Source organism: Oncorhynchus tshawytscha, unplaced genomic scaffold (genome assembly GCF_018296145.1).
Source record: "Oncorhynchus tshawytscha isolate Ot180627B unplaced genomic scaffold, Otsh_v2.0 Un_contig_2627_pilon_pilon, whole genome shotgun sequence".
Taxonomy (NCBI): Eukaryota; Metazoa; Chordata; class Actinopteri; order Salmoniformes; family Salmonidae; genus Oncorhynchus; species Oncorhynchus tshawytscha.
In genome coordinates, this window is record NW_024609379.1 from 1,776 (window position 1) to 145,954 (window position 144,179).

Sequence of the window (144,179 nt, forward strand, 5' to 3'; positions counted from 1 at the left end):
CCAAACCGCTCCTGGTTACTTTGACTGCATCCACTTCTCCCAGCGCCTTCTTTACCTCGTGACTTCAAAAGGGTTTCCCAAAGGAACTTCAATTTTAGCACTTTTTGTTTCATTCTTGGACTTCACTGTTCACTCATCTTTCTCACTAACTGTAGGTGACGTGCTTTCAGCTTCAAATAACACTTCTGATTCCACCATGTCAACTTCCTCCATCCGGCTCAAAGTTACATTCCTTCATCAATCAAAATCGACACAAAACACAACAACAGCCCACTTTCTAGGACTAAATTAAATAAATTACATTGTTAAATACATGTGAGAATTGCTTTAGGAAATGCAGTTCAAATGTACAGTATTGAATTGAGTGAAGTCTGACGGTAGTCACATTTTGATTTGGTCCTTTCTAATTTGCCCATCTAGCGATTATTACCCCCTGGCCTCCACCTAAAGCAACCATTAACATACAAAATGGAGGTGAAAAGAATAGTGTGTGTGTGTGTGTGTGTGTGTGTGTGTGTGTGTGTGTGTGTGTGTGTGTGTGTGCAAATTGTAAGCTACACACAAGTCATTGAGTCTGTCATTTGGTTGGATGGTAACTGGAAGAGCTATGGGTTGTTGGTGACTACTGTCTGTAGTTCTGCTGGTCCGTGATGCTGCAGGTGAGGTCAGAACATTATTTATCAAAAGATAATAAATCATTATTTTGACTTACAGTACCAGTCAAAAGTTCAGACACCTACTCATTCAAAGGTTTTTCTTTATTTGTACTATTTTCTACATTGTAGGATAATAGTGAAGACATCAAAACTATGATATAACACATGGAATAATGTAGTAACCTAAAACGTGTTATACAAATTAAAATCTATTTTATATTTGTCATGACTATCACCGAAGGTGGCTCCCCTTCCCGTTTGGGTGGCACTCGGGCGGGCGTCGTCACTGGTCTACTAGCTGCTACCGATCCCTTGTCCCTTTTTCGTTTTGTTTGGTCTAATTGGTTTCACCTGTTCCTTGTTTGGGGTTTTGTGTTGGGGTTATTTAAGTTCAGTTAGCCCGCCTGTGTTCGTGCGGGCTTGTTTGCTGTTTTTGGTTCAGGAGTGTCCTGTCATTGATTTTTCCGCTGTATAGCGTATGTACCGGTGTTGTACATTTTGGAGTGTTTTACGCCTGTGTTCGGCGTTACCCTCTTTTGTTCGCTGTGATTGTTCCGGAATAAATGGTTTTTCCGAATCCTCTGCTCTCTGCGCCTGACTCCACACCCATCACTCTTCGAAGCCTGACAATATTTGAGATTCTTCAAAGTAGCCACCCTTTGCCTTGACGACAGCTTTGCACACTCTTGGCATTCTCTCAACCAGCTTCATCTGGAAGGCATTTTCAACTGTATTGAAGGATTTCCCACATATGCTGAGCACTTGTTGGTTGCTTTTCCTTCACTCTGCGGTCCAACTCATCCCAAACGATCTCAATTTGGTTGAGGTCAGGTGATTGTGGAGGCCAGGTCATCTGATACAGCACTCCATCTCTCCCCTTCTTGGTCAAATAGTCCTTACACAGCCTGGAGGTGTGTTGGTTCATTGTCCTATCATTTTTTTTCAACCAGATGGGATGGCGTATAGCTGCAGACTGTTGTGGTAGCCATGCTGGTTAAGTGTGCCTTGAACTCTAAATACATCACAGACAGTGTCACCAGCAAAGCACCCCCACACCATAACACCACCTCCTCCATGCTTCACGGTGGGAACTACACATGCGGAGATCATCCATTCACCTACTCTGCGTCTCACAAAGATACGGCGGTTGGAACCAAAAATTTCAAATTTGGACTCATCAGACCAAAGGACAGATTTCCACTGGTCTAATGTCCATTGCTTGTGTTTCTTGGCCCAAGCAAGTCTCTCCTTCTTCTTATTGGCTTTGTTTTGTAGTGGTTTCTTTTCAGCAAATGAGGCTCCTAAGTGGTGCAGCGGTCTAAGGCACTGCATCTCAGTCCAAGAGGTGTCACTACAGACACCCAGGTTCAAATCCAGGCTGTGTCACAACTAGCCGTGATTGGGAGTCCCATAGGGCGGCGCACAATTGGCCCAGTGTCGTCCGGGTATGGCTGGTGTGGGCCGTCATTGTAAATAAGAATTTGTTCTCAACTGACTTGCCTAGTTAAAATAAAGGTTACATTTGACCATGAAGCCCTGATTCACAGTGTCCTCTGAACAGCTGATGTTGAGATGTGTAAGTTACTTGACTCTGTGAAGCATTTATTTGGGCTGCAAATTCTGCGGCTGGTAACTCTAATGAACTTATCCTCTGCCGTAGAGGTAACTCTGGGTCTTCCTTTCCTGTGGCGGTCCTCATGAGAGCCAGTTTCATCATAGCACTTGAAGAAACTTTCAAAGTTCTTGAAATTGTCCAGACTGACTGACCTTCATGTCTTCAAGTAATGATGGACTGTCGTTTCCCTTTGCTTATTTGAGCTGTTCTTGCCATGGATTTGGTCTTTTACCAATTAGGGCTATCTTCTGTATACCACCCCTACCTTGTCACAACACAACTGATTGGCTCAAATGCATTAAGAAGGAAATAAATTCCACAAATTAACTTTTAACAAGGCACACCTGTTAATGGATATGCATTCCAGGTGACAACCTCATGAAGCTGGTTGAGAGAATGCCAAGAGTTTGCAAAACTGTCATCAATGCAAAGGGTGGCTACTTTGAAGAATCTACAACAATAAAATGTATTTGATTTGTTTAACACTTTGTTTTGTTACTACATGATTCCATATGTGTTATATCACAGTTTTGATGTCTTCACTATTATAATACAAATAAAGAAAAACCCTGGAATGAGTAGGTGTGTCCAAACCTTTTACTGATAATGTACATATAATAATGCAGGTTAATTGTTCTTAGGCCGGGATTCAGTCCATGGAGCGCTGAGCCATTTAAAGGTAATTTCATCCTTGCCTGGTTCCTCTATATAGTAAACACAAACTCTGGTTGAAAACTAGAAATGTCAGTGGACACTGTTTCTTTAATTGAATAGCTTGAGATAGAAATATCACCTCATCTCTCTTTTTGAGAATTTGCATTCTGAAAATAAAAGAAAACATGATTTTTATCAGCAACCCAGATGAGCAGCCTGCTATCATTGGAACTGTTAATCAGATTGCACATGTGTAACATTGATGTAATCTAAGCATGGATGTCTATAAAGCTGGACATCAGTCAGTCAGTGTCTATCCATCAAACAGCCATCTGGTTGGTTGGATACTGACAGGAAAAGCTATGGGTTTTTGGGGACTACTGTCTGTAATTTTGCTGGTCCAAGATGCTGCAGGTGAGGTCAACAGAAATGTATTAATTAAAAGAGCATCAAATCATTTTTAGCTTGCTTGGTCCACAGTAACTATTACATTCATCAGATAGTGATGACATTTTTTTTACTGGTGTTTTAATTTGAGCAACATTAGCCTACATATTTGGGCATGTACATAATTGTTTTGCCATCTACTAGAACAAAGAACTTCAGGCATATCTCTCTGTTTTGGCATTAGTGATCACTAACGGCTCGATTCAAACCATATTTATAGCTCAGATTTAAATGTAAATGTAATTTCCAACTGAGACGACATATGTAGCATTTACCGTGGCATGGATGCAGCTTCTGCTAACGCGGGAACATTGCCTTAAAATGTATTGCACTTTTGTGCGGCTCTTCAGCGCTACGAATATCACCACTAAATATAAATACATATCACCACTATATCCTCTTAAAGGGGAAATCTGCAGTTGCTACATCCAATTAGGACTTATAAATTAAGCTGATTCTTGAAGAATATCACTTAATAAATGCCTCATGAGGTGAGTTTGTAACCCATCAGAACCCAAAGCTTATTTTACTCCAATGTTTTGCAAAGTAAATGTAAACAAACATTTATATAGCCTCAAAACATGGTTAAAACTGTAATTGTGATTTCAGTGTTTGTTCATGAAACAGTGTCACAGTCTGGCATTCTTTCCACCCTCCATCACCTCCCTCCGCAGAATCGTTTGTGCCCCAGGCTCTATCGTGGGGGGAAAGGATGCTCAAAAGGGCAGCTGGCCGTGGATAGTCTACCTTTTAATCACGGATGATAGAGGCTGCTTTAGCTGTGGTGGATCCCTCCTTACTGAGGAATGGGTGCTCACCGCTGCACACTGTGTTGACCCGTAAGTGTGTTTGTGTGTGAAGGAGGTTTGCATGTTGAACTCATTATCGTGTCTGCAACCAACATGACGTTTTTTCCATGGTTGTAATTTTCTTAACGTGTCTACAAGCAGAAAACCAGTTTACCAACTAGAATGACATCATTATAATTTCAAAGACCAAATTTGCTTGCTGGAATAGAACCGAAAGATCTGTATGTGTTTGTATGAAATATATCAATGTCTGTGTAATGTTTCTATCCAACCTGGACTCAGGGGTAGACATAACAGAGTAAACGTAAATCTGAACCATGCCAATTAGTATGATTTCGTATGGTATCTATTCATTTGTGGATGTCCATCATCCATTTCGTATGATATGTTACAAATGACAATTCATATGATATGTTACGAATTGCATGTCCTACAATATGTTATGAATTTTCTAAATGTTTAGTAGCAAGGTAGCTAAAAAAGTAGTAACTAGTTGCAAAGTTGCTAATAAGATAAAATGCTAAAGTTGTCCGTGATAAGATTCAAACACGCAACCTTTGGGTTAATAGACATTCTCATTACAACCATCCTACTTTTGTTTTTTGCCTTAAGTAACATATCTTATGTAACCATATCAAATGTAACATATTCTAATTTCAGTGTCCTGGATTTAAATGTACTATGTTACACCTAGTCTATGAGACCAGGCTGTTTTACCTGTCTGCATGTGTATTAGGAATGACAACCCTATTCCAGACCGTTCCTCCATTCATCTGGGGACACACAGCCTGAATGAGCCATCAGTGTTTCATCGAACCATCTCACGCATCGTCAGTCACCCACAGTACCAGAAACAGCGTTTGGCCATGCTGCACGACATCGCTTTGGTGAAGATGAGTAAAGAGGTGTCCTTTTCCTCCCTGGTGAAGCCCATGTACCTGCCCAAACCCAGTGATGCCTTTGGCCCAAGGTCGAAGTGCTTCATCGCTGGCTGGGGCGACGTCGGGAACAATGGTGAGCAAACACACAGCAACACCGATATACAAACACTCACAGTGCCAGGTTCTAAAGCATAGCTTTGGTTGATTTGGTCTTGACTGAATGTCAGCATTCAATTCTGTGGGTGACATTTTAGTAGTGTAAAATTATTTACCACACACCTAATTATAAAGCTGGTGGTTCCAGCATTTAATGCTGACTGGCTGAAATGCTGCTTGGATATGACCCCCCAAAATGTTTTACCTTTTTAATTATGTTGGTAACCAGTTTATAATAGCAATAAGGCACCTCTGGGGTTTGAGGTATATGGCTAATATACCACATCTAATGGCTGTATCCCAGCACTCCACGTTGTGCATGGCCGGGGTATATTGGCCATATTTCACACCCCTTTGTGCTTTATTGCTTAATTATAATCTGGCAGTGTGATTTATAAACTTTTATTTACTCAGAGGAACCCAATTGAGACCAGTTTCTCATTTACAGTGGTGCCCTGAGGACCCCCCAAAAACACAATCAATACAACAACAAAAAAGATAAAAACAAGTTATAATAATCAATTGAAACATTTGCACATTGTTAAAGAAAGATTTCAAAATTAAATCAGAATGCCAGATTATAATAAGATATACTGTATTTTGTGCACTTTACACAATGTATTTTGTTTTCATCCAGCTTCTGTTTGTAGTTAGTGAGTATTTCTCCCTTAAATTCTCCCTGCCCGTTCACTTCCTCCCCCACCCGTTTCTATCCTACATTTTACTCTTCTTCTTTTTCCCTCCCTCCAGTGGAATTGTCTGGTAATAGGACCCTCCAGGAGCTGGAGTTGCCCATCGTGAAACGGAGCATCTGTAAGAAAAAGTTTCCGGGCCTCACTGACAACATGCTGTGTGCTGGCTCCATGAAAAAAGGGGAAGGCTCCTGTCAGGTGTATACATGTTTTATACAAACACAGACCCTCCCTCTCTCTCACACACACACACACACACGTGGGCACACACACTAGTGATGCGCCAGTCCCCGTGAGGCGGGCGGGTTTAGGTTCATGAAATATTGTTAATTATTCAACAAATGTTCAAGAGGGAAAAAAGGAACTGTACAGAGCATTCTCTATATTTTTGGGTAAGGGTCTTAAAGTGAAAAATCTATCACATAATCAGCTGGTTGTGGATGGGTTATTAGCAATTGTGGGTGGGTGCAGTTGAACAAACAGCTGACCCACATCACTGACACACACACACACACACACACACACACACACACACACTTTCTCTCTCTATCGTTCTCTCTCACGTACACACACACACTTACTTGAATGTTGTAAATGTATGTTTGTGTTGTTTTTCTTTGTTCTACAGGGGGACTCTGGTGGGCCGTTGGTTTGTGGCTCATCTGGTGAGTTTGTCCAGGTGGGAATCGTGAGTTTTGGGAATATCAATGGCTGTGCTTTGAAAGGCTTCCCTGGAGTCTACACCCGTGTGAAACGCTACATGGACTTCATCAACGAGACTATAACCTCAGACAGACAGGCTTCTGCTGAGGCCTAGGTCACCATGAATCACTGTCTGTTTACAGTCCATATCCGCCTCTCGCTCTGTCTTCCCTTTCTCTTCAGTTCCCTTTTGAGCCAAAGTCCTTACTTGAGATGCAGCTGGAAGTGATTTAAAATGACAAGATATTGGTATTGATTGTGAATTACTTTGTGGTTTTATTCTTTACCAGGCCTTTAAATTATTTTCAAATATATTTCGAAGTATTTAGTCAACTCTTCCTTGAAAATACAAGATGTTGAATCTGTATTTGAAATATTTAAGTACTCTATGCATTTGAAACCAGGTCTGTTTGAACACAGGGGTATTTGTAAATGATTTGGAAACAAGTAATTGAAAATAGTTTAAAATATAATGTATAGAAAATTATTAGAAAATACGCAGAAAATACATATTTAAAATTTAAATACTTTTAATGAACATGTATTTGAACCCAGGTCTGTTGTAAAAAAAAAAAGTTCAATGACTTACTGGCTATGTCCTTTTCAATAGTAGCTCCTTAGTAAACTGCAAGCATCAAAACCTTCTGTTTCAGTTTTTTTGTGTGTGAGAGTGTCACAAAGTAGAAAGTGACTAGTTCTAGAATCTAGGTTGAGCGGTGTGAAGCAGCGACCAGAGCAATGGTCCTCTCTTATCATCTGGGCCAGGGATTCCGATATCAAAGTATACAGCAGGAGAGACCGGGGACATCCTTGTCTGACATCCATGATCTCTATATGCCAGGCATGTGCACAGATAGGGCTCCACCAGTGCTCAAGCCTTTTGCCCATACTATGAGTAAGGGCCCTTTTGCCCTTCTATCAGCTCGTAAAAAAATTTTAGTTGATTAATTACTTTATAGTGTCTTTAAAAATATAGATTTTATATGTAATGAATTGCACAAACTATCACATTTAATATTAGTGAATCTTGAAAAATATCTCCTCCCCCACACTCCCACCTCAAGTGCGCACTTGCCTGACTTCTGCATTTAGTGTGATGTACAGTAATTGGCTACCGGTGGTGAGTTTGAATACTGGTGAGTTTGAATACTGGTAGGTTACTTTTGAGTTGGACCTGTCATGTATGTCTCGTACTGTTATGGACAGAGAAGGGGGCAATTCACTTGTTTGTTAGTAAGCGGCAGATGCAAACTCAAATCAAGTAAAAAATAGTTAGGTTTGACAGCATAGCTGACTAGCTAGCTAACTAGCAGATTTACATCATAATTCGCTATGATCAGCTTATAGCCTCTTTTCCCAATGTCACTCTTTATCCCACTGGGCACACAGTGGTTCAAATAACATTGTTTACACGTAATTTGAATGAAATTATTTTGAACTAATGTGGAATAGACGTTGAATTGGCGTCTGTGCCCAGTGGGACGTCTCTAGTTATTACCCTACTAGGAGTCACTGGCATGAGTGTGTTGTTGCATGAAATAAGTAGGTCATTGCAACAAAACAAAAAACAATTTGATACAGAAACAGTTTGTAAATTATGAATTTTGAGTTGTGAATTTTCTGGCTGCATTTTTCATTTTGAGAACCTGCATCCCCAAAGGTCTGTGTCTGGCCATGCTACATGCAGCAAAGTTTAATGGGATCGTGGTGGAAACTAGTGATGCACCGATATGACATTTCTGGCTGATACCGAACTACACCGGTAAGCGATATAAAGATTTGTTGCGGCCTTTTAAGCATTCTAGTACACTTAAATAGTTAACACACACACATGGACACAGCGGTCTAAGGCACTGCATCTCAATGCAAGAGGAGTCATTACAGTCCCTGGTTTGAATCCAGTCTGTGTGGGAGTTAATGGAATGTAACTAGGTGCAGCTGCCATGCTGGGGAAACATAATAACAATAATTAAATTAACAGGAAGTAGTAAGGACAATAATTACATTGGCCAGATGGAGAAATGGTGACACCTAGTGCATTTGCCGTTTCTGAGTAGGATAACATGCCAAATGTAGTGTCTTAACACTTAGTACTTATTTATGTAATAATAAAGACTCTGAATACAAGCAATTGAACTGGAGCTTCACATTTACTCAAACGAGTTAGTACCAGAATAACATAGAACAACACTGCGCATGCCCAAGGGTGCTCCATCCTTAAAGGGGACATCAGTAATTAACAGAACATAACATTCCTTCTCTTATACAATCAGTTACTTTTACCAAACCACAACTGAAACATTTCCCAGAACTTGTTGTAGTTATTTTGCATCTTTTAATTTGAACTTGAACAGTTAGTTTTTGTTTGTTTATAAGTCTAGTCTGTCTGGTGGACGGTGCCTTCGTTCTGGGTAGCGCCTCGGATTGTCTAGAGGCTCTTGAACATCCTCAGTGTGTGCTTGTTCCATTGTAGCTTCCGCTATAGCAGGACCTTCATCAACACGTTCCCTTCTTTCAGCCTGGGGTCTCTTTACTGCCCCACCGTCCGCTACAGTTCCCTGTGTGTCACTCTCAGGATCTCTCTGTGCCTGTTCTCTCTCTATTGTGCTGTTTTCCGTGGAATGCATTTGGTTAATGTGACGCCGCCACATTATGTCTGGGCTCACTTGAACCCGGTAAGTTCTGGGTCCCGTTTGTGTGTGTACGGTCCCTCTTGTCCATTTCCCTCCTCTTCTGTAGTCTCGCACCATCACTTCCTGTCCTGTTTGGAGATGGCGCTCCCGGCCACCGGAGAGCATCTTGGCTTGTTTGTTCAGCACTTCATTACGCCTGTTTGGCTTCATGATGTCCAGAGTGTCCATGTGTCCATGTGTCCATGAGATGTCCATGTGTGCGGAGAGGTCTCCCGAACATCAGTGCGGCTAGGCTTTCATTTGTCGTGGCATGTGGTGTGTTTCGGTAGGAGGCCAGGAACTTGGCCAGTTTTGTCTGCAAAGTCCCTTCGTCTCGTTTTGCTGCACGGAGTCCTTGCTTTAGGGTTTGCACAAAGCGTTCTGCCAACCGATTGGTGGTACGGAGCTAAGGTTGAGTGTTTGATTTCATTTACTAACATGAATCTTGTAAACTCATCACTTACATAAGCTTGCGCGTTGTCACTTACCAGCTGCAGTGGCAAACCGAAGCGTGCCAACGTTGTTCTGAGACACTCTATCGTCTGAGCTGAGGTGGAGGAGTCAGTGCAAAACACCTCTGGCCATTTGGAATGGGCATCAACTATAACCGGAAACATGTGCTTTTCAAAGGGACCAGTGTAGTCCACATGAATTCTCTGCCATGGCTCTGCGGGACATTCCCATGGGTGGACTGGGACAGGAGCAGGCATGTGAAGGGTTTCCAAACATCCGCTACAGTTCTTTGCCATATTTTCTAACGGTTGGTCCAGACCTGGCCACCAGAAGTGGCTCCTTGCGAGCAGCTTCATTTTGACAATTCCAACATGACCTTCATGTAGTTGCTGCAAGACTAGATATTGGCATTTCTGGGGTATCATGACTCTCATTCCCCACATCAAACATCCTTGGTACGTTGTAATTTCGTTTCTCCGCTGGAAATACGGAGTCAGCTCCTTTCTGCCAGTAGCTGGCCATCCTGACATGGTGTAGGTGTACACTTTTGACAAGGTCACATCTTTCCTTGTCTCATGTTTGATAACTGTGCTTGTGACCGGTGCCTCGAGCTGAGCGGTATGGAACATGTCCACTGCATCCACCCTCCTTTGTCTTTCTCTTGTACACGGCAGTCTGGATAATCCATCTGCATTTGTGTGGAGGGATGAAGGCTTATTAAACTCAATGTCATACATATGATTGGCAAGGAACCGGGCGTATCGCTGTAACCTGGCTGCTGTCATTGCCGGAATGCCTTTCTTTGGACTGAAAATGGAAAGCAACGGCTGGTGATCTGTAACCAGTGTGAAACGCTTGCCATATAGGTATGCATGGAATTTCTTGACGCCCCACACTAGTGCCAGTGCTTCTTTGTTGATTTGTGAGTAGTTTCTCTCTGCATCATTCATTGTTCGTGACGCAAATGCAACTGGCCTCTCTGACCCATCTTTCAGTGTGTGTGAAAGGACGGCCCCTAATCCATAAGGGGACGCATCACAAGCCAACTTCACTGGCATTTCAGGGTCGTAATGCATCAGGACCTGTTCAGATGTTATGAGCCGTTTTGCCTCCAGAAATGCATTTTCATACTGCTCTGTCCACCGCCATGTCCTATTCTTTTTCGGGAGCTGATTTAGCAGCTGGAGTACTGCTGAAAGGTTTGGGGGGGAATCTTCTGTAGTAATTGATCAGTCCCGTGAAAGATCTCACTTCTGTGATATTGTGTGGTCGTGGTGCCTGTACCACTGCCTCAATTTTGTCCTGTGTTTTGTGCAATCCATTGCAGTAAATCTCATGTCCACAGAAGACAATCTTGTCTTTGAAGAACTCGCACTTCTTTAAGTTTGCCTGTAGACCATACTCTTAAAAAAAAAATATATATATATATATATATATATATATATATATATATATATATATACATATTTTTTTTTTTCTTTTTGCATTTTCCAATTAAGAATATTCAAAACAAAAGTGAAAAGATATTAGACAACGATAGGACAAAGTGACAGTAACAGACGAGCGTAACAACAAAACAAATAATAATAATTATATAAACAAACATACAATAAGAAAAAGAATAATAACGAGACATTGGATCACCTGCCGTAGGCTACATATTATACATTACGCGTGAAACATTATGTGAGGATTATATATAGATTCAATCAATGAGATGTGGGGGGAGATTCTCCATATAGTCAATAAAAGGTTGCCAAATTCTGTAAAATGCCTTTAACTTATTCCTCAAGCAGTAAGTGATTTTCTCCAAAGGGATACAACTATTAACTTCCGATAGCCACATTGCAACTGGCAGGGAGGAATCCAATTTCCATTTCAAGGCAATACATTTATTGGCAATCGCTAGCAATATTTCTGTTAGCTTTATAGTATGGCTTTGCCTAAGATTGGTGTTAGTAAAGTTACCCAGTAGACAGACCTCCGGGTCTAAAGGGAATGCAACCCCGTGAATTGAGGATATGGTATCACATACCCCCTGCCAGAAACCGTGTAGTTTTGAACACTGCCAAGTGGAATGGAGGAATGTTCCTTCATCTGAGCCACATCTAAAACATAGGGAGGAGATATCTGGGTTGAACTTGTGCAGTCTAGATGGGGTGATATAGAGCTGATGGAGGAAATTAAACTGGATCAGTCTGTATCTGGAGTTCAATGTGGATCCTCATCAAGATCAATACCCAGATCTTTTCCCCATCTAAGTCGGGGTTTATCTAGCCCAGGCAATGTTAGTCCTGACATAAGAGCATCGTATACACGGGAAATGGTCTTGAACAGTGGTTGGTCTGCGTGGCAGAGTTGTTCAATAGGTGACATCTTAGGTAGGTTCTATTGTCCCTTGAGAGTCACCCTAATAAAGTTTCGTAGTTGTAGGTAGCTAAAGAAGTCCCTGTTAGGCAAGTGGTATTTCTGTTTCAGCTGATCAGAAGACATAAGAACTTCCTTCTCGTAACAATGTTCCAGAAGAGTGATCCCCTTATCAGACCATGGTCTAAAGTTACTATTCTGGAAAAACATAGGGATCAATCTATTGTTCCATAAAGGGGTTTTAGGAGAAAGGAATCCCCCTCGCCCGAACAGCTCATGCAGTTTGCACCATGCCAGGACAGAATGTATGATTAAAGGGTTGTCTGTGATGGTTTTTATAGATTTTCTGTCCCATTTGTAAAACAATTCTGCCCCAGTATCATCATTTACCCCAAGCTTTTCAATGTTCAACCATGAGGGAGCCAGAAACCTAGACTGTGCAGACCAGTAGTACATTCTAAAATTGGGGAGGTTTAAGCCCCCTTGACTGTAATCAAGGGTCAGTTTATCCAGGCCAACCCTAGGGGTTTTGCCGTGCCAGATAAACCGTCTGGTCAGCTTGTCGAGAGAGGGAAAAAATGCTGCGGGAACAGGGATAGGGAGAGATTGAAACAGATATAGAAATCTGGGCAGGACATTCATTTTAATTACATTGATTCTACCCAGTAGAGTGAGAGGTAAGTCCATCCATTTACAAAGGTCAACCTCCACCTTTTGCAACAAACTGGCCAGATTGAGTTTATAGAGGTTGTTCAGATTACCATCCACCATTATGCCCAAATATGTGAAGCCCATAGGCGACCATCTAAAAGGAAACTTGTGCTTGATGGTCAAAGACAGACAACGGTAAGATTTCGCTTTTATCAAAATGTACCTTATATCCAGAGAAAGAACTATAACACTGTAGTAGGATCTGCAAGTGAGAGAGGGAGTGTTCTGGGTTTGTTAGAAATAAGAAGGTAGTCCGCAAACAGTGATAATTTATGGGTATGGGGGCCAACCTCAAAGCCATGTATGTCAGGGCACGTTCTAATAGCCTCAGCCAACGGTTCGATGGCGAGGGCAAAGAGGTGGGGGCTAATTGGACAACCTTGTCTGTTCCCCCTATAAAGAGGGAAAGAGGAGGAAGTAATCCCATTGGTAGCAATCCTAGCTTTAGGAGATTTGTAGAGTGATTTTATCAAATTTACAAACACGGTACCTAAACTGAACTTTTCCAAGACTCGAAAGAGGTATGGCCATTCAACCCTATCAAAGGCCTTTTCAGCGTTGAGGGAGACTGTGACACTAGGTATTTTGTTTTTGTTAGCAAGGTGAATTATATCAAAGAACCTTCTGAGATTATTGGAGGACAATCTATTAATTATGAAGCCAGTCTGATCTGGGTTGACCAACAGGGGAAGACATGACTCCGGTCTCTTAGCATCTTGGTGACCAGTTTGACCATCTGTGTTAAGGAGAGAGATTGGTCTATAGGAGGCACACTTTAGCGGGTTTTTCCCTTTCTTGTGGATTACCGTAATCACTGCTTGAGAGAAGGACTCTGGAAAGCAGTTGTCTTCTCTGGCTTTTTAAAGTACGGTAGGGGACCAACAGCTCCCTAAATTCTTTATAGAACTCTGGAGGGAAGCCATCCTCCCCAGGAGATTTATTAGAAGGTAAGGATTTAATGGCCTCCAACAATTCAGGAACTGAGAAGTGTTCACTCAGGCGCTCGCTGTCTTCCCCTGACAAGCATGGGAGGTTGAGAGAGGAGAGAAAGGAGTCGATCTCTGATAGATCATTGCTTGATTGGGAAGTGTAGAGGTCTTCATAGTATTTCTTAAAAGTATTATTAATTTCAGTAGGGTCGAAAGATATCTCATTAGTAAGAGTTTCTATGGCATTAATTGTCCACTTACTTTCCTCTGCTTTTAGTTGCCATGCCAATACTTTGTGAGCTTTCTCTCCAAGCTCGTAATAACGCTGTTTTGATTTAGTGATGGCCCTCTCAGCTTGATATGTGTTCAGAATATTATATTTAAGTTTTTTTATTTACCAAAAGCCTGTATAGATCTTTGGTCGGGCCTCTTTGGTAGGTTTTCTCTAGCTCTGAGATTTTAGATTCAAGGGCACTCAGTTCCGCACCGTGTTTTCTCTTCAGCCCTTTAGTATAGGAAATAATCTGTCCCCTCAGATAGGCCTTCAATGTGTCCCAAAGAATGAAGCTGTCAGGAGCAGAGGGTTTGTTTGTCAAAGTAAAAATATTGATCTGCTCTTTGATGAATGCACAAAATTCAGGTTGCTTTAGGAGTGTAGAATTTAGTCTCCATCTATATGCTCCATTTACCTTGGTAGGAATGGAGATTGCTTAGTGACCATTCTCCTCTGGTATTATCAATCTGGGGAGATACTCGACATCTAACACTCTATAAAACAGTTGTGTCGAAAGTAAAAAGTTATCTATGCGTGTGTGTGTCTTGTGTGGGTGTGAATAAAAAGAGTAGTCCCTATCCTGTGGGTGCAACTGTCTCCAGATGTCTAGTAAATTGAGATATTTCATGAATGACATGGTGAGCTTGCCGGCTTTGGTAAGAAGTGAGGGTTTATCAGAAGACCTATCAAGAACTGTATCTAAGCAAAAATTAAAATCTCCTCCAACCAGTAGCCATCCTTGTGGTGCTTGAGCGACCTGAAGGAAGACATTCTGAATAAACATATGGTCATCGAAGTTAGGAGCATAAATATTCAATAGGATCCAAGACTCTGAAAACATATGCCCCTGCACCAAAACAAACCTGCCAGAGGGATAAGAGATGGTGTTGTTGACGCAGAAGGGGATGTGTCTACTTATCAAAATTACAGTTCCTCTTGCTTTGGAGTTAAAAGAGGATGCAAAAACTTGTCCTACCCATTCCCTCTTCAATTTCTTGTGTTCACTGGCTGTAAGATGTGTTTCTTGTAAAAACACAATGTCAGCCTTTAATGTGACATATTTTAGTGGATTAAGCATAGGTTGGGTTTCAAATATGTAACTGAATAGAAATCTATCATATGAAGATAATTAGGAAATGTTTCAACTTTGGTTTGAGCACAAAAGTGACCTGTGTGTCTCTTTAGGAAGGAAACAATAAACATAGAAAGAAGGAAGAAAAAAAATAATAAATCCCACCCACCCTGATTGTCAGACTAAAACAACAATCCCAACAATCAAACATGAATACACTTGTAGAGATACGTTGCTGCTCGCTTTCCATCTTGCTCTTACTAGCTAAACCTTGGCGTAAACTAAAACCTGCGAGCTCTCTAAATTGAAAACAAACGTTGTGAATAGATATTTATGGCTGAATATTTACTGCCCACGGTAAGGGATGCTTGAGTCTCTTTTCGAAAGATTAACATAAATGAGGGGAAAGCTGTGGGCCTAAGCCCACTTATGGCTTCGCCCAGTAGATATGGACTAAACCAAAATATACTCTCCTGTAAATCTTAATAGAACTCACCCCGGTTAGTTGAAAATGTACAAATCAATTATAGTGACCGGGAGATACCAGCAGTTCAATCCGGATAAGAGAAAACAAACAAACTGCATTTTATCCCCCAGAGAGACCGTCCTGGCTCAGACGTTGCTCAGTTCTTTGAGAAAAGTGTGCACTTCTCCCGGTGTGTTGAAGAGATGGCTTCGGCCTTTGTACTGAACTTTCATCCGCGCAGGGTGGATGAGGTAGCCGGTGATGTTCTTCTCCTTCAGTGCTTTGGCGGCAGGTCTGAACTGCTTGCGACGTCTGGCGAGATCCTCGCTCATATCTGGGAAAAGGCTGACCCTCTTTCCATCGATGGTGATGTCCCCTTTGGCTCTTGCGAGTTGCAGTATCTTCTCTCTGTCTTGGAAACGGAGGAACCGGATCAGGACGGCTCGTGGGGGCTTATCTGGCCGGGGTTTCGGCGCTGATGTTCTGTGGGCGTGTTCGATTTCCAGCGGCTTGGTGAAGTTGATTATGCCTAGGACCTCCGGGATCCATTGAGTGAAGAAACGGACCGGGTCACGGCCCTCGCTGTCCTCTTTCAATCCCACCACACGGATATTACTACGTCTACTCTGGTTCTCCATCTGATCTACCTTGTTTTTGAGGTAGGCATTGTCCTTTTGCAGTTGTATCAAGACCTGGTCATGTCTAGCGACGGTATCTTCAACTGTGCTAATGCGCAACTCTGCCTCAGTCGTTCTCAAAAGGAGATCATTCATGGAGGATTTCAGGTTGTCAATGGAAGAATGGAGTTCAGCCGATTTCTTATCAATTTTCAGAGAAAGACCTCTGTTACCATCCTGAATTTCCCAGAGGAGAGTAGCCAGCATGTCGGCAGGCTCGCAAGAGGCTGATGAGAGCAACAGTCTGGAACCGTCGTCTGAGTTATGAAGGCTAATGCTAATCTTGCTAGCTGTAGCGTTATCATTATCTTGGGAATCAACAACGTTTTGGTCATCCTTCTTGCCTCTCGGTCGGAGGTCCATGGCTCTTTGGGAGGGTAAGTACTTGACAATTTATCAGCCGATGTTAGAATATTGTTTCAACGTTGTTATTTAGGTAAAAATAGAATAACTTTGAAGAGCTCGGTTTGTCAACGTCTGCTCAGCTCCGCGGCATCACGTGCTCCCTAGACCATACTCTTTCAGTCTTTTCAGGACCTCTTCCAGGTTAGCCAGGTGCTCTGTGTCAGTGCGTCCTGTTATGATCATGTCATCCAGGATACACCGGGTTCCTGGGATTCCTTGCAAAATCTGGTCAATAGTTCGTTGTCAAATGGCTGGGGCTGATGCAATGCCAAAAACCAGGCGGTTATACCTGTATAGACCTTTGTGTGTTTATTGTCAGGTACTGTTTGGAACTCTCTTCAACCGGTAAGCCTGTTTCAGATCGATTTTACTGAAGTGTTTCCCACCAGCTAGTGCCGCAAAGATGTCATCCAGGCGTGGTAGGGGGTATTGGTCCACATGCAACATTGAATTCACAGTTACCTTGAAGTCCCCACACATTCTAACAGACCCGTCTTTCTTCACAATAGGTACTATGGGTGTGGCCCATTCGCTTCTGTCCACTTTCGTCAGGATCCCTGTATCCTGCAAGCGATCGATTTCCGCTTCCATCTTTGGTCTCAGGGAGTATGGAACAGATCTGGCTTTGCAGAATTTTGGGGTTGCGTCATCTCTTAGTACAAGTTTTGCTGTGAAGCCTTTTACTGTTCCCATCTGATCACTGAACACTGTGTTGTATTTCTTCCGCAAGTGTTCCAGTGTTTCTGTGCCTTTCTCTTTGGACTGGAACGTGTGGAGCATTTTCAAGTCACACCATTTCAGATTTATTTTTGAAAGCCATTCCCTGCCAAATAATGGGGGGCCAGTTCCAGGCACCACATACAGCTGTAACTGCTGTGTTTGCCCCCCATAATGCACTCTGACCTGCAATGCCCCCATTGGGCTCAATCTCTCTCCTGAGTATGTCTTCAGCAACACATTTGTGTTCTTCAGCTTGATAGCCTTAAAGTGCTCATTGTAGACAGTAGTGGAAATTATAGACACAGCAGATCCTGTGTCCAGCTCCATTTTGAGGGGTTTGCCTTCGATATCTGGTGTCACCCATATTAAGTCACTGTGTTTAACTCCATTGTACCAATTAATCGTTCATCTGAATCACTGTCACTGTTCTCTGCTAGTGCATTCACAGACCCTTTAATTTTCTCAGTTTTCCTGTTGTGACTGAATTTTGCTTTGCATGCTCTTTGAATGTGCCCCCTTCTACTGCATTTGTGACAAATTTCATCTTTGAAATGGCAGTCCTCTGCTCTGTGACCATCTCTGTCACCCCTGTTGCATTTTTCGGCCACACGGGGGCGGTGTCGACTGCGTGAACTGGTGCAGGGAATTTGTGACAGGTCAGTATTTCTTTTACTTTGCAACTCAAATGCATCTTTAGTCGCGATTTCCATAGCCACGGCAATTTCAACAGCCTTTGCAAACGTGAGCTCTGATTCTGTGAGCAAACGTTTTTGAATGTGTTCATGTTTCAGTCCACAAACAAATCTATCCCTTAATGTGTCATTTAGGTTCTCTCCAAACTGGCAATGTTCAGACAGTTTCTTCAACACTGCTACATATGTACTCCTCCCCCTCATTCTGATCTCTCTTGTGGAAACGAAAACGTAAACTGCATGCATGCTTAAGCTTTGGGGGTTGTTAAACATAATTTTGTATGTGCATTTGTGAGGACTAAGTGCGTGGGGAGTTGTGGACCTCGCTGGTGTTGGCTGTTTGGCGGAGGGGGCTTGCACCTGCTCTGGTCGGACGGTACAACGGACCCGCATGGGTGACCTGTTTGGGTTGGGTTGTCCCGTCTGATTATACATGGCCGAGCGCGACTGTTTCGGGACCTGTTTTGGGATGTGCGTTAACACAGTCCATTCAACCTGATCAGGCGGTTCGTGTTGGGTGTGTGATTCGGGTTGCCCCTCTCACCGGTCCGTTCATCTGGGGACCTTGTGTGGTCTGATTGGTGCATTTGTTTGTTCTATTTGGCTGGACTGTCTGGCCTGGTGTGGGGCTGCAGCTACCTGGATATATTGTCAACACAAATAAAATAAAAGTCCACAATACTGCTCTTAAACAATTAGAAAGAGGTCTGCTAGGTTGGGTTATTCACGAAACCGCCCCAACGACGGGGGTCTGCTTGGATGAATAGATAGGGCGCCGTAGGAACGTTGACCTGATTAGGCAAGGTTCAAATGCACAACAAATCCTGCGAATAAACGCTCCGTCTGGCTAAACAGGGGTCCAAACGTAGTGTGTGTGAACGAATGTGAATAAAAGCCTGAATGATTGTGAATAAAAGCCTGAATGAGTAAAAGTTTCACTGTGTACCGGAAGTGCATCAGGGTAAGTTAAGCAGCAAGGAAGAATAGTGTTTGTGTGTGTGTGTGTGTGTGTGTGTGTGTGTGTCCAGAGAAAGGATTACGCAGCCTCTCTGTGACAGTTAATTGAATTAAGTTGAGAGGAGTGTGTCTAGTTCTCACTGGGAAGAGGGAATAAAATCAATAGATGTTGGATAAAAGGAACTATGTAAAGATAGGACATTGACATAATAGTGTGTTAAGTGACTATTTTGTCATACATAGAATGTGTTAAAGTATTAAACAAGGCATATATAGTACATGACATTGTATGAAGTGGAAAGATAAAACATACAGATGAGCATAAGCTATACTATATGATTAAAATAAATAGTAATAACGAATACATAAAGAACAGTACCGTGGCATAGTTTAGAGTACCTACTAGAGATACTATAGCACCGTGAAGGACGGTAGGAGGAAACAGTGGGTAATTAAGTACTCTGTAGCAGCAGAACCTTTAGGGAATATAGCCTGGAGAGGAGAGGACAGACGTGTAAGGTTACAGAAACTAGAAGAGCGAGTGGGTTTTGAGTAAATTCAGTAAAATAGGAAGTAGTGCAGAGAAAAGATCAAATAGGAATAAAAAACAATAAGTAACAGTAGGATAGAATATAAAGTACAAACATTATAAACAGCTGAAATAAAAATAGAAAGGTATTAAATAGGATATAACACTGAATAAAATAAGTCAACTGATAAAATGAACAGAACACCAGTAGAGATCTTAGGGGCTAGACATCCCCTAAGCAAAGAAGAAATAATAAAGACTTTAAAAAAACGCACAAAGAAATTGAACACTAAATGGCCAGCGGCAGGGACATTGGATGTCTCTGTGTGTGAGGAAATGGAGACTGATAAATAACCACAAACCAAATGACAAGAAACAGAAAAGGAAATATAAGCGAGAGAGAGAAAATGAATTACTAAGAATGTTCAAGGAAGAAGGAGTTGGTCTGTTGAAAAGCATGAAGACAGCAAGAAAAATGCTGAAGAGTGATGAAAAACATGCAAAGGAAAGACAGAGTGGGTGACTGTTAAGATATTTTATCAAGTTTTAAGATAAATGATTAAATAATTCTACCAAGAAACTTAACCATTAGGGATTAGAGTTTATGTAGCATGAACAAGGAGTAATTTAAAAAAACATATCTCCAACTAGGTTGGAGGGGGGGAAGAGAGGAATGCATGTGTGTGCCAAACGAAAACAAAGTGGACTCCTTAAATCAAATCAAATCAAATTTATTTATATAGCCCTTCGTACATCAGCTGATATCTCAAAGTGCTGTACAGAAACCCAGCCTAAAACCCCAAACAGCAAGCAATGCAGGTGTAGAAGCACGGTGGCTAGGAAAAACTCCCTAGAAAGGCCAAAACCTAGGAAGAAACCTAGAGAGGAACCAGGCTATGTGGGGTGGCCAGTCCTCTTCTGGCTGTGCCGGGTGGAGATTATAACAGAACATGGCCAAGATGTTCAAATGTTCATAAATGACCAGCATGGTCGAATAATAATAAGGCAGAACAGTTGAAACTGGAGCAGCAGCACAGTCAGGTGGAAGTTGAAACTGGAGCAAGCGGCATGGCCAGGTGGACTGGGGACAGCAAGGAGTCATCATGTCAGGTAGTCCTGGGGCATGGTCCTAGGGCTCAGGTCAGTTGAAACTGGAACAGCAGCATGGCCAGGTGGACTTAACCTATGTTGGAACCGAACCAGAGTCCCGTCGTAGACAACCGCCTAGGGATGAGGACACAGAGGATGCTGATTCACCAGGCGGGAGCCCGGAAAGACCAGGAGCAGCAGAGGAAATTGAGACGCTGGGGAGGAGTCAGCAGACCAGGTGGAAGCCAGGATACGACTGATGCACCGACTAATGCACCAAGAGGAGGACGAAAGCGAGACAATGCTGCAAACAACGGATATTCTCTCCTGAAGGGCCAGAGAGTCCAGGGTTGGGGTGGGCAAAAAAGTATTTATTCAGCCACCAATTGTGCAAGTTCTCCCACTTAAAAAGATGAGAGGCCTGTAATTTTCAACATAGGTACACTTCAACTATGACAGACAAAATTAGATTTTTTTTCTCCAGAAAATCACATTGTAGGATTTTTTATGAATTTATTTACAAATTATGGTGGGAAATAAGTATTTGGTCAATAACAAAAGTTTATCTCAATACTTTGTTATCCTTTTATAACTAGGGGGCAGTATTTTCATTTTTGGATAAAAAACGTTCCTGTTTTAAACAGGCTATTTTGTCACGACAAGATGCTCGAATATGCATATAATTGACAGCTTTGGATAGAAAACACTCTGACGTTTCCAAAACTGCAAAGATATTGTCTGTGAGTGCAACAGAACTGATGTTACAGGCGAAACCCAGATAAAAATCCAATCAGGAAGTGCCGCATTTTTTGAAACCGCCTCATACCAATGACTCCTTATACGGCTGTGAATGAGCTACGAATGAGCTTACGTTTTCTACGTATTCCCCAAGGTGTCTACAGCATTGTGACGTCTTTTTACGCATTTATGTTGAAGAATAGCCGTAAGGGACCACATTTAGCAAGTGGTCACATGATGGCTCCGGCAGAAAATCTTGCGTAAAGTACACAAGTAGCCATCTTTCCAATCGCTTCTTATGAGAAACCAATTGTCCCGACAGATATATTATCGAATATATATGTGAAAAACACCTTGAGGATTGATTCTAAACAACGTTTGCCATGTTTCTATCGATATTATGGAACTAATTTGGAAGAAAGTTCGGCGTTGTAGTGACTGCATTTTCCGGTCGATTTCTCAGCAAAACGTGAAGAACAAACGGAGCTATTTCGCCTATAAAGATAATATTTTTGGAAAAAAGGAACATTTGCTATCTAACTGGGAGTCTCCTGAGTGAAAACATCTGAAGTTCTTCAAAGGTAAATTATTTAATTTGATTGCTTTTCTTATTTTCGTGAAAATGTTGCCTGATGCTAGCAGAGCCTAGCCATAGCATTATGCCATGATAAACTTACACAAATGCTTGTCTAGCGTTGGCTGTAAAGCACATTTAAAAATCTGAGATGACAGTGTGATTAACAAAAGGCTAAGCTGTGTCTCAATATATTTCATTTGTGATTTTCATGAATAGGAACATTTTCTCGGAAGATTTATGTCCGCTGCATTATGCTAATTAGTTTGAGGCTATGATTACGCTCCCGCATGCGGGATGGGTAGTATCAAGAAGTTATATACCCTTTGTTGGCAATGACAGAGGTCAAACGTTTTCCACCAGCCTTCACAAGGTTTTCACACACTGTTGCTGGCATTTTGGCCCATTCCTCCATGCAGATCTCCTCTAGAGCAGTGATGTTTTGGGGCTGTTGCTGGGCAACACAAACTTTCAACATATTTGGAGACTGGCTAGGCCACTCCAGGAACTTGAAATGCTTCTTACGAAGCCACTCCTTCGTTGCCCGGGCGGTGTGTTTGGAATCATTGTCATGCTGAAAGACCCAGCCACGTTTCATCTTCAATGCCCTTGCTGATGGAAGGAGGTTTTCACTCAAAATCTCACGATACATGGCCCCATTCATTCTGTCCTTTACACGGATCAGTCGTGCTGGTCCCTTTGCAGAAAAACAGCCCCAAAGCATGATGTTTCCACCCCCATGCTTCACAGTAGGTATGGTATTCTTTGGAGGCAACTCAGCATTCTTTGTCCTCCAAACACGACGAGTTGAGTTTTCACCAAAAAGTTATATTTTGGTTTCATCTGACCATATGACATTCTCCCAATCTTCTTCTGGATCATCCAAATGCTCGCTGGCAAACTTCAGACGGGCCTGGACATGTACTTGCTTAAGCAGGGGGACACGTCTGGCACTGCAGGATTTGAGTCCCTGGTGGCGTAGTGTGTTACTGATGGTAGGCTTTGTTACTTTGGTCCCAGCTCTCTGCAGGTCATTCACTAGGTCCCCCCGTGTGGTTCTGGGATTTTTGCTCACCGTTCTTGTGATCATTTTGACCCCCCGGGGTGAGATCTTGCGTGGAGCCCCAGATCGATTGAGATTATCAGTGGTCTTGTATGTCTTCCATTTCCTAATAATTGCTCCCACAGTTGATTTCTTCAAACCAAGCTGCTTACCCATTGCAGATTCAATCTTACCAGCCTGGTGCAGGTCTACAATTTCGTTTCTGGTGTCCTTTGACAGCTCTTTGGTCTTGGACATAGTGGAGTTTGGAGTGTGACTGTTTAGGTTGTGGACAGGTGTCTTTTATACTGATAACAAGTTCAAACAGGTGCCATTAATACAGGTAACGAGTGGAGGAAGGAGGAGCCTCTTGAAGAAGTTACAGGTCTGTGAGAGCCAGAAATCTTGCTTGTTTGTAGGTGACCAAATACTTATTTTCCACCATAATTTGCAAATAAATTCATTAAAAATCCTACAATGTGATTTTCTGGATTTATTTCTCTCATTTTGTCTGTCATAGTTGAAGTGTACCTGTGATGAAAATTACAGGCCTCTCTCATCTTTTTAAGTGGGAGAACTTGCACAATTGGTGGCTGACTAAATACTTTTTTGCCCCACTGTATCTCACTGGTCACCCCCAAAGCCAATTCCTCCTTTGGTCGTCTTCGCTTCCAGTTCTCTGCTGACTGGATGACTGGAACGAATTGCAAAAATCTCTGAAGCTGGAGACTCACATCTCCATCACTAGCTTTAAGCACCAGCTGTCAGAGCAGTTTACAGATCACTGCACCTGTACTTAGCCAATCTGTAAACAGCCCATCTATCTACCTACCTCAACCCCAAAATGGTATTTATTTATTTATTTAGCTCCTTTGCACCCCAGTATCTCTACCTGCACATTCATCTTCTGCCGATCTACCATTCCAGTGTTTAATTGCTATATTGTAATTACTTCGCCACCATGGTCTATTTATTTCCAAAACTTACCTCATTTGCACTCACTGTATATAGACTTTTTGTTTTCTTTTGTTCTACTGTATTATTGACTGTATGTTTTGTTTATTCCATGTGTAACTCTGTGTTGTTGTATGTGTCGAATTGCTACGCTTTATCTTGGCCAGGGCGCAGTTGCAAATGAGAACTTGTTCTCAACTAGCCTACCTGGTTAAATAAAGGTTAAATAAATAAATAAATAAAAATAAAATGTTGAACTATTGAGATGCAGTACTGGAATGGGTTCTTATGTATCACATGCTTCTTACTTTGCTCCAGAAGTAAAATTGGAGAGTCACAAATCTGGTTTTCTGCCTATTTCTCTTCCATTGGTTTGTGTCTTTGTGGTTCAACTCCACTCTAGCCACAGAATAATACACACTTATTATGTTTTAATAGTTTTTATTTTACTGTGCTGACAATGTAAAGATGGTTTAATTTCGTCATGCATTGGAACAGCATTGGAACGTTTGCCTTGTATGTTCTGTCTCCCCACTCGCAGGGCGCACCAAGGGTCTACCGAAAGCTTTGGCGTCGGGATTATGCTGTGCTTTTGTTCATTGGCAAATTCAACAAGGCAATCCTTTTGCTACCAGTGACTTCTTGGTGTAGATTTAAATGTAGACAAGGAGGCTTGCGGCAGTGTTTAATGCCCATTTCACTGTATGATTTGGTTTTTCACACATATGAACATGCCAATAATGGACCCACACAGAACACCTTATGTAAAAGAACATTTCCAATTCTAAAATTTGAAAAAAAAGGTCTTCAAAATGTATAGATAGATGGATTGATTGATTTATTGATTACGTAAGTATTCAACCTCCTGAGTCAATACATGTTAAAATCATTTCTGGCAACGATTACATCTGAGAGTCTTTCTGGGTAAGTCTTTAAATGCTTTTCACACCAGGATTGCATGTCCGTCTTCATGCTCTGTCAAGTTGGTTGTTGATCATTGCTACAAAGCCATTTAAGTCTTGCCATAGAATTTCAAGCCAATTTAAGTGAAAAATAAGTAGGGTGCTCTGGAACATTCAATGTCGTCTTGGTAAGCAACTCCAGTGTATATTTGGCCTTGTGTTTTAGGTTATTGCCCTGCTAAAAGTTGAATATCTCCCAGTGTCTGTAAAGCAGACTGAACCAGGTTTCACTCTAAGATTTTGCCTGTGCTTAGCGCTATTCGGTTTATTTTCATCATAAACATCCTTGCCGATGACAGGCATGTGTAGCCACCACCATGCTTGAAAATTTGAAGAGTGGTACTCAGTTATTTGTTGTTGGATTTGCTCCAAATATAATGCTTTGTGTTGACAATCTTTCCTGTGTTTAAATAGCTGTAATATTAAAGCATTTCTCACTGTTTCTGAGTCTCATTGTGAAAAGATAACAAGGTTCAGCTCCATTAAAATAATAGTTCTGTCTGGTTTGATGAATTAAGAATTCTGCCTTGTGTCTGAGCAAAGAATGAAGTTCTAACTTGACTACATCTATCCTTTTCATTTTGTCATCAGAGTAAGAGTTTTGTTGTTCTTGTTCCCGATTCGCCAAAGATGTTTGTAGTTCATGAATTGCTCTCTTTGTGGTTTTATTAAGGTGAGATGTAAATGTATTCATTGTTTTACCTTTATTTTAACAGTAGAGTCCCAACACCTTGCATGCCACACCCTGATCTGTTTCACCTGTCTTTGTGCTTGTCTCCACCCCCTCCAGGTGTTGCCCATCTTCCCCATTATTCCCTGTGTATTTGTACCTGTGTTCTCTGTTTGTCTGTTGCCAGTTCGTTTTGTTCGTGAAACCTACCAGCATTTGTTCCCCTGCTCCTGCCTGATTCTTGCTCCTGTTTTCTAGTCCTTCCCGGTTTTGGCCGTTCTGGACCCTTTGCACCCTCCCTGGATTATTGACCCCTGCCTGCCTTTGACCTGTCTTTTGCCTGCCCCTGTATTCTTTGACACTGTCTGTATCTGGGTCATACCTGAAACGTGACATTACCTCTGTTACATCTGGCTATCAGCCAACCCTTGTCTGGCAGGAAACAGCTCATTCAGCCTCATCTACTGCCTTTTAAAAAACATAACTGATATAGTTGACTTGCTTAAACAAATGTAGTTTTCATTGAGATGTACAAACTATGGCATAAGGGGACTACGAGCAGAGAAGAGACAATGTGTAATTTAAATTAAGACATTAATGAGCGAGCCAGGACAAACATAGTCAATATACAGTGCCTTGCAAAAGTATTCATCCCCCTTGGCATTTGACCTATTTTGTTGCATTACAACCTGTAATTTAAATGGATTTCTATTTGGATTTCATGTAATGAACAAAAACAAAATAGTCCAAATTGGTGAAGTGAAATAATTCAACAACAAAACAAACCCGGAAAAGTGTTGCATGCATGTGTATTCACCCCCTTTGCTATGAAGCCCCTAAATAAGATCTGGTGCAAACAATTACCTTCAGAAGTCACATAATTAGTTAAATAAAGTCCACCTGTGTGCAATCTAAGTGTCACATGATCTGTCACATGATCTCAGTATATATACACCTGTTCCGAAAGGCCCCAGAATCTGCAACACCACTACACTAAGAAAGCTGCACCATGAACACCAAGGAGCTCTCCAAACAGGTCCGGGACAAAATTGTGGAGAAGTACAGATCAGGGTTGGGTTACAATTTTTTTTTTTAAAGATAACCCTGAAGGGGCTGCAAAGCTACAAAGCGGCGATTGGAGTATCTGTCCATGGGACCACTTTAAGCCGTACAATCCAGAGAGCTGGGCTTTACTGTGTCCAGAAAAAAGCCATTGCTAAAATAAGCAAACACGTTTGGTGTTCGCCAAAAGGCATGTGGGAGACTCCCCAAACATATGGAAGAAGGTACTCTGGTCAGATGAGACTAAAATGTAGCTTTTTGGCCATCAAGGAAAACTATTTTTCTGGGCGCAAACCCAACACCTCTCATCACCCAGAGAACACCATCCCCACAGTGAAGGATGGTGGTGGCAGCATCATGCTTTGGGGATGTTTTTTCATCGGCAGGGACTGGGACACTGGACAGAATTGAAGCAATGATGGATGGCACTAAATACAGGGAAATTCTTGAGGGAAACCTGTTTCAGTCTTCCAGCAGGACAACGACTCTAAGCATACTGCTAAAGCAACACTCGAGTGGTTTAAGGGGAAACATTTAAATGTCTTGGAATGGCCTAGTCAAAGCCCAGACCACAATCGAATTGAGAATCTGTGGTATGACTTAAAGATTGCTGTACACCAGCGGAACCCATCCAACTTGAAGGAGCTGGAGCAGTTATGCCTTGAAGAATGGGCAAAAATTCCTAGTGGCTAGATGTGCCAAGCTTATAGAGACATACCACAAGAGACTTGCAGCTGTAATTGCTGCAAAAGGTGGCTCTACAAAGTATTGACTTTGGGGGGGTGAATAGTTATGCACTCTGAAGTTTTCTGTTTTTTTGTCTTATTTACTTGTTATTTTCACAATAAAAAACATTTTGCATCTTCAAAGTGGGAGGCATATTGTGTAAATCAAATGATACAACCTCCCCAAAAATCTATTTTAATTCCAGGTTGTAAGGCAACAAAATAGGAAAAATGCCAAGGGGGTGAATACTTTCGCAAGCCACTATGACTATTTGTTTAGCACTTTTGAAATGTACAGTGACAGATTTCAGAACAAAGGCCGTTCTTACAGTCCTTTCCCAATTCAGATGCACCAATTCAGATCTGTATGATAAATAAAGCGGACATATACAGTGCATTCGGAAATTATTCAGACCCCTTGACTTCTACCAAATTTTTGTTGCAGTACGTTACAGCCTTATTCTAAAATGGGTAAAAACAAAATCACCCAATATCCCATAATAACAAAGCGAAACAGCTTTTTAGAATTTATTTTGCGAATTTCATAAAAATAAAAAACACAAATAATAACTTATTTACAGCGCCTTTGCTATTAGACTTTAAATTGATCTCAGGTTCACCCTGTTTCCATTGATCAAGCCATGCGGTCGAAGGAATTGCCAGTAGAGCTCAGAGACAGGATTGTGTCGAGGCACCGATCAGGGGAAGTGTCGTGGAGCATTTGGTACCATCAAGGCCACTTTTTCAAATGTATTATTTAAATGGTGATTTTGTGGGGTTTAACTTCACATACGATCACGTAAAATTCATGGGTGAGGACCATGTTAGAAGACATTTGTTTTACCAGTCGTCAGGACGTCACGTGATGTTCCCAGTAGGTCCCAAACCATTATGAGTAAAGTAATGAAATGGTATGATGGTTTTAAGGTAAATGGTTGGCTGTTCAGCTAAAATATGACTTCACCAGGGATTAGAACTAAACCTTTTGATTGGAGGTGCACTGATCTTTCTGCTGCACCGCAAAGTCTGTAACATTCCACTTCACATTCATTACCTATAATATATCTCTGCACTTGGCAAAATAGTGCCATCTGCACTGCTATGTTACTTATCAGTTAATCTGATTATTCTCTCATCATTGATTCCATTGACTTATTTCAGTAATTTCTTCACGATGCTGTCTGTGTGGGTGGACCAATTCAGTTTGTCTGTTATGTGTACGCCGAGGAACTTAAAACTTAGTACCCTCTCCACTACTGTTCCATCGATGTGGATAGGGGGGTGTTCCCTCTGCTGTTTCCTGAAGTCCACAATCATCTCCTTAGTTTTGTTGACGTTGAGTGTGAGGTTATTTTCCTGACACCACACTCCGAGGGCCCTCACCTCCTCCCTGTAGGCCGTCTCGTCGTTGTTGGTAATCAAGCCTACCACTGTTGTGTCGTCCGCAAACTTGATGATTGAGTTGGAGGCGTGCGTGGCCACGCAGTCGTGGGTGAACAGGGAGTACAGGAGAGGGCTCAGAACGCACCCTTGTGGGGCCCCAGTGTTGAGGACCAGCGGGGTGGAAATGTTGTTGCCTACCCTCACCACCTGGGGGCGGCCCGTCAGGAAGTCCAGTACCCAGTTGCACAGGGCGGGGTCGAGACCCAGGGTCTCGAGCTTAATGACGAGCTTGGAGGGCACTATGGTGTTAAATGCCGAGCTGTAGTCGATGAACAGCATTCTCACATAGGTATTCCTCTTGTCCAGATGGGTTAGGGCAGTGTGGTTGAGATTGCATCGTCTGTGGACCTATTTGGGCGGTAAGCAAATTGGAGTGGGTCTAGGGTGTCAGGTAGGGTGGAGGTGATATGGTCCTTGACTAGTCTCTCAAAGCACTTCATGATGACGGAAGTGAGTGCTACGGGCGGTAGTCGTTTAGCTCAGTTACCTTAGCTTTCTTGGGAACAGGAACAATGGTGGCCCTCTTGAAGCATGTGGGAACAACAGACTGGGATAGGGATTGATTGAATATGTCCGTAAACACACCAGCCAGCTGGTCTGCGCATGCTCTGAGGGCCCGGCTGGGGATGCCGTCTGGGCCTGCAGCCTTGCGAGGGTTGACACGTTTAAATGTTTTCCTCACGTCGGCTGCAGTGAAGGAGAGTCCGCATGTTTTAGTTGCGGGCCATGTCAGTGGCACTGTATTGTCCTCAAAGCGGGCAAAAAGTTATTTAGTCTGCCTGGGAGCAAGACATCCTGGTCCGTGACTGGGCTGGTTTTCTTTTTGTAATCAGTGATTGACTGTAGACCCTGCCACATACCTCTTGTGTCTGAGCCGTTGAATTGAGATTCTACTTTGTCTCTATACTGACGCTTAGCTTGTTTGATTGCCTTGCGGAGGGAATAGTTACACTGTTTGTATTCGGTCATGTTTCCGGTCACCTTGCCCTGATTAAAAGCAGTGGTTCGGGCTTTCAGTTTCACGCGAATGCTGCCATCAATCCACGGTTTCTGGTTTGGGAATGTTTTAATCGTTGCTATGGGAACGACATCTTCAACGCACGTTCTAATGAACTTGCTCACCGAATCAGCGTATTCATCAATGTTGTTGTCTGACGCAATACGAAACATATCCCAGTCCACGTGATGGAAGCAGTCTTGGAGTGTGGAATCAGATTGGTCGGACCAGCGTTGAACAGACTTCAGCGTGGGAGCTTCTTGTTTTAGTTTCTGTCTGTAGGCAGGGATCAACAAAATGGAGTCGTGGTCAGCTTTTCCGAAAGGAGGGCAGGGCAGGGCCTTATATGCGTCGCGGAAGTTAGAATAGCAGTGATCCAAGGTTTTTCCAGCCCTGGTTGCGCAATCGATATGCTGATAAAATTTAGGGAGTCTTGTTTTCAGATTAGCCTTGTTAAAATCCCCAGCTACAATGAATGCAGCCTCCGGATAAATGGATTCCAGTTTGCAAAGAGTCAAATAAAGTTCGTTCAGAGCCATCGATGTGTCTGCTTGGGGGGGCTGTGATTATAATCGAAGAGAATTCCCTTGGTAGATAATGCGGTCGACATTTGATTGTGAGGAATTCTAAATCAGGTGAACAGAAGGACTTGAGTACCTGTATGTTGTTATGATCACACCACGTCATGTTAACCATGAAGCATACGCCCCTGCCCCTCTTCTTACCAGAAAGATGTTTGTTTCTGTCTGCGCGATGCGTGGAGAAACCAGTTGGCTGCACCGACTCCGATAGCGTCTCTCTAGTGAGCCATGTTTCCGTGAAGCAAAGAACGTTACAGTCTCTGATGTCCCTCTGGAATGCTAGCCTTGCTCGGATTTCATCAACCTTGTTGTCAAGAGACTGGACATTGGCGAGAAGAATGCTAGGGGGTGGTGCACGATGTGTCGTTTTTTTGGGTCGCCGGCTGGGATCCATTCCGTTGTCCTGGGTGAAAGGCAGAACACAGGATCCGCTTCGCGAAAGTCATATTCTTGGTCGTACTGATGGTGAGTTGATGCTGCTCTTATGTTCAGTAGTTCTTCTCGACTGTATGTAATGAAACCTTAGATGACCTGGGGTACTAATGTAAGAAATAACAAAAAACTAACAAACAAAAAAACTGCTTAGTTTCCTAGGAACGCGAAGCGTTCTCTGTCGGCGCCGGAAAATAGATAGCGCCAGTTTACAGTTCCTACAGCTTCCACACGATGTCGCCAGTCTTGGGAATTGGGTTGAAGTTAATCCTTGGTGAAATGAAGAATAGGCACTTCCTGTCAGGGGGTACACTGTGGATAGTTATGAAAGAGAGAAAATTGTCCATGATATGTTGACTTGCTGCTATTGAATACAGATCGCCCCGTCATCAATTTGATCGATTAGTTATTTGTAAACGTTAATAAAGTTGGATTACAAAAGTAGTTTGAAGTATTTTGGCAAAGTTTATAGGCAACTTTTTTCATTTTAAAAAATGACGTTGCGTTTTGGAAAGCTGTTTTTTTCTGGATCAGACGGGCTTTATAAATGGACATTTTGGGTATACATGGACGGAATTAATCGAAAAAAAGAACCAATTGTGATGTTTATAGGACATATTGGAGTGCCAACAAAGAAGCTCGTCAAAGGTAATGCATGTTTTATATTTTATTTCTGCGTTTTGTGTAGCGCCGGCTATGCTAATTCTTTTGTTTACACCTCCTTCAGGTATTTCGGGGGGGTGCATGCTATCAGATAATAGCTTCTCAAGCTTTCGCCGAAAAGCATTTTTAAAATCTGACATGTTGGCTAGATTCACAACGAGTGTAGCTTTAATTGAGTACCCTGCATGTGTGATTTAATGAAAGTTTGAGTTTTTTGAGTACTATTAGCATTTGGCGCTACGCATTTCCATTTCCTGTTGGCTAGGTGAGACGCTGGCGTCTCAGTGGCTGTGGGTAGTTTCCAACCATAGTAGTGTGTTTATCCACTATACAGACAAACAAGGCAAGGCTGTCCATTGTCTCCTCTTGTTTTTTTCTCTCATAAGAACCATAAACCTGCCTTATCAGAGCCGAGGAAAATATCCAAGGAATTCAAGTGAAGAATTATATGAGTATGTCAACCTTCTATCCTTATGATATATTATTGACAGTTGAAAAACCAGAAACCTATTTGAAGGCTGTGATAAACAGACAGAGTTTCAGGGCGACCTAGGCCTCAGCAGGAGCCTGGGTGTTGGAGTGAATCGTCTGCTGGATGAAGTCCATGTAACGGGGTATGCAAGTGTAGACTCGAGGGAAGCCTTCCAAAGCACAAGCATTGCAATGCCTTAAAACTCACAAAGTTTAGTTTAGTTAGTTTATTTATTTAGCACATAAAGAAAACATCATACATTAAAGAAGGTCAAACATTACAGTGCAGGGAGAGGGGAACAAACTCAAGATCAAACTAAATAATGAATACAAAAAATCGATTAACAAGACATTACATGAAAACAAACAAAGGTAAGAGACGAAGAGAGAGTGAAGAGTAAAATGCTAAACAAAATAGGGGTGGGTACTGCTGTGAGAGGTAGTTTGGATGACTGGGCTTGTGCCTAAAGGTACTGCTTTAATAGTTGTGTTTTTAAACTGTTAATGGACACGTGATTCGTCGGATGTCCTGGTCAGTTATTTCAAGACAGTGGCTCCTCGCGTGTTAGTGAGAATTGTCCTTGGGTTGTCCTGTAAAAAGCAGTATGAAGATGATTAGCAGATCTGGTCACGTGGCAGCTGCCGCCATAAACAACATGTCAGGAAATGAATCACTCATCAAGTGCATAAACAGGATGAGACTGAGTATAAGGGCTCCAGTATACTAAGTTGGAAATTGGCCGACCAGCCCATGGTATATGAGACGTAAGACACGCTCTTGGTTCAGCATTCAACAAAAAATTATCCAAAGCTCTGCTTATATATTATATAACAAAACTCAGATTTACATAGTACAAGCCTCTTTGTTCTCTTAACAGCTATTTGTCTTTAAAGGTCCAAAAACAAAGCAATCGGGTGGCAAAAGCATAAACTGCAGGTGTCTGTCACACCTCTGGCTGCATAGCAAATGGCCCAAGACAATGCCCAACACAGGCAGTTGGTGGCACCTTAATTGGGGAGGACAGGTTTGTGTTAATGGCTGGAGCGGAATAAGGGGAATGGTAGCAAATACATTGAACACATGGTTTCCATTTGTTTGATTCCATTTGCTCCGTTCCAGCCATTATTATGAGCCGTCCTCTCATCAGCAGCCTCCTGTGATCCCCAAGGACCAATAAGCCATTCCCCCGCCAAGGGGTAAAAATCTATCTCTCTCTATAGTATCCAGAGGACTGACTATTCAATGTGTGATAGAATAATGCTATAGTATCCATTGTACTTACGTTTTCAATTAACATTTGGCGACGAAATACAGTTAACATTTTGGCAACCCCATCTGTTTTGCTCCATAGTTGCAAATGCATCGGTCTTGTTGCTAAACAACCAACCCATCTACACCAGACCCTAATTGTGACTGTGGGGACACAAAACAATTACCAATAATATACACTAGATGGAGACAAAGTTTGATATATTGTCCACAATTGTCCATAATGGTGCAAAAATGATGCAGAAAAATATGTATGTGTGAGAGGGGATGCTGGTTTATTCTGAGGCCCCCAGCAGTTAGATGCTATCTAGGACTCCAATTAATGTTCAACATAGTCGTTCAGCAACCAAGACTCTGGGCTACCGAAAAAACTATTTGTCAATGTCCATGGAGGCTGCAAGTTAGTGATCCCCAGCTTTGCATTCTCTCTGATCTGGTCCTCCATGAGGGTGACCAACAGAGAAACTAGGTTATCGATATGTCTAATTTTCTTGACTGCTAGCGGAGCTAGCTGGTAAATCAAGCTCTCTCTTTGCCAACCAAGTCGGAAGAGGAGTGAAAACATCTTCTCTCCCAAGAAAAGCCTTGAATGCAGTTATATGCTGTTCTTTCAATTAAGTTATGACTTCCAGTTCTGATATAACTGCTGCTATAGCATAACCAACACCAACCTCCTCAAGAGCAATCATTATTATTAGGATTTTCGACTTTGCCCCCAGTACAGGCGCCTCTGTTGTCATCATCAACTAAACCACCCTCAGATTATCAGAGGACGCTGATTGGTCCAGCCGCACGGTGGAGGGAAGGGAAGGGCTAGAACTGAGGCTCTCAATTGTGCATCTGTAAAAGATTCTGAGGGTCTTAGGGGCCAAGCCAAATTTCTTCAGCCTCCTGAGGTTGAAGAGGTGAAGTTGCGCCTTCTTCACCACACTGTGTGGGTGGACCATTTCAGATTGTAAGTGTTTTTCCACCTTCTCCACCTCCCTGGATAGGACTGATCCTTCTGCTGTTTTGGTAATCAGGCCTTCGTTTACTATTGTGTCATCTGCAAACTTGTTGATTGAGTTGGAACCTTCTACGTGTGTCATCTGCAAACTTGTTGACGCAGTCATGGGTGAACAGGGAATACAAGAGGGGGCTGTGCACACACTTAGCCTACTGGTCTGACTTGGTGGTGCACCTGTTTTAGAGAAATGTCATCATTGAACATTGTTAGAGGTTTCATTGTCTGATTACAGTGCATTCGGAAAGTATTCAGACCCCTTGACTTTTTCCACATTTTGTTACATTACAGCCTTATTCTTGAATGTATTACAAAAATCCTTCTCATCAATCTATACACAATACCCCATAACGACAAAGCAAAAACATGTAAAAAATATCACATTTACATAAGTATTCAGGCTCGTTACTTTTGGCAGCGATTTCAGCCTTGAGTCTTCTTGAGTATGACGCTACAAGCTTGGGACACCTGTATTTGGGGAGTTTCTCCCATTCTTCTCTGCAGATCCTCTCAGGTTCTGTCAGGTTGGATCGGGAGTGTCACACTCAGCTATTTTCAGCTCTCTCCAGAGATGTTCAATCAGGTTCAGAACGGGCTCTGGCCACTCAAGTACATTCAGAGACTTGCCCCGAAGCCAGTCCTGCATTGTCTTGGCTGTGTGCTTAGGGTCGTTGTTCTGTTGGAAGGTGAACCTTTTCCCCAGACAGTTTGGCTGGGCAGCCAGCTCTAGGAAGAGTCTTGGTGGTTCCAAACGTCTTCCATTTAAGAATAACAGAGGCCACTGTGTTCTTGGGGACCTTCAATGCTGCAGATATTTTTTGGTACCCTTCCCAGATCTGTGCCTCGACACAATCCTGTCTCGGAGCTACAGACAATACCTTCAACCTCATTTGTTGGTTTTTGCTCTGACCTGCACTGTCAACTGTGGGACATTTATATAGATGGGTGTGTGCCTTTCAAATCATGTCCAATCAATTGAATTTACCACAGGAGCTCCAATCAAGTTGTAGAAAAATCTCAAGGATGATCAATGTAAACAGGATGCACTAAATTTCGAGTTTCATAGCAACGTGTCTGAATACTTATGTAAATAAGGTAACTGTTTTTTATTTTTAACATCTTTGCAAACATTTCTACAAACATGTTTTTGCTTTGTTGTTATATGTGGAGACAGATGATGAAATACATAGATTAAATCAATTTTAGATTAAGGCTGTAACTAAACACCATTCAGGTGCATTTTATGGCTTATGCTGAATGCGCTCTTATGATCTAAAGCCACGCTGTTGTAACTGCCTGTAAACACACAGTCCAGTTCAAAGTGAATGATGACAGGCCTGTGTGTCAAATGGCTTATTTGCATACAGGCCTACCATAGATGTGATTGGCTATGGCACACTTGTCTGTGTAGACCCTGGTCCTGGACAAGACAGATGATTTTATTAGGTTTTATTTACTGCAGTGTCTATTAATTGTCCAAATGCACAGCCACTTTCCTACTCTATATTGATATATAATTTTCACAAATGCCTTACAAAATGTGAAAATTACCATATCTAAGTGCTCGCTTGTCATGAAAAAAAAAGTGAAATATTCTTCCTGGGGTGTATAAGACAGATTTTAAACAAGATTTCATGTTGCTAAAATGCTATTAGTTCCATTTTAATACATTCATAAATATACAGTATATACTAGTGTTATAACAATTCCAAATCTCTACTTTGGTTAGCGGGCTGGCCTTGGGACAAGAAGGTTCTGGTTTGAAGTGCAATACCATGCACAGCCAAACCTCACAAAATCACCATTTAAATAATACATTTGAAAAACTGGCCTTGATGGCACCAAATTCTCCAAGACACTTCCCTGTTCTGTGCCTTGACACAATCCTGTCTCGGAGCTCTACTGGCAATTCCTTCGACCGCATGGCTTGATCAATGGAAACAGGGTGAACCTGAGATCAATTTTAATAAGGTATTTAAAAAAAAAAAATTAAATGAAATTCGCAAAATAAATTCTAAAAAGCTGTTTTCGCTTTGTTATTATGGGATATTGTATGATTTTGTTTTTACCCATTTTAGAATAAGGCTGTAACGTACTGCAACAAAATGTGGTAGAATACTGAATACTTTCCGAATGCACTGTATATGTCCCCTTTATTTATCATACAGATCTGAATTGATGCACAGAGAAAATACTGTAAGAACGGCCTTTGTTCGGAATTCTGTCACTGTACATTTCAAAAGTGCTAAACAAATAGTTACAGAGGCTTTCGAAAGTATTCACCCCCCTTGGCATTTTTCCTATTTTGTTGCTTTACAACCGGGAATTAAAATAGATTTTGGGGGGGTTTGTATCATTTGATTTACACAACATGCCTACCACTTTGAAGATGCAATATGTTTTTTATTGTGAAAAGAAAGAAGAAACAAGACGGACAAAAAAGACAACTTGAGCGTGCATAACTATTCACCCCCAAAGTCAATACTTTGTAGAGCCACCTTTTGCAGCAATTACAGCTGCAAGTCTCTTGGGGTATGTCTCTATAAGCTTGGCACATCTAGCCACTGGGAATTTTGCCCATTCTTCAAGGCATAACTGCTCCAGCTCCTTCAAGTTGGATGGGTTCCTCTGGTGTACAGCAATCTTTAAGTCATACCACAGATTCTCAAATCGATTGAGGTCTGGGCTTTGACTAGGCCATTCCAAGACATTTAAATATTTCCCATTCCCTGCCGATGAAAAACATCCCCGCAGCATGCTGCCACCACCATCCTTCACTGTGGGGATGGTGTTCTCTGGGTATTGAGAGGTGTTGGGTTTGCGCCCAGACAAATTGTTTTCCTTGATGGCCAAAAAGCTAAATTTGAGTCTCATTTGACCAGAGTACCTTCTTCCATATGTTTGGGGAGTCTCCCACATGCCTTTTGGCGAACACCAAATGTGTTTGCTTATTTTTTTATTTTAGCAATGGCTTTTTTTCTGAACACAGTAAAGCCCAGCTCTCTGGATTGTACGGCTTAAAGTGGTCCTATGGACAGATAATCCAATCACCGCTGTGGAGCTCTGCAGCTCCTTCAGGGTTATCTTTGGTCTCTTTGTCGCCTCTCTGATTAATGCCCTCCTTGCCTGGTCCTTGAGTTTTGGTGGGCGGCCCTTCTTGGCAGGTTTGTTGTGCTGCCATATTCTTAAAGAATTTTAATAATGGATTTAACGGTACTCTGTGGATTTTCAAAGTTTCAGATATTTTTTGTGACCCAACCCTGATCTGTACTTCTCCACAATTTTGTCCCTGACCTGTTTGGAGAGCTCCTTGGTCTTTGTGGTGCCGCTTTCTTAGTGGTGTTGCAGATTCTGGGGCCTTTCGGAACAGGTGTATATATACTGAGATAATGTGACAGATCATGTGACACTTAGATTGCACACAGGTGGACTTTATTTAACTAATTATGAGACTTCTGAAGGTAATTGGTTGCACCATATCTTATTTAGGGGCTTCATAGCAAAGGGGGTGAATACACATGCATCCACCGTTTTTTTTTTCTTCACATTTTTTCACTATTTTGTCCAAATTGGTTGTAAATGCAACAAAATAGGTCAAATGCCAAGTGGGATGAATACTTTTGCAAGGCACTGTATATTGACTACGTTGGTCCTGGCTCGCTCATTAATGTCTTAAATTTAAATTACGCATGGTCTCTTATCCGCCCTTATGCCATAGTTTGTACATCTCAATAGAAACCACATTTGTTTAAGCAAGTCAACCATATCAGTTATGTTTTTTTAAAGGCAGTGTATGAGGCTGAATGAGCTATTTCCTGCCAGACAAGGGTTGGCTGATAGCCAGATGTAACAGAGGTAATGTCACGTTTCAGGTATGACCCAGATACAGACAGTGTCAAAGAATACAGGGGCAGGCAAACGACAGGTCAAAGGCAGGCAGGGGTCAATAATCCAGAGAGGGTGCAAAGGGTCCAGAACCGCAGGCAGTCTCAGGGTCAGGGCAGGCAGGGGTCAATAATCCAGAGAGGGTGCAAAGGGTCCAGAACGGCAGGCAGTCTAAAGGTCAGGGCAGGCAGAACGGTCAAAACCAGGAAGGACTAGAAAACAGGAGCAAGAATCAGACAGGAGCAGGGGAACAAACGCTGGTAGGTTTCACGAACAAAACGAACTGGCAACAGACAAACAGAGAACACAGGTACAAATACACAGGGGATAATGTTGAAGATGGGCAACACCTGGAGGGGGTGGAGACAAGCACAATGACAGGTGAAACAGATCAGGGTGTGACATGTAAGGTGTTGGGTCTCTACTGTTAAAATAAAGGTAAAACAATGAATACATTTACATCTCACCTTAATTAAACCACAATGAGAGCAATTCATGAACTACAAACATATTTGTCTAATCAGGAACAAGAACAACACAACTCTTACTCTGATGACAAAAGAAGAGGATAGATGTAGTCAAGTTAGAACTTCATTCTTTGCTAATACACAAGGAAGAATTCTTAATTCGTCAAACGAGACAGAACTATTATTTTAATGGAGCTGAACCTAGTTATCTTTTCACATTGAGACTCAGAAACAGAAATGCTCTAATATTAGCTATTTAAGCACATGAAAGATTGTCAACACAAAGCATTATATTTGGAGCAAATTCAACAACAAATAACTGAGTACCACTCTTCAAAATTTCAAGCATAGTGGTGGCTACACATGCCTGTCATCGGCAAGGATGTTTATGATGAAAATTAACCGAATAGCGCTAGGCACAGGCAAAATCTTAGAGTGAAACCTGGTTCAGTCCGCTTTACAGACACTGGGAGATATTCAACTTTTAGCAGGGCAATAACCTAAAACACAAGGCCAAATATACACTGGAGTTGCTTACCAAGACGACATTGAATGTTCCAGAGCACCCTACTTAGTTTTCACTTAAATTGGCTTGAAATTCTATGGCAATGATCAACAACCAACTTGACAGAGCATGAAGACGGACATGCAATCCTGGTGTGAAAAGCATTTAAAGACTTACCCAGAAAGACTCTCAGCTGTAATCGCTGCCAGAAGTGATTTTAACATGTATTGACTCAGGAGGTTGAATACTTACATAATCAATATATCAATCAATCCATCTATCTATACATTTTGAAGACCTTTTTTTATACAAATGTTAGAATTGGAAATATCCTTTTACATAAGGTGTTCTGTGTGGGTCCATTATTGGCATGTTCATATGTGTAATGAACTTGAAAAACCAAATCATACAGTGAAATGGGCATTAAACACTGCCACAAGCCTCCTTGTCTACATTTAAATCTACACCAAGAAGTCACTTGTAGTAAAAGGATTGCCTTGTTGAATTTGCCAATGAACAAAAGCACAGCATAATCCCGACGCCAAAGCTTTCGGTAGACCCTTGGTGCGCCCTGCGAGTGGGGAGACTGAACAGACAAGGCAAACGTTCCAATGCTGTTCCAATGCATGGCGAAATTAAACCATCTTTACATTGTCAGCACAGTAAAAGAAAAACTATTAAAACATAATCAATGTACATTATTCTGTGGCTAGAGTGGAGTTGAACCACAAAGACACAAACCAGTTGAAGAGAAATAGGCAGAAAACCAGATTTGTGACTCTCCAGTTTTCCTTCTGGAGCAAAGTAAGAAGCATTTGATACCCAAGAACCCATTCCAGTCAGTACTGCATCTCAATAGTTCAACATGTCCTTCTCTCCTTCCCATCATGTGTACTGATCTTTAAGAACTCAACAAGAAAATTGGAAACAACAGCTTTCACCTATCCAGTGTCATAAAATATGTGCATATGAAGGAAAAGACACAACCAGAAGCCACTTAGATACTATTTGGACTCAATCCTGGAATGTGCTCCAAAAGTCTCAGATAGCTCCCTTCATAACACCTACGAGTCTAGGTGGACTTGAATGTGTACAATTTAACAGGTTTTATCTTGTCCTTTCAAATGGTCAGTATGGAAATCAAACAAGGAAACAAGACTTATTGGATTGGAACTCACACCAGTATTGAAACTCAAAAGTCCTTCCTCCAGTCTTCTCCCCACCCTCTCAAAACATTGTGACAAAATTGTGGTTTTAGAAGGGTCAAGGTGCACACCCAGGGTGAGTCCTCATCTTCCTCCTCTATCGTTGTAAAACTGAGACGACACCCACGCCAAGCCCCACTTGAGGTTGGTCAACATTAACTTGAGCGCTTTGGTCCACTGCTCCTCTGAGTTGAACTGGATCTTGATGGAGAAGGAGCCGCCGCTGCCTCCCGTGTCCTCAATCGTACTCTTCTCGACATCCATCCTGACCCATAACAGAAAAAGGTGCGCTAAACCTCAAACCCCCAGGTATTTATTTCTTGAGGGGTATGAACGAAACTGGTGCAACATCTACAGCTGCTAACACCCACATTTAAAAAAAATCTAAGGCCAGTATGCTAAAACAAAAATAATCTGCAGATTTCTCATGCTAGTGAGTAGTTGGAGGCAAATGATCATGCAGAGACAAAGGAGTGAGCTGTCAAAAGCTGACCAACTCCAGTTATTTGTGTAAGTACAATAGAGTACCACAGTATGAGTCATAATAGCCATAAAACATAGCGGTCAAATAAGGAAATGGTTCCAACCGTATTTCCACCATTCATTTCTCCCCGTAGGGAATTTTAGAAACACTTAAAATAAGGATTATTTTAATTATGATGTCACAACTGATCAATAAATTCCAAATGTTCTGTTTGAACATTCTGGTGTCTGGTTGCTGAAAATAGAACACCAGTATCTAAGACAATCTAGCAGATTCCTCCTGAGATATAGTTAACACAGTAGATCACCATAAAATAGAGAAAGTGCTACTAGATGAAAACTTAGTTGCAGAACGAGGTTAGAAGAATGCCACTGTCAATCTCCTTGATGATGAGGAGATTCTTGCGGCCGCTACAGGAAGATAATGCTTTAACAGGAAACCTTGGAGCTGCCAGTAGCAACTCCGTTCAGCCTGCCCTGCCATCTCAACCCAAGGCCACTGAGAAGCTACCAGGGCTCAAACAAAACAGTTTAAACACCTCCAGAATCCCAGTACTGGAGTTGACTGAACAAAGAAAGGGTGCTCTGCAGCGACTTGCCAGTTTGAAGGCTGTGGAAAAGAAACCACATCCTCCCTCCAGAATCCCAGTACTGCAAAAAAAGAGGTCCATCTGCAATGGGAGGAGTCAAGGACTGCATGTAGCTCCAACATCTCAGCAGTCAGGGAAGGCTACTGTTCCTCCCATCCAGATTCCACTGCAACCCCTCCGTACCAAGAGGGATCAAACCTGCGTGGTGAAAGACATCTACCTCCATAGTGCCAAGCCATTGAAGGCAGTCCATGGAGCCAATATAGTCACCAAGATGCCACTGCCTCCCATTAGAGCCAGAGTCACTGTGCCAAACAATGATGCCAAGAAGAAGCCATTCCAGCCAGTCAGACCAGAGGGCAGCCCTCGTCCTGCTGCTTCAAAGTACAGAAGGCATGTTGTGAAGAAACACGTTCAGTTCAAGCCTCAGACCCTAACTGTACAGGATCTACCGCCATGCCCCGGTGAGATGGTATGGGACGTCTTTAACTCAGAGGCTGAGCAGGTGATGGCATATATGAAGGCCAAGCTGATCAGTGTCACCCAAGAATTGAAACTGATTAAGAGTGGGGCCAAGATGCATGCTCAGTCTTTAGATGAGAAAAACGCAAAAGAGCGGTTGAGAAAAAAGGTGGAGAAGTTCATCCAGGAGATTTGCCTGATGAAGGTGGATTCTGACCTAAGGGAGATGATAAGAGATAACAAAGAAGAGGAAGAAAGGAGTAAAGAGGTGAGGAGAAATGAAGAGCAAAGCAGTGTGGCAAGTAAGCCAAAGCAGACAGCCATGAGATATACTGTGATCAAGCCAAAGGAAGTCAAGAAGGGTTTGAACATGGAAGAGAAAAAGGAGGACAGACAGGTAAAGTAGCTTGACATTCCAAAGCCATGCTAACTGCTGATCTAGTATAGTGTTGGTGATCACGTGCATTTGTATCAGATGAGGCTGATGGGATGAGTTATAGGAGGATAGGATCGTTGTAATGGCTGGAATTAAATGAATTGTTTGAAACAAACGTGGTTTCCATGTGATTGATGTGTGTGATACCGTTCCTTTTATTCTATTCCAGCCATTACAATGAGCTCCTCCCACCAGCCTCATCTGGTTTGTACATATTGTATATCTTGTCTCTGTTGCCCAGCTGCCCATTATTTGGCCCATCTGATAACATCCATTCATTCAGGTGGTGTTGAAATGTCAATTTGGGATGAGTGCAGCCAACTCCAAGCTGAAGCAGTTTGAGCACTGCGGCCGGTGCTTTGATCCTAGTCGCCTGGAGAAACACAGTGAGATCTGTGCCAAGCTCTCCTTCAAGAGCTCTAGACGCAGGGTCTATGACTCCACCAAGCACCGGCTCAAAGGCACTGTACTGGCTGGCTACGTGAAGTGATCAGTGGTGTGATGCACCAAGGGACCTGAGAGTCTGTCACTCTTTTGTATTTTGTATTGAACAGACAGACATACAGTGACTGGTAAACCACCTGCTGCCCAAATTAGGACTTTTACCTTGGAATCTGTGAGGGTTCCAATAAGAGGCAATTACTACTAGGAGGCAGTATTGTATCCAGAAACGTCTAAACCAACAGTGTTCAGCAGTTCCTCAAATCTCCAGAAACACCTGTATAAAACACCTCAATAAAATCCAATCCAAATACTCATCTAAATCATTTTGTCAGATGTGTTACTAGTGCAGGAAAGTAGAATAAATGAAATATTAAGAAACAAGGGTACGTATTTGTCAAATCTGAATATGGAAAGTAATGATTTTTTAAATGAATTGGAATAATGAAGAAAGATAAACTAATTCATTTAGTTGTATAACTTACCAAATTTACACAAATAACGGAAGATGGTCAGCTTTTGACAGCTTAATCCTTGGTCTCTCGGCATAATCCATAGATGATTACAATTATAAAACATGTGTGTTCATGTACTGGGCCTTGTAGTTAGTTACCTCACGTGTTGGTAACAACCATCACACCTCTTCATCCATGCTTCACGGTGGGAACCACACATGCAGAGATCATCAGTTCACCTACTCTGCGTCTCACAAAGACACAGCGGTTGGAACCAAATATCAAATTCGGACTCAGACTCAAGGACAGATTTCCACCGGTCTAATGTCCATTGCTCGTGTTTCTTGGCCCAAGCATGTCTCTTCTTATTGGTGTCCTTTAGTAGTGGTTTCTTTGCAGCAATTCGACCATTAAGGCCTGATTCACGCATTCTCCTCTGAACAGTTGCTTTTAAGACGTGCCTGTTACTTGAACTCTGTGAAGCATTTTTTTTGGCCTGCAAACTTAGGTGCAGATAACTCTAATGAACTTATCCTGTGCAGCAGAAGTACGTCTTCTTTTCCTGTGAGGATCCTCATGAGAGCCCGTTTCATCATAGCGCTTGATGGTTTTTGCAACTGCACTTGATGAAACTTTGAATGTTCCATAATGACTGACTTTCTTGTCTAAAAGTAATGATGGACTGCCGTTTCTCTTTCCTTATTTGAACTGTTCTAGCCATAATTGTTTTTTTAACCTTAATTTAGCAAGGCAAGTCAGTTAAGGACTAATTGTTATTTACAATGACAGCCTACTGGGGAACAGTGAGTTAACTGCCTTATTCAGCAGCAGAAAAATAGATTTTTATCTTGTCAGCACAGGGATTCGATCAAGCAATCTTTCGGTTACTAGCCCAACGCTCTAACCTCTAGGTTACCTGCCACCCCGCTTGGTCTTTTACCAAATAGGGCTATCTTCTGTTTACCACCCCTGCCTTGTCACAACACAACTGATTGGCTCAAACACATTAAGAAGGAACGAAATTCCAAAAATTAACTATTAACAAGGCACACCTGTTAAACCTGTTATGGCTGCATCCATTTGTTCTGAAGACATACCCTAATCTAACTGCCTGTAGCTCAACCCCAGAGGCAAGGATATGCATATTCTTGGTATCATTTGAATGGAAACATTCTGAAGTTTGTGGAAATGTTAATTGAATGTAGGAGAATAGAACACGGTAGATCTGGTGGAAGAAAAGAGAAAGAAAGAGGATACGTTTTCTGTTTTTTATTGTTGCAGTATCATCTTTCACATGTACTAGAATAGCCACACAGTCAGATAGGATGCTGGAGATAATTTTGATGGATAACACAAGAGGGCAACTGTAGGTGTACAAAGTTTAAGATTGATAACTTCAGGAATGGGTGAGCTACATGACATTTAGCATGAAGTCACCCAGGTGTCCCACACAAGTTGCCCAAATGTACCCAAGTGGCCAAATTGGTGAAATGACCTATAACTATATACAGCAGTGCAAATAACTATATACAACATATCAAAAAGCAATTCTAACACACACACACACAAACAATTGTTTAAAAAATATTAGAAAATAAATATTTTTAAAAAACAGTACACCCCTTGGAAGTCCTCGTCACAATATTTTGCTGCCTGTGCCATGTCCCATAGCAGTCTCTTTCTGATGTAAAGCAGAGGCAAACTGAACAAGTGGTGCATTTCATGCGACACAGAACACAACGACGCCTCCATGCGGTGCCCTTTTGGCCCTGAGGCACAGTCATGCCTGCAGTAATGAACACCACTGGGGGCAGAGGTAGAGCGGGCAGCTTGGCACCGGGGGCTCCCAGTCGGAGTCGCTATCACTGTGAAAGACAACAATATTTGTATTGTATGAGCCTTTTATCATCACATAAAATAAACAGATATATATTGTATAGAGCAGAGGGAACAGTCACTAAGGTAAAGTGCTGTTCAATTAAACTCCGGCCATTGTTGTGGGCCTGCACTCACCCCCAGCACCCAATGGTTATTTCATATGGAAATGAAGAGGAGTAGCAGGCGCAGTGGCCATGTGTGTGTTTGCTGTTCTACTCCATTCCATTTGAATAAAAAAATGGAAAATATAATCTGACATGGGAAAAAAAAATATATATATATATATATATATACACACACACACACACACACACACATACACACACACACACACACCCAAACAAACCAACACACACACACACACAAACAAACCACACATTTCATTGCAACAAAAAAAAAAAAAAAAACAAACATTTTTTTTATATATATATATATATATATATATATATATATATATATATATATATATATATATATATATATATATATATATATAATATATATATATATTTATATTTCATAAAACGGCATTAGCACTTACCCGTCCAGAAGTACATCCTGTCCTTGCAGAAACAGCTCCTCAGTTCGTTAGAATCATAACACTCCAAGATTCCTCAAACAAAAAATCTGTCTCACTTTCACTTTTTCACTTTCACTTTAGACTTTGACTTCGCTTTTCCTGATTTATTCGGCATGATATCTTCAATGAAATCGTTGAAACTACAACTTTCCAAAATACAGCTGCACGTAAAAAGCCTTACAGCAACTCCTCTGATCATCAAGGCGAGAATGAAGTTCCCTGCGCGTGCGATTAAAAAACAAGGAATTGTGGTCCAACCCAAAACCATTACATACTGGCGTTTACCTCAGCTCATTGGCTATCTACCCAGCTAGATTTCAAGACGATCAGTGGTCATTGGGCAGAAATATAGTCAATCAATGAAGCTTCGCTAAAATTATTGGTCCGTAAGGTAGTCATTGCTCTTTGTCTCCAAATCAGTTCACTTCGGTCAATACTCCCCACAAAAAAAACAATGAGGTTTGGCTGTGTTGCAAACATCCAGACGAATGCACTGAAACCAACCATGACTAGATAAACAATTGTTTACGGTGTGTAATCACGTCGAATGCTCCGTAGAATATTGATAGAGATGGAATTCACAGCACAAACGGTTTACAAAATGTTTCGATTTAGGCTTTAAAAATTGATTTTTATCAAAGAAAACGGCACTTCATTTGATCACTGGGACCCTCAGGAAGAGAAATAAGAGCAAGATATCAAAATGTAAGCCATAATTTTACCTTCAGATGTGAATGTGTAAAAACTGTCATGGCGGAAAATGTTTCTGTTGTTGATTGCTCTTCTCAAACAAAAGCATGGTAATTGTTCTCTGTAATAGCTATTTTAAATTGGAAAACGTAGTTTGAGTACCAAGATTCTAATCTTTTGAAGGGTGTAAGACACTTGCATTTTCAAGAATGTTTAATGTTACGAAGTTGTATTTTTAGTTGTCACTCTGAAATTTCCCCTGATGTTGATCCCTGTACGGGGATCGCAGCCATAACAGGTTTTAACTAATCCTTTGGAAATCAATGTGGCTTGGTTCTTTTTACTCTATATTATATAAATCTGATTTTACTTTGGATAAATATGCCTCAGCTGAATTTTTCCTTACTTCCTTACATCCTTGCGTTTCCAATGAAGAATCACATAATACGTTTACACAATATGATTCGGACTTCTATTGAAAATGAATGTTTTCATAATGTAAACTGGTCACAATAGACATTTGTCGTTGTTGTGCTCTGAGGTTAAATTGTATGCTAAAGTTCTCTCAGCCCATTAAGAATCCTACTTGACTACACTAGTGCATCACGACCAGACAGGGTTTATTAACACTTGTGTGGTGTTCATGTTTTTGTTATTCACCCAATGTTCGCTGGTCTGATGGACCCACAACATTATTGTTTTTTTTAAACAATACAGCCATAACAATTTACGTAAAAATACTTAATACTTAGATGTTGACTTATATCAATTACAAGCAATGTAGACATGGTTAATATTTGCCATGTTCCTCTGCTATATCATGTTCATCAATAAAAGCGCTCTTCGTTTTTTTTAAATGTGATTTTTGTTGATTTTTTTTTATTATAATGAAGATATAGGTGGAATAAATCATGTTTATCTTTAACAAATCACAATCGCTGCAGAAGTTGGGGTCCTTGTGATATGTTGCCTCCTCTGGATGAGGTCTTACCAATACCTTGCATAGCTCCTCGAGAAAGAGCTGTCTACTCTGAAGGAATCCCTCTATTCCAATCTGTGTTCAACGCCATCCAGATGACATATTTGTTGTACGCTGAGATGTCCAAAATATTGAAGAATATCAGAAGCCAGCGTAGGGTTCCTCTTTTGTAGCCAGTCACCAGCGTGTCTAAATTATCCACCCCACCCCCATTTTGTGGAATTGTAACCCATTATAATTTCTAGTTTCTGATGTTCCTGGCCACAGATTCTCCCATCCCTATGCAGTGTACTCATGAGTAGCACATTTTTGCATTTCTTTGGTATGTAGGACACTAGGGATGTGTCAGCCGTGATCACAAACTTAGAGGAGTTGATAGGCCTGTTCTATGTATTCATCAGCTGGGGTGGGAGCTCTGGCTTTTTTCTTGTACTGTTCCTACCATCGTCAGCTTCCTCTTGAGCAGCTCCTGTCCCAGCTTGTGCGAAGTAAAAAAGTTAGCACATGGGATGTTGTGACCACGTCCAGGACAACCCGCATCCCTTAGTTCTTCTCAGGGGCTCCTCCCCCTGGCTTCCACGTATAAACTTGCAAGTTCCACGCATTTGATGAAGCAGCAGCATCCATATTTTGAGGGTTTAGACAGTATGTACTGCCTGAAGGGGCAGCGGCCCATAAATTGTATAAGCTGCTCATCAACAGTAACATTGGGCCCAGGGTTGTAAAACAGGGGAAGGAGGTCAAGCCACTTGTCCCACACTGACCTGATTGCAGCAAGCTTGTCTCTTTGCTGCAGAGCTGGTCTGGTGTCTTGGTTATCGAAGCAGATGATCCTGGAAAGAATGGGGAAGTTTTCCAGAGACATTGTTGCACAGAAAAGTTCTCTGACAGTTTCTGCATCCCACAGGGATTCTGTGGACTCCCCATTGGATCTGAAAACACCAGTAAGGATAAGAACCTCAAAGTATGCATGTAAATGAGTTTCATCCATCTCCTTCCATCTCCGGGGCCTCCAGAACTGTCCCCAGTCCGGGGTCTACAACGACGGTCCCTTATCCAGGGTCTCCAGTGACGGTCCCCAGTCCGGAGTCTCCAGCTAATGATCCACGGCCCGGTTCCTCTGGCAACGATTCATGGTCCGGAGTTTCCGGCGATGATACACGGTCCGGTTCCACAGAAGCGGAGGGATCAGTGTAGGGAGCGGGGGCTGCGTCCCGAACTGGAGCCGCCACCAAGGGTAGTTGCCCACCCGGACCCTCCCATATAGGTTCAGGTTTGCGGCCGGGAGTCCGCACCTTTGGGGGGAGGGTACTGTCACGCCCTGACCGTAGAGAGATGTTTTTCTCTATTTGGTTAGGTCAGGGTGTGATTTGGGGTGGGCATTTTATGTTGTCTATTTCTTTGTTTATGGCCGAGTGTGGTGCCCAATCAGAGGCAGCTGTCTATCGTTGTCTCTGATTGGGAATCATACTTCATGTCACTTTCTGACCTTAGTTCTTTTGCTATGTCTTTGTTTAGTATGGTCAGGGTGTGAGTTGGGTGGGTTGTCTATGTTCCTTTTTCTATGATTTGGGATTTCTGTGTTTGGCCTGGTATGGTTCTCAATCAGAGGCAGCTGTCAAGCGTTGTCCCTGATTGAGAACCATACTTAGGTAGCCTGGTTTCACTTTTGAGTTGTGGGTGATTGTTTCCTGTGTCTGTGTTTGCACCATACGGGACTGTTTCGATTTTCGTTTGTTCATTCACGTTGTTATTTTGTATTTTTGTAGTGTTCAGTTGTATATATTAAAATGGACACTTACCACGCTGCACATTGGTCCGACCTCTCTTACTCCTCGTCAGAAGAAGAGGACAATCGTTACAGAATCACCCATCACCAAAGGACCAAGCAGCGTGGTAACGGGCAGCAGCAGCGATCTCAGGACCCCTGGACATGGGAGGAGATTCTGGACGGCAAGGGACACTGGGCACAGGCTGGAGAGTATCGCCGCCCCAAGGCAGAGCTGGAGGCAGCGAAAGCCGAGAAGCGGTGGTATGAGGAGGCAACACGGCAGCACGGTTGGAAGCCCGAGAGGCAGCCCCAAAAATGTATTGGGGGGAGGCACACGGGGAGTGTGGCTAAGTCAGGTAGGAGACCTGAGCCAACTCCGTCAGGGAGATCTGCAACAATAGGTATGTCATTAGGAGTAGCAGGCATGTCTCTCTTTCGTCCTCCTCTTGGTGCATTAGGCGGTGCATCAGTTGTATCCTGGCTTCCACCTGATCTGCTGACTTCTTGACTCCTCCCCGGCATCTCGATCTCCTCCGCTGCTCCTGGTCTTTCCGGGCTCCCACCTGGTGCATCAGCATCCTCTGTGTCCTCATCCCTAGGCGGTTGTCTCCATCGGGACTCTGGTGCAGTGGTTTAGATGGTACCACGTTTTGCTTTCTTTCATCTGGATGGCAGTTGGCGTTTCATTGGCCACCTCGTAGGGTACTTCTCTCCTCGGCTGATTCCACTTCCTCCGGAACACTCAGATGTAGACCAGATCCCCTGGTATCACCGGGCAAGGCCCCTCCGGTCCTGGCTCAGGCACCTTCTTTTTCTCCTGTGAATATATAGCTTCGTGGATCTTAGTTAGTTGCTATACATATGCTTTTAACTCATTATGCAATATATCTAAGGAGGGACCTTTATAGAATCCTCCTAACATTGGTATAGGCATGGGTTGACCCGTAAGCATTTAATGCGGTGATAAATACGTGCTTCTGTTATTTTCCATGCGACAACTCATTAAAGCAAGCGGCAAGGCATCCACCCAATTAAGTCCTGTTGAGCCACAGATCTTTATTATTTTACCATTTATGGTACCGTTGGCTCTCTCAACTAAACCTTGCGATTGGGGATGATAAACACATCCCAATCTCTGTTTCATGCTCAACTGCTGTATTATTGTTTTTACAACTTTTTGTATAAACGCTGAGCCATTGTCTGAACTTATTTTGGACGTAATACCAAACCTCGGTATTACTTCTTTTGTCAGGAATTTTATCACTGTACTTGATCCCTGATCAGCTGATGGTATTGCTTCTTATCCATCTGCTAAATCTGTCTATGATGACTAACATGTACCTTTTACCACGTATAGGTTTTTATCATGTCTACGTAGTCCATCACAATGTGTCGAAATGGACCTTCTGGAACCGGTATGTGACCTATGGGCGTAGTTATACATTTATGTATGTTGTTTTCCCACATATTTAACATTTTGACAAGATTTCATCTACTGTTTCCTGTAAATAAGGTGATTTTTCTTATTACCTCCTCCTTGCACAATGATCTAGATCATGTGCATCATTTATAAGTAAAGTCAATAAGGTAGTGGTAGCAAGTATGACACTGTCATGTGTTCTCCATACTCCATGTCTGTCCACAGAGGCTCCACTCTGCAGCCAAGTATTTTGTTCATAAATTCCAGCACAAGACTGAATTTGGACTAGCTCAGCAGGAGTTGGAATTGCCACAACGCCAACAATATCCATCAAAGGTGCGGTTAGAATTTGGACACCACATCTAGAGGCCTTTTTGGCAGCTTCATCAGCAGCATTATTACCCCTAACAACAAAGTCGTTACCTTCTTTGTGTGCTTGACATTTGATGATTGCTAACTTCCGAGGATACATTAAAGCTGTCATTAATTTGACAATTTGCACGTGATGCTGGATGTACCATCACTCTTTTTAAATCCTCTCTGTTTCCAAACTGCGCCAAACAAATGACATACACCATGTCCGTAAGCTGAATCAGTATAGATGTTGACTGTCTTTCCCTTCCCTAGCACACATGCTGCAGTCAGTGCTTGTAGTTCAGCCAGCTGGGCTGAACAAGGTTGAGGACAATGTTTTAATATTTCCTCAGTGAAAGCCTTCCCTGTTGTTTAACGACTGCAAACCCTGCATGATTACCTGTGTAGTCCTTGCAACAATAACCATCTACAAAGTAGTTCTCTATGTTACATCCCTCTCTATTTATCAATGGAATGGATTCAAGGTCTGGACGCAATTTGGAAAATGTCAAGGCTTCTGCAACACAATCATGAGCTTCCCCTTCAAAGTCAAATGGAATTCTTTCAGCTGGATTGACAGTGTTATATCTTTTAATGGAGACGTCAGGATAAGTACGTAAAGTCATATAGTCCAGTCAAGTTCTTAGCATTAGTTAACACAAATTTACCCTGTTCTATCAGCTCCACTATTTTATGATGGGTGCTTATAATCACAGGATATCCCATGGTTATGGTTGACGCCTTGTCGTAAGCTAAATTTAATGCGGCCAACCCTTTATAACATGGTGGGTAACCTTGAGCTACTGAATCCAGTTTAGAACTATAGTAAGCGATAGGTTGTTTCTTCCTACCACTACATGTTTCCTGCATAAGGACAGCTGCTGCATAATTATCACACCTATTTGCTACGTATAACAAACATGGTTTAGCGTAGTCTGGGGCTGCTAAAGCTGGTACTGTTTGCATTTATTTTTTAAGTGTTTCAAATGCAATCAGAGCATCAGTGTTCCAATCTAGTTGTGCCCTCAGATTGAGCTGTCCTGCTTCCTTCATTATTTCTCATAAAGGAGCTGTCTTGACTACATACTCTTATATCCAGTCTGAGCTAAATCTTGTCATTCCTAATAAGGTCATCATTTGAGCTACCGTTTGTGGCAACGGTGCTTTGCTAATACCCTCTAGCTGTCCTGGAGCTATCGCTTTAGTCCCATGAGCTATTGTTCTTCCTAAGTACTCAACCTGAGGTTGACAGTACTGAAGTTTTGTCTTAGAGACTTTATGTCCTCCTTCTGCTAATCGCTGCAGTACCTTTAATGAATCAGCGTGGCACTGTTCCACTGTTGAGGCACAGATTAACAGGTCATCCACATATTGGATGAATAAATGGTGGCTGTGACAAAATCCCTGGGGAAGTTTGGTGTAAGACAGAGTTGTCTTCCTCTATATCAAATGCAAATAAACGCCTACATTCCTCCGCCAGGGGTACACTAAAAAACGCTCCAAACAATTCAATCACTGTAAAGTACTTGGCATCAGGGGGAACATTAGTCAGCTGTGTGTGAGGATTTGGGACTTCTGCAAGACAATCCTGTGCAATGTCATTGACAGCTCTTAAATCATGTACCAGTCTCCATTTTTTTTACCATCGGCTTTAAGAACAGGTTGTAAAGGTGTATTGCAAAGGCTGGGCATCTCTATCAATACACCTGCCCTGAGCAAACCTTTAATTGTTGAACTTATCCCTTCTTCAGCTTCAGGCTTCATATGATATTGAGCTTTCCAAGGAGGTTTAGCATCAGGTTTTACTTTGATGTTAACAGGACTTGCTGACTTTACCAACCCAACATCTGTATCATGTTGTTACGACACCTCGGACGGTATGATTTTCTCCATTTCAACTCTGAGTTCACTGATCTGATCTATTCCCTCACCTAACAATACCTGTTGGCCTGCACTAACCTCTATCTCCCTAGGATTACCAATCATCACAGTATGAATCACATAGTCACAGAATTCCTTGTAAGGTTTTGAAGTAAGTCCCACCACATCCTCCAGCCGGCTCCTCACTGGCTGGGGCATGGCTTCCATCACTGAATTCCGGAACATAGTTGTTATTAGTTTGTTTCCCTCTGGATCTTGTTCTGTTTCCATCCTCCATCTTTTCAATTGTCCATGTAGGTATGTGGCTGGGTTTTCTGTGGCCCCAATAGCTTCACCTCTCAGAGCCTTGGGGTCAACTTTCGTTGGGTATGCTGTCCTTAATGCACGCCAGACAGTAGGTCAATATCTGTTGAGCATCAGTCCATCCATCATCACTTCCCCTTCTGTGCCGTTAATGCCACCGTCCTGCATAAACTCTCCCATTTTGGGCAAGCTGGTTACCCTTGCTAACAATGCCCTTATGTCACCAACTGCCAGCAATTTCCCCATTGTGTATTCTTCAAAGGTTCTGATTCACTTTCCAGCACCCTCACGGGGATCTGGCAGGCGGGCAACCAACCCCTCCAGGTCCTGTGCAGCCCACGGTTCATAGTGTCCTTGATATAATTGATTTTATCAGGATTGGGCACTGGCCCACATAATAGCCAGATTTTTTCCTTGACCCTTCTCTACGAGCCCTTGTCTGCTTTCCTACAGGCTCGTTCCTCATGTTTTCATGCATGTTGCGGGCCAAAGCATCATCTTGTCTTTCTGGTCTTCTCTGGCTTTCTTCTAGCTTTGAGTTTACCCATTCCAACTTTTCTATCTCATGGTTCAATAATTGACTTTCTCTTTCTAGTTTATCCCTAAAGTATCTGTTATTATCTTCCACTTCCCCTTCTGATTCACTGAGACTATTCTGCTTGGTGTTCTGCTAGTAGTTCTAGGCCTTTCCTAAAGCTTTCTTCCCCTTTGTCTTTTGTTTTTCCTTGTATATGGCTCTGATGGCTCCCCTTCTTCCATTTCTGTTTCCATTGCTGTCAGGGCTTTTCTCAGGCCCCCATAGCAATTGAAACCGCTTCTTTCGTTCTTGTGTGTTTCACAGTCCTTTTCTTGCCTTTGTCTGTTGAGTGAGCGGGTGCACATGATGCACCGGGTGTGACAGCCCCGTTATTTCCATACGTCCAGTTATCATTGGATACTGTCCATTGGAATAAGGTGGATGGTTAGTCACTGTAAGAGGAATTTAATTCCTATATGTTCATTAACCAATTCAATTGTAACAAAGCTCAGGGGCTCTCCCTGTCCTATCTTATCTCTCCAGAGTTATAGCTGGGTCGGTTCCAATATAGGTTAAGGATCCTCTTTGTTTTCGTTAGGCACACACATGCATTCCTCTCTTCCCCCCTCCAACCTAGTTGGAGATATGTTTATTGTTTTTAAATTACTCCTTGTTCATGCTACATAAACTCTAATGCCTAATGGTTAAGTTTCTTGGTAGAATTATTTAATCATTTATCTTAAAACTTGATAAAATATCTTAACAGTCACCCACTCTGTCTTTCCTTTGCATGTTTTTCATCACTCTTCAGCATTTTCCTTGCTGTCTTCATGCTTTTCAACAGACCAACTCCTTCTTCCTTGAACATTCTTAGTAATTCATTTTCTCTCTCTCACTTATATTTCCTTTTCTGTTTCTTGTCATTTGGTTTGTGGTTCTTTATCAGAGTCTCCATTTCCTCACACACAGATACATCCAATGTCCCTGCCGCTGGCCATTTAGTGTTCAATATCTTTGTGCGTTTTTCCCATTTTATAGAAGTCTTTATTATTTCTTCTTTGCTTCGGGGGTGTCTAGCCCCTAAGATCTCTACTGGTGTTCTGTTCATTGTATCAGTTGACTTATTTTATTCAGTGTTATATCCTATTTAATACCTTTCTATTTTTATTTCAGCTGTTTATAATGTTTGTACTTTATCATATTCTATCCTACTGTTACTTATTGTTTTTTTATTCCTATTTGATCTTTTCTCTGCACTACTTCCTATTTTACTGAATTTACTCAAAACCCACTCGCTCTTCTAGTTTCTGTAACCTTACACGTCTGTCCTCTCCAGGCTATATTCCCTAAAGGTTCTGCTGCTACAGAGTACTTAATTACCCACTGTTTCCTCCTACCGTCCTTCACGGTGCTATAGTATCTCTAGTAGGTACTATAAACTATGCCACGGTACTGTTCTTTCTGTATTCGTTATTACTATTTATTTTAACCATATAGTATAGCTTATGCTCATCTGTATGTTTTATCTTTCCACTTCATACAATGTCATGTACTATATATGACTTGTTTAATACTTTAACACATTCTATGTATGACAAAATAGTCACTTAACACACTATTATGTCAATGTCCTATCTTTACATAGTTCCTTTTATCCAACATCTATTGATTTTATTCCCTCTTCCCAGTGAGAACTAGACACACTCCTCTCAACTTAATTCAATTAACTGTCACAGAGAGGCTGCGTAATCCTTTCTCTGGACACACACACACACTATTCTTCCTTGCTGCTTAACTTACTCTGATGCACTTCCGCTACACAGTGAAACTTTTACTCATTCAGGCTTTTATTCACAATCATTCAGGCTTTTATTCACATTCGTTCACACACACTACGTTTGGACCTCTTTTCTAAAGAGTAGTATTGTGGTGTGGCCTACTGATTTACAGACCCCCGTTTAGCCAGACGGAGCATTTATTCGCAGGATTTGTTGTGCAGTTGAACCTTGCCTAATCAGGTCAACGTTCCTACGGCGCCCTATCTATTCATCCAAGCAGACCCCCGTCGTTGGGGCGGTTTCGTGAATAACCCAACCTAGCAGACCTCTTTCTAATTGTTTAAGAGCAGTATTGTGGACTTTTATTTTATTTGTGTTGACAATATATCCAGGTAGCTGCAGCCCCACACCAGGCCAGACAGTCCAGCCAAATAGAACAAACAAATGCACCAATCAGACCACACAAGGTCCCCAGATGAACGGACCGGTGAGAGGGGCAACCCGAATCACACACCCAACACGAACCGGCTGTTCAGGTTGAATGGACTGTGTTAACGCACATCCCAAAACAGGTCCCGAAACAGTCGCGCTCGGCCATGTATAATCAGACGGGACAACCCAACCCAAACCCAACCCGTCCGACCAGAGCAGGTGCAAGCCCCCTCCGCCAAACAGCCAACACCAGCGAGGTCCACAACTCCCCACGCACTTAGTCCTCACAAATGCACATACAAAATTATGTTTAACAACCCCCAAAGCTTAAGCATGCATGCAGTTTACGTTTCCACAAGAGAGATCAGAATGAGGGGGAGGAGTACATATGTAGCAGTGTTGAAGAAACTGTCTGAACATTGCCAGTTTGGAGAGAACCTAAATGACACATTAAGGGATAGATTTGTTTGTGGACTGAAACATGAACACATTCAAAAACGTTTGCTCACAGAATCAGAGCTCACGTTTGCAAAGGCTGTTGAAATTGCCGTGGCTATGGAAATCGCGACTAAAGATGCATTTGAGTTGCAAAGTAAAAGAAATACTGACCTGTCACAAATTTCCCTGCACCAGTTCACGCAGTCGACACCGCCCCCGTGTGGCCGACAAATGCAACAGTGGTGACAGAGATGGTCACAGAGCAGAGGACTGCCATTTCAAAGATGAAATTTGTCACAAATGCAGTAGAAGGGGGCACATTCAAAGAGCATGCAAAGCAAAATTCAGTCACAACAGGAAAACTGAGAAAATTAAAGGGTCTGTGAATGCACTAGCAGAGAACAGTGACAGTGATTCAGATGAACGATTAATTGGTACAATGGAGTTAAACACAGTGACTTAATATGGGTGACACCAGATATCGAAGGCAAACCCCTCAAAATGGAGCTGGACACAGGATCTGCTGTGTCTATAATTTCCACTACCGTCTACAATGAGCACTTTAAGGCTATCAAGCTGAAGAACACAAATGTGTTGCTGAAGACATACTCAGGAGAGAGATTGAGCCCAATCAAATCAAATCAAAGGGGGCATTGCAGGTCAGAGTGCATTATGGGGGGCAAACACAGCAGTTACAGCTGTATGTGGTGCCTGGAACTGGCCCCCCATTATTTGGCAGGGAATGGCTTTCAAAAATAAATCTGAAATGGTGTGACTTGAAAATGCTCCACACGTTCCAGTCCAAAGAGAAAGGCACAGACCAAACACTGGAACACTTGCGGAAGAAATACAACACAGTGTTCAGTGATCAGATGGGAACAGTAAAAGGCTTCACAGCAAAACTTGTACTAAGAGATGACGCAACCCCAAAATTCTGCAAAGCCAGATCTGTTCCATACTCCCTGAGACCAAAGATGGAAGCGGAAATCGATCGCTTGCAGGATACAGGGATCCTGACGAAAGTGGACAGAAGCGAATGGGCCACACCCATAGTTCCTATTGTGAAGAAAGACGGGTCTGTTAGAATGTGTGGGGACTTCAAGGTAACTGTGAATTCAATGTTGCATGTGGACCAATACCCCTACCACGCCTGGATGACATCTTTGCGGCACTAGCTGGTGGGAAACACTTCAGTAAAATCGATCTGAAACAGGCTTACCGGTTGAAGAGAGTTCCAAACAGTACCTGACAATAAACACACAAAGGTCTATACAGGTATAACCGCCTGGATTTTGGCATTGCATCAGCCCCAGCCATTTGACAACGAACTATTGACCAGATTTTGCAAGGAATCCCAGGAACCCGGTGTATCCTGGATGACATGATCATAACAGGACGCACTGACACAGAGCACCTGGCTAACCTGGAAGAGGTCCTGAAAAGACTGAAAGAGTATGGTCTAGGGAGCACGTGATGCCGCGGAGCTGAGCAGACGTTGACAAACCGAGCTCTTCAAAGTTATTCTATTTTTACCTAAATAACAACGTTGAAACAATATTCTAACATCGGCTGATAAATTGTCAAGTACTTACCCTCCCAAAGAGCCATGGACCTCCGACCGAGAGGCAAGAAGGATGACCAAAACGTTGTTGATTCCCAAGATAACGATAACGCTACAGCTAGCAAGATTAGCATTAGCCTTCATAACTCAGACGACGGTTCCAGACTGTTGCTCTCATCAGCCTCTTGCGAGCCTGCCGACATGCTGGCTACTCTCCTCTGGGAAATTCAGGATGGTAACAGAGGTCTTTCTCTGAAAATTGATAAGAAATCGGCTGAACTCCATTCTTCCATTGACGACCTGAAATCCTCCATGAATGATCTCCTTTTGAGAATGACTGAGGCAGAGTTGCGCATTAGCACAGTTGAAGATACCATCGCTAGACATGACCAGGTCTTGATACAACTGCAAAAGGACAATGCCTACCTCAAAAACAAGGTAGATCAGATGGAGAACCAGAGTAGACGTAGTAATATCCGTGTGGTGGGATTGAAAGAGGACAGCGAGGGCCGTGACCCGGTCCGTTTCTTCACTCAATGGATCCCGGAGGTCCTAGGCATAATCAACTTCACCAAGCCGCTGGAAATCGAACGCGCCCACAGAACATCAGCTCCGAAACCCCGGCCAGATAAGCCCCCACGAGCCGTCCTGATCCGGTTCCTCCGTTTCCAAGACAGAGAGAAGATACTGCAACTCGCAAGAGCCAAAGGGGACATCACCATCGATGGAAAGAGGGTCAGCCTTTTCCCAGATATGAGCGAGGATCTCGCCAGACGTCGCAAGCAGTTCAGACCTGCCGCCAAAGCACTGAAGGAGAAGAACATCACCGGCTACCTCATCCACCCTGCACGGATGAAAGTTCAGTACAAAGGCCGAAGCCATCTCTTCAACACACCGGGAGAAGTGCACACTTTTCTCAAAGAACTGAGCAACGTCTGAGCCAGGACGGTCTCTCTGGGGGATAAAATGCAGTTTGTTTGTTTTCTCTTATCCGGATTGAACTGCTGGTATCTCCCGGTCACTATAATTGATTTGTACATTTTCAACTAACCGGGGTGAGTTCTATTAAGATTTACAGGAGAGTATATTTTGGTTTAGTCCATATCTACTGGGCGAAGCCATAAGTGGGCTTAGGCCCACAGCTTTCCCCCTCATTTATGTTAATCTTTCGAAAAGAGACTCAAGCATCCCTTACCGTGGGCAGTAAATATTCAGCCATAAATATCTATTCACAACGTTTGTTTTCAATTTAGAGAGCTCGCAGGTTTTAGTTTACGCCAAGGTTTAGATAGTAAGAGCAAGATGAAAAGCGAGCAGCAACGTATCTCTACAAGTGTATTCATGTTTGATTGTTGGGATTGTTGTTTTAGTCTGACAATCGGGGTGGGTGGGATTTTTATTATTTTTTTCTTCCTTTTTTCTATGTTTATTGTTTCCTTCCTAAAGAGAGACACAGGTCACGTTTGTGCTCAAACCAAAGTTGAAACATTTCCTAATTATCTGCATATGATAGATTTCTATTCAGTTACATATTTGAAACCCAACCTATGCTTAATCCACTAAAATATGTCACATTAAAGGCTGACATTGTGTTTTTACAAGAAACACATCTTACAGCCAGTGAACACAAGAAATTGAAGAGGGAATGGGTAGGACAAGTTTTTGCATCCTCTTTTAACTCCAAAGCAAGAGGAACTGTAATTTTGATAAGTAGACACATCCCCTTCTGCGTCAACAACACCATCTCTTATCCCTCTGGCAGGTTTGTTTTGGTGCAGGGGCATATGTTTTCAGAGTCTTGGATCCTATTGAATATTTATGCTCCTAACTTCGATGACCTGGCATGACAACTAAAAGCAGAGGAAAGTAGGTGGACAATTAATGCCATAGAAACTCTTACTAATGAGATATCTTTCGACCCTACTGAAATTAATAATACTTTTAAGAAATACTATGAAGACCTCTACACTTCCCAATCAAGCAATGATCTATCAGAGATCGACTCCTTTCTCTCCTCTCTCAACCTCCCATGCTTGTCAGGGGAAGACAGCGAGCGCCTGAGTGAACACTTCTCAGTTCCTGAATTGTTGGAGGCCATTAAATCCTTACCTTCTAATAAATCTCCTGGGGAGGATGGCTTCCCTCCAGAGTTCTATAAAGAATTTAGGGAGCTGTTGGTCCCCTACCGTACTTAAAAAAGCCAGAGAAGACAACTGCTTTCCAGAGTCCTTCTCTCAAGCAGTGATTACGGTAATCCACAAGAAAGGGAAAAACCCGCTAAAGTGTGCCTCCTATAGACCAATCTCTCTCCTTAACACAGATTGTAAACTGGTCACCAAGATGCTATCTAAGAGACCGGAGTCATGTCTTCCCCTGTTGGTCAACCCAGATCAGACTGGCTTCATAATTAATAGATTGTCCTCCAATAATCTCAGAAGGTTCTTTGATATAATTCACCTTGCTAACAAAAACAAAATACCTAGTGTCAGTCTCCCTCAACGCTGAAAAGGCCTTTGATAGGGTTGAATGGCCATACCTCTTTCGAGTCTTGGAAAAGTTCAGTTTAGGTACCGTGTTTGTAAATTTGATAAAATCACTCTACAAATCTCCTAAAGCTAGGATTGCTACCAATGGGATTACTTCCTCCTCTTTCCCTCTTTATAGGGGGAACAGACAAGGTTGTCCAATTAGCCCCCACCTCTTTGCCCTCGCCATCGAACCGTTGGCTGAGGCTATTAGAACGTGCCCTGACATACATGGCTTTGAGGTTGGCCCCCATACCCATAAATTATCACTCTTTGCGGACGACCTTCTTATTTCTAACAAACCCAGAACACTCCCTCTCTCACTTGCAGATCCTACTACAGTGTTATAGTTCTTTCTCTGGATATAAGGTACATTTTGATAAAAGCGAAATCTTACCGTTGTCTGTCTTTGACCATCAAGCACAAGTTTCCTTTTAGATGGTCGCCTATGGGCTTCACATATTTGGGCATAATGGTGGATGGTAATCTGAACAACCTCTATAAACTCAATCTGGCCAGTTTGTTGCAAAAGGTGGAGGTTGACCTTTGTAAATGAATGGACTTACCTCTCACTCTACTGGGTAGAATCAATGTAATTAAAATGAATGTCCTGCCCAGATTTCTATATCTGTTTCAATCTCTCCCTATCCCTGTTCCCGCAGCATTTTTTTCCTCTCTCGACAAGCTGACCAGACGGTTTATCTGGCACGGCAAAACCCCTAGGGTTGGCCTGGATAAATTGACACTTGATTACAGTCAAGGGGGCTTAAACCTCCCCAATTTTAGAATGTACTACTGGGCTGCACAGTCTAGGTTTCTGGCTCCCTCATGGTTGAACATTGAAAAGCTTGGGGTAAATGATGATACTGGGGCAGAATTGTTTTACAAATGGGACAGAAAATCTATAAAAACCATCACAGACAACCCTTTAATCATACATTCTGTCCTGGCATGGTGCAAACTGCATGAGCTGTTCGGGCGAGGGGGATTCCTTTCTCCTAAAACCCCTTTATGGAACAATAGATTGATCCCTATGTTTTTCCAGAATAGTAACTTTAGACCATGGTCTGATAAGGGGATCACTCTTCTGGAACATTGTTACGAGAAGGAAGTTCTTATGTCTTCTGATCAGCTGAAACAGAAATACCACTTGCCTAACAGGGACTTCTTTAGCTACCTACAACTACGAAACTTTATTAGGGTGACTCTCAAGGGACAATAGAACCTACCTAAGATGTCACCTATTGAACAACTCTGCCACGCAGACCAACCACTGTTCAAGACCATTTCCCGTGTATACGATGCTCTTATGTCAGGACTAACATTGCCTGGGCTAGATAAACCCCGACTTAGATGGGGAAAAGATCTGGGTATTGATCTTGATGAGGATCCACATTGAACTCCAGATACAGACTGATCCAGTTTAATTTCCTCCATCAGCTCTATATCACCCCATCTAGACTGCACAAGTTCAACCCAGATATCTCCTCCCTATGTTTTAGATGTGGCTCAGATGAAGGAACATTCCTCCATTCCACTTGGCAGTGTTCAAAACTACACGGTTTCTGGCAGGGGGTATGTGATACCATATCCTCAATTCACGGGGTTGCATTCCCTTTAGACCCGGAGGTCTGTCTACTGGGTAACTTTACTAACACCAATCTTAGGCAAAGCCATACTATAAAGCTAACAGAAATATTGCTAGCGATTGCCAATAAATGTATTGCCTTGAAATGGAAATTGGATTCCTCCCTGCCAGTTGCAATGTGGCTATCGGAAGTTAATAGTTGTATCCCTTTGGAGAAAATCACTTACTGCTTGAGGAATAAGTTTTACATTTTACAGAATTTGGCAACCTTTTATTGACTATATGGAGAATCTCCCCCCACATCTCATTGATTGAATCTATATATAATCCTCACATAATGTTTCACACGTAATGTATAATATGTAGCCTACGGCAGGTGATCCAATGTCTCATTATTATTCTTTTTCTTATTGTATGTTTGTTTATATAATTATTATTATTTGTTTTGTTGTTACGCTCGTCTGTTACTGTCACTTTGTCCTATCGTTGTCTAATATCTTTTCACTTTTGTTTTGAATGTTCTTAATTGGAAAATGCAAATATATATATATATATATATTTTAAAGAGTATGGTCTACAGGCAAACTTAAAGAAGTGCGAGTTCTTCAAAGACAAGATTGTCTTCTGTGGACATGAGATTTACTGCAATGGATTGCACAAAACACAGGACAAAATTGAGGCAGTGGTACAGGCACCACGACCACACAATATCACAGAAGTGAGATCTTTCACGGGACTGATCAATTCCTACAGAAGATTCCCCCCAAACCTTTCAGCAGTACTCCAGCTGCTAAATCAGCTCCCGAAAAAGAATAGGACATGGCGGTGGACAGAGCAGTGTGAAAATGCATTTCTGGAGGCAAAACGGCTCATAACATCTGAACAGGTCCTGATGCATTACGACCCTGAAATGCCAGTGAAGTTGGCTTGTGATGTGTCCCCTTATGGATTAGGGGCCGTCCTTTCACACACACTGAAAGATGGGTCAGAGAGGCCAGTTGCATTTGCGTCACGAACAATGAATGATGCAGAGAGAAACTACTCACAAATCAACAAAGAAGCACTGGCACTAGTGTGGGGCGTCAAGAAATTCCATGCATACCTATATGGCAAGCGTTTCACACTGGTTACAGATCACCAGCCGTTGCTTTCCATTTTCAGTCCAAAGAAAGGCATTCCGGCAATGACTGCAGCCAGGTTACAGCGATACGCCCGGGTTCCTTGCCAATCATATGTATGACATTGAGTTTAATAAGCCTTCATCCCTCCACACAAATGCAGATGGATTATCCAGACTGCCGTGTACAAGAGAAAGACAAAGGAGGGTGGATGCAGTGGACATGTTCCATACCGCTCAGCTCGAGGCACTACCGGTCACAAGCACAGTTATCAAACACGAGACAAGGAAAGATGTGACCTTGTCAAAAGTGTACACCTACACCATGTCAGGATGGCCAGCTACTGGCAGAAAGGAGCTGACTCCGTATTTCCAGCGGAGAAACGAAATTACAATGTACCAAGGATGTTTGATGTGGGGAATGAGAGTCATGATACCCCAGAAATGCCAATATCTAGTCTTGCAGCAACTACATGAAGGTCATGTTGGAATTGTCAAAATGAAGCTGCTCGCAAGGAGCCACTTCTGGTGGCCAGGTCTGGACCAACCGTTAGAAAATATGGCAAAGAACTGTAGCGGATGTTTGGAAACCCTTCACATGCCTGCTCCTGTCCCAGTCCACCCATGGGAATGTCCCGCAGAGCCATGGCAGAGAATTCATGTGGACTACACTGGTCCCTTTGAAAAGCACATGTTTCTGGTTATAGTTGATGCCCATTCCAAATGGCCAGAGGTGTTTTGCACGGACTCCTCCACCTCAGCTCAGACGATAGAGTGTCTCAGAACAACGTTGGCACGCTTCGGTTTGCCACTGCAGCTGGTAAGTGACAACGCGCAAGCTTTTGTAAGTGACGAGTTTACAAGATTCATGTTAGTAAATGAAATCAAACACTCAACCTCAGCTCCGTACCACCTTGCCACCAATCGGTTGGCAGAACGCTTTGTGCAAACCCTAAAGCAAGGACTCATGGCAGCAAAACGAGACGAAGGGACTTTGCAGACAAAACTGGCCAAGTTCCTGGCCTCCTACCGAAACACACCACATGCCACGACAAATGAAAGCCCAGCCGCACTGATGTTCGGGAGACCTCTCCGCACACAGCTGGACATCATGAAGCCAAACAGGCGTAATGAAGTGCTGAACAAACAAGCCAAGATCCTCTCCGGTGGCCGGGAGCGCCATCTCCAAACAGGACAGGAAGTGATGGTGCGAGACTACAGAAGAGGAGGGAAATGGACAAGAGGGACCGTACACACACAAACGGGACCCAGAACTTACCAGGTTCAAGTGAGCCCAGACATAATGTGGCGGCGTCACATTAACCAAATGCATTCCACGGAAAACAGCACAATAATAGAGAGAGAACAGGCACAGAGAGATCCTGAGAGTGACACACAGGGAACTGTAGCGGACGGTGGGGCAGTAAAGAGACCCCAGGCTGAAAGAAGGGAACGTGTTGATGAAGGTCCTGCTATAGCGGAAGCTTCAATGGAACAAGCACACACTGAGGATGTTCAAGAGCCTCTAGACAATCCGAGGCGCTACCCAGAACGAAGGCACCGTCCACCAGACAGACTAGACTTATAAACAAACAAAAACTAACTGTTCAAGTTCAAATTAAAAGATGCAAAATAACTACAACAAGTTCTGGGAAATGTTTCAGTTGTGGTTTGGTAAAAGTAACTCTGATTGTATAAGAGAAGGAATGTTATGTTCTGTTAATTACTGATGTCCCCTTTAAGGATGGAGCACCCTTGGGCATGCGCAGTGTTGTTCTATGTTATTCTGGTACTAACTCGTTTGAGTAAATGTGAAGCTCCAGTTCAATTGCTTGTATTCAGAGTCTTTATTATTACATAAATAAGTACTAAGTGTTAAGACACTACATTTGGCATGTTATCCTACTCAGAAACGGCAAATGCACTAGGTGTCACCATTTCTCCATCTGGCCAATGTAATTATTGTCCTTACTACTTCCTGTTAATTTAATTATTGTTATTATGTTTCCCCAGCATGGCAGCTGCACCTAGTTACATTCCATTAACTCCCACACAGACTGGATTCAAACCAGGGACTGTAATGACTCCTCTTGCATTGAGATGCAGTGCCTTAGACCGCTGTGTCCATGTGTGTGTGTTAACTATTTAAGTGTACTAGAATGCTTAAAAGGCCGCAACAAATCTTTATATAGCTTACCGGTGTAGTTTGGTATCAGCCAGAAATGTCATATCGGTGCATCACTAGTTTCCACCACGATCCCATTAAACTTTGCTGCATGTAGCATGGCCAGACACAGACCTTTGGGGATGCAGGTTCTCAAAATGAAAAATGTAGCCAGAAAATTCACAACTCAAAATTCATAATTCACAAACTGTTTCTGTATCAAATTGTTTTTTTGTTTTGTTGCAATGACCTACTTATTTCATGCAACAACACACTCATGCCAGTGACTCCTAGTAGGGTAATAACTAGAGACGTCCCACTGGGCACAGACGCCAATTCAACGTCTATTCCACATTAGTTCAAAATAATTTCATTCAAATTACGTGTAAACAATGTTATTTGAACCACTGTGTGCCCAGTGGGATAAAGAGTGACATTGGGAAAAGAGGCTATAAGCTGATCATAGCAAATTATGATGTAAATCTGCTAGTTAGCTAGCTAGTCAGCTATGCTGTCAAACCTAACTATTTTTTACTTGATTTGAGTTTGCATCTGCCGCTTACTAACAAACAAGTGAATTGCCCCCTTCTCTGTCCATAACAGTACGAGACATACATGACAGGTCCAACTCAAAAGTAACCTACCAGTATTCAAACTCACCAGTATTCAAACTCACCACCGGTAGCCAATTACTGTCCATCACACTAAATGCAGAAGTCAGGCAAGTGCGCACTTGAGGTGGGAGTGTGGGGGAGGAGATATTTTTCAAGATTCACTAATATTAAATGCGATAGTTTGTGCAATTCATTACATATAAAATCTATATTTTTAAAGACACTATAAAGTAATTCATCAACTAAAAAACATTTACGAGCTGATAGAAGGGCAAAAGGGCCCTTACTCATAGTATGGGCAAAAGGCTTGAGCACTGGTGGAGCCCTATCTGTGCACATGCCTGGCATATAGAGATCATGGATGTCAGACAAGGATGTCCCGGTTTCTCCTGCTGTATACTTTGATATCGGAATCCCTGGCCCAGATGATAAGAGAGGACCATAGCTCTGGTCGCTGTTTCACACCGCTCAACCTAGATTCTAGAACTAGTCACTTTCTACTTTGTGACACTCTCACACACAAAAAAACTGAAACAGAAGGTTTTGATGCTTGCAGTTTACTAAGGAGCTACTATTGAAAAGGACATAGCCAGTAAGTCATTGAACTTTTTTTTTTTACAACAGACCTGGGTTCAAATACATGTTCATTAAAAGTATTTAAATTTTAAATATGTATTTTCTGCGTATTTTCTAATAATTTTCTATACATTATATTTTAAACTATTTTCAATTACTTGTTTCCAAATCATTTACAAATACCCCTGTGTTCAAACAGACCTGGTTTCAAATGCATAGAGTACTTAAATATTTCAAATACAGATTCAACATCTTGTATTTTCAAGGAAGAGTTGACTAAATACTTCGAAATATATTTGAAAATAATTTAAAGGCCTGGTAAAGAATAAAACCACAAAGTAATTCACAATCAATCATTTTAAATCACTTCCAGCTGCATCTCAAGTAAGGACTTTGGCTCAAAAGGGAACTGAAGAGAAAGGGAAGACAGAGCGAGAGGCGGATATGGACTGTAAACAGACAGTGATTCATGGTGACCTAGGCCTCAGCAGAAGCCTGTCTGTCTGAGGTTATAGTCTCGTTGATGAAGTCCATGTAGCGTTTCACACGGGTGTAGACTCCAGGGAAGCCTTTGAAAGCACAGCCATTGGTATTCCCAAAACTCACGATTCCCACCTGGACAAACTCACCAGATGAGCCACAAACCAACGGCCCACCAGAGTCCCCCTGTAGAACAAAGAAAAACAACACAAACATACATTTACAACATTCAAGTAAGTGTGTGTGTGTACGTGAGAGAGAACGATAGAGAGAGAAAGAGTGTGTGTGTGTGTGTCAATGATGTGGGTCAGCTGTTTGTTCAACTGCACCCACCCACAATTGCTAATAACCCATCCACAACCAGCTGATTATGTGATAAAGCGAAAAATCTAAGACCCTTACCCAAAAATATAGAGAATGCTCTGTACAGTTCCTTTTTTCCCTCTTGAACATTTGTTGAATAATTAACAATATTTCATTAACCTAAACCCGCCCGCCTCACGGGGACTGGCGCATCACTAGTGTGTGTGCCCACGTGTGTGTGTGTGTGAGAGAGAGGGAGGGTCTGTGTTTGTATAAAACATGTATACGTACCAATCAGGAGACCAGGAAATATGACTCACCTGACAGGAGTCTTCCCCTTTTTTCATGGAGCCAGCACACAGCATGTTGTCAGTGAGGCCCGGAAACTTTTTCTTACAGATGCTCCGTTTCACGATGGGCAACTCCAGCTCCTGGAGGGTCCTATTACCAGACAATTCCACTGGAGGGAGGGAAAAAGAAGAAGAGTAAAATGTAGGATAGAAACGGGTGGGGGAGGAAGTGAACGGGCAGGGAGAATTTAAGGGAGAAATACTCACTAACTACAAACAGAAGCTGGATGAAAACAAAATACATTGTGTAAAGTGCACAAAATACAGTATCTTATAATGTGGCATTCTGATTTAATTTTGAAATCTTTCTTTAACAATGTGCAAATGTTTCAATTGATTATTATAACTTGTTTTTATCTTTTTTGTTGTTGTATTGATTGTGTTTTTGGGGGGTCCTCAGGGCACCACTGTAAATGAGAAACTGGTCTCAATTGGGTTCCTCTGAGTAAATAAAAGTTTATAAATCACACTGCCAGATTATAATTAAGCAATAAAGCACAAAGGGGTGTGAAATATGGCCAATATACCCCAGCCATGCACAACATGGAGTGCTGGGATACAGCCATTAGATGTGGTATATTAGCCATATACCTCAAACCCCAGAGGTGCCTTATTGCTATTATAAACTGGTTACCAACATAATTAAAAAGGTAAAACATTTTGGGGGGTCATATCCAATCAGCATTTCAGCCAGTCAGCATTAAATGCTGGAACCACCAGCTTTATAATGAGGTGTGTGGTAAATCATTTTACACTACTAAAATGTCGCCCACAGAATTGAATGCTGACATTCAGTCAAGACCAAATCAACCAAAGCTATGCTTTAGAACCTGGCACTGTGAGTGTTTGTATATCGGTGTTGCTGTGTGTTTGCTCACCATTGTTCCCGACATCGCCCCAGCCAGCGACGAAGCACTTCGACCTTGGGCCAAATGCATCACTGGGTTTGGGCAGGGACATGGGCTCCACCAGGGGGGTAAAGGACACCTTTTCACTCATCTTCACCAAAGCGATGTCGTGCAGCAGGGCCAAACGCTGTTTCTGGTACTGTGGGTGACTGACGATGCGTGAGATGGTTCGATAAAACACTGATGGCTCATTCAGGCTGTGTGTCCCCAGACGAATGGAGGAACGGTCTGGAATAGGGTTGTCATTCCTAATACACATGCAGACAGGTAAAACAGCCTGGTCTCATAGACTAGGTGTAACATAGTACATTTAAATCCAGGACACTGAAATTAGAATATGTTACATTTGATATGTTACTTAAGGTAAAAACAAAAGTAGGATGGTTGTAATGAGAATGTCTATTAACCCAAAGGTTGCGTGTTTGAATCTTATCACGGACAACTTTAGCATTTTATCTTATTAGCAACTTTGCAACTAGTTACTACTTTTTTAGCTACCTTGCTACTAAACATTTAGAAAATTCATAACATATTGTAGGACATGCAATTCGTAACATATCATATGAATTGTCATTTGTAACATATCATACGAAATGGATGATGGACATCCACAAATGAATAGATACCATACGAAACGTAACATCATACTAATTGGCATGGTTCAGATTTACGTTTACTCTGTTATGTCTACCCCTTTGTCCAGGTTGGATAGAAACATTACACAGACATTGATATATTTCATACAAACACATACAGATCTTTCGGTTCTATTCCAGCAAGCAAATTTGGTCTTTGAAATTATAATGATGTCATTCTAGTTGGTAAACTGGTTTTCTGCTTGTAGACACGTTAAGAAAATTACAACCATGGAAAAAACGTCATGTTGGTTGCAGACACGATAATGAGTTCAACATGCAAACCTCCTTCACACACAAACACACTTACGGGTCAACACAGTGTGCAGCGGTGAGCACCCATTCCTCAGTAAGGAGGGATCCGCCACAGCTAAAGAAGCCTGTATCATCCGTGATTAAAAGGTAGACTATCCACGGCCAGCTGCCCTTTTGAGCATCCTTTCCCCCCACGATAGAGCTCCGAGCCTGGGGCACAAACGATTCTGGAGAGGGAGGTGATGGAGGGTGGAAAGAATGCCAGACTGTAACACTGTTTCATGTACAAACACTGAAATCACAATTACGGTTTTAACCATGTTTTGAGGCTATATAATGTTTGTTTACATTGCAAAACATTGGAGTAAAATAAGCTTTGGGTTCTGATGGGTTACAAACTCACCTCATGAGGCATTTATTAAGTGATATTCTTCAAGAATCAGCTTAATTTATAAGTCCTAATTGGATGTAGCAACTGCAGATTTCCCCTTTAAGAGGATATAGTGGTGATATGTATTTATATTTAGTGGTGATATTTGTAGCGCTGAAGAGCTGCACAAAAGTGCAATACATTTTAAGGCAATGTTCCTGCGTTAGCAGAAGCTGCATTCATGCCACGGTAAATGCTACATATGTCGTCTCAGTTGGAAATTACATTTAGATTTAAATCTGAGCTATAAATATGGTTTGAATCGAGCCCTTAGTGATCACTAATGCCAAAACAGAGAGATATGCTTGAAGTTCTTTGTTCTAGTGGATGTCAAAACAATTATGTACATGCCCAAATATGTAGGCTAATGATGCTCAAATTAAAACACCAGTAAAAAAAATGTCATCACTATCTGATGAATGTAATAGTTACTGTGGACCAAGCAAGCTAAAAACGATTTGATGCCCTTTTAATTAATACATTTCTGTTGACCTCACCTGCAGCATCTTGGACCAGCAAAATTACAGACAGTAGTCCCCAAAAACCCATAGCTTTTCCTGTCAGTATCCAACCAACCAGATGGCTGTTTGATGGATAGACACTGACTGACTGACTGACTGATTGATGTCCAGCTTTATAGACATCCATGCTAAGATTACATCAATGTTACACATGTGCAATCTGATTAACAGTTCCAATGATAGCAGGCTGCTCATCTGGGTTGCTGATAAAATCATGTTCTATTTTATTTTCAGAATGCAAATTCTCAAAAAGAGAGATGAGGTGATATTTCTATCTCAAGCTATTCAATTAAAGAAACAGTGTCCACTGACATTTCTAGTTTTCAACCAGAGTTTGTGTTTACTATATAGAGGAACCAGGCAAGGCTGAAATTACATTTAAATGGCTCAGCGCTCCATGGACTGAATCCCGGCCTAAGAACAATTAACCTGCATTATTACAATATGTACATTATCAGTAAAAGGTTTGGACACACCTACTCACTCCAGGGTTTTTCTTTATTTTTACTATAATAGTGAAGACTGTGATATAACACATATGGAATCATGTAGTAACAAAAAAAAAAGTGTTAAACAAATCAAATACATTTTATTGTTGTAGATTCTTCAAAGTAGCCACCCTTTGCATTGATGACAGTTTTGCAAACTCTTGGCATTCTCTCAACCAGCTTCATGAGGTTGTCACCTGGAATGCATATCCATTAACAGGTGTGCCTTGTTAAAAGTTAATTTGTGGAATTTCTTTCCTTCATAATGCATTTGAGCCAATCAGTTGTGTTGTGACAAGGTAGGGGTGGTATACAGAATATAGCCCTATTTGGTAAAAGACCAAGTCCATGGGAAGAACAGCTCAAATAAGCAAAGGGAAACGACAGTCCATCATTACTTGAAGACATGAAGGTCAGTCAGTCTGGACAATTTCAAGAACTTTGAAAGTTTCTTCAAGTGCTATGATGAAACTGGCTCTCATGAGGACCGCCACAGGAAAGGAAGACCCAGAGTTACCTCTACGGCAGAGGATAAGTTCATTAGAGTTACCAGCCGCAGAATTTGCAGCCCAAATAAATGCTTCACAGAGTCAAGTAACTTATACATCTCAACATTATCTTTTCAGAGGACACTGTGAATCAGGGCTTCATGGTCAAATGTAACCTTTATTTTAACTAGGCAAGTCAGTTGAGAACAAATTCTTATTTACAATGACGGCCCACACCAGCCATACCCGGACGACACTGGGCCAATTGTGCGCCGCCCTATGGGACTCCCAATCACGGCTAGTTGTGACACAGCCTGTATTTGAACCTGGGTGTCTGTAGTGACACCTCTTGGACTGAGATGCAGTGCCTTAGACCGCTGCACCACTTGGGAGCCTCATTTGCTGAAAAGAAACCACTACAAAACAAAGCCAATAAGAAGAAGAAGAGACTTGCTTGGGCCAAGAAACACAAGCAATGGACATTAGACCAGTGGAAATCTGTCCTTTGGTCTGATGAGTCCAAATTTGAAATTTTTGGTTCCAACCGCCGTGTCTTTGTGAGACGCAGAGTAGGTGAATGGATGATCTCCGCATGTGTAGTTCCCACCGTGAAGCATGGAGGAGGAGGTGTTATGGTGTGGGGGTGCTTTGCTGGTGACACTGTCTGTGATGTATTTAGAGTTCAAGGCACACTTAACTAGCATGGCTACCACAACAGTCTGCAGCTATACGCCATCCCATCTGGTTGAAAAAAAATGATAGGACAATGAACCAACACACCTCCAGGCTGTGTAAGGGCTATTTGACCAAGAAGGGGAGAGATGGAGTGCTGTATCAGATGACCTGGCCTCCACAATCACCTGACCTCAACCAAATTGAGATCGTTTGGGATGAGTTGGACCGCAGAGTGAAGGAAAAGCAACCAACAAGTGCTCAGCATATGTGGGAAATCCTTCAATACAGTTGAAAAAGCCTTCCAGGTGAAGCTGGTTGAGAGAATGCCAAGAGTGTGCAAAGCTGTCGTCAAGGCAAAGGGTGGCTACTTTGAAGAATCTCAAATATTGTCAGGCTTCGAAGAGTGATGGGTGTGGAGTCAGGCGCAGAGAGCAGAGGATTCGGAAAAAACATTTATTCCAGAACAATCACAGCGAACAAAAGAGGGTAACGCCGAACACAGGCGTAAAACACTCCAAAATGTACAACACCGGTACATACGCTATACAGCGGAAAAATCAATGACAGGATACTCCTGAACCAAAAACAGCAAACAAGCCCGCACGAACACAGGCGGGCTAACTGAACTTAAATAACCCCAACACAAAACCCCAAACAAGGAACAGGTGAAACCAATTAGACCAAACAAAACGAAAAAGGGACAAGGGATCGGTAGCAGCTAGTAGACCAGTGACGACGCCCGCCCGAGTGCCACCCAAACGGGAAGGGGAGCCACCTTCGGTGATAGTCATGACAAATATAAAATAGATTTTAATTTGTATAACACGTTTTAGGTTACTACATTATTCCATGTGTTATACCATAGTTTTGATGTCTTCACTATTATCCTACAATGTAGAAAATAGTACAAATAAAGAAAAACCTTTGAATGAGTAGGTGTCTGAACTTTTGACTGGTACTGTAAGTCAAAATAATGATTTATTATCTTTTGATAAATAAAGTTCTGACCTCACCTGCAGCATCACGGACCAGCAGAACTACAGACAGTAGTCACCAACAACCCATAGCTCTTCCAGTTACCATCCAACCAAATGACAGACTCAATGACTTGTGTGTAGCTTACAATTTGCACACACACACACACACACACACACACACACACACACTATTCTTTTCACCTCCATTTTGTATGTTAATGGTTGCTTTAGGTGGAGGCCAGGGGGTAATAATCGCTAGATGGGCAAATTAGAAAGGACCAAATCAAAATGTGACTACCGTCAGACTTCACTCAATTCAATACTGTACATTTGAACTGCATTTCCTAAAGCAATTCTCACATGTATTTAACAATATAATTTATTTAATTTAGTCCTAGAAAGTGGGCTGTTGTTGTGTTTTGTGTCAATTTTGATTGATGAAGGAATGTAACTTTGAGCTGGATGGAGGAAGTTGACATGGTGGAATCAGAAGTGTTATTTGAAGCTGAAAGCACGTCGACTACAGTTAGTGAGAAAGATGAGTGAACAGTGAAGTCCAAGAATGAAACAAAAAGTGCTAAAATTGAAGTTCCTTTGGGAAACCCTTTTGAAGTCACGAGGTGAAGAAGGCACTGGGAGAAGTGGATGCAGTCAAAGTAACCAGGAGCGGTTTGATGTTAATATAGCAAAAGGAGCGCACATTATGGCTCACAAAATTATCAACGCATGAATTGAACAGCTGTGATTTTCGGAGCAAAAGATATTTCTGGAATCCCGTTGGACATTGAAAATCAATATCTTAGGCAAAAAAATTCAGGGGTAGTTAATGCACATCGCTTGACCTGTGTAGAGAATGAGAAAAAGTAGCTCTATTATTAATGTTTGATGTAGAGTATCTACCAACCTATGTAAAGTTGGATATACAGTGCATTCGGAAAGTATTCAGTCTGCTATAGTGACAAAGAAAAAACAGGTTTTTAGAAATCTTTGCTTAAAAATAAATAATAGAAATGGAAATCTCATTTAGAATAGTATTCAGACCCTATACTCAGCACTTTGTTGAAGCACCTTTGGCAGCGATTACAGCCTTGAGTCTTCTTGGGTATGACCCTACAAGCTTGGCACACCTGTATTTGGGGAGTTTCTCACGTTCTTCTCTGCAGATCCTCTCAAGCTCTGTCAGGTTGGAAGAGGAGCATTGCAGCACAGCCATTTTCAGGTCTCCCAAGAGATGTTCAATCGGGTTCAAGTTAGGGCTCTGGCTGGGCCAATCAAGGATATTCAAAGACTTGACCAAAGCCACTGCTTTGTCTTGGCTGTGTGCTTAGGGTCGTTGTCCTATTGCAGGTTTTCATCAAGGAACGCTCTGTACTTTGCCCCGTTCATATTCCCCTTGATCCAGACTAGTCTCCCAGTTCCTTCCACTGAAAAACATCTACACAGGATGATGCTGCCACCACCATGCTTCACCGTAGGGATGGTGCCAGGTTTCCTCCAGACGTGACGGTTGGCATTCAGGCCAAAGAGTTCAATCTTGGTTTCATCAGACCAGAGAATCGTATTTAGGATAGTCTGAGAATCATTTAGGTGCCTTTTGGCAAACTCCAAGCGGACTGTCATGTGTATTTTACTGAGGAGTGGCTTCCGTCTGTGGCTACTCTACCATAAATGCCTAATTGGTGGAGTGCTGCAGAAATGGTTGTCCTTCCTGTCTTGGTGGTTCCAAACTTCTTCCATTTAAGAATGATGAAGGCCACTGTGTTCTTGGGGACCTTCAATGCTGCAGAACTGTTTTGGGTACCCTTCCCCAGATCTGTGCCTCGACAAAATCCTGCCTCGGAGCTCTACGGACAATTCCTTCGACCTCATGGCTTGGTTTTTGCTCTGATATTGAGATAAGATGGTTCCAAGAGGGCTGCCTCGCTTCTAGTTCTTAGGAAACTTTGCAGTATTTTGTGAATTTATGTATTATTTCTTACATTGCATAGCCAAGAAAATGTTGTGTTATTATATACAGCTGGGAAGAATTTTTGGATATAAGAGCAGCTGTAACTCACCAGCACTACCAGTATTACGATCAGGAACATGACTTTCCCGAAACTGATCCTTTGTTCTCACCACCCAGGGCAATTTAACTGATTCCAGGGGCTGACCAAAACAACGCCGGTGAAAAGAGGGACTCTTCCGAGTATATTAATCGCTAATGTTCAGTCCCTGGATAACAAAGTTGAGAAGATCAGGGCAGGGTTTCTTTCCAGAGAGACATCAGGGATTGTAACATACTCTGTTTCACGGAAACATGGCTCTCTCGGGAAATACTGTCGGAGTCGGTCCAGCCATCTGGATACACAGTTCATCCCGCCGACAAGTATGATTGTAATAACATATAGGACCTCAAGTCCTTTTGTTCACCCAACCTAGAATACCTCACAATCAAATGCCGACCATATTATCTCCCAATAGAATTCTCTTTGGTTATTGTCACAGCAGCATATATCCCCCCTCAAGCCGATACCACAACGGCCCTCAAGGAACTTCACTGGACTTTATGCAAACTGGAAACCATATATCCTGAGGCTGCATTTACTGTAGTTGGGGATATTAACAAAGCAAATTTGAGGAAAAGGCCACCTAAATTCTATTAGCATATCGACTGTAGTACTCACGCTGGAAAAACTCAACCATTGTTATTCCAACTTCCGGGATTCATACAATGCCCTCTCCCACCCTCCTTTCGTCAAATCTGACCACCACTCCATTTTACTCCTCCCTTCCTATATGCAGAAACTCAAACAGGAAGTACCCGTGCTAAGGACTATTCAACACTGGTCTGCCCAATCGGAATCCACGCTTCAAGATTGTTTTGATCACTCGGACTGGGATATGTTCCGGGTAGCTTCAGAGAATAATATTGAAGTGTACACTGAGACGGTTAGGGGATGTAGGAAATGTTGTACCCACTGTGACCATTAAAACCTACCCTAACCAGAAACCGTGGATAGATGGCAGCATTCACGCAAAACTGAAAGTGCGAACCACCGCATTTAACCATAACAAGGTGACTGGGAATATGGCAGAATACAAACAGACTAGTAATTTCCTCTGCAAGAAAATCAAACTAGCAAAACATCAGTATAAAGACAAAGTGGAGTCGCAATTCAACGGCTCAGACACAAATCGTATGTGGCAGACAATCACGGACCACAATAAAAATCAGCCACGTCGCAGACACCAACGTCTTGCTTTCCGACAAGCTAAACGCGTTATTTGCCCGCTTTGAGGATATCTTTATTACTTGATATCACAGTACCACCGACACGGCCAGCTACCATGGACTGTGGGCTCTCCTGCTCCGTGGCCGACATGAGTAAGACATTTAAACGTGTTAACTCTCACTAGGCTGCCGCCCCGTGTCGGCATCCCTAGCCGCGTCCTCAGAGCAAGCGCAGACCAGCTGGCTGCTGTGTTAAGAACGTATTCAATCTCTCCCTATCCCAGTCTGCTGTCCCCACATGCTTCAAGATGGCCACTACTGTTCGTGTACCCAAGAATGCAAAGGTAACTAAACTACATGACTATCGTTGCACTCACTTCTGTCATCATGAAGTGCTTTGAGAGACTAGTCAAGGATCATATCACCTCTACTTTACCTGTCACCCTAGACCCACTTCAATTTGCTTACCACCCCAACAGGTCCACAGACGATGCAATCGCCATCACACTGCACACTGCTCTATCCCATCTGGACAAGAGGAATACCTATGTAAGAATGCTTTTCATTGACTATAGCTCAGCATTCATCACCATAGTACCCTCCAAGCTCATCATTAACCTCTCTGGGAAATGTGGGACGGTAGCATCCCACCTCGCCAACAGCCAGTGAAAGTGCAGGGCGCCAAATTCAAGACAACAAAAATCTCATAATTAAAATTCCTCAAGCATACAAGTATTTTACACCATTTTAAAGATAAAATTCTCATTAATCCAGCCACAGTGTCTGATTTCAAAAAGGCTTTACAGCGAAACCCCAACAAACGATTATGTTAGGTAAGCACCTGGTCACAGAAAAACAGCCATGTTTCCAGCCAAAGAGAGGAGTCAACAAAAGCAGAAATATACATCAAATTAATCACTATCCTTTGATGATCCGCTTTGAGGACAATACAGTGCCACTGACACGGCCTGCAACGAAAACATGCGGCCTCTCCTTCACTGCAGCCGAGGTGAGTAAGACATTTAAACGTGTTAACCCTCGCAAGGCTGCAGGCCCAGACGGCATCCCCAGCCGCGCCCTCAGAGCATGCGCAGACCAGCTGGCTGGTGTGTTTACGGACATATTCAATCAATCCCTATCCCAGTCTGTTGTTCCCACATGCTTCAAGAGGGCCACCATTGTTCCTGTTCCCAAGAAAGCTAAGGTAACTGAGCTAAACGACTACCGCCCCGTAGCACCCACTTCCGTCATCATGAAGTGCTTTGAGAGACTAGTCAAGGACCATATCACCTCCACCCTACCTGACACACTAGACCCACTCCAATTTGCTTACCGCCCAAATAGGTCCACAGACGATGCAATATCAAAACCACACTGCACACTGCCCTAACCCATCTGGACAAGAGGAATACCTATGTGAGAATGCTGTTCATCGACTACAGCTCGGCATTCAACACCATAGTACCCTCCAAGCTCGTCATCAAGCTCGAGACTCCGCCCTGTGCAACTGGGTACTGGACTTCCTGACGGGCCGCCCCCAGGTGGTGAGGGTAGGCAACAACATCTCCTCCCCGCTGATCCTCAACACTGGGGCCCCACAAAGGTGCGTTCTGAGCCCTCTCCTGTACTCCCTGTTCACCCACGACTGCGTGGCCACGCACGCCTCCAACTCAATCATCAAGTTTGCGGACGACACAACAGTGGTAGGCTTGATTAGCAACAACGACGAGACGGCCTACAGGGAGGAGGTGAGGGCCCTTGGAGTGTGGTGTCAGGAAAATAACCTCACACTCAACGTCAACAAAACTAAGGAGATGATTGTGGACTTCAGGAAACAGCAGAGGGAACACCCCCCTATCCACATCGATGGAACAGTAGTGGAGAGGGTAGCAAGTTAAGTTCCTCGGCATACACATCACAGACAAACTGAATTGGTCCACTCACACTGACAGCATCGTGAAGAAGGCGCAGCAGCGCCTCTTCAACCTCAGGAGGCTGAAGAAATTCAGCTTGTCACCAAAAGCACTTACAAACTTCTACAGATGCACAATCGAGATCATCCTGGCGGGCTGTATCACCGCCTGGTACGGCAACTGCTCCGCCCTCAACCGTAAGGCTCTCCAGAGGGTAGTGAGGTCTGCACAACGCATCACCGGGGGCAAACTACCTGCCCTCCAGGACACCTACACCACCCGATGTTACAGGAAAGCCATAAAGATCATCAAGGACATCAACCACCCGAGCAAATAAAAAAAAATTGTGCAGCTGGGATTCCTGGGGAGAGCATTCTGATGAAGATCATCAAAGGTAAGTGACTATTTATAATGATATTTCTGACTAATATTGACTCCACAACATGGCGGCTGTCTTAATGGCTTGTTTGGGCTCTGAGCGCTGTACTCAGATTATTGCATGGTGTGCTTTTTCCGTAAAGTTCTTTTGAAATCTGACACAGCGGTTGCACTAAGGAGAAGTGTATCTCAAGTTCCATGTATAATAGTTGTATCTTTAATCAATGTTTATTATGAGTATTTCTGTAAATTGATGTGGCTCTCTGCAAAATCACTGCATGTTTTGGAACTACTGAACATAACACGCCAATGTAAAATTTGATTTTTGGATATAAATATGCACTTTATCGAACAAAACATACATGTATTGTGTAACATGGAGTCCTATGAGTGTCATCTGATGAAGATCAAATCAAATTTTATTTGTCACATACACATGGTTAGCAGATGTTAATGCGAGTGTAGCGAAATGCTTGTGCTTCTAGTTCCGACAATGCAGTAATAACCAACAAGTAATCTAACAAACAATTCCAAAACTACTGTCTTATACACAGTGTAAGGGGATAAAGAATATGTACATAAGGATATATGAATGAATGAGTGATGGTACAGAGCAGCATAGGCAAGATACAGTAGATGGTATCGAGTACAGTATATACATATGAGATGAGTATGTAAACAAAGTGGCATAGTTAAAGTGGCTAGTGATACATGTATTACATAAGGATGCAGTCGATGATATAGAGTACAGTATATATGTATGCATATGAGATGAATAATGTAGGATAAGTAACATTATATAAGGTAGCATTGTTTAAAGTGGCTAGTGATATATTTACATCAATTCCCATTATTAAAGTAGCTGGAGTTGTGTCAGTGTGTTGGCAGCAGCCACTCAATGTTAGTGGTGGCTGTTTAACAGTCTGATGGCCTTGAGATAGAAGCTGTTTTTCAATCTCTCGGTCCCCGCTTTGATGCACCTGTACTGACCTCGCCTTCTGGATGATAGCGTGGTGAACAGGCAGTGGCTCGGGTGGTTGTTGTCCTTGATGACCTTGTTCGCCTTCCTGTGACATCGGGTGGTGTAGGTGTCTTGGAGAGCAGGTAGTTTGCTCCCGGTGATGCGTTGTGCAGACCTCACTACCCTCTGGAGAGCCTTGCGGTTGTGGGCGTAGCAGTTGCCATACCAGGCAGTGATACAGGCCGACAGGATGCTCTCGATTGTGCGTCTGTAAAAGTTTGAGTGTTTTTGGTGACCAGGCCAAATTTCTTCAGCCTCCTGAGATTGAAGAGGCGCTGTTGCGTGTGGGTGTACCATTTCAGTTTGTCCATGATGTGTTCCCCCTGTAACTTAAAACTTTCCACTTTCTCTGCTACTGTCCCGTCAATGTTGGTAGGGGGGGTGATCCCGCTGCTGTTTCCTGAAGTCCACGATCATCTCCTTTGTTTTGTTGAGTGTGAGGTTATTTTCCTGACACCACACTCCGAGGGCCCTCACCTCCTCCCCATAGGCAGTCGTGTCATGGTTGGTAATCAAGACTACCACTGTAGTGTTGTCTGCAAACTTGATGATTAAGTTGGAGGCGTGCATGGCCACGCAGTCATGGGTGAACAGGGAGTACAGGAGAGGGCTGAAAACGCACCCTTGTTGGGCCCCAGTGTTGAGGATCAGCGGGGTGGAGATGTCGTTTCCTACCCTCACCACCTAGGAGCGGCCCGTCAAAGTCTAGGACCCAGTTGCACAGGGCGGAGTCGGGACCCAGGGTCTCGAGCTTAATGATGAGTTTGGAGGGTACTATGGTGTTAAATGCTGAGCTGTAGTCGATGAACAGCATTCTTACATAGGTATTCCTCTTGTCCAAATGGGTTTGGGCAGTGTGATTACGATTGCGTCGTCTGTGGACCTATTGGGGCGGTAAGCAAATTGGAGTGGGTCTAGGGTGTCAGGTAGGGTGGAGGTGATATGATCCTTGACCAGTCTCTCAAAGCACCTCATGATGACAGAAGTGAGTGCTACGGGGCGATAGTCTTTTAGCTCAGTTACCTTAGCTTTCTTGGGAACAGGAACAATGGTGGCCCTCTTGAAGCATGTGCGAACAGCATACTGGGATAGGGAGAGATTGAATATGTCCGTAAACACACCAGCCAGCTGGTCTGCGCATGCTCTGAGGACGTGCCTAGGGATGCCGTCTTGGCCGGCAGCCTTGCGAGTGTTAACACGTTTAAATGTTTTACTCACATTGGCTGCGGTGAAGGAGAGTCCACAGGTTTTGGTAGCGGGCCGTGTCGGTGGCACTGTATTGTCCTCAAAGCGAGCAAAGAAGTTGTTTAGTTTGTCTGGGAGCAAGACATTGGGGTCTGTGACGGGGCTGGTTTTCTTTTTGTAGTCCGTGATTGACTGTAGACCCTGCCACATTCCTCTCATGTCTGAGCCGTTGAATTGCGACTCTACTTTGTCTCTACTGACGCTTAGCTTGTTTGATTGCCTTGCGGAGGGAATAGCTACACTGTTTGTATTCGGTCATGTTTCCAGTCACCTTGCCCTGATTAAAAGCAGTGGTTCCTGGGAACAGTGGGTTAACTGCCTTGTGGTTCAGAACGACACATTTTTTTCCTTGTCAGCTCAGGGTTTCAATTTAGCAACCTTTCAGTCGTGTATATTAACCTCTCTGCGCACGCTACATAAATAGTCATATTAAACCTTCATGAAAATACAAGTGTCTCACGTGTATCGAAAGCCTAGAATCTTGCTAATCCAACTGCGTTGTCAGATTTTAAAAAGGATTTACTGCGAAAGAATACGATGCGATTATCTGAGCATAGAGCCCCATAAAAAAAAAACAATTTTAACCAGCACAGGCGTAACATAATCACAATCTGCATTAAAATAAATTGTTTACCTTTGACGATCTTCGTCTGTTTGCAATTCCAATGCTCATTGTTACACAATGAATGATCTTTTGTTTGATAAAATTTTGTGAACCGTCTCATTCCATTTTCGACGACACATTCCAGGTAAATAACTCACACAGAACGTGACTTTTTCAGTCATGTTTGGTTTCACTGCAATCAACTGGTTTGTTTGTAACACAATCAAACGTGATGGGCCATTTCGCAGGATGTATTGACTGAAAGAAACCGATTTGAAGACAACAAGTCATGACATCATTGTGCACCAACGATTTGCCTGCTGTTTAGTTGATTGACTGTCTTTTAACCCAATGACCACTGATCGTCTTGAAATCTAGCTGGGTAGATAGACAATGAGCTGAGCTAAACAGCAATACGCCATGTTTATGTGTTGCAAGACCAACCCATGTAGTAAGCTCCAGCTTAACGAGAGTCATTCTGTATTGAAGTTTCATACCGGAAGGAGCTACGCATATTACGCACTGTTTGGTAAACGCGCAGATTCAGCTGTTTATATATCAATCATTATGGCGACTAAGTCAGGGAAAGCTAAATCTAAGTCTAGATATACAGATGTACACACAATTTTTGAATAAATTGATTGGGAAAGTGAGACAGAGATTGTTGTAGGACGCTTCATTTAGCGATTGAGGAGGAATATTTTTGGGAAAATGCTAATGCCCTTGTTTGAAATTAATAATATAAAATATTATTTGTGATTTTTTTTTAAATTTTAGAAGCAATATATAAACATGTAATGTCATGAAATGTGAGATGCGTGTGTCTGCTGCCCCACCCCAACCCACATGAAATAGTCTATTTGAGGCCGTTGAGGAGAGGGAAGGACCACATCAATGGCAAAAGTGAAATGGAGACAGTAGATACAGCTGATCTATTGTAATATAAGAGAGATAGTAGATCTAGCAGGTAATAATAATATATTCAACCTTCTATATATATCTGTTTATTATACCTGTTGATACAGGGCTCATACAGTGGGGCAAAAAACTATTTAGTCAGCCACCAATTGTGCAAGTTCTCCCACTTAAAAGATGAGAGAGGCCTGTAATTTTCATCATAGGCACACTTCAACTATGACAGACGAAATGAGAAAAAAAATTCCAGAAAATCACATTGTAGGATTTTTAATGAATTTATTTGCAAATTATGTTGGAAAATAAGTATTTGGTCACCTACAAACAATCAAGATTTCTGGCTCTCACAGACCTGTAACTTTTTATTTAAGAGGCTCCTCTGTCCTCCACTCGTTACCTGTATTAATGGCACCTGTTTGAACTTGTTATCAGTATAAAAGACACCTGTCCACAACCTCAAACAGTCACACTCCAAACTCCACTATGGCCAAGACCAAAGAGCTGTCAAAGGACACCAGAAACACAATTGTAGACTTTAAAAAAAAATTAAGTTAAAAAAAAATATATTCTCATTTTGTCTGTCATAGTTGAAGTGTACCTATGATGAAAATTACAGGCCTCTCTCATCTTTTTAAGTGGGAGAACGTGCACAATTGGTGGCTGACTAAATACTTTTTTGCCCCACTGTGTGTGTGTGTGTGTGTGTATATATATATATATATATATATATTTTTTTTTATTTGTATGTTTGTATGTATGTATAAATATTGATACATCCACAGTACCAGTGAAAAGTTTGGACACACCTACTCATTCAAGGGTTTTTATTTTTCCTATTTTCTACATTGTAGAATAATAGTGAAGCGATCAAAACTATGAAATAACACATGAAATCATGTAACTTAAAACGTGTTATACAAATCAAAATATTTTATATTTGAGACTCTTCAAAGTAGCCACCCTTTGCCTTGATGACAGCTTTGCACACTCTTGGCATTCTCTCAACCAGCTTCACCTGGAATGCTTTTCCAACTGTATTGAAGGATTTCCCACATATGCTGAGCACTTGTTGTTTGCTTTTCCTTCACTCTGCGGTCCAACTAATCCCAAACAATCTCAACCAGGTCATCTGATACAGCACTCCATCTCTCCCCTTCTTGGTCAAATAGCCCTTACACAGCCTGGAGGTGTGTTGGTTCATTGTCCTATCATTTGTTTTTTAACCAGATGGGATGGCGTATAGCTGCAGACTGTTGTGGTAGCCATGCTGGTTAAGTGTGCCTTGAACTCTAAATACATCACAGACAGTGTCACCAGCAAAGCACCCCCACACCATAACACCTCCTCCTCCATGCTTCACGGTGGGAACTACACATGCGGAGATCATCCATTCAACCAACTCTGCGTCTCACAAAGACACGGCGGGTGGAACCAAAAATCTCAAATTTGGACTCATCAGACCAAAGGACAGATTTACACTGGTCTAATGTCCATTGCTTGTGTTTCTTGGCCCAAGCAAGTCTCTTCTTCTTATTGGCTTCATTTAGTAGTGGTTTCTTTTCAGCAAATAAGGCTCCCAAGTGGTGCAGCGGTCTAAGGCACTGCATCTCAGTCCAAGAGGTGTCACTACAGACACCCAGGTTCAAATCCAGGCTGTGTCACAACTAGCTGTGATTGGGAGTCCCATAGGGAGGCGCACAATTGGCCCAGTGTCGTCTGGGTATGGCTAGTGTGGGCTGTCATTGTAAATAAGAATTTGTTCTCAACTGACTTGCCTAGTTAAAATAAAGGTTACATTTGACCATGAAGCCCTGATTCACAGTGTCCTCTGAACAGCTGATGTTGAGATGTGTATGTTACTTGACTCTGTGAAGCATTTATTCGGGCTGCAAAATCTGCGGCTGGTAACTCTAATGAACTTATCCTCTGCCGTAGAGGTTACTCTGGGTCTTCCTTTCCTGTGGCGGTCCTCATGAGAGCCAGTTTCATCATAGCACTTGAAGAAACTTTCAAAGTTCTTGAAATTGTCCAGACTAACTGACCTTCGTATCTTCAAGTATGATGGACTGTCATTTCCCTTTGCTTATTTGAGCTGTTCTTGCCATGGACTTGGTCTTTTACCAAATAGGGCTATCTTCTGTATACCACCCCTACCTTGTCACAACACAACTGATTGGCTCAAATGCATTAAGAAGGAAAGAAATTCCACAAATGAACTTTTAACAAGGCACACCTGTTAAGAGCTATGGCTGATTGCTGCCCCCTTTGGGGTGATTGCGGGCCCATAGTAAACAGAAAAAAAATCTGTCAAAAATTGCTAATATATGCATATAAAAATTATTATTGAATAGAAAACACTCCACAGCTTCTAAAACCGTTTAAATTATGTCTCTATGTAAAGCAGAACTCTCAGGGCACTCATTCTCCCAAACTCTCTCTTGTCATCATAAAAGTTGGCCCAACTTTGACGTCATCGCCCCCACCCTTCCCAAGCACCTACAGTCCTGGGAACAGTTTATATCTCTTCAGCGCGATGTCTGCTTTCAATGGGGCTTCTCATTGTGAGAATCACTCGCTCACAAGAGTTTTGGCGGGCCGAAACCTTTCGGTCACACAAGAAAACAGGTTACTCTCATGCACGTTCTGCTCGGGTGATGTCTTTGTTCCAAGATTGATTAAACGACTTGTGTGTTTCTGATCGTCCTGAGAATTGCTGTGAAGCTAGATAACATGCTAACGCTGTGTTCTGAACATAGTTTGACAAGTTTAGTCGACATATAATATGTAATTTCGACGTTTTGGTGCGCACCCACTTGACTTTTTGGCTGCATTTCAACCGAAATATGTCGTGTTTGATCACCGAAAGACACAGACTTCCAAACTAAAGCTGTTTTTGGTAAGTATAAACCCTTCCAGGTCTTCTGATGGAAGAACAGCAAAGGTAAGGGAATATTTATGTGTTTATTATGGGTTTCTGTGGACTCCGAAGTAGAGGAGCCAAAATGCTAATTCCTGAGCGCCGACTCATATTATAGCCTAGTGAACGAAATCTGTAACGTTAAAAATAAATGTAACACAGCGATTGCATTTAGAAGAAGTGTATCTTTCTATATATATGTAGAACATGCATATTTAGTCAAAGTTTATGATGTGTATTCCATGTTAGCTGACGGCATATGCTGGAGCTATCGCATTTCTCCGGACATTCGAGTAGCATTTTTTTGAACATGGCGTCATTGTAAACAGAGATTTATGGATATATATAGCATATTTTTGAAAAAAACATAAATGTACTGTGTAACATGTTATATTACTGTCATCTGATGAAGATTTCAAAAGGTTAGTGAAATTATTTTTCTTTTAATCCTGCGTTTGGTGATTGCATATTTTGTTGAATTTGGCTATGGAAATTAGCTTGGTCTTCGGTGTGTCTTCGGTGGTGGTTTGACATAAATATGTGCTATGTTTTCGCCATAAAACATTTTAGAAATCTGACTTGCTGGCTAGATAAACAAGTTGTTTATCTTTCATTTGAGCTATTGGACTTGTTAATGTGTGGAGGTTAAATATTTTTTGGAATATTTTTTGCGTTCCATGCACCACATTCCAGCTGACGATGGGAGGGCTGATCCCCAATTGGGAACCAAGATCCTCAAGGCGATTTATTAATGGATATGCATTCCAGGTGACAACCTCATGAAGCTGGTTGAGAGAATGCCACGAGTTTGCAAAGCTGTCATCAATGTAAAGGGTGGCTACTTTGAAGAATCTACAACAATAAAATGTATTTGATTTGTTTAACACTTTTTTTTGTAACTACATGATTCCATATGTGTTATATCACAGTTTTGATGTCTTCACTATTATAGTAAATAGTAAAAATAAAGAAAAACCCTGTAATGAGTAGGTGTGTCCAAACTTTTGACTGATAATGGACATATTGTAATCATGCAGGTTAATTGTTCTTAGGCCGGGATTCAGTCCATGGAGCGCTGAGCCATTTAAAGGTAATTTCAGCCTTGCCTGGTTCCTCTCTATAGTAAACACAAACTCTGGTTGAAAACTAGAAATGTCAGTGGACACTGTTTCTTTAATTGAATAGCTTGAGATAGAAATATCACCTCATCTCTCTTTTTGAGAATTTGCATTCTGAAAATAAAATAGAACATGATTTTATCAGCAACCCAGATGAGCAGCCTGCTATCATTGGAACTGTTAATCAGATTGCACATGTGTAACATTGATGTAATCTAAGCATGGATGTCTATAAAGCTGGACATCAGTCAGTCAGTGTCTATCCATCAAACAGCCGTCTGGTTGGTCGGATACTGACAGGAAAAGCTATGGGTTTTTGGGTACTACTGTCTGTAATTTTGCTGGTGCTGCAGGTGAGGTCAACAGAAATGTATTAATTAAAAGAGCATCAACTCGTTTTTAGCTTGCTTGGTCCACAGCAACTATTACATTCATCAGATAGTGACAACATTTTTTTACTGGTGTTTTAATTTGAGCATCATTAGCCTACATATTTGGGCATGTACATAATTGTTTTGCCATCCACTAGAACAAAGAACTTCAAGCATATCTCTCTGTTTTGGCATTAGTGACCACTAAGGGCTCGATTCAAACCATATTTATAGCTCAGATTTAAATGTAAATGTAATTTCCAACTGAGACGACATATGTAGCATTTACCGTGGCATGAATGCAGCTTCTGCTAACGCAGGAACATTGCCTTAAAATGTATTGCACTTTTGTGCAGCTCTTCAGCGCTACAAATATCACCACTACATATAAATACATATCACCACTATATCCTCTTAAAGGGGAAATCTGCAGTTGCTACATCCAATTAGGACTTATAAATTAAGCGGATTCTTGAGTTTGTAACCCATCAGAACCCAAAGCTTATTTTACTCCAATGTTTTGCAAAGTAAATGTAAACAAACATTATATAGCCTCAAAACATGTTTAAAACTGTAATTGTGATATCATGGATGGCCAGTCCTTGCATCCAGAGCTCTGTCTGTGAATTTGAAAGTGGTTACAATCCTCCAGCCCAATCCCTCCACTTTTTACAGAGACAGGGGTGGGGAGGAACACTTTGTTATTCTTTCAACTGCTCAGATGTTCTGGTGCGGTGGCACTAATTTCAGAGTTCTGACAGGAGCAAAGTATCAAATGCAGAGTGTTTGTACATGAAACAGTGTCACAGTCTGGCATTCTTTCCACCCTCCATCACCTCCCTCTCTAGAATCGTTTGTGCCCCAGGCTCGGAGCTCTATCGTGGGGGGAAAGGATGCTCAAAAGGGCAGCTGGCCGTGGATAGTCTACCTGTTAATCACGGATGATAGAGGCTTCTTTAGCTGTGGCGGATCCCTCCTTACTGAGGAATGGGTGCTCACCGCTGCACACTGTGTTGACCCGTAAGTGTGTTTGTGTGTGAAGGAGGTTTGCATGTTGAACTCATTATCGTGTCCGCAACCAAAATGACGTTTTTTCCATGGTTGTAATTTTCTTAACGTGTCTACAAGCAGAAAACCAGTTTACCAACTAGAATGACATCATTATAATTTAAAAGGCCAAATTTGCTTGCTGGAATAGAACCGAAAGATCTGTATGTGTTTGTATGAAATATAGCAATGTCTGTGTAATGTTTCTATCCAACCTGGACAAAGGGGTAGACATAACAGAGTAAACGTAAATCTGAACCATGCCGATTAGTATGATGTCACGTTTCGTATGGTATCTATTCATTTGTGGATGTCTTTCATCCATTTTGTATGATATGTTACAAATGACAATTGTTATGAATTGCAAGTCCTACAATATGTTTAGAATTTTCTAAATGTTTAGTAGCAAGGTAGCTAAAAAAGTAGTAACCAGTTGCAAAGTTGCTAATAAAATAAAATGCTACAGTTGTCTGTGATAAGATCCGTGATAAGATTCAAACACACCTTTGGGTTAATTCACATTACAACCATCCTACTTTAGTTTTTTGCCTTAAGTAACCTATCTTATGTAACCATATCAAATGTAACATATTCTAATTTCAGTGTCCTGGATTTAAATGTACTATGTTACACCTAGTCTATGAGACCAGGCTGTTTTACCTGTCTGCATGTGTATTAGGAATGACAACCCTATTCCAGACAATTCCTTCATTCGTCTGGGGACACACAGCCTGAATGAGCCATCAGTGTTTTATCGAACCATCTCACGCATCGTCAGTCACCCACAGTACCAGAAACAGCGTTTGGCCGTGCTGCACGACATCGCTTTGGTGAAGATGAGTGAAAAGGTGTCCTATTCCTCCCTGGTGAAGCCCATGTCCCTGCCCAAACCGAGTGCTACCTTTGACTCAAGGTCGAAGTGCTTCGTCGCTGGCTGGGGCGACGTCGGGAACAATGGTGAGCAAACACACAGCAACACCGATATACAAACACTCACAGTGCCAGGTTCTAAAGCATAGCTTTGGTTGGTTTGGTCTTGATTGAATGTCAGCATTCAATTCTGTGGGTGACATTTTAGTAGTGTAAAATGATTTACCACAAACCTCATTATAAAGCTGGTGGTTCCAGTATTGAATGCTGACTGGCTGAAATGCTGATTGGATATGACCCCCCAAAATGTTTTACCTTTCTAATTATATTGGTAACCAGTTTATAATAGCAATAAGGCACCTCTGGGTTTTGAGGTATATGGCTAATATACCACAGCTAATGGCTGTATCCCAGCACTCCACGTTGTGCATGGCCGGGGTATATTGGCCAGATATCACACCCCTTCGTGCTTTATTGCTTAATTATAATCTGGCAGTGTGATTTATAAACCTTTATTTACTCAGAGGAACCCAATTGAGACCAGTTTCTTATTTACAGTGGTGCCCTGAGGACCCCCCAAAAACACAATCAATACAACAACAAAAAAGATAAAAACAAGTTATAATTAAGTTATAATAAGCAATTGAACCATTTGCACATTGTTAAAGAAAGATTTCAAAATTAAATCAGAATGCCAGATAAGATACTGTATTTTGTGCACTTTACACAATGTATTTTGTTTTCATCCAGCTTCTGTTTGTAGTTAGTATTTCTCCCTTAAATTCTCCCTCTCCCTGCCCGTTCACTTCCTCCCCCACCCGTTTCTATCCTACATTTTACTCTTCTTCTTTTTCCCTCCCTCCAGTGGAATTGTCTGGTAATAGGACCCTCCAGGAGCTGGAGTTGCCCATCGTGAAACAGAGCACCTGTAAGAAAAAGTTTCCGGGCCTCACTGACAACATGCTGTGTGCTGGCTCCATGAAAAAAGGGGAAGACTCCTGTCAGGTGAGTCCTATTTCCTGGTCTCCTGATTGGTACGTATACATGTTTTATACAAACATAGACCCTCCCTCTCTCTCACACACACACACACACACACACGTGGGCACACACACTAGTGATGCGCCAGTCCCCGTGAGGCGGGCGGGTTTAGGGTCATGCAATATTGTTAATTATTCAACAAATGTTCAAGAGGGGAAAAAAGGAACTGTACAGAGCATTCTCTATATTTTTGGGTAAGGGTCTTAAAGCGAAAAATCTATCACATAATCAGCTGGTTGTGGATGGGTTATTAGCAATTGTGGGTGGGTGCAGGTGAACAAACAGCTGACCCACATCACTGACACACACACACACACTCTTTCTCTCTCTCTATCGTTCTCTCTCACGTACACACACACACTTACTTGAATGTTGTAAATGTATGTTTGTGTTGTTTTTCTTTGTTCTACAGGGGGACTCTGGTGGGCCGTTGGTTTGTGGCTCATCTGGTGTGTTGGTCCAGGTGGGAATCGTGAGTTTTGGGAAAATCAATGGCTGTGCTTTGAAAGGCTTCCCTGGAGTCTACACCCGTGTGAACCCCTACATGGACTTCATCAGCGAGACTATAACCTCAGACCGACAGGCTTCTGCTGAGGCCTAGGTCACCACTAAACACGGTCTGTTTACAGTCCATATCCGCCTCTCGCTCTGTCTTCCCTTTCTCTTCAGTTCCCTTTTGAGCCAAAGTCCTTACTTGAGATGCAGCTGGAAGTGATTTAAAATGACAAGAGTTTGGTATTGATTGTGAATTACTTTGTGGTTTTATTCTTTACCAGGCCTTTAAATTATTTTCAAATATATTTCGAAGTATTTAGTCAACTCTTCCTTGAAAATACAAGATGTTGAATCTGTATTTGAAATATTTAAGTACTCTATGCATTTGAAACCAGGTCTGTTTGAACACAGGGGTATTTGTAAATGATTTGGAAACAAGTAATTGAAAATAATTTAAAATATAATGTATAGAAAATTATTAGAAAATATACAGAAAATACATATTTAAAATATAAATACTTTACTAAACATGTATTTGAACCCAGGTCTGTTGTAAAAAAAAGTTCAATGACTTACTGGCTATGTCCTTTTCAATAGTAGCTCCTTAGTAAACTGCAAGCATCAACCCTTCCGTTTCAGTTTTTTTGTGTGTGAGTGTCACAAAATAGAAAGTGACTGGTTCTAGAATCTAGGTTGAGCGTTGTGAAGCAGCGACCAGAGCTAAGGTCCTCTCTTATCATCTGGGCCAGGGATTCCGATATCAAAGTATACAGCAGGAGAGACAGGGGACATCCTTGTCTGACATCCATGATCTCTACATGCCAGGCATGTGCACAGATAGGGCTCCACCAGTGCTCAAGCCTTTTGCCCATACTATGAGTAAGGGCCCCTTTGCCCTTCAGCTCGTTATTTTTTGTTGTTGTTGATCATTTATTTTATAGTGTCTTTAAAAATATAGATTTTATATGTAACTAATTGCACAAACTATCGCATTTAATATTTGTGAATCTTGAAAAAGATCTCCTCCCCCACACTCCCACCTCAAGTGTGCACTTGCCTGACTTCTGCATGTAGTGCGATGTACAGTAATTGGCTATCCGGTGGTGAGTTTGAATACTGGTAGGTTACCTTTGAGTTGGACCTGTCATGTATGTCTTGTACTGTTATGGACAGAGAAGGGGGCAATTCACTTGTTTGTTAGTAAGCGGCAGATGCAAACTCAAATCAAGTAAAAATTTGTTTGGTTTGACAGCATAGCTAACTAGCTAGCTAACTAGCAGATTTACATCATAATTCGCTATGATCAGCTGATAGCCTCTTTTCCCAATGTCACTCTTTATCCCACTGGGCACACAGTGGTTCAAATAACATTGTTTACACGTAATTTGAATGAAATTATTTTGAACTAATGTTGAATAGATGTTGAATTGACGTCTGTTCCCAGTGGGTCGTCTCTAGTTATTACCCTACTAGGAGTCACTGGCATGAGTGTGTTGTTGCATTAAATAAATAGGTCATTGCAACAAAACAAAAAACAATTTGATACAGAAACAGTTTGTAAATTATGGTGTGGGGTCTGGTGTGGGGCTGCGTCTACCTGGATATATTGTCAACACAAATAAAATAAAAGTCCACGATACCGCTCTTAAACAATTATAAAAAGGTCTGCTAGGTTGGGTTATTCACGAAACCTCCCCAACGACGGGGGTCTGCTTGGATGAATAGATAGGGCGCCGTAGGAACGTTGACCTGATTAGGCAAGGTTCAAAAGCACAACAAATCCTGCGAATAAACGCTCCGTCTGGCTAAACAGTGGTCTGTAGTAAATCAGTAGGTCACACCACAATTGCTACTCTTTAGAACAGAGGTCCAAACGTACTGTGTGTGAACGAATGTGAATAAAAGCCTGAATGATTGTGAATAAAAGCCTGAATGAGTAAAAGTTTCACTGTGTACCGGAAATGCATCAGAGTAAGTTAAGCAGCAAGGAAGAATAGTGTGTGTGTGTGTGTGTGTGTGTGTGTGTGTGTCGTTGGTCCAGAGAAAGGATTACGCAGCCTCTCTGTGACAGTTAATTGAATTAAGTTGAGAGGAGTGTGTTTAGCTCTCACTGGGAAGAGGGAATAAAATCAATAGGTGTTGGATAAAAGGAACTGTGTAAAGATAGGACATTGACATAATAGTGTGTTAAGTGACTATTCTGTCATACATAGAATGTGTTAAATAAAGTATTAAACAAGGCATATATAGTACATGACATTGTATGAAGTGGAAAGATAAAACATACAGATGAGCATAAGCTATACTATATGGTTAAAATAAATAGTAATAACGAATACATAAAGAACAGTACCGTGGCATAGTTTATAGTACCTACTAGAGATACTATAGCACCGTGAAGGACGGTAGGAGGAAACAGTGGGTAATTAAGTACTCTGTAGCAGCAGAACCTTTAGGGAATATAGCCTGGAGAGGACAGACGCGTAAGGTTACAGAAACTAGAAGAGAGAGTGGGTTTTGAGTAAATTCAGTAAAATAGGAAGTAGTGCAGAGAAAAGATCAAATAGGAATAAAAAAACAATAAGTAACAGTAGGATAGAATATAATAAGTGAATAAATAAAGATAAGAAAGTACAAACATTATAAACAGCTGAAATAAAAATAGAAAGGTATTAAATAGGATATAACACTGAATAAAGTTAAGATAATAAAATAAGTCAACTGATACAATGAACAGAACACCAGTAGAGATCTTAGGGGCTAGACACCCCCGAAGCAAAGAATAAATAATAAAGACTTCTATAAAATGGGAAAAACGCACAAAGAAATTGAACACTAAATGGCCAGCGGCAGGGACATTGGATGTCTCTGTGTGTGAGGAAATGGAGACTAAGAATGTTCAAGGAAGAAGGAGTTGGTCTGTTGAAAAGCATGAAGACAGCAAGGAAAATGCTGAAGAGTGATGAAAAACATGCAAAGGAAAGACAGAGTGGGTGACTGTTAAGATATTTTATCAAGGTTTAAGATAAATGATTAAATAATTCTACCAAGAAACTTAACCATTAGGGATTCGAGTTATGTAGCATGAACAAGGAGTAAATTTAAAAAAAAAACATATCTCCAACTAGGTTGGAGGGGGAAGAGAGGAATGCATGTGTGTGCCAAACGAAAACAAAGTGGACTCCTTAACCTATGTTGGAACCGACCCAGAGTCCCGTCGTAGACAACCGCCTAGGGATGAGGACACAGAGGATTCTGATTCACCAGGCGGGAGCCCGGAAATACCAGGAGCAGCGGAGGAAGTTGAGACGCAGGGGAGGAGTCAGCAGACCAGGTGGAAGCCAGGATACGACTGATGCACCGCCTAATGCACCAAGAGGAGGACGAAAGCGAGACAATGCTGCAAACAACGGATATTCTCTCCTGAAGGGCCAGAGAGTCCAGGGTTGGGGGGGCAAAAAAGTATTTAGTCAGCCACCAATTGTGCAAGTTCTCCCACTTAAAAAGATGAGAGAGGCCTGTAATTTTCAACATAGGTACACTTCAACTATGACAGAGAAAATGAGATTTTTTTTCTCCAGAAAATCACATTGTAGGATTTTTTATGAATTTATTTACAAATTATGGTGGGAAATAAGTATTTGGTCAATAACAAAAGTTTATCTCAATACTTTGTTATCCTTTTATAACTAGGGGGCAGTATTTTCATTTTTGGATAAAAAACGTTCCCGTTTCAAACGGGATATTTTGTCATGACAAGATGCTCAATTATGCATATAATTGACAGCTTTGGATAGAAAACACTCTGATGTTTCCAAAACTGCAAAGATATTGTCTGTGAGTGCAACAGAACTGATGTTACAGGCGAAACCCAGATAAAAATCCAATCAGGAAGTGCCGCATTTTTTTAAACCGCCTCATACCAATGACTCCTTATATGGCTGTGAATGAGCAACGATTGAGCTTACGTTTTCTACGTATTCCCCAAGGTGTCTACAGCATTGTGACTGTTGCATTTATGTTGAAGAATAGCCGTAAGGGACCACATTTAGCAAGTGGTCACATGATGGCTCCGGCAGAAAATCAAGCGTAAAGTACACAAGTAGCCGTCTTTCCAATCGCTTCTTATGAGAAACCAATTGTCCCGACGGATATATTATCGAATATATATGTGAAAAACACCTTGAGGATTGATTCTAAACAACGTTTGCCATGTTTCTATCGATATTATGGAACTAATTTGGAAAAAAGTTTGGCGTTGTAGTGACTGCATTTTCCGGTCGATTTCTCAGCAAAACGTGAAGAACAAACGGAGCTATTTCGCCTATAAAAATATTTTTTGGGGAAAAAAGGAACATTTGCTATCTAACTGGGAGTCTCCTGAGTGAAAACATTTGAAGTTCTTCAAAGGTAAATTATTTAATTTGATTGCTTTTCTTATTTTCGTGAAAATGTTGCCTGATGCTAGCAGAGCCTAGCCATAGCATTATGCCATGATAACCTTACACAAATGCTTGTCTAGCGTTGGCTGTAAAGCACATTTAAAAATCTGAGATGACAGTGTGATTAACAAAAGGCTAAGCTGTGTCTCCATATATTTCATTTGTGATTTTCATGAATAGGAACATTTTCTCGGAAGATTTATGTCCGCTGCATTATGCTAATTAGTTTGAGGCTATGATTACGCTCCCGCATGCGGGATGGGTAGTATCAAGAAGTTATATACCCTTTGTTGGCAATGACAGAGGTCAAACGTTTTCCACCAGTCTTCACAAGGTTTTCACACACTGTTGCTAGCATTTTGGCCCATTCCTCCATGCAGATCTCCTCTAGAGCAGTGATGTTTTGGGGCTGTTGCTGGGCAACACAAACTTTCAACAGATTTGGAGACTGGCTAGGCCACTCCAGGAACTTGAAATGCTTCTTACGAAGCCACTCCTTCGTTGCCCGGGCGGTGTGTTTGGGATCATTGTCATGCTGAAAGACCCAGCCACGTTTCATCTTCAATGCCCTTGCTGATGGAATGAGGTTTTCACTCAAAATCCCACGATACATGGCCCCATTCATTCTTTCCTTTACACGGATCAGTCGTCCTGGTCCCTTTGCAGAAAAACAGCCCCAAAGCCCCATGATGTTTCCACCCCCATGCTTCACAGTAGGTATGGTGTTCTTTGGAGGCAACTCAGCATTCTTTGTCCTCCAAACACGACGAGTTGAGTTTTTACCAAAAAGTTCTATTTTGGTTTCATCTGACCATCTGACATTCTCCCAATCTTCTTCTGGATCATCCAAATGGTCGCTAGCAAACTTCAGACGGGCCTGGACATGTACTTGCTTAAGGAGGGGGACACGTCTGGCACTGCAGGATTTGAGTCCCTGGCGGCGTAGTGTGTTACTGATGGTAGGCTTTGTTACTTTGGTCCCAGCTCTCTGCAGGTCATTCACTAGGTCCCCCCGTGTGGTTCTGGGATTTTTGCTCACCGTTCTTGTGATCATTTTGACCCCACGGGGTGAGATCTTGTGTGGAGCCCCAGATCGATTGAGATTATCAGTGGTCTTGTATGTCTTCCATTTCCTAATAATTGCTCCCACAGTTGATTTCTTCAAACCAAGCTGCTTACCTATTGCAGATTCAGTCTTCCCAGCCTGGTGCAGGTCTACAATTTTGTTTCTGGTGTCCTTTGACAGCTCTTTGGTCTTGGACATAGTGGAGTTTGGAGTGTGACTGTTTGAGGTTGTGGACAGGTGTCTTTTATACTGATAACAAGTTCAAACAGGTGCCATTAATACAGGTAACGAGTGGAGGACAGAGGAGCCTCTTAAAGAAGAAGTTACAGGTCTGTGAGAGCCAGAAATCTTGCTTGTTTGTAGGTGACCAAATACTTATTTTCCACCATAATTTGCAAATAAATTCATTAAAAATCCTACAATGTGATTTTCTGGATTTTTTTCTCTCATTTTGTCTGTCATAGTTGAAGTGTACCTATGATGAAAATTACAGGCCTCTCTCATCTTTTTAAGTGGGAGAACTTGCACAATTGGTGGCTGACTAAATACTTTTTTGCCCCACTCTATCTCACTGGTCACCTCCAAAGCCAATTCCTCCTTTGGTCGTCTTTCCTTCCAGTTCTCTGCTGACTGGATGACTGGAACGAATTGCAAACATCTCTGAAGCTGGAGACTCACATCTCCCTCACTAGCTTTAAGCACCAGCTGTCAGAGCAGTTTACAGATCACTGCACCTGTACTTAGCCTATCTGTAAACAGCCCATCTATCTACCTACCTCAACCCCATAATGGTATTTATTTATTTATTTTGCTCCTTTGCACCCCAGTATCTATACCTGCACATTCATCTTCTGCAGATCTACCATTCCAGTGTTTAATTGCTATATTGTAATTACTTCGCCACCATGGTCTATTTATTTCCTTAACTTACCTCATTTGCACTCACTGTATATAGACTTTTTGTTTTCTTTTGTTCTACTGTATTATTGACTGTAAGTTTTGTTTATTCCATGTGTAACTCTGTTGTTGTATGTGAGAGAGAATACAGTAGACGGCACGGGTCAAAATGATTGATTGATGACCCTGCGTCATGATGACGTGTACATGTCCGAATATGGGCCTCCGGCCCGTCCCCCCTGTTCCTGTGGTCACGTGTTAGAGGGTGTGTGTTATTTTATATCTATATGGTATGCTTTGAAGTAGTCATGGTGATTGATGTCTAGGGGGCCTGGTTGAACTGGGGAGGGGGTTGGGTGTTTGAACTTTTGGAACGTGTATGTCCCCCACCCCCAGGTTTTTGCCCTTATGTTTGTTATCTATGAAGCAGGAATGTGTGTGTGTGTGTGTGTGTGTGTGTGTGTGTGTGTGTGTGTGTGTGTGTGTGTGTGTGTGTGTGTGTGTGTGTGTGTGTGTGTGTGTGTGTGTGTGTGTGTGTGTGTTAGAAACAAGGTCCCTTGGCATTGTGTCCATTTCAGGCTTTAAACAACAATTAAACAGCCATTTAAATAATATTTCTCAGCCTAGTTTCCTATCTAGTTCTCTTTATATGTACAGGCACAGAGCTTCCAGATGGCTCCAGCCTAAGGATTTTCAGTGCATGTACACCTGGGGGAGATTAGAACCCCAAAGAAAAGATCCTAAAGGTAATTTCAGGTATATCATGACAGCCACTTTATGAAAGGCCTTTACTTATGGCTAAACAGCTTCTGTGAGGCCTGTTACAACTTTCTTACAAAACCTTTTAAAGGGAGTTTATGAAACCATTCAGTCATGGATGTATGTAAAACATATTTAACACGTATTGCATGTTACCGAAGACTCCTGTTGTACTATGAATCCCCACTCATCCCTGTTAGATCTTGAATAATCCACATAGTTTGAATATTGTTTTCCATAAAGTTAATAACACCTAAACCGAAATATGAAATTACCTTTAGGATCTCTTACCACCCTATTACTTTGTGGTTCTAATCTCCCTCTTTCAAAATCGCCCCCAGTGACCAAATCTCTAACATTTCTGATCCTTCCCATATATTTTTAACCCTAAACCTCCCACAATAACTATTGTCTATTGTTAGTCTCCGTGACCTTACTGACAATATCCCCCGTTTAAAACAGATCGAAATACATTGTTGGATACCGTTTTCATGTCTTTCATTATGCAGACATTTGTTTTATTAGACTATGTTTCTCATTGTGAATACGGTTGTCACCCCCCTAGGAGGCTTGGTGCATGTACAAAGAAAAAAGTACCAAATTCCACCATGGGTGGCTGTTAACTAAAATCATGGCAATGCGTGTAGTCGTGTTAAGGTATTCATTGTTTTCTTGTCAGAGTTTTATGGTTTTGCATATGACTGTGCATTATATGCTTTCGTAATAGGGTTGAGGATCAGATCAAGCTGTCACAAGCGTCATGGGTAATAAGAAGCGGACCAAAGCGTTGCGTGGTGTGAATGCATCGTTTTAATGGATGACGAAAACACAAAGTAAACTGAACAAGCCAATAAATGAACAACGACCGTGACGCTATATACCAAATGTGCTGACACAAGCACCTAACATAGACAATCACACAACAATGACAACACAGGCTACCTAAATATGGTTCCCCATCAGAGACAAACGACTAACACCGGCCTCTGATTGAAAACCATATCAGGCCCAACACAGAAAAAGACAAACTAGACATACAGCATATAATGCCCCCTCAGATCACACCCATACCAAACAAAACCTATAAACATACATAGCAAACTATGGTCAGGGCGTGACACAAACCTATTGGGAATTCTTGATCAATCAAAATGTACTCTTTCAAAATCGCCACAGTGACCAAATCTCTAACATTCCTGATCCTTCCCATATATTTTAACCCTAAACCTCCCACAATAACTATTGTCTATTGTTAGTCTCAGTGACCTTACTGACAATATCCCCGTTTAAATAAAACAGCTCGAAATACATTGTTGGCTACAGTTTTCATGTCTTTCATTATGCAGACATTTTGTTTTATTAGACTATATTTCTCATTAGGAATACGGTTGTCACCCCCCTTGGAGGCTTGGTGCATGTACAAAGAAAAAGTACCAAATTCAACCATGGGTGGCTGTTAACTAAAATAATGGCAATGCGTGTAGTCGTGTTAAGGTTTTCATTGTTTTCTTGTCAGAGTTTTATGTTTTTGCATATGACTGTGCATTATATGCTGTCGTAATAGGGTTGAGGATCAGATCAAGCTGTCACGATCGTCATGGGTAATAAGAAGCGGACCAAAGCGTTGCGTGGTGTGAATGCATCGTTTTAATGGATGACGAAAACACAAAGTAAACTGAACAAGCCAATAAATGAACAACGACCGTGACGCTATATATCAAATGTGCTGACACAAGCACCTAACATAGACAATCACACAACAATGACAACACAGGCTACCTAAATATGGTTCCCCATCAGAGACAACGACTAACACCGGCCTCTGATTGAAAACCATATCAGGCCCAACACAGAAAAAGACAAACTAGACATACAGCATAGAATGCCCCCTCAGATCACACCCATACCATACAAAACCTATAAACATACATAGCAAACTATGGTCCGGGCGTGACACAAACCTATTGGGAATTCTTGATCAATCAAAATGTACCTGTTTTCCGTATAGAATGACTTGTATACATATTATATGACAACTTTTTGTGTTTTGGCTTAGTGGTTGTTCTTTAGTAACTAGGAAAAACTCAACAGTGTGTAAGTCTGAGAAACATTATTGAGCTGGTTGGTTTATTGTTGTTGAAAGCTTGAAATGTACACACATTGAGAAGTGATATTGCAGCAACAGTTTTAAAGTGGGTAATCGTATCATATATATATATATATATATATATCCTTGCATGTTTGAATTAGAGCTCCTTTAAAGTGTTTTAGATTATGATAATAATGTTATATTATTTTTATAATAATACATATCTGCAAACCCAATGTATTTCTGAAAACCCCTTTTTGCATCTTCGATAGTTGTAGATGTTCCAACGTTCGTAGACCTTTCATACAAAAAAGACATACTACTGTCTGTTTCATCGGTTCCTCCGATGTCGTTCAGAGTCCCTAATGCATCCAAGTCACCCTATGTGTCCGATGTCCATCATACCTAAAAAAAAATATTAAAAAAATAAATAAATCGTTGTCCCCCCTGTTTAAAACACAAATAACTCGTGTTCAATATTACAATAATATCACGATAATATTCAAACAAAACTTAAAATATATTTTTCACTTACTCAGCTCCCGAAATATCCATTAGGAGGGCTTCACAGACTATGTTATCTGTCCTGGGACTGCTGCCTGTTGTCTTACGAAGTCGTTCAGAGTGCACACTTTTCTTTTTTTTAAATATATAAATATTCTTGGGTATGTGATTATTTGGAATTACGCCTAAAAAATGTGTGATCGTGAAGGGCTACGTAAAGGACAGGGCTCAGTTTGCTTCTGAGAATCTACGTCTAACCGTCGCTTCCCCAAGCACTTATGTCCAGTAGCCTTCAGAAATATCCATTAGGAGGGATTCACTTATTCACATCTCTTTTTTAATATGTCCTGGCCGCGAAATATTCGGGCCTGTGTGTTTGCGCTAAAGCTGTGGTAACATAGTGTTAAAGTATATGCTCCACGTTCTGTCCCTAACTATCGAAAGTACGGAATGAGTTCCGGGAGATATCCTGTATGCAACACCTTGTATGTTTGGTTTAGAGACCAAAAGGCGGTGAATTCAAAGACCCATTCTGTCTACACCCGGTTTGGTGGGGTCCCGGTGCGTTGATTAGATATCAGTGTTTAACCCCGGGTGGTCGGCCGATATCTTGACATGCCTTATGTCGGATAGTGCAAACCTTGGTTTCAAACGATTCTCTACAGATAGAGCGCTGGGCCCCCTGTTGAACCCACACCCTTTGTTTTTGAAACGAACACACACACACTCACTCCTGCTGCTCCGTCACACGCACACTCATGCACGCCCCCTGATTTTCCATGTCTTTTTTTTCGTGACAGACCGGGGTGATGTCTGGAAAGGACCTTTTCCCATAGTTACGGGTGAGATACATTTTTAAAACCAGTGATTTAATTCCAAAATATTTAGTACAAACGTTTTAAAGACGTGTTAGAATTAATGACCAAATTGTACTACTATTTAAACATGCATCATTAGTGTTTTATGTAAAAACATTGGAGGCCTACAGTTGTACCGCACACTCAAGCACGCACCCGGATTTTCCGTGTCTTTTTTTTTCTTCGTGACAGACCGGGTTGATGGCTGGAAAGGACATTTTCCCATCTTTAAAGGGTGAGATACTGTTTTAAAACCATTGATTTAATACCAAAATATATAGTACTAACTTTTTAAAGACATGTTAGAATTAATTACCCAATTGTACTACTATTTAAACATGCATCATTAGTGTTTTTATGTAAAAACATTGGAGGTCTACAGTACATTATTACAAACTTTATAACATACCATTGTAGGAAAGACTATAAATTGTTTCTGAGAATCTACGTCTAACAGTCGCGTCCCAATCACCTATGTCCAGTAGCCTTCAGAAATATCTATTAGGAGGGATTCACTTATTCACATCTCTTTTTTTAATCTGTCCTGGCCGCTAAATATTCGGGGCTGTGGGTTTGCGCTAAAGCTGTGGTAACAGTGTTAAAGTATATGCTCCACGTTCTGTCCACGTTCTGTCCCTAACTAGGGGGTGTTTCGATACATTTTTTTGTTTGTTTTATAATGGTTACATGTTCAGTACACACCCCTGCATTCTATATTATTAAGTAGGCTGTTGGTCTTTGAGGTCCGTTATGTCAATTTGCCTTTATACATCTCATTGACCTACTGTCAACTCCCTCAGTTGTAAACATCTACAATAATCATTAGACGTACGCGTCAGAGTTATCATACCCCGTGTCGGGGTTTGTACAGAGTTGGTTAAATCCGCTCTTTTGCTCCCCACTTACATGGCTAATAATCTCCAAGCTGCTCTAAGCGGTGATGTTTTTGGTGTCTCTAGGTTCATCTCTAGACTTTTGAATGAAGCCTGTTACAACTTTCTGACAAAACCTTTAAATGTAGTTTGTGAAACCAGTCAGTCGTGGATGTATGTAAAACATATTTAACACGTATTGCATGTTACAGAAGCCTCCTGTTGTACTATGAATCCCCACTCAACCCTGTTAGATCTTGATGTGTTGGCCGAAATATGAAATTACCTCTTCCCCTATCGTTAAAGCGTGAGATACATTTTTAAAACCATTGATTTAATTCAAAATATTTAGTACCTACATTTTAACACCTGTTATAATTCCAAAATGTTTACTATTTCTTACAGATAGAGGGTCCGGTTAGCCCCAACCATTATCCGTTTCGAATTCATCAACTCAAAGACGCTTGCCCGCTCCGTCAAAACTCCGTAAGTTTTCCATCCATGTGTAGATCAATCGTTCCTGCCTGTAAATTCTGGGTATGCCCACATCATTAATTAATAAGATGTGTAGAAAACTGTTTAGCCATAGTTAAAGGCCTTTCATAAAGAGGCTGTCATGATTGCCTGTGCCACATGTTTAACACGTATTGCTTGTTACCTAATACTACTGTTGTACATTTAATATCCACTAGCAGATTTCGTCGCATTTGCACAAATTCTGTCATTTTACTTTGGTCTTTTTAAATGTCAGTAAATATGTGTGTAAAGTGTATATGTTTGTTTCACTGTAGATTTGTTTAAGCCCTCCTAGAAACACCTAATTAAAGGCCTTTCATAAAGAGGCTGTCATGATTGCATGTGCCACATGTTTAACACGTATTGCTTGTTACCTAATACTACTGTTGTACATTTAATATCCCCTAGCAGATTTCGTTGTATTTGCACAAATTCTGTCATGTTACTTTGGTCTTTTTAAAAGTCAATAAATATGTGTGTAAAGTGTACATGTTTGTTTCACTGTAGATTTGTTTAAGCCCTCCTAGAAACACCTAATTTCATCCCACAGCATTAATTAATAAGCTGTGTAGAAGCTGTTTAGCCATAAGTAAAGGCCTTTCGTAAAGTGGCTGTCATGATAAACCTGAAATTACCTTTAGGATCTTTTCTTTGGGGTTCTAATCTCCCCCAGGTGTACATGCACTGAAAATCCTTAGGCTGGAGCCATCTGGAAGCTCTGTGCCTGTAGATATAAAGAGAACTAGATAGGAAACTAGGCTGAGAAATATTATTTAAATGGCTGTTTAATTGTTGTTTAAAGCCTGAAATGGACACAATGCCAAGGGACCTTGTTTCTAACACACACACACACACACACACACACACACACACACTCCTTGTTTCTAACACACACGCACGCACGCACGCACACACACACACACACACACACACACACACACACACACACACACACACACACACACACACATTCCTGCTTCATAGATAACAAACATAAGGGCAATAAATCTGGGGGTGGGGGACATACACGTTCCAAAAGTTCAAACACTCAACCCCCCTCCCCAGTTCAACCAGGCCCCCTAGACATCAATCACCATGACTACTTCAAAGCATGCCATATAGATATAAAATAACACACACCCTCTAACACGTGACCACTGGAACAGGGGGGACGGGCCGGAGGCCCATATTTGGACATGTACACGTCATCATGACGCAGGGTCATCAATCAATCATTTTGACCCGTGCCGTCTACTGTATTCTCTCTTATGTTTCGAGTTGCTACGCTTTATCTTGGCCAGGTCGCAGTTGCAAATGAGAACTTGTTCTCAACTAGCCTACCTGGTTAAATAAAGGTGAAACAAATAAATAAATAAATTAAAATTAAAATGTTGAACTATTGAGATGCAGTATTGGAATGGGATCTTATGTATCACATGCTTCTTACTTTGCTCCAGAAGGAAAACTGGAGAGTCACAAATCTGGTTTTCTGCCTATTTCTCTTCCATTGGTTTGTGTCTTTGTGGTTCAACTCCACTCTAGCCACAGAATAATATACATTTATTATGGTTTAATAGTTTTTATTTTACTGTGATGACAATGTGAAGATGGTTTAATTTCGTCATGCATTGGAACAGCATTGGAACGTTTGCCTTGTCTGTTCTGTCTCCCCACTCGCAGGGCGCATCAAGGGTCTACCGAAAGCTTTGGCGTCGGGATTATGCTGTGCTTTTGTTCATTGGCAAATTCAACAAGGCAATCCTTTTACTACAAGTGACTTCTTGGTGTAGATTTAAATGTAGACAAGGAGGCTTGTGGCAGTGTTTAATGCCCATTTCACTGTATGATTTGGTTTTTCAAGTTCATTACACATATGAACATGCCAATCATGGACCCACACAGAACACCTTATGTAAAAGGATATTTCCAATTCTAAAATTTGTATAAAAAAAGGTCTTCAAAATGTATAGATAGATGGATTGATTGATTTATTGATTACGTAAGTATTCAACCTCCTGAGTCAATACATGTTAAAATCATTTCTGGCAACGATTACAGCTGAGAGTCTTTCTGGATAAGTCTTTAAATGCTTTTCACACCAGGATTGCATGTTCGTCTTCATGCTCTGTCAAGTTGGTAGTTGATCATTGCTACAAAGCCATTTAAGTCTTGCCATAGAATTTCAAGCCAATTTAAGTGAAAACTAAGTAGGGTGCTCTGGAACATTCAATGTCGTCTTGGTAAGCCACTCCAGTGTATATTTGGCCTTGTGTTTTAGGTTATTGCCCTGCTAAAAGTTGAATATCTCCCAGTGTCTGTAAAGCAGACTGAACCAGGTTTCACTCTAAGATTTTGCCTGTGCTTAGCGCTATTCGGTTTATTTTCATCATAAACATCCTTGCCGATGACAGGCATGTGTAGCCACTCCAATGCTTGAAAATTTGAAGAGTGGTACTCAGTTATTTGTTGTTGGATTTGCTCCAAATATAATGCTTTGTGTTGACAATCTTTCCTGTGTTTAAATAGCTGTAATATTAAAGCATTTCTCACTGTTTCTGAGTCTCATTGTGAAAAGATAACTAGGTTCAGCTCCATTAAAATAATAGTTCTGTCTGGTTTGATGAATTAAGAATTCTGCCTTGTGTCTGAGCAAAGAATGAAGTTCTAACTTGACTACATCTATCCTTTTCTTTTTGTCATCAGAGTAAGAGTTTTGTTGTTCTTGTTCCTGATTCGCCAAAGATGTTTGTAGTTCATGAATTGCTCTCTTTGTGGTTTTATTAAGGTGAGATGTAAATGTATTCATTGTTTTACCTTTATTTTAACAGTAGAGTCCCAACACCTTACATGCCACACCCTGATCTGTTTCACCTGTCTTTGTGCTTGTCTCCACCCCCTCCAGGTGTTGCCCATCTTCCCCATTATCCCCTGTGTATGTGTACCTGTGTTCTCTGTTTGTCTGTTGCCAGTTCGTTTTGTTCGTGAAACCTACCAGCATTTGTTCCCCTGCTCCTGTCTGATTCTTGCTCCTGTTTTCTAGTCCTTCCCGGTTTTGACCGTTCTGCCTGCCCTGACCCTGAGAATGCCTGCCGTTCTGTACCCTTTACACCCTCTCTGGATTATTGACCCCTGCCTGCCTTTGACCTGTCATTTGCCTGCCCCTGTATTCTTTGACACTGTCTGTATCTGGGTCATACCTGAAACGTGACATTACCTCTGTTACATCTGGCTGTCAGCCAACCCTTGTCTGGCAGGAAACAGCTCATTCAGCTTCATCTACTGCCTTTTGAAAAACATAACTGATATAGTTGACTTGCTTAAACAAATGTAGTTTTTATTGAGATGTACAAACTATGGCATAAGGGGACTACGAGCGGAGAAGAGACAATGTGTAATTTAAATTAAGACATTAAGGAGCGAGCCAGGACAAACGTAGTCAATATACAGTGCCTTGCAAAAGTATTCATCACCCTTGGCAGTTGACCTATTTTGTTGCATTACAACCTGTAATTTAAATAGATTTCTATTTGGATTTCATGTAATGAACAAAAACAAAATAGTCCAAATTGGTGAAATTCAACAACAAAACAAACCCGGAAAAGTGGTGCATGCATGTGTATTCACCCCCTAAATAAGATCTGGTGCAAACAATTACCTTCAGAAGTCACATAATTAGTTAAATAAAGTCCACCTGTGTGCAATCTAAGTGTCACATGATCTGTCACATGATCTCAGTATATATACACCTGTTCCGAAAGGCCCCAGAATCTGCAACACCACTAAGAAAGCGGCACCATGAACACCAAGGAGCTCTCCGAACAGGTCCGGGACAAAATTGTGGAGAAGTGCAGATCAGGGTTGGGTTACAAAAAAAAAAAAAAGATAACCCTGAAGGGGCTGCAAAGCTACACAATGGCGATTGGAGTATCTGTCCATGGGACCACTTTAAGCCGTACAATCCAGATAGCTGGGCTTTACTGTGTCCAGAAAAAAGCCATTGCTAAAATAAAACAATAAGCAAACACATTTGGTGTTCGCCAAAAGGCATGTGGGAGACTCCCCAAACTTATGGAAGAAGGTACTCTGGTCAGATGAGACTAAAATGTAGCTTTTTGGCCATCAAGGAAAACTATTTTTCTGGGCGCAAACCCAACACCTCTCATCACCCAGAGAACACCATCCCCACAGTGAAGGATGGTGGTGGCAGCATCATGCTTTGGGGATGTTTTTCCATCGGCAGGGACTGGGACACTGGTCAGAATTGAAGCAATGATGGATGGCACTAAATACAGGGAAATTCTTGAGGGAAACCTGTTTCAGTCTTCCAGCAGGACAACGACTCTAAGCATACTGCTAAAGCAACACTCGAGTGGTTTAAGGGGAAACATTTAAATGTCTTGGAATGGCCTAGTCAAAGCCCAGACCACAATCGAATTGAGAATCTGTGGTATGACTTAAAGATTGCTGTACACCAGCGGAACCCATCCAACTGAAGGAGCTGGAGCAGTTATGCCTTGAAGAATGGGCAAAAATTCCTAGTGGCTAGATGTGCCAAGCTTATAGAGACATACCATAAGAGACTTGCAGCTGTAATTGCTGCAAAAGGTGGCTCTACAAAGTATTGACTTTGGGGGGGTGAATAGTTATGGACGCTGAAGTTTTCTGTTTTTTTGTCTTATTTACTTGTTATTTTCACAATAAAAAACATTTTGCATCTTCAAAGTGGGAGGCATATTGTGTAAATCAAATGATACAACCTCCCCAAAAATCTATTTTAATTCCAGGTTGTAAGGCAACAAAATAGGAAAAATGCCAAGGGGGTGAATACTTTCGCAAGCCACTATGACTATTTGTTTAGCACTTTTGAAATGTACAGTGACAGATTTCAGAACAAAGGCCGTTCTTACAGTCCTTTCCCAATTCAGATACACCAATTCAGATCTGTATGATAAATAAAGCGGACATATACAGTGCATTCGGAAATTATTCAGACCCCTTGACTTCTACCAAATTTTTGTTGCAGTACGTTACAGCCTTATTCTAAAATGGGTAAAAACAAAATCACCCAATATCCCATAATAACAAAGCGAAACAGCTTTTTAGAATTTATTTTGCGAATTTCATAAAAATAAAAAACACAAGTAATAACTTATTTACAGCGCCTTTGCTATTAGACTTTAAATTGATCTCAGGTTCACCCTGTTTCCATTGATCAAGCCATGCGGTCGAAGGAATTGCCAGTAGAGCTCAGAGACAGGATTGTGTCGAGGCACAGATCAGGGGAAGTGTCGTGGAGCATTTGGTACCATCAAGGCCACTTTTTCAAATGTATTATTTAAATGGTGATTTTGTGGGGTTTAACTTCACATACCATCACGTAAAATTCATGGGTGAGGACCATGTTAGAAGACATTTGTTTTACCAGTCGTCAGGACGTCACGTGATGTTCCCAGTAGGTCCCAAACCATTATGAGTAAAGTAATGAAATGGTATGAATGGTTTTAAGGTAAATGGTCGGCTGTTCAGCTAAAATATGACTTCACCAGGGATTAGAACTAAACCTTTTGATTGGAGGTGCACTGATCTTTCTGCTGCACCGCAAAGTCTGTAACATTCCACTTCACATTCATTACCTATAATATATCTCTGCACTTGGCAAAATTGTGCCATCTGCACTGCTATGTTACTTATCAGTTAATCTGATTATTCTCTCATCATTGATTCCATTGACTTATTTCAGTAATTTGAGGGGTTTTTGTATAGTTGTCGAATGTTGGTGAGGCATATTATTCTGTTTAAATGTTACTCCTGAATAACTAGGATAAATATAAGTTTTTCTTAAATGTATTTTTAACAAAACCGAGATTTACTTTGAAGTCCAAAGCGTAGGAATACAATGAAAAACAGTTATTGACACAGACAAAATGGCATAGCAGAAAGATCAGAATGCCGTGAACTATGAAGTTGTGACTTCAAATCCCTGGTGAAGACACGTTGAATAATAATTACTGTATCAATAAACATACAGAATGTTGTCATGTCTATGTGTCGACTATGTACGTTGAAAACACTGTATGTTAAAAGCACTGTATGTGCATCATAATGACTCATTTTGGATTTCACATGTGAAATGTTCCAAAAACATGTTTTCACATGATTTCACATTTGCAATTTCACATGTGAAATCATGTGATTTTCCACATGAAAAATGTGAAATGTGGTCATTCCCTAAAACCTCTGAGTAGTTAGGGTGCATTTTTTCAACTTTTTGATAAAAAGCGTGCATAATTTCAACGTCCTGCTACTCATGCCAGGAATATAGTATATGCATATGATTAGTATGTGTGGATAGAAAACACTCTCCAGTTTATAAAACTGGTTAAATCATGTCTGTGACTAGAACAGAACGTGTGTAGCAGGCAAAACAAACCCCAAGGAAAAACTGTTCACAAAAAAAATATATAAATCCCTCCGCCAGTTCCCTGTATTGTCTATGTCAAGGGAAAAATCAAATCAAATCAAATCTTATTTGTCACATACACATGGTTAGCAGATGTTAATGCGAGTGTAGCGAAATGCTTGTGCTTCTAGTTCCGGCAATGCAATAATAACCAACAAGTAATCTAGCTAACAATTCCAAAACTACTACCTTATAGACACAAGTGTAAGGGGATAAAGAATATGTACATAAAGATATGAATGAGTGATGGTACAGAGCGGCATAGGCAAGATACATATGAGATGAGTATGTAAACAAAGTGGCATAGTTAAAGTGGCTAGTGATACATGTATTACATAAAGATGCAGTAGATGATATAGAGTACAGTATATACATATACATATGAGATGAATAATGTAGGGTATGTAAACATTATATTAGGTAGCATTGTTTAAAGTGGCTAGTGATATATTTTACATCATTTCCCATCAATTCCCATTATTAGAGTGGCTGGAGTTGAGTCAGTGTGTTGGCAGCAGCCACTCAATGTTAGTGGTGGCTGTTTAACAGTCTGATGGCCTTGAGATAGAAGCTGTTTTTCAGTCTCTCGGTCCCAGCTTTGATGCACCTGTACTGACCTCGCCTTCTGGATGATAGCGGGGTGAACAGGCAGTGGCTCGGGTGGTTGTTGTCCTTGATGATCTTTATGGCCTTCCTGTGACATCGGGTGTCCTGGAGGGCAGGTAGTTTGCCCCCGGTGATGCGTTGTGCAGACCTCACTACCCTCTGGAGAGCCTTACGGTTGTGGGCGGAGCAGTTGCCGTACCAGGCGGTGATACAGCCCGACAGGATGCTCTCGATTGTGCATCTGTAGAAGTTTGTGAGTGCTTTTGGTGACAAGCCGAATTTCTTCAGCCTCCTGAGGTTGAAGAGGCGCTGCTGCGCCTTCTTCATGATGCTGTCTGTGTGGGTGGACCAATTCAGTTTGTCTGTGATGTGTACGCCGAGGAACTTAAAACTTACTACCCTCTCCACTACTGTTCCATCAATGTGGATAGGGCGGTGTTCCCTCTGCTGTTTCCTGAAGTCCACAATCATCTCCTTAGTTTTGTTGACGTTGAGTGTGAGGTTATTTTCCTGACTCCACACTCCGAGGGCCCTCTCCTCCTCCCTGTAGGCCGTCTCGTCGTTGTTGGTAATCAAGCCTACCACTGTTGTGTCATCCGCAAACTTGATGATTGAGTTGGAGGCGTGCGTGGCCACGCAGTCGTAGGTGAACAGGGAGTACAGGAGAGGGCTCAGAACGCACCCTTGTGGGGCCCCAGTGTTGAGGATCAGCGGGGTGGAAATGTTGTTGCCTACCCTCACCACCTGGGGGCGGCCCGTCAGGAAGTCCAGTACCCAGTTGCACAGGGCGGGGTCGAGACCCAGGGTCTCGAGCTTAATGACGAGCTTGGAGGGCACTATGGTGTTAAATGCCGAGCTGTAGTCGATGAACAGCATTCTCACATAGGTATTCCTCTTGTCCAGATGGGTTAGGGCAGTGTGCAGTGTGGTTGAGATTGCATCTTCTGTGGACCTATTTGGGCGGTAAGCAAATTGGAGTGGGTCTAGGGTGTCAGGTAGGATGGAGGTGATATGGTCCTTGACTAGTCTCTCAAAGCACTTCATGATGACGGAAGTGAGTGCTACGGGGCGGTAGTCGTTTAGCTCAGTTACCTTAGCTTTCTTGGGAACAGGAACAATGGTGGCCCTCTTGAAGCATGTGGGAACAACAGACTGGGATAGGGATTGATTGAATATGTCCATAAACACACCAGCCAGCTGGTCTGCGCATGCTCTGAGGGCGCGGCTGGGGATGCCGTCTGGGCCTGCATCCTTGCGAGGGTTGACACGTTTAAATGTTTTCCTCACGTCGGCTGCAGTGAAGGAGAGTCCGCATGTTTTAGTTGCGGGCCGTGTCAGTGGCACTGTATTGTCCTCAAAGCGGGCAAAAAGTTATTTAGTCTGCCTGGGAGCAAGACATCCTGGTCCGTGACTGGGCTGGTTTTCTTTTTGTAATCCGTGATTGACTGTAGACCCTGCCACATACCTCTTGTGTCTGAGCCGTTGAATTGAGATTCTACTTTGTCTCTATACTGACGCTTAGCTTGTTTGATTGCCTTGCGGAGGGAATAGTTACACTGTTTGTATTCGGTCATGTTTCCGGTCACCTTGCCCTGATTAAAAGCAGTGGTTCGGGCTTTCAGTTTCACGTGAATGCTGCCATCAATCCACGGTTTCTGGTTTGGGAATGTTTTAATCGTTACTATGGGAACGACATCTTCAACGCACGTTCTAATGAACTTGCTCACCGAATCAGCGTATTTGTCAATGTTGTTGTCTGACGCAATACGAAACATATCCCAGTCCACGTGATGGAAGCAGTCTTGGAGTGTGGAATCAGATTGGTCGGACCAGCGTTGAACAGACCTCAGCGTGGGAGCTTCTTGTTTTAGTTTCTGTCTGTAGGCAGGGATCAACAAAATGGAGTCGTGGTCAGCTTTTCCAAAAGGAGGGCAGGGCAGGGCCTTATATGCGTCGCGGAAGTTAGAATAGCAGTGATCCAAGGTTTTTCCAGCCCTGGTTGCGCAATCGATATGCTGATAAAATTTAGGGAGTCTTGTTTTCAGATTAGCCTTGTTAAAATCCCCAGCTACAATGAATGCAGCCTCCGGATAAATGGATTCCAGTTTGCAAAGAGTCAAATAAAGTTCGTTCAGAGCCATCGATGTGTCTGCTTGGGGGGAATATATACGGCTGTGATTATAATCGAAGAGAATTCCCTTGGTAGATAATGCGGTCGACATTTGATTGTGAGGAATTCTAAATCAGGTGAACAGAAGGACTTGAGTACCTGTATGTTGTTATGATCACACCACGTCACGTTAACCATGAAGCATACGCCCCCGCCCCTCTTCTTACCAGAAAGATGTTTGTTTCTGTCTGCGCGATGCGTGGAGAAACCAGTTGGCTGCACCGACTCCGAAAGCGTCTCTCCAGTGAGCCATGTTTCCGTGAAGCAAAGAACGTTACAGTCTCTGATGTCCCTCTGGAATGCTACCCTTGCTCGGATTTCATCAACCTTGTTGTCAAGAGACTGGACATTGGCGAGAAGAATACTAGGGAGTGGTGCACGATGTGCCCGTCTCCGGAGTCTGACCAGAAGACCGCTCCGTTTCCCCCTTTTACAAAGTCGTTTTTTTGGGTCGCCGGCTGGGATCCATTCGTTGTCCTGGGTGAAAGGCAGAACACAGGATCCACTTCGCGAAAGTCATATTCTTGGTCGTACTGATGGTGAGTTGACGCTGCTCTTTTGTTCAGTAGTTCTTCTCGACTGTATGTAATGAAACCTAAGATGACTTGGGGTACCCCCGTGCATCCCGCAAAGGCGGAGGTGTTGCTAACATTTACCATAGCAAATTTCAATTTACAAAAAAAAAATGACGTTTTCGTCTTTTGAGCTTCTAGTCATGAAATCTATGCAGCCTACTCAATCACTTTTTATAGCTACTGTTTACAGGCCTCCTGGGCCATATACAGCGTTCCTCACTGAGTTCCCTGAATTCCTATCGGACCTTGTAGTCATAGCAGATAATATTCTAATCTTTGGTGACTTTCATATTCACATGGAAAAGTCCACAGACCCACTCCAAAAGGCTTTCGGAGCCATCATCGACTCAGTGGGTTTTGTCCAACATGTCTCTGGACCCACTCACTGTCACAGTCATACGCTGGACCTAGTTTTGTCCCATGGAATAAATGTTGTGGATCTTAATGTTTTTCCTCATAATCCTGGACTATCGGACCACCATTTTATTACGTTTGCAATTGCAACAAATAATCTGCTCAGACCCCAACCAAGGAACATCAAAAGTTGTGCTATAAATTCACAGACAACACAAAGATTCCTTGATGTCCTTCCAGATTCCCTCTGTCTACCCAAGGACGCCAGAGGACAAAAATCAGTTAACCACCTAACTGAGGAACTCAATTTAACCTTGCGCAATACCCTAGATGCAGTTGCACCCCTAAAAACTAAAAACATTTCTCATAAGAAACTAGCTCCCTGGTACACAGACAATACCCGAGCTCTGAAGCAAGCTTCCAGAAAATTGGAACGGAAATGGCGCCACACCAAACTGGAAGTCTTCCGACTAGCTTGGAAAGACAGTACTGTGCAGTACCGAAGAGCCCTTACTGCTGCTCGATCATCCTATTTTTCTAACTTAATTGAGGAAAATAAGAACAATCCGAAATTCCTTTTTGATACTGTCGCAAAGCTAACTAAAAAGCAGCATTTCCCAAGAGAGGATGACTTTCACTTTAGCAGTGATAAATTCATTAACTTCTTTGAGGAAAAGATTATGATTATTTTAAAGCAAATTACGGACTCCTCTATAAATCTGCGTATTCCTTCAAAGCTCAGTTGTCCTGAGTCTGCACAACTCTCCCAGGACCTAGGATCAAGAGAGACGCTCAAGTGATTAAGTCCTAGTTTACTTTCGGTAGTGCACCTTACCACGAGTCATTTCAGACTCGTTCCTTCCTTCCTATCGATTTTGGTTACACACAAAGTAGAAACCCATTGTATTTGTTCAAAATATTCAAGCAACTATCATTGATTAAATCCAAACTCCTTTAGCACCTTCAATCAAAAATGTCTTAAATAATTCCTCCCAAATTCGAGAATAAAGACTATTTACCTTCGTCCTGTAGACTGGGAAAAGCAATGCCGGTTCGATTCCGTCACGTTCTCTGTCGACCTAAGATATATATACCGGCCTGTTATTAAACCTCTGCTGGAGGCCAGGACTTTAAATAACGAGTCCAGCCTCGTCCGTGCACGGTTTTCGGCTTTTCCCTTTGTGGAAGTTTGTGGAATCCGGCTCGAAGGACCAATTGTTACTGTAATTTAATTATGCCAATGTGCTTTCATCAATTGAAAGCACTTAATCTATTTTATGAGAATTTGTAAGATTTCAATAATAGGTAATATAATTTATTCTCGGAGCGCGCTACCACTTAAACACGTGCAGCAGTTTATATACAGATCATGACGTCATTTCACTGCTTTAACAGAATCTCCTCCTCTCGACCGCGACAAAGTAAGGTGAAAAGTTCATTCTATCTTACTAACACACTCCCAGATAACTTTTGACCCCTCAACATTATCGATCACCACTGAACTGACAGTTTTAATTAACAGACAACCTAGGAATGCACTCACTGCCTTATCTAAAAACTCCAGAGCTAAGTTTCAGTAGGGTCAACCATAGGCTAATGACCTTCTGTGTTTTCACAGTCCACAACCCATTCGTTTCTGCCTAGCTGGAATGGTGATCATTAACTTTTTATTACTCCTTGTCCGTGTCACACAATCCCTTCTTATGAACTCATATTGTTAATCACTTATAAAACAGCGTATAAGTTTACTTAGTTACAATTCTATTTTTGCTCCATACTTGCACATGCATCGGTCTTGTTGCTAAACAACCAACCCATCTACACCAGACCCTAATTGTGACTGTGGGGACACAAAACAATTACCAATAATATACACTAAATGGAGACAAAGTTTGATATATTGTCCACAATTGTCCATAATGGTGCAAAATGATGCAGAAAAATATGTATGTGTGAGAGGGGATGCTGGTTTATTCTGAGGCCCCCAGCAGTTAGATGCTATCTAGGACTCCAATTAATGTTCAACATAGTCGTTCAGCAACCAAGACTCTGGGCTACCGAAAAAACAATTTGTCAATGTCCATGAAGGCTGCAAGTTAGTGATCCCCAGCTTTGCATTCTCTCTGATCTGGTCCTCCATGAGGTTGACCAACGGAGAGAAACTAGGTTATCGATATGTCTAATTTTCTTGACTACTAGCGGAGCTAGCTGGTAAATCAAGCTCTCTCTTGCCAACCAAGTCGAAAGAGGAGTGAAAACATCTTCTCTCCCAAGAAAAGCCTTGAATGCAGTTATATGCTGTTCTTTCAATTAAGTTATGCCTTCCAGTTCTGATATAACTGCTGCTATAGCATAACCAACACCAACCTCCTCAAGAGCAATCATTATTATTAGGATTTTTGACTTTGCCCCCAGTACAGGCGCCTCTGTTGTCATCATCAACTAAACCACCCTCAGATTATCAGAGGACGCTGATTGGTCCAGCCGCACGGTGGAGGGAAGGGAAGGACTAGAACTGAGGCTCTCAATCGTGCATCTGTAAAAGATTCTGAGGGTCTTAGGGGCCAAGCCAAATTTCTTCAGCCTCCTGAGGTTGAAGAGGATAAGTTGCGCCTTCTTCCTGGCACCACTCAGCCAGGGCCCTCACCTCCTCCCTGTAGGCTGTCTCGTCATTGTTGGTAATCAGGCCTTCTACTATTGTGTCGTCTGCAAACTTGTTGATTGAGTTGGAACCGTGCGTGGCCACGCAGTCATGGGTGAACAGGGAACACAAGAGGGGGCTGTGCACACACTTAGCCTACTGGTCTGACTTGCACCTGTTTTAGAGAAATATCATCATTGAACATTGTTAGAGGTTTCATTGTCTGATTACAGTGCAATCGGAAAGTATTCAGACCCTTGACTTTTTCCACATTTTGTTACATTACAGCCTTATTCTTGAATGTATTACAAAAAAATCCTTTTTATCAATCTATACACAATACCCCATAACGACAAAGCAAAAACAGGTAAAAAATATCACATTTACATAAGTATTCAGACTCGTTACTCAATACTTTGTTGAAGCACTTTTTGGCAGCGATTTCAGCCTTGAGTCTTCTTGAGTATGACGCTACAAGCTTGGGACACCTGTATTTGGGGAGTTTCTCCCATTCTTCTCTGCAGATCCTCTCAGGTTGGATCGGGAGTGTCGCTGCACAGCTATTTTCAGCTCTCTCCAGGGATGTTCAATCAGGTTCAGAACGGGCTCTGGCCACTCAAGTACATTCAGAGACTTGCCCCGAAGCCAATCCTGCATTGTCTTGGCTGTGTGCTTAGGGTCGTTGTCCTGTTGGAAGGTGAACCTTTGCCCCAGACAGTTTGGCTGGGCGGCCAGCTCTAGGAAGAGTCTTGGTGGTTCCAAACGTCTTCCATTTAAGAATAACAGAGGCCACTGTTTTCTTGGGGACCTTCAATGCTGCAGATATTTTTTGGTACCCTTCCCAGATCTGTGCCTCGACACAATCCTGTCTCAGAGCTACAGACAATTCCTTCAACCTCATTTGTTGGTTTTTGCTCTGACCTGCACTGTCAACTGTGGGACATTTATATAGACGGGTGTGTGCCTTTCAAATCATGTCCAATCAATTGAATTTACCACAGGTGCTCCAATCAAGTTGTAGAAAAATCTCAAGGATGATCAATGGAAACAGGATGCACTCAATTTCGAGTTTCATAGCAACGTGTCTGAATACTTATGTAAATAAGGTATTTCTGTTTTTTTATTTGCAAATCTTTGCAAACATTTCTACAAACCTGTTTTTGCTTTGTTGTTATATGTGGAGACAGATGAGGAAATACATAGATTAAATAAATTTTAGATTAAGGCTGTAACGAAACACCATTCAGGTGCATTTTATGGCTTATGCTGAATGCGCTCTTATGATCTAAAGCCACGCTGTTGCAACTGCCTGTAAACACACAGTCCAGTTCAAAGTGAATGATGACAGGCCTGTGTGTCAAATGGCTTATTTGCATAAAGGCCTACCATAGATGTGATTGGCTATGGCACACTTGTCTGTGTAGACCCTGGTCCTGGACAAGACAGATGATTTTATTAGGTTATATTTACTGCAGTGTCTATTAATTGTCCAAATGCACAGCCACTTTCCTACTCTATATTGATATATCATTTTCACAAATGCCTTACAAAATGTGAAAATTACCATATCTAAGTGCTCGCTTGTCATGAAAAAAAAAGTGAAACATTCTTCCTGGGGTGTATAAGACAGATTTTAAATAAGATTTCTTGTTGCTAAAATGCTATTAGTTCCATTTTAATACATTCATAAATATACAGTATATACTAGTGTTATGACAATTCCAAAGCTCTACTGGCAATTCCTTTGACCGCATGGCTTGATCAATGGAAACAGGGTGAACCTGGTATTTTTTAGTATATTTTTTAATGAAATTCGCAAAATAAATTCTAAAAAGCTGTTTTCGCTTTGTTATTATGGGATATTGTATGATTTTGTTGTTGTTTTCACCCATTTTAGAATAAGGCTGTAACGTACTGCAACAAAATGTGGTAGAATACTGAATAGTTTCCGAATGCACTGTATATGTCCCCTTTATTTATCATACAGATCTGAATTGATGCACAGAGAAAATACTGTAAGAACGGCCTTTGTTCAGAATTCTGTCACTGTACATTTCAAAAGTGCTAAACAAATAGTTACAGAGGCTTTGAAAGTATTCACCCCCTTGGCAGTTTTCCTATTTTGTTGCTTTACAACCTGGAATTAAAATAGATTTTGGGGAGGTTTGTATCATTTGATTTACACAACATGCCTACCACTTTGAAGATGCAAAATGTTTTTTTATTGTGAAAAGAAAAAAAGAAATGAGACGGACAAAAAAGACAAATTGAGCGTGCATAACTATTCAACCCCCCCCAAAGTCAATACTTTGTAGAGCCACCTTTTGCAGCAATTACATCTTCAAGGCATAACTGCTCCAGCTCCTTCAAGTTGGATGGGTTCCTCTGGTGTACAGCAATCTTTAAGTCATACCACAGATTCTCAAATCGATTGAGGTCTGGGCTTTGACTAGGCCATTCCAAGACATTTAAATATTTCCCAGTCCCTGCCGATGAAAAACATCCCCACAGCATGCTGCCACCACCATCCTTCACTGTGGGGATGGTGTTCTCTGGGTATTGAGAGGTGTTGGGTTTGCGCCCAGACAAATTGTTTTCCTTGATGGCCAAAAAGCTACATTTTAGTCTCATTTGACCAGAGTACCTTCTTCCTTGGGGAGTTTGGGGAGTCTCCCACATGCCTTTTGGCGAACACCAAATGTGTTTGCTTATTTTTTTTATTTTAGCAAGGGCTTTTTTTCTGGACACAGTAAAGCCCAGCTCTCTGGATTGTACGGCTTAAAGTGGTCCTATGGACAGATACTCCAATCACCGCTGTGGAGCTCTACAGCTCCTTCAGGGTTATCTTTGGTCTCTTTGTCACCTCTCTGATTAATGCCCTCCTTGCCTGGTCCTTGAGTGTTGGTGGGCAGCCCTCTCTTGGCAGGGTTGTTGTGCTGCCATATTCTTAAAGAATTTTAATAATGGATTTAACGGTACTCCGTGGATTTTCAAAGTTTCAGATATTTTTTTGTAACCCAACCCTGATCTGTACTTCTCCACAATTTTGTCCCTGACCTGTTTGGAGAGCTCCTTGGTCTTCGTGGTGCCGTTTTCTTAGTGGTGTTGCAGATTCTGGGGCCTTTCGAACAGGTGTATATATACTGAGATAATGTGACAGATCATGTGACACTTAGATTGCACACAGGTGGACTTTATTTAACTAATTACGTGACTTCTGAAGGTAATTGTTTGCACCAGATCTTATTTAGGGGCTTCATAGCAAAGGGGTGAATACACATGCATGCACCGTTTAAAAAACAAACAAAAAAATTTCACTTCACCAATTTCACTTCACCAATTTCACTAATTTCACCAATTTCACCAATTTCACAACTTCACTATTTTGGTTATAAATGCCAAGGGGGATGAATACTTTTGCAAGGCACTGTATATTGACTACGTTCGTCCTGGCTCGCTCATTAATGTCGTAAATTTAAATTACGCATGGTCTCTTATCCGCCCTTATGCCATAGTCTGCTTTACAGACACTGGGAGATATTCAACTTTTAGTAGGACAATAACCTAAAACACAAGGCCAAATATACACTGGAGTTGCTTACCAAGATGACATTGAATGTTCCAGAGCACCCTACTTAGTTTTCACTTAAATTGGCTTGAAATTCTATGGCAAGGCTTAAATGGCTTTGTAGCAATGATCAACAACCAACTTGACAGAGCATGAAGACGGACATGCAATCCTGGTGTGAAAAAGCATTTAAAGACTTACCCAGAAAGACTCAGCTGTAATCGTTGCCAGAAGTGATTTTAACATGTATTGACTCAGGAGGTTGAATACTTACGTAATCAATAAATCAATCAATCCATCTATCTATACATTTTGAAGACCTTTTTTATACAAATTTTAGAATTGGAAATATCCTTTTACATAAGGTGTTCTGTGTGGGTCCATTATTGACATGTTCATATGTGTAATGAACTTGAAAACCAAATCATACAGTGAAATGGGCATTAAATACTGCCGCAAGCCTCCTTGTCTACATTTAAATCTATACCAAGAAGTCACTTGTAGTAAAAGGATTGCCTTGTTGAATTTGCCAATGAACAAAAGCACAGCATAATCCCGACGCCAAAGCTTTCGGTAGACCCTTGGTGCAACCTGCGAGTGGGGAGACAGAACAGACAAGGCAAACGTTCCAATGCTGTTCCAATGCATGGCGAAATTAAACCATCTTTACATTGTCAGCACAGTAAAAGAAAAACTATTAAAACATAATCAATGTACATTATTCTGTGGCTAGAGTGGAGTTGAACCACAAAGACACAAACCAGTTGAAGAGAAATAGGCAGAAAACCAGATTTGTGACTCTCCAGTTTTCGTTCTGGAGCAAAGTAAGAAGCATTTGATACATAAGAACCCATTCCAGTACTGCATCTCAATAGTTCAACATGTCCTTCTCTTCTTCCCATCATGTGTACGGATCTTTAAGAACTCAACAAGAAAATTGGAAACAACAGCTTTCACCTATCCAGTGTCATAAAATATGTGCATATGAAGGAAAAGACACCAGAAGACACTTAGCTACTATTAGGACTCAATCCTGGATTGAGGTTTGAGGTTTAGCGCACCTTTTTCTGTTATGGGTCAGGATGGGTCACCCAGGGTGAGTCCTCATCTTCCTCCTCTATCGTTGTAAAACTGAGACGACACCCACGCCAAGCCCCACTTGAGGTTGGTCAACATTAACTTGAGCGCTTTGGTCCACTGCTCCTCTGAGTTGAACTGGATCTTGATGGAGAAGGAGCCGCCGCTGCCTCCCGTGTCCTCAATCATACTCTTCTCGACATCCATCCTGACCCATAACAGAAAAGGTGCGCTAAACCTCAAACCCCCAGGTGTTTATTTCTTGAAGGGTATGAAAGAAACTGGTGCAACATCTACAGCTGCTAACACCCACATTTAAAAAAATCTAAGGCCAGTATGCTAAAACTAAAATAATCTGCAAATTTCTCATGCTAGTGAATAGTTGGAGGCAAATGATCATGCAGAGACAAAGGAGTGAGCTGTCAAAAGCTGACCAACTCCAGTTATTTGTGTAAGTACAATAGAGTACCACAGTATGAGTCATAATATCCATAAAACATATGGAAATGGTTCCAACCGTATTTCCACCATTCATTTCTCCCCATAGGGAATTTTAGAAACACTTAAAATAAGGATTATTTTAATTATGATGTCACAACTGATCAATAAATTCCAAATGTTCTGTTTGAACATTCTGGTGTCTGGTTGCTAAAAATAGAACACCAGTATCTAAGACAATCTAGCAGATTCCTCCTGAGATATAGTTAACACAGTAAGTAGATCACCATAAAATATAGAAAGTGCTACTAGACGAAAACTTAGTTGCAGAACGAGGTTAGAAGAATGCCACTGTCAATCTCCTTGATGATGAGGAGATTCTTGCGGCTGCTACAGGAAGACAATGCTTTAACAGGAAACCTTGGAGCTGCCAGTAGCAACTCCGTTCAGCCTGCCCTGCCATCTCAACCCAAGGCCACTGAGAAGCTTCCAGGGCTCAAACAAAACAGTTTTAACACCTCCAGAATCACAGTACTGGAGTTGACTGAATTAAGAAAGGGTGCTCTGCAGCGACTTGCCAGTTTGAAGGCTGTGGAAAAGAAACCACATCCTCCCTCCAGAATCCCAGTACTGCAGAAAAAGAGGTCCATCTGCAATAGGAGGAGTCAAGGACTGCATGTAGCTCCAACATCTCAGCAGTCAGGAAAGGCTACTGTTCCTCCCATCCATATTCCACTGCAACCCATCCGTACCAAGAGGGATCAAACCTGCGTGGTGAAAGACATCTACCTCCATAGTGCCAAGCCATTGAACGCAGTCCATGGAGCCAACATGGTCACCAAGATGCCACTGCCTCCCATTAGAGCCAGAGTCACTGTGCCAAACAATGACGCCAAGAAGAAGCCATTCCAGCCAGTCAGACCAGAGGGCAGCCCTCGTCCTGCTGCTTCAAAGTACAGAAGGCAGGTTGTGAAGAAACACGTTCAGTTCAAGACTCAGACCCTAACTGTACAGGATCTACCGCCATGCCCCAGTGAGATGGTATGGGACGTCTTTAACTCTGAGGCTGAGCAGGTGATGGCATATATGAAGGCCAAGCTGATCAGTGTCACCCAAGAATTGAAACTGATTAAGAGTGGGGCCAAGATAGATGCTCAGGCTTTAGAGGAGAAAAACGCAAAAGAGCGGTTGAGAAAAAAGGTGGAGAAGTTCATCCAGGAGATTTGCCTGATGAAGGTGGATTCTGACCTATGGGAGATGATAAGAGATAACGAAGAAGAGGAAGAAAGGAGTAAAGAGGTGAGGAGAAATGAAGAACAAAGCAGTGTGGCAAGTAAGCCAAAACAGACAGCCATGAGATATACTGTGATCAAGCCAAAGGAAGTCAAAAGGGTTTGAACATGGAAGAGAAAAAGGAGGACAGACAGGTAAAGTAGCTTGACATTCCAAAGCCATGCTAACTGCTGATCTAGTATAGTGTTGGTGATCACGTGTGTTTGTATCAGAGGAGGCTGATAGGATGAGTTATAGGAGGATAGGATCGTTGTAATGGCTGGAATTAAATTAATTGTTCGAAACAAACGTGGTTTCCATGTGATTGATGTGTGTGATACTGTTCCTTTTATTCTATTCCAGCCATTACAATGAGCTCCTCCCACCAGCCTCATCTGGTTTGTACATATTGTATATCTTGTCTCTGTTGCCTAGCTGCCCATTATTTGGCCCATCTGATAACATCCATTCATTCAGGTGGTGTTGAAACGTCAATTTGGGATGAGTGCAGCCAACTCCAAGCTGAAGCAGTTTGAGCACTGCGGCCGGTGCTTTGATCCTAGTCGCCTGAGAAACACAGCGAGATCTGTGCCAAGCTCTCCTCCAAGAGCTCTAGACGGGGGTCTATGACTCCACCAAGCATCGGCTCAAAGGCACTGTACTGGCTGGCTACGTGAAGTGATCAGTGGTGTGATGCACCAAGGGACCTGAGAGTCTGTCACTCTTTTGTATTTTGTATTGAACAGACAGACATACAGTGACTGGTAAACCACCTGCTGCCCAAATTAGGACTTTTACCTTGGAATCTGTGAGGGTTCCAATAAGAGGCAATTACTACTAGGAGGCAGTATTGTATCCAGAAACGTCTAAACCAACAGTGTTCAGCAGTTCCTCAAATGTCCAGAAACACCTGTATAAAACACCTCAATAAAATCCAATCCAAATACTCATCTAAATCATTTTGTCAGATGTGTTACTAGTGCAGGAAAGTAGAATAAATGAAATATTAAGAAACAAGGGTACGTATTTGTCAAATCTGAATATGGAAAGTAATGATTTTTTAAATGAATTGGAATAATGAAGAAAGATAAACTAATTCATTTAGTTGTATAACTTACCAAATTTACACAAATAACGGAAGATGGTCAGCTTTTGACAGCTTAATCCTTGGTCTCTCGGCATAATCCATAGATGATTACAATTATAAAACATGTGTGTTCATGTACTGGGCCTTGTAGTTAGTTACCTCACGTGTTGGTAACAAACCATCACACCTCTTCATCCATGCTTCACGGTGGGAACCACACATGCAGAGATCATCAGTTCACCTACTCTGCGTCTCACAAAGACACAGCGGTTGGAACCAAATATCAAATTCGGACTCAGACTCAAGGACAGATTTCCACCGGTCTAATGTCCATTGCTCGTGTTTCTTGGCCCAAGCATGTCTCTTCTTATTGGTGTCCTTTAGTAGTGGTTTCTTTGCAGCAATTCGACCATTAAGGCCTGATTCACGCATTCTCCTCTGAACAGTTGCTTTTAAGACGTGCCTGTTACTTGAACTCTGTGAAGCATTTTTTGGCCTGCAAACTTAGGTGCAGATAACTCTAATGAACTTATCCTGTGCAGCAGAAGTACGTCTTCTTTTCCTGTGAGGATCCTCATGAGAGCCCGTTTCATCATAGCGCTTGATGGTTTTTGCAACTGCACTTGATGAAACTTTGAATGTTCCATAATGACTGACTTTCTTGTCTAAAAGTAATGATGGACTGCCGTTTCTCTTTCCTTATTTGAACTGTTCTAGCCATAATTGTTTTTTTAACCTTAATTTAGCAAGGCAAGTCAGTTAAGGACTAATTGTTATTTACAATGACAGCCTACTGGGGAACAGTGAGTTAACTGCCTTATTCAGCAGCAGAAAAATAGATTTTTATCTTGTCAGCACAGGGATTCGATCAAGCAATCTTTCGGTTACTAGCCCAACGCTCTAACCTCTAGGTTACCTGCCACCCCGCTTGGTCTTTTACCAAATAGGGCTATCTTCTGTTTACCACCCCTGCCTTGTCACAACACAACTGATTGGCTCAAACACATTAAGAAGGAACGAAATTCCAAAAATTAACTATTAACAAGGCACACCTGTTAAACCTGTTATGGCTGCATCCATTTGTTCTGAAGACATACCCTAATCTAACTGCCTGTAGCTCAACCCCAGAGGCAAGGATATGCATATTCTTGGTATCATTTGAATGGAAACATTCTGAAGTTTGTGGAAATGTTAATTGAATGTAGGAGAATAGAACACGGTAGATCTGGTGGAAGAAAAGAGAAAGAAAGAGGATACGTTTTCTGTTTTTTTATTGTTGCAGTATCATCTTTCACATGTACTAGAATAGCCACACAGTCAGATAGGATGCTGGAGATAATTTTGATGGATAACACAAGAGGGCAACTGTAGGTGTACAAAGTTTAAGATTGATAACTTCAGGAATGGGTGAGCTACATGACATTTAGCATGAAGTCACCCAGGTGTCCCACACAAGTTGCCCAAATGTACCCAAGTGGCCGAATTGGTGAAATGACCTATAACTATATACAGCAGTGCAAATAACTATATACAACATATCAAAAAGCAATTCTAACACACACACACACACACAAACAATTGTTTAAAAAATATTAGAAAATAAATATTTTTAAAAAACAGTACACCCCTTGGAAGTCCTCGTCACAATATTTTGCTGCCTGTGCCATGTCCCATAGCAGTCTCTTTCTGATGTAAAGCAGAGGCAAACTGAACAAGTGGTGCATTTCATGCGACACAGAACACAACGACGCCTCCATGCGGTGCCCTTTTGGCCCTGAGGCACAGTCATGCCTGCAGTAATGAACACCACTGGGGGCAGAGGTAGAGCGGGCAGCTTGGCACCGGGGGCTCCCAGTCGGAGTCGCTATCACTGTGAAAGACAACAATATTTGTATTGTATGAGCCTTTTATCATCACATAAAATAAACAGATATATATTGTATAGAGCAGAGGGAACAGTCACTAAGGTAAAGTGCTGTTCAATTAAACTCCGGCCATTGTTGTGGGCCTGCACTCACCCCCAGCACCCAATGGTTATTTCATATGGAAATGAAGAGGAGTAGCAGGCGCAGTGGCCATGTGTGTGTTTGCTGTTCTACTCCATTCCATTTGAATAAAAAAATGGAAAATATAATCTGACATGGGAAAAAAAAATATATATATATATATATATATACACACACACATACATACACACACATACACACACACACACACACCCAAACAAACCAACATAAAACATTTCATAAAACGGCATTAGCACTTACCCGTCCAGAAGTACATCCTGTCCTTGCAGAAACAGCTCCTCAGTTCGTTAGAATCATAACACTCCAAGATTCCTCAAACAAAAAATCTGTCTCACTTTCACTTTTTCACTTTCACTTTAGACTTTGACTTCGCTTTTCCTGATTTATTCGGCATGATATCTTCAATGAAATCGTTGAAACTACAACTTTCCAAAATACAGCTGCACGTAAAAAGCCTTACAGCAACTCCTCTGATCATCAAGGCGAGAATGAAGTTCCCTGCGCGTGCGATTAAAAAACAAGGAATTGTGGTCCAACCCAAAACCATTACATACTGGCGTTTACCTCAGCTCATTGGCTATCTACCCAGCTAGATTTCAAGACGATCAGTGGTCATTGGGCAGAAATATAGTCAATCAATGAAGCTTCGCTAAAATTATTGGTCCGTAAGGTAGTCATTGCTCTTTGTCTCCAAATCAGTTCACTTCGGTCAATACTCCCCGCAAAAAAAACAATGAGGTTTGGCTGTGTTGCAAACATCCAGACGAATGCACTGAAACCAACCATGACTAGATAAACAATTGTTTACGGTGTGTAATCACGTCGAATGCTCCGTAGAATATTGATAGAGATGGAATTCACAGCACAAACGGTTTACAAAATGTTTCGATTTAGGCTTTAAAAATGGATTTTTATCAAAGAAAACGGCACTTCATTTGATCACTGGGACCCTCAGGAAGATAAATAAGAGCAAGATATCAAAATGTAAGCCATAATTTTACCTTCAGATGTGAATGTGTAAAAACTGTCATGGCGGAAAATGTTTCTGTTGTTGATTGCTCTTCTCAAACAAAAGCATGGTAATTGTTCTCTGTAATAGCTATTTTAAATTGGAAAACGTAGTTTGAGTACCAAGATTCTAATCTTTTGAAGGGTGTAAGACACTTGCATTTTCAAGAATGTTTAATGTTACGAAGTTGTATTTTTAGTTGTCACTCTGAAATTTCCCCTGATGTTGATCCCTGTACGGGGATCGCAGCCATAACAGGTTTTAACTAATCCTTTGGAAATCAATGTGGCTTGGTTCTTTTTACTCTATATTATATAAATCTGATTTTACTTTGGATAAATATGCCTCAGCTGAATTTTTCCTTACTTCCTTACATCCTTGCGTTTCCAATGAAGAATCACATAATACGTTTACACAATATGATTCGGACTTCTATTGAAAATGAATGTTTTCATAATGTAAACTGGTCACTATAGACATTTGTCGTTGTTGTGCTCTGAGGTTAAATTGTATGCTAAAGTTCTCTCAGCCCATTAAGAATCCTACTTGACTACACTAGTGCATCACGACCAGACAGGGTTTATTAACACTTGTGTGGTGTTCATGTTTTTGTTATTCACCCAATGTTCGCTGGTCTGATGGACCCACAACATTTTTGTTTTTTTTAAACAATACAGCCATAACAATTTACGTAAAAATACTTAATACTTAGATGTTGACTTATATCAATTACAAGCAATGTAGACATGGTTAATATTTGCCATGTTCCTCTGCTATATCACGTTCATCAATAAAAGCGCTCTTCGTTTTTTTTAAATGTGATTTTTGTTGAATTTTTTTTTATTATAATGAAGATATAGGTGGAATAAATCATGTTTATCTTTAACAAATCACAATCGCTGCAGAAGTTGGGGTCCTTGTGATATGTTGCCTCCTCTGGATGAGGTCTTACCAATACCTTGCATAGCTCCTCGAGAAAGAGCTGTCTACTCTGAAGGAATCCCTCTATTCCAATCTGTGTTCAACGCCATCCAGATGACATATGTGTTGTACGCTGAGATGTCCAAAATATTGAAGAATATCAGAAGCCAGCGTAGGGTTCCTCTTTTGTAGCCAGTCACCAGCGTGTCTAAATTATCCACCCCACCCCCCCTTTTGTGGAATTGTAACCCATTATAATTTCTAGTTTCTGATGTTCCTGGCCACAGATTCTCCCATCCCTATGCAGTGTACTCATGAGTAGCACATTTTTGCATTTCTTTGGTATGTAGGACACTAGGGATGTGTCAGCCGTGATCACAAACTTAGAGGAGTTGATAGGCCTGTTCTATGTATTCATCAGCTGGGGTAGGAGCTCTGGCTTTTTCTTGTACTGTTCCTACCATCGTCAGCTTCCTCTTGAGCAGCTCCTGTCCCAGCTTGTGCGAAGTAAAAAAGTTAGCACATGGGATGTTGTGACCACGTCCAGGACAACCCGCATCCCTTAGTTCTTCTCAGGGGCTCCTCCCCCTGGCTTCCACGTATAAACTTGCAAGTTCCACGCATTTGATGAAGCAGCAGCATCCATATTTTGAGGGTTTAGACAGTATGTACTGCCTGAAGGGGCAGCGGCCCATAAATTGTATAAGCTGCTCATCAACAGTAACATTGGGCCCAGGGTTGTAAAACAGGGGAAGGAGGTCAAGCTACTTGTCCCACACTGACCTGATTGCAGCAAGCTTGTCTCTTTGCTGCAGAGCTGGTCTGGTGTCTTGGTTATCGAAGCAGATGATCCTGGAAAGAATGGGGAAGTTTTCCAGAGACATTGTTGCACAGAAAAGTTCTCTGACAGTTTCTGCATCCCACAGGGATTCTGTGGACTCCCCATTGGATCTGAAAACACCAGTAAGGATAAGAACCTCAAAGTATGCATGTAAATGAGTTTCATCCATCTCCTTCCATCTCCGGGGCCTCCAGAACTGTCCCCAGTCCGGGGTCTCCAACGACGGTCCCTTATCCAGGGTCTCCAGTGACGGTCCCCAGTCCGGAGTCTCCAGCTAATGATCCACGGCCCGGTTCCTCTGGCAACGATTCATGGTCCGGAGTTTCCGGCGATGATACACGGTCCGGTTCCACAGAAGCGGAGGGATCAGTGTAGGGAGCGGTGGCTGCGTCCCGAACTGGAGCCGCCACCGAGGGTAGTTGCCCACCCGGACCCTCCCATATAGGTTCAGGTTTGCGGCCGGGAGTCCGCACCTTTGGGGGGAGGGTACTGTCACGCCCTGACCGTAGAGAGATGTTTTTCTCTATTTGGTTAGGTCAGGGTGTGATTTGGGGTGGGCATTTTATGTTGTCTATTTCTTTGTTTATGGCCGAGTGTGTGGTGCCCAATCAGAGGCAGCTGTCTATCGTTGTCTCTGATTGGGAATCATACTTCATGTCACTTTCTGACCTTAGTTCTTTTGCTATGTCTTTGTTTAGTATGGTCAGGGTGTGAGTTGGGTGGGTTGTCTATGTTCCTTTTTCTATGATTTGGGATTTCTGTGTTTGGCCTGGTATGGTTCTCAATCAGAGGCAGCTGTCAAGCGTTGTCCCTGATTGAGAACCATACTTAGGTAGCCTGGTTTCACTTTTGAGTTGTGGGTGATTGTTTCCTGTGTCTGTGTTTGCACCATACGGGACTGTTTCGATTTTCGTTTGTTCATTCATGTTGTTATTTTGTATTTTTGTAGTGTTCAGTTGTATATATTAAAATGGACACTTACCACGCTGCACATTGGTCCGACCTCTCTTACTCCTCGTCAGAAGAAGAGGACAATCGTTACAGAATCACCCATCACCAAAGGACCAAGCAGCGTGGTAACGGGCAGCAGCAGCGATCTCAGGACCCCTGGACATGGGAGGAGATTCTGGACGGCAAGGGACACTGGGCACAGGCTGGAGAGTATCGCCGCCCCAAGGCAGAGCTGGAGGCAGCGAAAGCCGAGAAGCGGTGGTATGAGGCAGCAGCACGGCAGCACGGTTGGAAGCCCGAGAGGCAGCCCCAAAAATGTATTGGGGGGAGGCACACGGGGAGTGTGGCTAAGTCAGGTAGGAGACCTGAGCCAACTCCGTCAGGGAGATCTGCAACAATAGGTATGTCATTAGGAGTAGCAGGCATGTCTCTCTTTCGTCCTCCTCTTGGTGCATTAGGCGGTGCATCAGTTGTATCCTGGCTTCCACCTGATCTGCTGACTTCTTGACTCCTCCCCGGCATCTCGATCTCCTCCGCTGCTCCTGGTCTTTCCGGGCTCCCACCTGGTGCATCAGCATCCTCTGTGTCCTCATCCCTAGGCGGTTGTCTCCATCGGGACTCTGGTGCAGTGGTTTAGATGGTACCACGTTTTGCTTTCTTTCATCTGGATGGCAGTTGTTTCATTGGCCACCTTTTAATGGGTACTTCTCTCCTCGGCTGATTCCACTTCCTCCGGAACACTCAGATGTAGACCAGATCCCCTGGTATCACCGGGCAAGGCCCCTCCGGTCCTGGCTCAGGCACCTTCTTTTCTCCTGTGAATATATAGTCGTGGATCTTAGTTAGTTGCTATACATATGCTTTTAACTCATTATGCAATATATCTAAGGAGGGACCTTTATAGAATCCTCCTAACATTGGTATCATTTAATGCGGTGATAAATACGTGCTTCTGTTATTTTCCATGCGACAACTCATTAAAGCAAGCGGCAAGGCATCCACCCAATTAAGTCCTGTTGAGCCACAGATCTTTATTATTTTACCATTTATGGTACCGTTGGCTCTCTCAACTAAACCTTGCGATTGGGGATGATAAACACATCCCAATCTCTGTTTCATGCTCAACTGCTGTATTATTGTTTTTACAACTTTTTGTATAAACGCTGAGCCATTGTCTGAACTTATTTTGGACGTAATACCAAACCTCGGTATTACTTCTTTTGTCAGGAATTTTATCACTGTACTTGATCCCTGATCAGCTGATGGTATTGCTTCTTATCCATCTGCTAAATCTGTCTATGATGACTAACATGTACCTTTTACCACGTATAGGTTTTTATCATGTCTACGTAGTCCATCACAATGTGTCGAAATAGACCTTCTGGAACCGGTATGTGACCTATGGGCGTAGTTATACATTTATGTATGTTGTTTTCCCCACATATTTAACATTTTGACAAGATTTCATCTACTGTTTCCTGTAAATAAGGTGATTTTTCTTATTACCTCCTCCTTGCACAATGATCTAGATCATGTGCATCATTTATAAGTAAAGTCAATAAGGTAGTGGTAGCAAGTATGACACTGTCATGTGTTCTCCATACTCCATGTCTGTCCACAGAGGCTCCACTCTGCAGCCAAGTATTTTGTTCATAAATTCCAGCACAAGACTGAATTTGGACTAGCTCAGCAGGAGTTGGAATTGCCACAATGCCAACAATATCCATCAAAGGTGCGGTTAGAATTTGGACACCACATCTAGAGGCCTTTTTGGCAGCTTCATCAGCAGCATTATTACCCTAACAACAACGTCGTTACCTTCTTTGTGTGCTTGACATTTGATGATTGCTAACTTCCGAGGATACATTAAAGCTGTCATTAATTTGACAATTTGCACGTGATGCTGGATGTACCATCACTCTTTTTAAATCCTCTCTGTTTCCAAACTGCCAAACAAATGACATACACCATGTCCGTAAGCTGAATCAGTATAGATGTTGACTGTCTTTCCCTTCCCTAGCACACATGCTGCAGTCAGTGCTTGTAGTTCAGCCAGCTGGGCTGAACAAGGTTGAGACAATGTTTTAATATTTCCTCAGTGAAAGCCTTCCTGTTGTTTAACGACTGCAAACCCTGCATGATTACCTGTGTAGTCCTTGCAACAATAACCATCTACAAAGTAGTTCTCTATGTTACATCCCTCTCTATTTATCAATGGAATGGATTCAAGGTCTGGACGCAATTTGGAAAATGTCAAGGCTTCTGCAACACAATCATGAGCTTCCCCTTCAAAGTCAAATGGAATTCTTTCAGCTGGATTGACAGTGTTATATCTTTTAATGGAGACGTCAGGATAAGTATGTAAAGTCATATAGTCTAGTCAAGTTCTTAGCATTAGTTAACACAAATTTACCCTGTTCTATCAGCTCCACTATTTTATGATGGGTGCTTATAATCACAGGATATCCCATGGTTATGGTTGGCGCCTTGTCGTAAGCTAAATTTAATGCGGCCAACCCTTTATAACATGGTGGGTAACCTTGAGCTACTGAATCCAGTTTAGAACTATAGTAAGCGATAGGTTGTTTCTTCCTACCACTACATGTTTCCTGCATAAGGACAGCTGCTGCATAATTATCACACCTATTTGCTACGTATAACAAAAATGGTTTAGCGTAGTCTGGGGCTGCTAAAGCTGGTACTGTTTGCATTTATTTTTTAAGTGTTTCAAATGCAATCAGAGCATCAGTGTTCCAATCTAGTTGTGCCCTCAGATTGAGCTGTCCTGCTTCCTTCATTATTTCTCATAAAGGAGCTGTCTTGACTACATACTCTTATATCCAGTCTGAGCTAAATCTTGTCATTCCTAATAAGGTCATCATTTGAGCTACCGTTTGTGGCAACGGTGCTTTGCTAATACCCTCTAGCTGTCCTGGAGCTATCGCTTTAGTCCCATGAGCTATTGTTCTTCCTAAGTACTCAACCTGAGGTTGACAGTACTGAAGTTTTGTCTTAGAGACTTTATGTCCTCCTTCTGCTAATCGCTGCAGTACCTTTAATGAATCAGCGTGGCACTGTTCCACTGTTGAGGCACAGATTAACAGGTCATCCACATATTGGATGAATAAATGGTGGCTGTGACAAAATCCCTGGGGAAGTTTGGTGTAAGACAGAGTTGTCTTCCTCTATATCTAAATGCAAACAAACGCCTACATTCTTCCGCCAGGGGTACACTAAAAAACGCTCCACACAATTCAATTACTGTAAAGTACTTGGCATCAGGGGGAACATTAGTCAGCTGTGTGTGAGGATTTGGGACTTCTGCAAGACAATCCTGTGCAATGTCATTGACAGCTCTTAAATCATGTACCAGTCTCCATTTTTTTACCATCGGCTTTAAGAACAGGTTGTAAAGGTGTATTGCAAAGGCTGGGCTTCTCTATCAATACACCTGCCCTGAACAAACCTTTAATTGTTGAACTTATCCCTTCTTCAACTTCAGGCTTCATATGATATTGAGCTTTCCAAGGAGGTTTAGCATCAGGTTTTACTTTGATGTTAACAGGACTTGCTGACTTTACCAACCCAACATCTGTATCATGTTGTTACGACACCTCACGGTATGATTTTCTCCATTTCAACTCTGAGTTCACTGATCTGTTCTATTCCCTCACCTAACAATACCTGTTGGCCTGCACTAACCTCTATCTCCCTAGGATCACCAATCATCACAGTATGAATCACATAGTCACAGAATTCCTTGTAAGGTTTTAAAGTAAGTCCCACCACATCCTCCAGCCGGCTCCTCACTGGCTGGGGCATGGCTTCCATCACTGAATTCCGGAAAATAGTTGTTATTAGTTCGTTTCCCTCTGGATCTTGTTCTGTTTCCATCCTCCATCTTTTCAATTGTCCATGTAGGTATGTGGCTGGGTTTTCTGTGGCCCCAATAGCTTCACCTCTCAGAGCCTTGGGGTCAACTTTCGTTGGGTATGCTGTCCTTAATGCACGCCAGACAGTAGGTCAATATCTGTTGAGCATCAGTCCATCCATCATCACTTCCCCTTCTGTGCCGTTAATGCCACCGTCCTGCATAAACTCTCCCATTTTGGGCAAGCTCGTTACCCTTGCTAACAATGCCCTTTTATCACCAACTGCCATCAATTTCCCCATTGTGTATTCTTCAAAGGTTCTGATTCACTTTCCAGCACCCTCACGGGGATCTGGCAAGCGGGCAACCAACCCCTCCAGGTCCTGTGCAGCCCACGGTTCATAGTGTCCTTGATCTCCTTTTATCAGGATTGGGCACTGGCCCACATAATAGCCAGAAATAATAACAAAGTGTTCCTCCCCACCCCTGTCTCGGTAAAAAGTGGAGGGATTGGGCTGGAGGATTGTAACCACTTTCAAATTCACAGACAGAGCTCTGGATGCAAGGACTGACCATCTATGATATCACAATTACAGTTTTAACCATGTTTTGAGGCTATATAATGTTTGTTTACATTTACTTTGCAAAACATTGGAGTAAAATAAGCTTTGGGTTCTGATGGGTTACAAACTAAACTCATGAGCCATTTATTAAGTGATATTCTTCAAGAATCAACTTCATTTATAAGTCCTAATTGGATGTAGCAACTGCAGATTTCCCCTTTAAGAGGATATAGTGGTGATAAGTATTTATATGTAGTGGTGATATTCGTAGCGCTGAAGAGCTACACAAAAGTGCAATACATTTTAAGGCAATGTTCCTGCGTTAGCAGAAGCTGCATTCATGCCACGGTAAATGCTACATATGTCGTCTCAGTTGGAAATTACATTTAAATCTGAGCTATAAATATGGTTTGAATCGAGCCCTTAGTGGTCAGTAATGCCAAAACAGAGAGATATGCTTGAAGTTCTTTGTTCTAGTGGATGGCAAAACAATTATGTACATGCCCAAATATGTAGGCTAATGATGCTCAAATTAAAACACCAGTAAAAAAAATGTTATCACTATCTGATGAATGTAATAGTTACTGTGGACCAAGCAAGCTAAAAACGATTTGATGCTCTTTTAATTAATACATTTCTGTTGACCTCACCTGCAGCATCTTGGACCATCAAAATTACAGACAGTAGTACACAAAAACACATAGCTTTTCCTGTCAGTATCCAACCAACCAGATGGCTGCTTGATGGATAGACACTGACTGACTGATGTCCAGCTTTATAGACGTCCATGCTTAGATTACATCAATGTTACACATGTGCAATCTGATTAACAGTTCCAATGATAGCAGGCTGCTCATCTGGGTTGCTGATAAAAATCATGTTTTCTTTTATTTTCAGAATGCAAATTCTCAAAAAGAGAGATGAGGTGATATTTCTATCTCAAGCTATTCAATTAAAGAAACAGTGTCCACTGACATTTCTAGTTTTCAACCAGAGTTTGTGTTTACTATATAGAGGAACCAGGCAAGGATGAAATTACCTTTAAATGGCTCAGCGCTCCATGGACTGAATCCCGGCCTAAGAACAATTAACCTGCATTATTATATGTACATTATCAGTCAAAAGTTTGGACACACCTACTCATTCCAGGGTTTTTCTTTTTACTATTTACTATAATAGTGAAGACATCAAAACTGTGATATAACACATATGGAATCATGTAGTAACAAAAAAAAGTGTTAAACAAATCCAAATATATTTTATTGTTGTAGATTCTTCAAAGTAGCCACCCTTTACATTGATGACAGCTTTGCAAACTCTTGGCATTCTCCAGCTTCATGAGGTTGTCACCTGGAATGCATATCCATTAACAGGTGTGCCTTGTTAAAAGTTAATTTGTGGAATTTCTTTCCTTCTTAATGCATTTGAGCCAATCAGTTGTGTTGTGACAAGGTAGGGGTGGTATACAGAAGATAGCCCTATTTGGTAAAAGACCAAGTCCATGGCAAGAACAGCTCAAATAAGCAAAGGGAAATGACAGTCCATCATTACTTGAAGACATGAAGGTCAGTCAGTCTGGACAATTTCAAGAACTTTGAAAGTTTCTTCAAGTGCTATGATGAAACTGGCTCTCATGAGGACTGCCACAGGAAAGGAAGACCCAGAGTTACCTCTACGGCAGAGGATAAATTCATTAGAGTTACCAGCCACAGAATTTGCAGCCCAAATAAATGCTTCACAGAGTCAAGTAACAGACACATGTCAGCATCAGATGTTCAGAGGACACTGTGAATCAGGGCTTCATGGTCAAATGTAACCTTTATTTTAACTAGGCAAGTCAGTTGAGAACAAATTCTTATTTACAATGACGGCCCACACTAGCCATACCGGACGACACTGGGCCAATTGTGCACCTCCCTATGGGACTCCAATCAATAGTTGTGACAGCCTGGATTAAACCTGGGTGTCTGTAGTGACACCTCTTGGACTGAGATGCAGTGCCTTAGACCGCTGCACCACTTAGGAGCCTTATTTGCTGAAAAGAAACCACTACTAAACGAAGCCAATAAGAAGAAGAGACTTGCTTGGGTCAAGAAACACAAGCAATGGACATTAGACCAGTGGAAATCTGTCCTTTGGTCTGGTGAGTCCAAATTTGAAATTTTGGTTCCAACCGCCATGTCTTTGTGAGACGCAGAGTAGGTGAATGGATGATCTCTGCATGTGTAGTTCCCACCGTGAAGCATGGAGGAGGAGGTGTTAGATTTGGGGGTGCTTTGGCGGTGCCACTGTCTGTGATGTATTTAGAGTTCAAGGCACACTTAACCAGCATGGCTACCACAACAGTCTGCAGCTATACGCCATCCCATCTGGTTGAAAAACAAATGATAGGACAATGAACCAACACACCTCTAGGCTGTGTAAGGGCTATTTGACCAAGAAGGGGAGAGATGGAGTGCTGTATCAGATGACCTGGCCTCCACAATCACCTGTCCTCAACCAAATTGAGATCGTTTGGGATGAGTTGGACCGCATAGTGAAGGAAAAGCAACCAAGTGCTCAGCATATGTGGGAAATCCTTCAATACAGTTGGAAAAGCCTTCCAGGTGAAGCTGGTTGAGAGAATGCCAAGAGTGTGCAAAGCTGTCGTCAAGGCAAAGGGTGGCTACTTTGAAGAATCTCAAATATTGTCAGGCTTCGAAGAGTGATGGGTGTGGAGTCAGGCGCAGAGGATTCGGAAAAACCATTTATTCCGGAACAATCACAGCGAACAAAAGAGGGTAACGCCGAACACAGGCGTAAAACACTCCAAAATGTACAACACCTTCGGTGATAGTCGTGACAAATATAGAATATATTTTGATTTGTATAACACGTTTTAGGTTACTACATTATTCCATGTGTTATATCATAGTTTTGATGTCTTCACTATTATCCTACAATGTAGAAAATAGTACAAATAAAGAAAAACCTTTGAATGAGTAGGTGTGTCCGAACTTTTGACTGGTACTGTAAGTCAAAATAATGATGTATTATCTTTTGATAAATAATGTTCTGACCTCACCTGCAGCATCACGGACCAGCAGAACTACAGACAGTAGTCACCAACAACCCATAGCTCTTCCAGTTACCATCCAACCAAATGACAGACTCAATGACTTGTGTGTAGCTTACAATTTGCACACACAGACACACACACACTATTCTTTTCCCCTCCATGTTGTATGTTAATGGTTGCTTTAGGTGGAGACCAGGGGGTAATAATCGCTAGATGGGCAAATTAGAAAGGACCAAATCCAAATGTGACTACCGTCAGACTTCACTCAATTCAATACTGTACATTTGAACTGCATTTCCTAAAGCAATTCTCACATGTATTTAACAATGTAATTTATTTAATTTAGTCCTAGAAAGTGGGCTGTTGTTGTGTTTTGTGTCGATTTTGATTGATGAAGGAATGTAACTTTGAGCCGGATGGAGGAAGTTGACATGGTGGAATCAGAAGTGTTATTTGAAGCTGAAAGCATGTCGACTACAGTTAGTGAGAAAGATGAGTGAACAGTGAAGTCCAAGAATGAAACAAAAAGTGCTAAAATTGAAGTTCCTTTGGGAAACCCTTTTGAAGTCACTAGGTAAAGAAGGCGCTGGGAGAAGTGGATGCAGTCAAAGTAACCAGGAGCGGTTTGGTGTTAAAATAGCAAAAGTAGCGCGCATTATGGCTCACAAAATTAGCAAGGCATGAATTGAACAGCTGTGATTTTCGGAGCAAAAGATATTTCTGGAACCCCGTTGGATATTGAAAAAATTCCAGGGTTAGTTAATGCACATCGCTTGACCTGTGTGGAGAATGAGAAAAAGTAGCTCTATTATTGATGTTTGATGTAGAGTATCTACCAACCTATGTAAAGTTGGATATACAGTGCATTCGGAAAGTATTCAGACCACTATAGTGACAAAGAAAAAACAGGTTTTTAGAAATCTTTGCTTAAAAATAAATGATAGAAATGGAAATCTCATTCAGAATAGTATTCAGACCATATACTCAGCACTTTGTTGAAGCACCTTTGGCAGCGATTACAGCCTTGAGTCTTCTTGGGTATGACGCTACTAGCTTGGCACACCTGTATTTGGGGAGTTTCTCCCTCTCAAGCTCTGTCAGGTTGGAAGAGGAGCATCGGCAGCACAGCTTTTTTCAGGTCTCCCAAGAAATGTTCAATCGGGTTCAAGTTAGGGCTCTGGCTGGGCCAATCAAGGACATTCAAAGACTTGACCCAAAGCCACTGCTTTGTCTTGGCTGTGTGCTTAGGGTCGTTGTCCTATTGCAGGTTTTCATCAAGGAATTCTCTGTACTTTGCCCCGTTCATATTCCCTTTGATCCAGACTAGTCTCCCAGTTCCTTCCACTGAAAAAACATCTCCACAGGATGGTGCTGCCACCACCATGCTTCACCGTAGGGATGGTGCCAGGTTTCCTCCAGACGTGACGGTTGGCATTCAGGCCAAAGAGTTCAATCTTGGTTTCATCAGACCAGAGAATCGTATTTATGATAGTCTGAGAGTCGTTTAGTTGCCTTTTGGCAAACTCCAAGCGGACTGTCATGTGTATTTTACTGAGGAGTGGCTTCCGACTGTGGCTACTCTACCATAAAGGCCTAATTGGTGGAGTGCTGCAGAAATGGTTCAACGGTTCAGACACAAGCCGTATGTGGCAGCGTCTACAGACAATCACGGACCACAATAAAAATCAGCCACGTCGCAGACACCGACGTCTTGCTTTCGGACAAGCTAAACACGTTATTTGCCCGCTTTGAGGATATCACAGTGCTTCCTGACGCAGCCAGCTACCAAGGACTGTGGGCTCTCCTGCTCCGTGGCCGACATGAGTAGGACGTTTAAACGTGTTAACTCTCGCTAGGCTGCCGCCCCGTGTCGGCATCCCTAGCCGCGTCCTCAGATCAAGCGCAGACCAGCTGGCTGCTGTGTTAAGAACATATTCAATCTCTCCCTATCCCAGTCTGCTGTCCCAACATGCTTCAAGATGGCCACTACTGTTCGTGTACCCAAGAATGCAAAGGTAACTAAACTAAATGACTGTCTCCCCGTAGCACTCACTTCTGTCATCATGAAGTGCTTTGAGAGACTAGTCAAGGATCATATCGCCTCTACTTTACCTGTCACCCTGGACCCACTTCAATTTGCTTACCACCCCAATAGGTCCACAGACGATGCAATCGCCATCACACTGCACACTGCTCGATCCCATCTGGACAAGAGGAATACCTATGTAAGAATGCTGTTCATTGACTATAGCTCAGCATTCAACACCATAGTACCCTCCAAGCTCATCATTAACCTCTCTGGGAAATGTGGGACGGTAGCGTCCCACCCCGCCAACAGCCAGTGAAAGTGCAGGGCGCCAAATTCAAGACAACAAAAATCTCATAATTAAAATTCCTCAAGCATACAAGTATTTTACACCATTTTAAAGATAAAATTCTCATTAATCCAGCTATAGTGTCTGATTTCAAAAAGGCTTTACAGTGAAACCCCAACAAACGATTATGTTAGGTGTGGCACCTAGTCACAGAAAAACACAGCCATTTTTCCAGCCAAAGAGAAGAGTCAACAAAAGCAGAAATATAGATAAAATTAATCACAAACCTTTGATGATCTTCATAGGACTCCATGTTACACAATACATGTATGTTTTGTTCGATAAAGTGCATATTTATATCCAAAAATCTAATTTTACATCGGCGTGTTATGTTCAGTAGTTCCAAAACATGCAGTGATTTTGCAGAGAGCCACATCAATTTACAGCAATACTCATAATACACATTGATTAAAGATACAACTATTATACATGGAACTTTTGATAAACTTCTCCTTAGTGCAACCGCTGTGTCAGATTTCAAAAGAACTTTACGGAAAAAGCACACCATGCAATAATCTGAGTACAGCGCTCAGAGCCAAACAAGCCATTAAGATATCCGCCATGTTGAGGAGTCAACATTAGTCAGAAATATCATTATAAATATTTACTTACCTTTGATGATCTTCATCAGATTGCTCTCCCAGGAATCCCAGTTCCACAATTATTTTTGATTTGTTCGATAAAGTTCATCATTTATGTCCAAATAGCTCCTTTTGTTAGCGTGTTCAGTTCAAATCCAAACTCACGAAACGCGGGCAGGTCCAGCCGAAAGGTCGGACAAAAAGTCCAAAAAGTTATATTACACGTCGTAGAAACATGTTAAATGAAGTATACAATCAATCTTTTGCAGCGGCTGTCTTGGGAAGAAGGCGAGGACCAATGCGCAGCATGGTACGTGTTCATCTTTTTAATAAAGTAAACTGAACACTGAATAACAAAACAACAAAGAAACATTGGAACAGTTCTGTTCTGTCCACAAAACACAATTGAAAACAGGCTACCTAAATATGGTTCTCAATCAGGGACAACGATTGACAGCTGCCTGTGATTGAGAACTATTCCAGGCCAAACACAGAAATAGAAAATCATAGAAAAACGAATATAGACAACCCACCCAACTCACGCTCTGACCATAATAAAACAAAGACAAAACAAAGGAACTAAGTTCAGAACGTGACAGTATCCCCCCCCCAAAGATGCGGACTCCGGACGCAAAACCTAAACCTATAGGGGAGGGGCTGGGTGGGTGTCTGTCCGCGGTGGCGGCTCTGGAGCGGGACGTAAACCCCACTCCACCTAGTTTTTCTCCGCCTCTTTATCCGCCTCCGTGGCCTCTTAAGAGCGGCGACCCTCGCCGCCGACTTTGGACTGGGGACCCTAGCTACGGGTCCCGAATGGATGGGAGATTCCAGCAGCACCGGACGGATGGGAGATTCCAGCAGCTCCGGAGTGAATGGCAATTCTGGCAGCTCCTGGCTGACTGACGGCTCTGGCAGCTCCTGGCTGACTGGCGGCTCTGGCAGCTCCTGGCTGACTGGCGGCTCTGGCAGCTCCTGGCTAACTGGTGGCTCTGGCAGCTCCTGGCTGACTGGTGGCTCTGGCAGCTCCTGGCTGACTGGCGGTGTGGGTGAAATTATATACATGATTTTGGTAACACAAGAGAGAAAGATACACTTATGGGTTCATTTCCTGTTCTGGTAATACATTGTCTATTGTATAGGACAGGAAGCCAGAGTGGGGCCATGGGAGAGGGCAACACATAGACGCCTAGGGCAGCTGGATATACAAAGGTCAGAGGGATATACAAAGGAGGGGGTCAGCCAAATGACCAACTGATGGATTATAGACATGACTCACATATCCTAGGACATGGCTGAAGGAATGACAGGGAGACCCACAGTCTGCTGATCCAAGATAAAGACATACATTGAGCTAAGTGCAGGGGCAAAGCAAGCCTATAGCATAGAGGAATGTATAGTATTTTTAGGGCTGAGCATGCTAAAAACAGAGGAGACACATAGTCTGCTGACCCTAGATAACACACAAACAGGAGCGCATTAAGCTGAGTGAAGGGTCAAAGCAGGGTCTTGTCACCATTAGGATCTAATGGAAAGCAGATGGGGGCGTTATTGGGCTGAACAAGCAGGATGCACGGATTGGGATGTAACTTAATTTGCATATGGGAGGGACTTATATGGTAGGTGTATAACTCAGAGCGAGGGCTCTGAAAAAGTGTGTGTTCTGCGGACCGCTCCGGCTTATGATACTGTTGTATTAAAAGTCTATATTGATTTTCACAAAGTTCTTGGTTGTGTCATATTTGAACCGATTTGCCACCACAGCGGCTCTGGCAGCTCCTGACTGGCGGGTGGCTCTGGAAGCTCAGGACTGGGGGGCGGCTCTGGCAGCTCAGGACTGGTGGGCGGCTCTGGCAGCTCAGGACTGGCGGGAGACTCTGGCAGCTCCGGACAGACGGGAGACTCTGGCAGCTCCGGACAGATGGGAGACTCTGGCAGCTCCGGACAGACGGGAGACTCTGGCAGCTCCGGACAGACGGGAGACTCTGGCAGCTCCGAACAGACGGGAGACTCTGGCAGCTCAGGACAGATGGGAGACTCTAGCAGCTCCGGACAGACGGGAGACTCTGGCAGCTCCTGACAGACGGGAGACTCTGGCAGCTCCGGGCAGACGGGAGACTCTGGCAGCGCTGTGCAGGAGGAAGGCTCTGTCAGCGCTGGACAGGCGGGAGCACCTGTAGGGAGGAGACAGAGAAACAGCCTGGTGCGGGGGACTGCCACCTGAGAGCTGGTGCATGGAGGTGGCACAGGATAGACCGGACCGTGAAGGCGCACAGGAGGTCTCGAGCACCGAGCCTGCCCAACCTTACCTGGTTGAATGCTCCCCATAGCCAGGCCAGTGCGGCGAGGTGGAATATTCCACACTGGGCTGTGCTGGCGATCCAGGGACACCATGCGTAAGGCTGGTGCCATGTACCCCGGCCCGAGGAGACGCACTGGAGACCAGATGCGCTGAGCCGGCTTCATGGCATCTGGCTCGATGCCCACTCTAGCCCGATGCCCACTCTAGCACGGCCGAGACGAGGTGCTGCTATGTACCGCACCAGGCTATGCACATGCACCGGGGACACCGTGCGCCTCATGGCATAACACGGTGCCTGCCCGGTCCCTCTCTCTCTCCGGTAAACACGGGAAGTTGGCGCAGGTCTCCGACCTGACTTCGCCACATTCCTCGTGTGCCCCCCAATACATTTTTGGGGCTGCCTCTCGGGCTTCCTTGACCACCGTGCCAACTCCATTCGCCGGTAACCCTCCTCACATTGTTCCAGAGAATCCCAGATGGGCTCCGGTACTCTCCCTGAGTCGACCGACCACCGCTCTATTTCGTCCCATGTTGTAATATAGTCCAGATCTCGCTGCTGCTGCTGCTACTGCCCGTTACCACGCTGCTTGGTCCTTTGGTGGTGGGTGGTTCTGTAACGGTCATCGGTGGAAGAAGGTGAGGACCAATGCGCAGCGTGTTACGTGTTCATCTTTTTAATAAAGTAACTGAACACTGAATAACACAACAACAAAGAAACAACCGGAACAGTTCTGTCTGGTGTAGACACACAAAGACTGAAAACAACCACCCACAAAACACAATTGAAAACAGGCTACCTATATATGGTTCTCAATCAGGGACAACGATTGACAGCTGCCTGTGATTGAGAACCATACCAGGCCAAACACAGAAATAGAAAATCATAGAAAAACTAACACAGACAACCCACCCAACTCACGCCCTGACCATACTAAAACAAAGACAAAACAAAGGAACTAAGGTCAGAACGTGACATCTTTAGGATGCTTTTTTCATAAATCTTCAATAATGTTCCAACTGGAGAATTCCTTTGTCTGTAGAAAAGCAATGGAACGCGAGGTAACTCTCACATGAACGCACGTCACAAGCCCATGGCACTCTGCCAGACACCTGGCTTATTCCCCTCTCTTTCAGCCCTCCTTCACAGTAAAGACTTCTAAAGACTGTTGACATCAAGTGGAAGCCTTAGTAAGTGCAAAATGACCCCACAGACACCACAAGGGTGCGTACTCAGCACCCTCCTGTACTCCCTGTTGTTAACCAATTCAATTAAAACACTCTGTCCATTTCTAAGAATTTGTAAGATACTTATTTGCATAAAATGGACAGAGACCAGTCTCAAAATCAATTCATAGCGTTTAATCTTGAGAGTACTGAACATAATCACAAAGTACATCAGTTTATATATCCCACATTGCGTTATGTCTTACGAAAATGTCTCTCCTCCTCCTGGACCATGACAAAGCTGTTTTTCAATTCCGTTCCAACACATACATTGCTTATCTTCTGCTACCATATGTTACACAATCTACTGCACACCCAACGGTTTCTCCCCACCCTGGTTGGGGACCAGACATATTTCCTGTTGTTAGTTTCACTGTGGTCAGGAGTTGACTATTGACCCTTCCTCTTTGCCTATGTACCAACATATTCCTTAACAGACAACATATAACTCTGTGAGTTATAACTCTATGCCTAATGTATACATTATTTTGTCAATATTGACAAAATTCCTTCAACACCTGTTCACCCATGACTGCGTGGCCATGCATGCCTCCAACTCAATCATCAAGTTTGCAGACGACACAACAGCAGTAGGCTTGATTACCAACAACGACGAGATGGCCTACAGGAAGGTGGTGAGTGTTCTGGGAGTGTGGTGTCAGGAAAATAACCTCTCACTCAACATCAACAAAACAAAGGAAATGATCGTGGACTTCAGAAAATAGCAATGGAAGCACCCCCTATCCACATCGTTGGGACAGTAGTGGAGAAGGTGGAAAGTTTAAAGTTCCTCTGCGTATATATCACTGAGAAACTGAAATGGTCCACCTACACCGACAGTTTAGTGAAGAAAGCGCAACAGCGCCTCTTCAACCTCAGGAGGCTGAAGAAATTTGGCTTGTAGGCTAAAACCCTCACAAACATTTACAGATGCACAATTGAGAGCATCCTGTTGGGCTGTTTCACTGGCTGGTACGGCAACTGCACTGCCCACAACCGCAAAGCTCTCCATAGGGTGGTGCGGTCTGCACAACCATCACCTGGGGCAAACTACCTGCCCTCCAGGACACCTACAGCACCCGATGTCACAGGAAGGAAAAAAAGATAATCAAGGACCAAAGCCACTGCCTGTTCACCCCAATATCATCCAGAAGGCGAGGTCAGTACAGGTGCATCAAAGCTGGGACCGAGAGACTGAAAAAAAAAACGTATATCTCAAGGCATTCAGACTGTTAGCCATCACTAGCACAGAGAGGCTGCTGCCTACATACGCAGACTTGATATCATTGGCCACTTTAATAATGTTTACATGTCTTGTATTACTCATCTCGTATGTATATACTGTATTCTATACTATCTACTGTATCTTAGTCTATGCCGCTCTGACATTACTCATCCATATATTTATATATTGTTAATTCCATTCCTTTACTTAGATTTGTGACAATTAGGTATTTGTTGGGAAATTGTTAGATATTACTTGTTAGATATTGTTGCACTGTCAGAACTAGAAGCACAAGCATTTTCCTACACCTGCATTAACATCTGCTAAACACATGTATGTGACCAATAAAATTTGATTTGATATGCACTGTCAACTGTGGAAACTTATATAAACAGGTGTGTGCCTTTCCAAATCATGTCCATTCAATTGAATTTACCACAGGTGGACTCCAATCAAGTTGAAGAGACCGCTTAAGGATGATCATTGGAAACAGGATGCACCTGAGCTCAATTTCAATTCTCATAGGGAAAGGTCTGAATTCTTATGTAAATAAGGTATCTGTTTTTTGTTTGTAATAAATTTGCTAAAATTTCTAAAAACATGTTTTCACTTTGTCATTATGGGGTATTGTGTTTAGATTGATGAAGGAATATTTTTTATACATGTTAGATTAAGGCTGCAATGTAATAAAATTTGGAAAAAGTCAAGGAGTCTGAATACTTTTCCGAATGCACTGTAAAAGATACTTTGTGAGAGTGTTTGTGCAAAACCCGATGCAATGCAAGAAGTGTAAAACGTTTGGCCACATGTCAAGTGTTTGCAGACATTATTGAATGTTGCAACTGTGGTGGGGATTATATTCCTGAATTCCCTCAGTGCCCTGTTATGGTGAAAGAGGTTGAGGTGTCAAGGATCAGGGCTGTACAGCAAATCTCCTATGTGGAGGTTTTGAAAAGAGTTGATGGGGCAAGAGGGCACAGTGTTGGAGAAGATGTGGCGTTGGATGCACCTCAATCAG

General features: G+C 42.1%; 2 protein-coding genes across 2 annotated transcripts; one reads left to right on the top strand and one right to left on the bottom strand.

Moving 5' to 3' along the window:
• The first annotated feature begins 3,235 nt into the window (after positions 1–3,235).
• Positions 3,236–90,390, top strand: LOC121844685 (tryptase-like). Its single transcript, XM_042315064.1, has 5 exons — positions 3,236–3,339; positions 87,362–87,533; positions 88,240–88,517; positions 89,296–89,435; positions 89,884–90,390. The coding sequence occupies exons 1-5, from the start codon at positions 3,288–3,290 to the stop codon at positions 90,070–90,072; spliced, it is 831 nt and encodes a 276-aa protein (XP_042170998.1). The 5' UTR covers positions 3,236–3,287; the 3' UTR covers positions 90,073–90,390.
• LOC112261581 (tryptase-2) lies at positions 66,273–70,298 on the bottom strand. Its single transcript, XM_024437031.2, has 5 exons — positions 70,166–70,298; positions 69,294–69,465; positions 68,319–68,596; positions 67,411–67,550; positions 66,273–66,973 (listed from the first exon to the last, which is right to left on the bottom strand). The coding sequence occupies exons 1-5, from the start codon at positions 70,215–70,217 to the stop codon at positions 66,785–66,787; spliced, it is 831 nt and encodes a 276-aa protein (XP_024292799.2). The 5' UTR covers positions 70,218–70,298; the 3' UTR covers positions 66,273–66,784.
• Positions 90,391–144,179: the final 53,789 nt, after the last annotated feature.

Excerpts from the sequence above, each read along its gene's own strand:
- LOC112261581 (XM_024437031.2), bottom strand. The coding sequence starts at position 70,217 with ATGGGTTTTTGGGGACTACTGTCTGTAATTTTGCTGGTCCAAGATGCT. Across the intron at positions 69,466-70,165 it reads GCTGGTCCAAGATGCTGCAG|AATCGTTTGTGCCCCAGGCT; the intron begins GTGAGGTCAACA and ends CTCCCTCTCCAG. Across the intron at positions 66,974-67,410 it reads AAGGGGAAGACTCCTGTCAG|GGGGACTCTGGTGGGCCGTT; the intron begins GTGAGTCATATT and ends TTTGTTCTACAG.
- LOC121844685 (XM_042315064.1), top strand. The coding sequence starts at position 3,288 with ATGGGTTTTTGGGGACTACTGTCTGTAATTTTGCTGGTCCAAGATGCT. Across the intron at positions 87,534-88,239 it reads GCTGCACACTGTGTTGACCC|GAATGACAACCCTATTCCAG; the intron begins GTAAGTGTGTTT and ends CATGTGTATTAG. Across the intron at positions 88,518-89,295 it reads GGGCGACGTCGGGAACAATG|TGGAATTGTCTGGTAATAGG; the intron begins GTGAGCAAACAC and ends CCCTCCCTCCAG.